The sequence below is a fragment of the Suncus etruscus genome, chromosome 7 (genome assembly GCF_024139225.1).
Source record: "Suncus etruscus isolate mSunEtr1 chromosome 7, mSunEtr1.pri.cur, whole genome shotgun sequence".
NCBI lineage: Eukaryota > Metazoa > Chordata > Mammalia > Eulipotyphla > Soricidae > Suncus > Suncus etruscus.
In genome coordinates, this window is record NC_064854.1 from 95,881,774 (window position 1) to 96,025,952 (window position 144,179).

A 144,179-nucleotide genomic window follows, 5' to 3' on the forward strand; every position below is an offset into this window, starting at 1 on the left:
ATGCTCTACCCCATCCATTTCCCCAACTGAATGCTTAATTTGAAAACTTGCTCCTGTTGTTCCTCCAACAATAAACTTCCAAGTATAGTGTGTGACTTCTTGTCCTGGTGCTAGTTCCAGTGATTTTTGCCCTGGTAAACTCTATCTGTTTAAATCTACACAGAGGGCAGGGAGGCAGCAGTTGCCCTTTTGACCCCACTTCTCTGGTGGATTTAGTAATAGTGATTGATACTCCATTTTCTCATTTTCTCTTTCTGTGATAGCCACCATCACAGTTCCTGATAGAAAACCTTCCAAATCCCTTGGCTTTTTATGAGAAACTACATATTACGTAATACAGTATCACATAACATAATATTGTGTTTGGCTTTGTTCCTGACCATGAAGGTTTCATTGTTTTGAGGTCACACCCAGTGGTGCTCAGAGTTTACTCCTAGCTCTGTGCTCAGGGGTCACTCCTGATGGCACTCAGGGACCATATGGGGTGTCAGGATCAAGTCCAAGTTGATTGCATACAAGGCAAACAGTCTACCTACTATACTATTTCTTCAGTCCCTAGAATGATGTTTTTGAATCATTCATGTATCAAGACTTGACTTATTTGTATTGCTTCATTGTTCACTTTACCATAGTCCCAAAGCATTACTCATTAGTTAATGCACATGGAAGCTGTCTCCCTCCTCTGTTTACTGGGACTAGGACTGCTATGAACGTTTATGGACAAGTTTTTGTTTGAATAAACTGATATCACTTTTTAAAGTATATAGCTAGAAAATGAATTACTGGAGCACATAATAAATCTGCTTTTCTTTTGGTTTATTGTTTAGTTTTGGGGGCCTTACCTGATATTGCTCAGTGGCTACGCCTGGCTTGGTGCCAGAGGCAAGGTCACTCTGTACAGTGCTTGGAATGATACCATGGAAGTCTGGGAATAGAATCCAATTCCATGGCATATAAAGCCTATACATGAGCCCTTTGAGCCCCTATGCAAAAGCTTGGCTCTATGCTTGGTTTTTGAGGAACTATCCCACTGTTCCACTGGCTGTACCATTTTATATTATAGTATACTATGAGATTTCCAACTTCTCCACAATATTGCCAACAAGAAATAAGAAATTTAATAGGACAAAGAAACACCCTCAAAGGGTTACATTAATTATTACAACCCTGACAAAATGGAATATTGTAGAATAAAATATTACTATTGTTTTTACTGTACCCTTTTAATAGTTGTAAAGTGTTCTCATTATGGCTTTCATCTGTATTTTTTTGGGGGGTCACACCTGGCAGCACTCAGGGGTTATTCCTGGCTCTATGCTCAGAAATTGCTCCTGGCAGGCTCAGGGGACCATATGGGATGCCGGGATTTGACCCACCGTCTTTCTGCATGCAAGGCAAATGCCTTACCTTCATGCTATCTCACTGGCCCTCACCTGTATTTCTAATGGAAATTACTAGTAACGTCAATATGTTAATTTCTATAAGTTAATTGGCCAAATTTTTTGTAGAAATGTCTATTTAATTCCTTTGTCAATTTGATAAATGATATCACACCCAGAATTGTTTATATTTCAGAGCAGGAGACAAAAGCTAACAGAAACACTGGTCACTGGTTGGCTTTGATCTAGAAACCACCTATCCCATTTGACAGACTTTGTTTTGAAGACTCCCACATATTAACTTTTACTTAGAAAGTTTGATATGATAAAATGTCCTCTAAAAGTCTCTTGCTGGATGAAGGAAGCTATACACACCAGAATTATGGAAAATGAGCAGTAAAAGAGAACATAGATTTGTTTTCTGTTCAGAATGAAAGTTTCTACTAATTTTCTTAATTTAAAAGTTATAGACTTTTTATTTTCAAAAAGATTGTCAGTATACATTTGAAATGTTAAGATGTTTACTTTATAAAAATTTTAATGGCATTGCTATAGATAGGACTTAAACACTTAATACTCACTGATAAGATTACATATATATTAGCAGAGAAATACAAACAAAAAGTAGATCAGCAGCTCTTGTTTTTGTTTTGTTTTGTCTTTTTTGGTCTGAACCTGGTAGAACTCAGAGCTTATTCCTGGCTCTGTGCTATGGGATCTTTCCTAGCAATACTCAGGGGTGCTTGAATCTAACCTGGGTCAGCCCCAGGAACTAACTTTTGTAGAATATTAAATCTCTCTTGAGGGAAAAAAAAAGATTTATATATTAAAAAAGAATAAAGAACATTTGAGGCACTCAAAATTGCAGTTGGTTTTTGTTTTTACAAAATTTAAAACCATGATATGGTTTTATGGAAGAAAATTTACTTAAAATTTTAACATCTTCTTTCTTGATCTCTATCAGAAATGTGTAGGTTCTCAGAATATCCAAGAAACATCAGTGATGGTTCCTCTCACAGTTGACAGCCAACCACTGTCAGTGGTTTCACTGACTAACCACTTCCCAGGCTTCAGATATTTCTAGCTTGTGGGCTAGTAATAAATCTTCTAAGTTAGCCACGGTCATTGAAAACTCTTATTAAAATCCCTGCTAACAGAACACCACCCGCAGCAGCGCAAGCTAGTCCACGGTAGAAGATAAGCTGGCCCACTGTCAGAACATTCCCGATAGTAGACAAGCCAGACTCGTTGTTTACTTCTGTCATCACTAGTTGGACATTGTGGCTCTCTGGTCTGATGATGTCAGGTAAAATCACTCCATCAGCTACTTCTTTGTCCAATATAGGGAGATCTATTTAGAGAGACGATATTAACTTATGTGCAGGTTCCAGAGAATGTATTGCAAAGATTCCAGAGAATACATTGTGAAGGTTACAGAGAATACTGCTAATAATCACTATCCATTACTTATTTGTATATGATGAAATACACTGAAAACCTTTCATGGAGGAACCCAGAGCTGACCTCTCAATTATTTGGACAGAGACAAGTTTATCTTGAATAAGAGAACAGAGTCTCATAAGCGAAGCAACTCTGACTATGCTAAGTTTCAGTCTTATAACACAGTTAGAAAGCAAATGGAGAAAGTGGTCTGTTACCTGATGGGGTCTCTTTCATCCTTTTTAGCCCAGCTCGAACCTGTGCCTAAAAGCAAATATCACATAAGAAGAGACTGTAAGTAAAGTTGGGGTGCCCTTTTAAATTTATTTAAGTTACCACAAAAACTGCTACTAAAGAATTACAACTTGGATAGTTTTTTTTTTTTTTTATTTTGATCATAATGGCTTACATATCTTTCACAGTAGTATTTTAGGTACATATTAACATTGAATCAGGGGAATACCTATCACCAAATTTCTCCTCCCCCCATCCCAGTTTCCTTTCTGCAACCCATATACCCCACCATCACCCCCCGGGCTGTTAGAGTAGGTGGTCCCCTCTTTGTCTAGCTTACTATTAGTGATCATATATCTGTTTGGTCCTGGTACCCTCCCTTGTTTCCCCTTCTAATTGAGAGGCAGAGCTAGATAAATCGAGTCATGTGGTTTTGTTTGAAGAAAAGAAAATCAATAGATTGGGGTACAAAATATAAAAAATAATAAAAATAAAAAAAAGAAGTGAAATATGCTGAAAATGGGCAGAGTCCTTCTAGAGGCTTTCAACCTCAGTTTGAGAGAGGACAGGAAAAAGGTAAATGAAACACCACAACAATACAGAAAGAAATATCAACTTAGATAGTTATTCATTTTTTCTCTGGTCCGAGTCTCAACAACAATTGAATAAACACTTGAATATCACTCTCATCCTTAACTTACAATACTCAACTTACCGCATAAATACAAAAGCCTTTATTATTTTTTTTTTACTAGCTACAAATTTCAAAAATTTGCTCTTGTCTCAAAGTCTTCCTAAACACAGGAATAAAGAAAGTCTAAAGAAAAATGGTATTCCCATTCAATTTAATGCCTTCTATACTTAATTCCTCTATTAAAACAAATAGATGATAGGAAATGACCAATACAGTTTGAAAAAATATCAATTGGAAATTGAAACCCAGAGGGCAGTGATGATTAGGTGACAAGATTGTACAGCTAAATTCATATCTCCTTATCAATAATACTGCTTCTAAGTAAACTTTTCTTACAAGAGTACAGCCAAAGGACAATAAAAAGTGCTCACAATTAGGAGACACACATGTGATTGGGGTTCTGACCTAAGGGTTTTGTTTCTGTATCATAGTGATTTTTAGAAAATTGGGGACCAAACAATGCTTTAAAAAATGATAACAAATTAGAATAAGCAGAAATCATTGTTTTCCTAAGACTATTAAACAACATACTCTAAGTTATTAATTATTTTTTAGATTAATTGCATAATAGATACTAAATTTACCTGATATTTATTATTAATTTGTTCTTTTTTGTTGTTTGTTTTTGGTTTTTGAGCCAAGCCAGTGGTGCTCAGGGGTTACTCCTGGTTCTGTGCTCAGAAATCATTTATGGCCGACATGGGGCACCATATAGGATGCCAGGAATCAAACCCAGGTCCATCTTTGGTCAGCCATGTGCAAGGCAAATGCCCTGCCGCTGTGCTATCTCTCCAGCCCTATGATTAATTTCTTAATATATTTGTTTGCTTTAATGGCTTCATCTTTTACTATAAGTGTTCAGAGGCTACTCCTGGCACAGATCTCAGTGGACCATGTGGTGCCTGGATTGAACCTAAGCTTCCTGCATAACAAGAAATGAGCTAAATCCCTAACCCAATGTTTAGAGAGAAATGTGCTGAAATATGGTTTTTCTCTGGTCCTAAATTCATTGTTAGATGTGTGTCATAGTTCTTTGTGAGTCAATTATGCTTTCTTATGTTGATCCTTTCTTTACTATGCCATGAAATAATTTAAACATTTCTAACAGGACACTTGTTACCTGCTCTGCAGCTTCAATCCAGTTTATCCTGCAGATGTAGACCAAATAGAAAAGGGCTTGAAAGAAGACACAAATTATCAGTCCAGACCAGAGACCTGGGTGTGAAATAGATAACACAGTTCAGAATTTCTTCAGTTCTGAGCATCACAGGGAGTGAGCCCCAAGCACAGATCTGGTAAGACAAACCAAGAAAACCATGAAATTAAAGAGGATGAAGGATGTCAGTCCCCTCTTGGGGCTTATATTCTTCCTATGGGGAAGACAAATAACAAACAAAGAAGCAATAAACACTATCATTTAAGAATTTAAGAGCCATAAGACTCTGGAATGAATCCTGAAATAGTGAGCAGAGCAGACAGTAAAGCCAGGCCAGTGCTTTTGCAGGGAGTCAGAATGGTGAGGAACTCCAGCAGTGAGCAGCTTCATCAGCAGAGGCTCCATAGGCAGGGGACAAGCAGAGTCTGCCTGCTACGTGAAAAGATGATTGACCATTCAAAGACACTCCCCCACAAAAAAACATATATAATGATTCCATGTACTTATGATAAGAACTTATTTAAACCACTTCTGGGGCCAAAGTGGTGGCGCAGCAGTAGGGCATGCCTTGCACGCTGCTGATCTAGGACTCTAGGACGTACCATCCCCAGGCGTTCCATCCCCAGGCGTCCCACATGGTCCCCCAAGCCAAGAGCAATTTCTAAGGGCATAGCCAGGAGTAACCCCTGAGCATCACCGGATGTGGACCCAAAACCAAAACCAAAAACAAACAAACAAAAACCCATTTCTGTATCAAGGATCAATCTATAATCTCTATAAAATAACCACATGTAACTACAAAGCAAAAGCCACTAAAGCTAGAACTGGAACTGGAGTACAGTGTAAACTGAGAAAGTCTCTAAATTGCAGATTACATGCCTGGGATTCCACCCTAAGGATTATCTTCATAGTTCCCTAGTGTTAAAAGAAAACTAAAATAACTTCTGTTTGAAACGAAAATGGACTGACACTTAAATATCATATGGCTCAGATATTATCAAAATGTTACTTGCAAAAAGAAACAGCTTAAATGTCCACTATTAGGGGGATATTAAATAAATGATACAGAGATATATTGGTTACTATAATCCACGTATTTAAAATAAGTGACAAATTATCTTGCACAGAGCTGACCTGGGTTTGATTCCTGGTATCCCATATATCTCCCTCATTCTGCCAGGAGTGGTCCCTGAGCACAGAGCCAGGAGTAAATGCTGAGTACATCATGGTTGTGGTCCAAAAGAAAACAAACAAGCAAACAAAACTAGGTGCACAGGGAATATTTCTGATTCATAATGATATATTTATGAATAATACTAGAAAATGGAGTAAAGGGGCCAGAGCAGTGGCGCAAGCAGTAGGGCATCTGCCTTGCATGCGCTAACCTAGGATGGACTGCAGTTCAATCCCCTGGTGTCCCATATGGTCCCCCAAACCAGGAGCGATTTCTGAGCGTATAACCAGGAGTAACCCCTGAGCATCACCTGGTGTGGCCCAAAAACCAAAACCAAACAAACAAACAAAAAGTGGAGTAAAAGTATGTGCAAAATTCTGGAATAAAATATATTGAAATGTTCCTGAATTTCTGAAGTGATATTCTAGGTGATTTTCTTTTTTCTTTCCCACATTTCCCAAATTTCCTTCTTGTTAATATAAAACTTTAAATAGGTAGTGATGGGAACTTTAAGTCATTTTGAAGTGTTAGTTAACTCTGAGCACCTACTGTGATTAAAAACTTGGGTGGACAAAGTGGGAATACCTGACTTGTCACTAGGCTTACAGAACTGAGAGTCTCACAAGGAAAAGTGGAAATTGTATTTGTTCTATAGAAAATTTTCATTTAAAAGCCACCACAGTTTCTCTGGCTGGTTTGGGATACAGGCATTTCTCTGGCCAAGCTTAATGGATGAAACAGTGCTCGATACCTGGCAGTTCTGTTTCACAAAGAATGACAAAGTTCAGCTGACATGCTCCAAACATTTCTCCCAACTCCCAGCTGAAGTAGTAGGTGTTCTTTAGTGTCTCTAACCCAAATGGGATAACTATGTGATTCCTTCTGCAACTTTGTTTTCACCCTGAGGACAGGGAGCATGTTTATTTTTTACACAAATACATTTCCAGACTAGAGAAATAGTAAAGGAGTTACTGTGCATGCCTGGCATTTGACCAACAGTTTCCACCTGCCCAACCTGGAAGCTTCCTATAAATACACCCTCCTTTTTATTTTTTTGTATTTATGATTTTGTATTGTACTACTATTTGGGAAGAAACTAATTTCACAGGGACCACTTTCCAGTCAATTATTTTAAATCTCAATCAGTTTACTTTATTCATCTTATTTTATTTACTTTGCTTTTGTTTTGGGGTCAAACTTTGATGTATCTAGGGCTTACTCCTGCCTCTGTGCTAAGGGATCACTTCTGGCAAGGCTCAGAGGACCCAGCATATGGGGTGCTGGGGTCAAATGTGGGTAGTCCATGTGCAAGACAAGTACCTTAGCTGCTGATGTTTCTCTCCACACTCCTTCAAACATTTTAATGTAAGGAGAATTGAGGTGAGTCCCTGTTTTGGAGGAATCATATGTATATATGCGTATATACCTATTATCCCGAGTTTAGCAGCAAACATCAGAGATACTCCAATGGGAAAGCCAAAAACATAATAACCAATGGCATTCAACACAGCACCAATCTTTTGTTTTCCCGTGCCTCTTAGGATTCCACCACAGGTGCCCTAAAAAGAGAAAGACCATGTCATTTGGCTTGCAAAGTCAGAATGCAAATTTGAAGATAGATCAATAGCTCTATCTCAAAACAAGACTTGCACATTATGCAAGAGATCAAAGGAAATATTTTGCTTCAAAGGTGATATTGATGACAACAATAATCACAATAAGCCGAAGCAATTTTCATCAGAAATCCAACAAGTAACACTTCTTTTTTTAAAACCTTGAAAAAGTTTTTATTTTTATTTTCAAATTTTTTAAAAAGAATCTTTATTTAAACACTGTGATTACAAACATGATTGTAGTTGGGTTTCAGTCATAAAAAAAAAACCTCTTCACCAGTGCAACATTCCCACCACCAATGCCCCCATCTCCCTCCTCCCCTACCCCCTGCCTGTATTTGAAACAGGAATTCTACTTCTCTCACTCATTAATATGGTCATGGTAGTTGTTAGTGTAGTTATTTCTCTAACTGCACTCACCACTCTTTGTGGTGAACTTCCTATCATGAGCTGGACTTCCAGCCCTCATCTCTTTTGTCTCTGAGAATTATTGCAAAAAATGTCTTTTCTTTTTTTGTTCTCCATGACAAATCTATTTTTAATATATTTATTTAAGCACCTTGATTACAAATATGATTGTAGTTGGGTTTCAGTCATATAAAGAACACCCACGAGGGGGGGCATTGGTGGTGGGAATTCACCAATTGCACTGGTGAAGGGAGGTATTCTGTTTATGACTCAAACCCAACTATGAACATGCTTGTAATTATGGTGCTTAAAGATTTATATATATAAAAAAATGAACACCCACCTTCACCAGTGCAACATTTCCATCACCAACATCTCAAATCTCCCTCCTCCCCACCCACCCCTACCTGTATTTGAGACAGGCTTTCTACTTCCTTCATTCATTCACATTGTTATGATAGTTATCAGTGTAGTTATTTCTTTAACTGCACTCATCACTCTTTGTGGTGAGTTTCATATCGTGAGCTGGACCTTCCAGCCCTCATCTCTTTTGTCTGAGAATTATTGCAAAATGCTTTTATTTTTCTTAAAACCCATAGATGAGTGAGACTATTCTTTGTCTATCTCTCTTCCTCTACTTATTTCACTCAGCATAAGAGATTCCATGTACATCCAGGTATAGGAAAATTTCATGACTTCATCTCTCCTGATGGCTGCATAATATTCCATTGTGTATATGTACCACAGTTTCTTTAGCCATTCGTTTGTTGAAGGGCATCTTGGTTGTTTCCATACTTTGGCTATTGTAAATAGCACTTCAATGAATATAGAAAGCATTTTTGTATTGCATTTTTGTATTCCTAGGGTATATCCCTAGGAGTGGTATAGCTGGATATAATGGGAGCTCAATTTCCAGTTTTTTATTTTTATTTATTCATTTGTTTGTTTTTTGGGTCACACCCAGCAGTGCTCAGGGGTTACTTCTGGCTCTACGCTCAGAAATTGCTCCTGGCAGGCTCGGGAGACCATATGGGATGCTGGGATTCGAACCACTGTCTTTCTGCATGCAAGGCAAATGCCTTATCTCCATGCCATCTCTCCAGCCCCTTCAGTTTTTTAAGGAATATCCATATTGTTTTCCATAAAGGCTGGACTAGACGGCATTCTTACCAGCAGTGAATGAGAGTTTCTTTCTCCTCAAACCCCCACCAGCACTGATTTTGATTTTTGTGATGTGTGCCAGTCTCTGTGGCGTGAAATAGTACCTTATTGTTGTTTTGAGTAACATTTCATATATTTCTGAATATCTACAACATACTTTGTAAAAGTCTGTTAAAAACATAGAGTGCAGTTCCACTGACTAAAACCTGAGTAACAGCTAGTCTCCTATCATGGCTAAAAAGTGAAGGAATTGTAAGATCTGAATTTTCACAGGAGGAATGGTAGAAAACAACTTGGTGTCACACCCTCTTTTTAGACATGAGCTAAATTCCTTCCACACTAGTCTTATCTATTCATATCATGGTTAGTGTTTAGTGGTGGGTTCCATATCTTTAGAGTGACTATAACAAAGTAGAAGAATTCATGTGGTGTGTGTGTGTGTGTGTGTGTGTGTGTGTGTGTGTATGTATGTATGTAGTGAGGAACTGGTAGTATAGGGAAGTACGATTATAAATGAGACTAGAAATCTTGTCATGGGAGTTGCTGAAACTGGGAATATGCCTCAAAGGATGATTCCAGGATGCAGTAGAGGTGATTATAAATATTGATCAATATAGGGGCTGGAGAGAGAATGCAACAGGCTAGAGCACAGGGTGGCATATGGAAGTCTTGGGCTTGATCCTTGATGCCAGATATAGTATCCTAAGTACTACCAAAAGTGACCTCCAAACACTGAGCTGAGGATAGCTACAACATATTGTGGTGTGGTCCTGTCATAGTCTCCCTCACAAAAAGGCTGGTAAACTCAGAGAAGGACTTTCTTTTGGACAGAATGAACACAAACGTGGAGTTGAGCCAAGATCTCTTTATCACCTCTCTGGATGTCACAAAGGGCATTGGGCCCTAGCGTCTGTAAAATATGGTCTCTTTAATCTTGAGATGAGCTATACAAATGGCTCAGACTACCCTTGAAACGAAGGTGCTCTCTTCAAAGATGAAATCATGGACACTGAATTCAAATGTTAGAAAAAGAACACATTTTGTTTGGTAAACTAGACAAGAATGAAAATCAAAATACTCACTGCAAGCGCGTCAAATAGATGAAAGGGAACATAAATCGGCATCACAAGGCTCACAAGGGAAGTGATGTCTCTGTGAGAGGAACAGACAATCAGCAGTGGCTAAATCCCTGTTGGAGTAGAGAACTGCTTACCTACTCATGCTCATCTAAGAGTACTGGCGCATTGACCAGCTCTATCAGAATATACCCTTCTACTGGATGAGGTGAGTCTGTGCTAAAGATAACTTATATTTTATTCATTAGAATCAAAGGTAAAAAAAAAAAGACACAGGCTCAGCTATCACTGTAGAGGATAACCCAGAAAGTGTCATTTACAAGGACAAATTTGGGGCTGTAGAAGAAAATTCATGGTTTAGTCCTTCCTCTAGTGATCTTTCTCTGCTAAATAAAAATCTTCCTAAAAAAAAAAATGGAGGTGAGGGCCACTGTTTAGATAGGAGGCACACACCTGCTGGGGATCTTCTGAGTTTGCTTTAATTATAGTGGAAGCATTGCCTGGGGTGGGTCATAGGTCTTTAGGGATTCTAGAAAAATGTAGTAGAGATGAAAGTTTTAAAAAAAAAACCTGCAGAAAGGCTTCATCATGGATGTGGAACATGCATCATGCAGCAACCATTCAGAGAAGCCTTTCTGCTCCCTTTTCATGCACCCTAAAGGAGAGCTTGCCAACCAATGGGACTATTTCAGTTTACACATAGCCTGCTGTCAGCCCTCTCAGAGGAATAATATCTTTGGAATAGAATAAAGACCCCACAAAGTGACCTAACAACTTATTATTGACCAGCCATTAAATTGACTCAGAAATGCCAACATTAACCAGTATTCACCAGACATTGAAGAAAATCAGCAGCAAATCTGGAAAAGAGCCCTCAGAACAGTGGACACACAAAAGAAACAGAAGTTTGACAAGGTAATAGCATGAGAGAGTCATGCATGAATCATCAAGAATTGGTCCCCTCACCAAAAAAGAGAAATTCTTTCAGGTTTCTAAGTTATTTAGAACTATACATCCCCCTTTGATGAGATTTGTCCTGCTATTTAGGGATTGGGAATGCTGTTGCCATGAATTTATTTGAAATGTTTTCCAACATTTCCATTACCAACCCTCTTCCACTTAAATAACCTGCCAGATCATAACAAATGAGAATATTCTGTATTGAGGTGACACCTCTAATGAATTGGTAAGAAATGTCAAAGTCTGGGGCCAGAGCAATAACACAGTGGTAGGGCATTTGTCTTGAATGAGGCCAACCAAGGTTGGATCCCCTGCATTCCAGATGATCCCCCAGCACTGCGAGAAATGACCCAAATACAGAGCCAGAAGTAACCACTGAACACTGCCGCCAGTGAGGTCCCAAGAGAAACAAACAAAAGAAATGTCAAAATCAACTTTTTTCTTCCTCCTCCTCCTCCTCCTCTTCTTCCTCCTTCCTCTTCCTCTCCCCTCCTCCCTTTCTCTTCTCCCCTTCTTCCTCTTCTTCCTCTTCCCCCTCTCTCCTCCTCCTTCATTTTCTTCTTCTTTCTTATTATTAGTATTATTATTGAATCACATGAGACATAGAGTTAAAAAGTTATTGTACAGGGGCCAGAGAGATAGCACAGTTGTAGGGCATTTGCTTTGCACGCAGCTGATCCAGGACAGATGGTGGTTTGAATTCCAGCATCCCATATGATTCCCTGTGCCTGCCAGGAGTTATTTCTGAGCACAGAGCCAGGAATAAACCCGAGTGCCACCAGATATGACCCCCCCCAAAAAAAAAAGTTGTTGTATGTTGAGTTTCAGTCATACAGCATTCCAACACTCATTCCTTTACTAGGTACACCCCCCCCCATGACAGTCTATCCCTATAACAGACACTACTCTTCTTTCTCTCTTTGTTCCTTTCATAGCATTGTTGTTTGCTATTGCTGAAAGGGTATCATGCACATCACTTTATCTCCTTTCAGTACCCAGGTCTTGTCTAGAGTGATCATTTTTCCAACTATCATTGGCATCATAATCCCTTTGATGCCCCAACTGCAAACTCTTTCCACTTTGTGCCCAGTTTCCTATTATATGAAACATATCAATTCTTTTGTCCCTTATTTCTATTGTCTCAAAGTTAACTCTTTCAGAATGTGGGAGAGCAGCTGAAATCTTGCAGTCACAGGAGAGATACAAGATGGGGAGACTGGTTAATGCTGGTGAATTCTGATATTTTCCAGAGTATTATACATTTCTCATCCCCCAGTCCCATGGCAGGGAGCTTCAGGGGCACTGAAGGTGCCTAAAAGGCCTTCCCACCTCAGGCCTAAGAGGAGGATCAGAACTTTTGCAAAACTCAAAATGAGACATTTCTTATTGAATCAAACCATGGTAGAATCTCTATCAGGAGCTGTCTGTCTGTGGAGACAACAGACTTCACACCTGTGAGCCTTGATAAAAATTGTTTCTGTGCAGCAGCTCAATAGACCTAAGGCTGCCAGAGCCCAGTACTGCAAGGCTCACAGGTGCCCGTGAGGCCATGCTGCCAAGTGGGGCCTCGTGCCCACATAGGGATGCCAACTTGTAGTGATCAATCACTCAGGATTAAGAGAAAGGAAAGAGAAGAAACTAAATACACATTTTATTCCTCCTAGTGCCTGAGGCCTGCTATTGCTGCCCAGGTGTTCCTGAGGGAGTTAGATGCATATCTAACTTTTTGGGTCATTCCAGTTGAGTTTTCTTTGGGTCATTCTTTGTGAGATTTCAGGTTGTTCTGCCTACTCTTTCCGATAAGTGTTGACTTATTCTTTTTGTTGTTGTTGCTGTTGTTTTTGTTTGTTTTTGGGTTACACCTGGTGGTGCGCAGGAGTTACTCCTAGCTCTTTGCTCAGAAATCACTCCTAGTAGCCTTGGGGGACCATATGAGATGCTAGGGATTGAACCTCATGCAAGGCAAACACCCTACCACTGTACTATATTGCCCATGCCCTGGTTGAGCTATTCTTTGATCTTTCCAATCTCTCAACTCCATTTCTTCAACCAGGAGATGAAGGGGCTTCTCCGGGATGGAATTTTCTACTATGCTGAGGGCTAGAAACTCCATCTTAGTTACCTGGGGGTGACTACAGTTTTTGTCCACTTGTTTCCTTCTTGGGGGAATAATGTTTAGTGTCCAATGTCTTTCAAGCATCAGAGAACAGGGATTTTTCCCCCCCTGGTTTTTAGTTATTTAAGGCAAGAGGGTAAATCCAATCCTATTACTTTATTTGACTATATTTTTAGTCCTAAGAATATATCTGAGTATTAACCTAGAAACAATGAGATCAAATGAAAATAGAGCACCAGTGGAAGCAGCAACACTAAGTATCCTCTTAAGAATAATCTTTGGCAACTGGTAAAAATTATTGATGCTTTTCAAGAAATAGTGCTCAGCTCAAGACTCTGATACCAATAAGAATGGCACATATCAAACACAGTAGGAACAATCTGTGCTGGCAGGGATGTGGTGAAAAAGAAACTTTGATCCACTGTTGGTAGGAATGCTATCTTGTTCAACCTTTGTGGGAATCAGTCTGGAAAGTTCTCAGTAAACTTAAAATCAAACTGCCATATGACCTAGTAATTCCATTTTTGGGTATCTACACCCAAGACTTAAAAGCATTTATTAAAAAGAATCATTAATCATTGCTGCAATGAGTACAACAACTAAAATATGGAATCAACCTACGTGTCCAACAACTGATGAATACATTATGAAGATGTGGTACATTTACACAATGGGATACGATACAGCTGCAAAGAGTGATGAAATCAGGCAATTTGCTGAAATCTAGAAGATATGTCAAGTGAGGTAAGCCAGAAGAAGTAGGACAAACACAGGATGATCTCACTTATCTGTAGTATATAGAATAACTGGATGAGAAAATGTAACGTAGTAAGGGGGTGCTTACTACAAGTAGATTATCCTTGACCCCAGAACCTAGGGAGGAGGAAGACAGAAAAGAAATGATATCAAGATGGGAAGGAAGAAGTTGAGAACAGGAAGTAATGGGAAACAAGGGTCAGTGCTTCAGCTATAGTGATAATATTGAAGAGTGGTATAGTTATACATCCGAAGCACAAACTCAACAACACTGAAAACATGAGTTCTAAGTTGCAACCATTAAACTTTGTACTGTTCCTGCCAAGGTGACAGGCAAGGGGGTGAACTATGATGGAGTATGGGAGCACTAATGATGGGAGTTGATACTGGCGGTGAGATTGGGGTTGAAATATTATATGCCCCAAACTAAATTATCATTAACTTTGCAAACTATTGCTCTTTACATAAAGTGTATTTTAAATTAATGGTGCTTTTCATAGGAGGGCTTACTATAGTTAAAATATACTTTATTAGATATAGTCATCTAAACACATAATTACAGAAAAAAATTCCACCTAAAGATCAGGTCTACAAATTATGCAGCCACTGTCCATTGCATTCAGGCTTACGTGCCTCCCTGGAGATGAGGATGTACCATGTGTTTTACTGTGCTTCAGTGAGAAAAACCCAACATAATGCCCAAAAGACCCTTCTACTGAAGGCTGATAATAAGTAGGATGATTTAGAATTAAATAATTAATAATAAATTAATTAATATATTGGAAGAGTAGGGTTGATTTTTACTGTGTAACTTCATTCAAATTTAGTACCATGCTTCTCCTTACTGGACGCCTACAGGAAGCTGGGCTAGAGAAATACTGTAGGGGTTGCAGGGGTCCTTAAACTTTTTAAACAGGGGGCCAGTTCACTGTCCTTCAGACCATTGGAGGGATGGACTATAGTTAAAGAAAAAAAACTATGAACAAATTCCTATGCGCACTGCACATATTTTATATCTTATTTTAAAGTAAAAATACCAAATGGAATAACAACAATATTTAAATTGAAGAACAAGTTAAATCAACAAACTTTACAGTATTTCAATGGGAACTATGGGTCTGCTTTTGACTGGGCATAATTTGAGGACCCCTGCTCAAGTCAGAGAAGGAGGGAAGTTAGAGAGTTCGGTATACATCCCACATATGCGCACTGTGGACCTGGGATGAGTTGGCTGTTAAGAAGTATAGGCAGTAGTGGCAGAATCACCTAGAGGCCTGGATAAATGTCCTCAGTGGGATGCATGTGGCCCATGGGCCATAGTTTGGGGACCCCTGGATTACAGTGTATGCCCTGCCTTTCTTTGAATGGGAGCAAGTAGATTTCCCTCCCTGTCTAGTCATAGCAGCTTGTAGACACACTGATTCTCTATGACATAGAAATGGACCAGTTCCACAACTGAGCCTCATTAAACTGCCATGTCACCAAGTTGTTCCAACTCCATGGCTCCTGAACTGCATGACCATAAATGCCGTTCAAATTTCATAGTACTGTCAGTCTAATAGTATCACAGCAAATCTGATAAGAAACTAAATAGGAGACCATCAAGCTCAATAAACAAAACAATAACAGAAGCTCTACTAGAACCAACCGGCCCAATAAACACTCAGATAATAAATTCAGTAATGTCATTGTGAGATAAAACAATATTCATAAGCTACCTTCTATTGATCCAAGTTTGATCATTCCATTTGCCTTTGTGTTGTAAAAACAATATGATGTAAAAATTTTTTTGTGTCTGCTAAGAGGACAGGTGGTGTGGAGGGAGACAGGAAAGTGAGGACACTGGTGGAAGGAAAGTCACTTTGGTGGTAGGATTAGTATTGGAATATTTAATGCCTGAAAAAAATATCATTAATAACTTGGAAAATCACAGTACTATAATAAAAACACTTTAGTGGGCCGAGTGATACCACAGTGGTAGAGCTATTCCCGGCATCCCACATGGTCCCCCCAAGCCTGCATGGAGCGATTTCTGAGCACAGAACCAGGAGTAACCCTTGAGTGACACTTGGTGTGGCCCAAAAACCAAAAAAGCAAACAAATAAAAAACTATTTAAATAAGGTGCATGCCCTGCATGTGGCTGATCCAATTTTGATCCCTGGCACTGCACTTTCTCAAGTTTCATTAGGTGTAGCTCTGGAAGTTCCCAAGTACCACCTAGGTAGCCCAGGTAACCTTGGCACTGTAGAACTTCCACAGAACTGCATCTTTGGGCCCTCATATTGAAGTACCAGCTAGGAATTTCCAGAAAAATACCCCTATTAAAACAAACAAACAACAACAACAAACAAAAGTAAATATTACATACAGTTCAGGATCAGAAAAGTATAATAAAAATAGAGGACCTGTCTCATTGTGAAAGCCAAGGTTTAACCTTTGAACAGAAATAGAACAAAACAAACAAGCAAATAAAAACACTTTCGATACATACTTGTCACTGGTGAATATATAGCCAACCACGTCCTTCAATGTTGCAAACAAAACCCCCACTACAAGTCCACAGAAACCTGGAAAAGATAAAAAGAAACCAGAAGTGAAAATTCTCCAAAGTGGGCCCGGAGAGATAGCACAGCGGCCTTTGCCTTGCAAGCAGCCGATCCAGGACCAAAGGTGGTTGGTTCGAATCCCGGTGTCCCATATGGTCCCCCGTGCCTGCCAGGAGCTATTTCTGAGCAGACAGCCAGGAGTAACCCCTGAGCATCGCCGGGTGTGACCCAAAAACCAAAAAAAAAAAAAAAAAAAAAAAAAGAAAATTCTCCAAAGTGATCAATCTTAGTATTGATTTCTCGTAAGACTTTTGTGTCAATTATTTAAGAATTGGAGCCAGAGAGATAATGCAATGGGTAGATACTTCCATACAGCAGACCTCAGGTTTAATCCCTGGCACCCCACATGGTCTACAAAATCTTTCTAGGTATGATCCCTGATCACAGTCAAGAGTAATTTCTGAGTAATTCCAAGAGTATCAAGTATAGCCAAAAGATGTGAAATATAAAACACTAAAAAGAAATGTAATAATTAATAGTCTGTATTCTTCTTATCTATAAAAAATGACTAAGACCAGATGACTCTATTTTCTTTAAAAAAGATTCTTATTGAGTCAACACAATCTGAAAACAATAGGAATTTAGCAGCTTGGATTTGAAAACATGAAAATTACTAGAGTGAACTATGGTCTAGGAACAGGGAGAAACATTTAGAAATCTTAGTTCAAAAAGTAAGGCAGCAGGGTTCAAAGAGATAGCACAGCAAATAGGGTGCTTGCCTTGCACATGGCCACCCCAGGTTCAACCCCTAGTATCTCATATAGTATTCCAAACACTGCCAGGAGTGATTCCTGAGTGCAAAGTCAGAAGTAATCCCTGAGAATCACTAGATGTGGCCCCCCAAACAAACACACACACACCAAAAAAAGTAAGGTATCGGGTGAAGACAAATACTTTTGGAATGATTTCAATAGTAACAAGCATGGCATTATGTAGTTCGCATTTAATAATGTCAATATAATCCATTGCTTTATTTTACTAAATAAGCTGGGAAAATCAAGAACAATTAATATTTATATTTACATATGTAAATCAATCCCTAAATGAATTCTGATTATGTATAATTTTTGTTTTCTTGTTTGTTTTTTTGGGGGTGTTTCACCCTGTTATGTTTAGAAGTTACTCCTCACTTGGGAGAACACGTGGTGCTGAAGATTCAACCTAGGGTGCCCACATACAAAGCATATAAATACTGTAGCCTTTTGAGTCATTTCTCCACCCTGATATATATAAGAATCAGGTGATTCTCAAAACAGACATTATGATCATCATCTTCATCATAATCATCAACAGAGTGCTGAAGTGCCATACTCACCAGCACACAGCAGGACAGTGACGCAGGAGTGACGGGCCTGCTCAGCATTTCCTGCACCCAGGGCATTGCCTACTCGGACACTGGCTGCCACACCAAAGCCAAGAGGCACCTAAGAACAATTACAAATCAAAGAAAAGGGAGCCTTCAATTAGCATGACCATGCATGAGGGTGCCTGCAGCTTTCTGGGGACCCCGGCCAGCAGGGTGAAGGGGATGAATACCGCAACTTATTCGTGGGTTCACTGAAGCTGACCTGATCCGAAATATCTATGGGAAAAATCTGTAGAGGTTAGAAAGAAGGCCTAAGTCTTTTATCTGATCAAAGGCGATTTATTAAGCAGGCAAGCGCTTATATATATTTTTTTACACAAGGGGAAGTATGTCTCAAAAACTATTGGTTATTTCAAACCATCTCTTATCCAATTATATTCCAAGCATAGGCACATAACCAAAAATGAATAAAGGTATAAACATTAAACTTATGGGGCATACAAGCATTGGTCAATTCAAACAAGCTTTTCACCAATTATATGCTTACTACAGGTATTTGGCCAAAAAGGGAAAAAGGATAGAGTGTGTCTTGTTAAGCACACTTGTTAAGGAGGTGGGAAAGGAAAAAGGGGGAGGCATGACTCAATGACTGATCCTAGCAATCTTTAGCTCAACCGGAATCAGAGACATATAAGGAAATATTATCTTATCCCTGGCCTCATGGCCCTGTGGTTAGCACAAGGGGCTATGTTTTGTTGCAAGATTTCCTATTTGCTCATGGGCTAGGAACCTGCCGACAGTCACGTATGCAGTTCAGTGGAACTTTCCACAGAGATAGAGGCTAAGGTTGATAGCTCCATTTTGTGCAGGCTAGAGCAGTCTCCCACAAATTAGCATGACCATGCATGAGGGTGCCTACAGATATCAGGGTTCTAGAGGCAAATCTATTACATGTGGGATAGGTGACCATAGCAAATTTCTCAGCTTTGCTCACATGCAATTTTTTCATCACTAAGAAATATAAGCAGTTTCCCAAACTGACACCTATACCAAATGGATCTGAAACAGAACCTTCTAATTATTATTTGTGGAGAAGTTATCTCCTTTAATGGCTAAATATATGTGGTGAAGAATAAGCTCAAGAACTACAGTAGATATGCTAATATTTAAGGTATTATAATATGTAATTTATAAAAATAAGTCACCTGTGAAGAAGCATTTAGAACAAAACCTGGCACAATATAGAAACTCAATAAACATGAATGATATTCAACATCCCACATATATAATTACCTTGAAATACATCCCTTAAAATGCCAAAATTTTAATTTTTAATTACAAAAATTAGAAACTATAAGCTTTTCCAAAGCCATCCTCTGACCCTCTCAGTTTCTCCCTCAGTCTCCCCCATCCATGGACTCCAAGTGTTCTATCCTGAACTCACAGCCCAGTAGAGAGCCTGGACCCTCCTAAAAACCACCTAGAGGAAAGAAAATAAAAAGTAAAGAGGGGCTGTAGAGATAGTACAGACTGCAGGGCATTTGCCTTATGTATGACCTGGGTTTGATCCCCAGACCCCCTAAAGGTTCCCTGAGCACAATTCCTGAGTGCAGGATCAGGAGTAAGGACTATACTCCGCTGGGTGTGGTGCCAAGAAAAACAAACAAAAATGTGATCAAAACACACTCCTACATGCTCTCCCCACATGTATATTCACATACACAGGTACAAAGTACTTCAGACAATCCAAAAATAAAACAGCTTTGGGGAACTTTGGGGATGAGGCAAATGTCTATCGGTTTTGCAAACACCTGAACAATTTGCTCCTAAATATAGATGTTTAACACATTTTTAAGAGTAGATAAAAATATAGAGGCCAGAGCAGTGGTAGGGCATTTGTCTTGCAGATGGTCAATTTGGGTTCAATCCCTGGCATCCTATATAATCCCCTGAGCCCACCAGGGGTGATATATATATATATAAACACATATATGTAATTGTCACAAAAATGAATATTAATGACAATAAACTTGTATAAATTGATGAGAAAAAGAATCTCACTAACCCCAAATTGATATCTGGCAAGAGGTAAATATAAGTAATATTCATTTCTAATAATATTTTCTTTATATTAAGATTAGCATCTTAAGGATAAAAATCTCTGAGTAGGGATAGTCACTGCAACAATACTAGTGAGAAGGAAAACTAAGAACAAATGAAAGTCTGGTTATAGTGATGCTACTAAGAAAGCATGTAGCCCAAGGGCCAGAGTACAGCATGTAAACATTGGCCTTGCAGGCAGTCAATCTGGGTTCAACCTCTAGCATCCATATGGTGCCCCAAGCCTCACCAAGAGTGATACCTGAGCATAAAACCAGGAGTAAGTCCTGAGCACTGCTAGATGTGACTCAAAAACATTTTAAAAAAGCATGTAGTTCTGTGGTAGAGCACCTACCTTGCACATATGAGGCCCCAGAAAGGAATAAAGGAGGTACCAGGACAAGGTACCACCTTGTCACCCCACCTGTGATTCGCCACCCCAGCCACCCCAGCTGTGATTCACCCAGCCACAAAGTTCTAAGAAACTGAGGCAGACAGACAGACTGGCAGTGGGGTCAGCTTTGTGACTCAAAAGCACAATTTTTGCACCCAGATCAGTTTGCTCCAACAAGGGGGTGGTTACTCCAATTTGCTATAGGGCTGTGCTTTTTTCCTAGTCAATGAGTCACACCATAATAAACACCCCCACTCTGCAAGGTCATAGTGGAAAAAAGCACAGAACCCCTTGGATTTGAGTCCAACACAGCATGGTCTCCTGAACATCGATGAAGTGACACTATGGCCTCCAACATTGTAGTGCTTGAACAGCTGGCTTAAGTATCAGCAGGAGTGACCCTGGCTCCCTGAGCATTGTGGGAAACAACTCCCACCTAAAAATATCACATGGAAATGAAAATGGCTAATAATTATTGGGGACTAGATATATAGATAAAGGAGGACAGGATGGGTAGTTTATGGGACCTTTGAATCCAGGATGCTGGTACCTCGAGGTAGGATGCTACCCAGGCAGTGGGCAGAGAATGTCGTGTAACTGCTCTCTTTGCCTCTTTTCCCAGAATAATCTTTCTTAGAGAAAACCTCTTCAAAAATGTTTATCCCATAGCATGAGTCAGCAGGCATGTTGGTCATGCTATGTGGCCCCTCTCATCCCCATCAAATCGTGGACTGTTGCATGATACCAGATTCAGCTTCAGAAAAATCCCCAGTTCAAGGACACTACATGATTCTGTAATGCCACAAATCATGTCTCAAACTCAAGACCAAGGTCTGTGATACAAAAAAGTGCCTTGACATTCACTCCCTCCAAAAATATCTCAAAAGACCTAATTGGGAGGCCTATATTGCCTTTGTAAGTTTAATACCTTTATAATAATGCATCTTAAGATGTGTATTCCTAAATCTAAAGGTAGCCTCCTCCATCATTTGTTTTCTTCAATTCCCTTTTTTTAAAATCAGTTTTATTTATTTTTTCTATTTTATATATTTATACATACATGTTTTCTTTATCTTCACCAGTTTTGGTGCTGCTTGGTACAAAAACCAAGAAACTTCTTGCCTGGGATTAAAGCTCAGGTCAAAACCTGACCACAGAGACTGTGTAGCCTGTGATCCTTACCCAGAATAGCACCAGCAATACACTATGACACCATATATTTTTGTTTAGGCACAATAAAAAAGGGGAAACCATAGACACAGAAACAAGATCTTATCTTCTAGGGATAAGAACTCACACTTTTTATAACACAAGGTGCCTCCCATCCTGAACATGTGTCATGTGAATACAACTCAGTCTCCATGAGATTGGACAGTGTTAGTCCAACCCTGAACCCCAGATCCCAGACGTAGAATCAATACAGCCCCCTGCAACAACATCAGGAACCAAACTCCACTAGGAAATTTCTAACACCGCTCTGGCACCAACTTGTGCCAGTTCTGATATGACAACGAGGACAACAAGAAAATGACAACTTGATCTAAGATCAGGTTGTCCTATCACATCACCTAAGAGTAAGTGGAAATCAGAAGATGTATCATCCTTTGATCTGTGCAAAAACCAAGAGCACTAACTATAGAAAACTGACTCTGCCAACCATGACTGGGCAGAACTTACCTTGAGACCAATAAGAAAACCCCTACCCTAGGCTGTAGCCTAGGACTCTTGCAAAAATCAAGATATCTAATTACAGAGGCCCAACTTTGACAACAGAGACTGAGCAGAACTTTTGGAATCATAATATCCTAGGCTTCGGCTTAGGATCTGAGCAAAAACAAAGAACTATTATTACAGAAGACTGAACACAACAACAACGATGAAACAGAACTTCTAGAACCGTAAAGACTCTATCCTAGATCTTGTCCTATGACCTGTGCAAATATCAAGATCTCTAGCTACAGTGGCCTGATTTTTCCATCCACAACTGAGAGGAAAGTTTCCTGGCACCACAAAAAAGCCCTTAGTATGTGGTAATGAGCATGTATAGAGCCAGTAGTTGTTCCCATGATGGTATGCTTCAAGGGTGGAGAAACCCTGAATCTCTTAAGCCAAGGGAATTCCCTTTCTTCCCCAATACTTAGTGTGCCTATGCAAAAAAAAAAAAAAAAAAAAGGTGGGGGAGCACCAAACTCTGCCACACCAGCACTCCATCTTTTTTTGTTTTGTTTTTGTTTGTTCTTGTTATTATTTTCCTTCTATTTTTCTTCCACTTTTTTCTTTCTTTTTCACTCTTGTGGTTATTATTTGGTGATTTTTTTGTTGTTGTTGCTGGGTGCATTTTTTTTTCTTTCTTTCTTTCTTTTTTTTTTTGGTAGTTGCTACCAATATTTTTCTTTTCCTTTTTATCTCCAACAGAATCACATAACTTGAATCAATCAGTCTCATAAATTGAGGAGGGAAAAGGATGATACCAGGACCAGACAGTCATATGAACATGTAGTGGAAATAAAAAATGATCAGACTTGAACACCAAACCCAAAGTCAATGACAACATAATTGATACCCAATCTACAACAAGCTGTAAAGTGGAGACCAGTTACACTAGTATTCTGGGGGGTAAAGGAGCGAGATATGGGGTGCATGCTAGGAACGGGTGGAGGGAGGACAACATTGGTAGTGGGAATGCCCCTCATTCATTGTCACTATGTACCTTAAATATTACACTTTGGTCACAATAAAAATAAAATGTTTAACCCAATAAAATGTGGCATTTGGATGTGTAAAAATCTAGCCTGGATATATTAAGATAGTTAGTAACCAAAGAATATTGTTCTCCTTCTGATGATAACTGGTTCTAAGCAATAAATAATGTTTGTGGAGGACAGTTGAGGCTCAGTTCATGAAGGTCCATGACCTCTATATCTGTCTCTATGACTGTCTTGTTTCTTTTTCTTTTTCTTTTCTTTTTTCTTTCTTTTTTTTTTTGGATTTTGGGCCACACCCGGTGGTGCTCAGGGGTTACTCCTGGCTCTGTGCTCAGAAATCGCTCCTGGCAAGCAAGGGGGACCATATGGGATGCCGGGATTCGAACCAATGTTGGTCCTGGGGTGGCCGCTTGCAAGCCAAATGCCTTACCGATGTACTATCTCTCCAGCCCCTACCTTGTTTTCTTTTTTCTTTTTTTTCTTTTTTCTTTTTTTTTTGGTTTTTGGTTTTTGGGTCACACCCGGCAGTGCTCAGGGGTTACTCCTGGCTTCATGCTCAGAAATCGCTCCTGGCAGACACCGGGGACCATATGGAATGCTGGGATTTGAACCAATGACCTTCTGCATGAAAGGCAAACGCCTTACTTCCATGCTATCTCTCTGGCCTCCTGTCTTGTTTTCTTTTCTTTCTTTTTTTTTTTTTTGGGGGGGGGGGTCAGACCCGGCAGTGCTCAGGGGTTACTCCTGGCTGTCTGCTCAGAAATAGCTCCTGGCAGGCACGGGGAACCATATGGGACACCGGGATTCGAACCAACCACCTTTGGTCCTGGATCGGCTGCTTGCAAGGCAAACACCGCTGTGCTATCTCTCCGGGCCCTGTCTTGTTTTCTTAATCTTCACAGCACCCTTGCTTCAGGCCTGTTCGCTTGGGACTGGTCCCTAGCAGATAATCCCATGCACCATATGCACTCTGGGATCCATTTATCATTTTTTTCCTGACTATTTTCTTTTGTTTAAAAAGGAAATAGTCAGGAAAAAAAAAAAAAAAGCACAGCAGGTAAGGCAGGTGAGGCAATTGTCTTTACATGGTCCACCTGGGTTAGATTTCCAGCACTTCATATGGTCCCCCAAGCCTCATCATGAGTGATCCTTGAGCACAGTCTGAAGTAAGCCCTGAGTACTGCTGGGTGAAGCCTCAAATTAAAAAAAACAAAAAAACAAAAAAAAAAACTTACCAAAAACAAGGGGGATAGGGCCAGACAGATAGCATGGAGGTGGTGTGTTTGCCTTGCATACAGAAGAATGGTGGTTCAAATCCTGGCATCCCATATGGTCCCCCGAGCCTGCCAGGAGCGATTTCTGAGCCAAAAGCCAGGAGTACCCTTGAGCGCTGCTGGGTGTGACCCAAAAACCAAAAACCAAACCAAACCAAACAAAGCAAAAAAAACAAAAAAAAACCAACGGGAATAGTTAAAGAGGTTGAATATTCAAAAAGCATCACAAAAAGTCCGACATACATACACAACACCCACCCTACACAGCTCTTGAAGCTGGAAACTCTGGAATTGTTTCTGTGCAGTGCCTTGTTTCCACATCTGAACACTGACCAGGCCCTTTCACCTCTTTCTACACAGAAGCTTCTGCTTTTCTCCTGTCCAAGAACTTCTGGGTTCCTGACAAGGCAATTCTTACAGAGTCCTTCCAGTCAAGTTCCCCACCTGCTTCCCCACTCCCAACCTATTCTCCTCTGAGCAGTGTCTGCCCAAAGCACATGTTTCTCTTCTTTCCTCACAAGCCCTCAGTAAGGGCTCCAGTTGAAGGCCTGACACCCCAAGCATTCTTTTCTCTCTTGGAAGCTTGGCTTCTGCTTCCCAGTTAGCCTTGGCCTTTAGGCTTCCTGGGCTGGCTCTCCCTTCCTCTTATTTCTCAATATGCACAGTCAGTCCAGACACCATTCCTGACTACCTCTGTAAAAAGAAACCATTATGTTTTCAATTATATGAGTCATTTTCTACTCTTTTGGTACATGCCACACATCTTTGTAATCTTTCTATTAGGTTACTTTTTATCTGTCCCCACAGGACCACAAGCCTTGAGAGGGCAAGTGTGTCAAGGGTAAGTCTCCACTATACTCAAAGAGCAACTCCTCTCTGTTGACTTTACATGCCAGGCATTGTACTAAGTATTTGGTATATATCATCTTATTCAGTCTTTACCTACTAGGCATTCATTTTTCTCATTTTATATGATGATATCAAGGCTCAGAAAGTTTAATTAATAAGCCTATGGTCACACAGTAGGGAAGCAGAATAGCCAGTACTTTAATCTGGTATATGTGACTCCCAAATCCACGTTTTCTACTTTTGGTGTGCTCATTCTTATTTTGTTTGACTCTTTCTTTTCTGGCACACAATATAGTGGGTATTGTGCACTGCCTGAGCCAATGCAATGATTATTGCCCAGTGATGTGTTTGCAAAAAAAGGGGCTGAGTCTTACTTTGAAGGACCTTACCATGTAAGCTGCAGAAGCCAGCTCATAAATGATGGCCTGGGCTCCAAGTTCTGTCACATTAATCAGCCCTGAAATGACATACATGTACACTCAATGCACACATTTCAAAACGTGAGTTTAGTAAAACATTTCCCTTATGGAACTAGGACACATTGTAATTTCAAAGAAGCCAAAGTTGCTGTCAGTAGTGCTACCACCCATTGATAGAATTTACCATCTTTGGGGCCGGGAAGGTGGCTCTAGAGGTAAGGTGTCTGTCTTGCAAGTGCTAGAGTAGGACGGACCAGACCATGGTTCGATCCCCCGGCGTCCCATATGGTCCCCCCAAGCCAGGGGCGATTTCTGAGCGCATAGCTCAGGAGTAACCCCTGAGCGTCAAACGGGTGTGGCCCAAAAACCAAAAAAAAAAAAAAAAAAAAAAAAAGAGTAAAAAGAATTTACCATCTTTGCTGGAACTGTAGACAAGCCAGTCCCAAGGAGATGCTAAGAACTCAAGCAGCAAAATGTAATTAGGTCATTCTATAAGCCTCTACTTTACCTAAATACAAAACACTAGGCTTTAAGTAAAAAAGAATAAGGGTTCTCAATGTGCAGGTCATTTTTCAAGGAGATGTGGGTAAAAACATGGAAATTAAAAAAAAAGAAGGCAATGGAAGCTCCTATGAAACTAAGGAAACAAAGACATCTTAAAATGTTCATAGACACAGAAATGAGCATAAATTATTGTCCCAGTCTATATTCTTTTTCTCTTACTTCACTAGCAATAGAACTAAGTGAATACCTTTAACAGCTATTATAATTTTGATATAAATATGTACTTTATTTACATAAAAGCCAAACTGGTCAATCTGTTTGTAAATGTCTCAAAAACTTGACATGACATCTGGCAGAAATCAGCTGAAGCAGAGCATGAACCAAGAGTCTGCATTTTCATTTTCCTATTTTATGACTTAATTTTTTTTTTTTTTGCTTGTTCTGGTTGGCTTTATTTATTTATTTTTTTTAGCAGGGGAGGGAGTTCTGATGTATCATCAGGACTTACACTCTACACTCAAGGATCATTCCTGATAAGACTTGTGGAACTGTATGGGCTTACCAATGATCAAACCAGTGCCCTACCCATTGAACTATCACTCCAGCCCCATACTACTCCATGACTTTGACAAACATGAAAGTATCCTCCCTTTCTGAATCCACAAAATGAAAGACTGGAGGTAGATCTAAAGCCCCACCTTACTTAAAGTGCTCTGAAGGCTTAAACTATTATTGAAAACTTTTATGAGAACCAACTAAGATACTGTAATTGCCGGCATATAAGACGACCCCTTAATTTTGCAGTTAAAACATAGGTTTAGGCCTATATTCGCTTTATCAGACAGAACGTTCCTGTGCTGCAACTGTATGTACCACAGTGAGCCAATCACAACAAGCAAAGGTCCAAAGGTTACACTATAATATACTTCCTCTCGGACTCTGGCCAATCTGAGCAGGCTTTTGACAGTGTAGATTCGGGTCCAGAACATTGTTTAATTTGCATGCATATTGGCTGAGTTAGAGGAGGTCTGAGCAGCCTTGCAGTGATTGGTGCAGGATGGAGTTGGAAAATTCTTTTTGTGGTAATATTCAGACAATTTTCGTTTAGCAGCATATTGAAACATTTTTTCGGAATATATTCAGCGTATAAGACGACCCCAATTTTCGGTTGACTTTTTTTGTTTCAAAAGTCGTCTTATACGCCGGAAAATACGGTAAATAGGGAGACCTTTAATTTCTGGGAAAGCTCTGATTAACCATGATTTATACACTGTTGCTACTTTTCCACTGAACTGGTGACAAACCTGCAAGTAAGGTTCCGATCTCAAAGGTCCACCACTCAATGCACACCATGAACATACTGGGAATTGCTAGCTGGATGAAGGAGCCCCATTCCTGGAAACAGTCTTTAGACCAACCTGGAGAATAGGAAGAAACCAAGCATTTCTTTTCAGTTGTTTCAATAGTCAGCTCTTTTTCACATGCCCTCCCTCACCAGATGGCCAGAAAGTGGGAATACAGTTGTATCCACTAGGATGCACTTAACTGTAAGTTAATCATTAAAGGCTTACATAACTGGCTGTGCAATTCAAGTCCAAGAGTAGGGGTTCAGTAGTATAGTGTAAAGAAACTGTGGACTCGTGAATGACAATGAGAAATTTTCAAGAAAGGGGCCAATGGAAGTTGAACAGGTAACTACAATGCTCACAGTAGTAATTTTCTTGAGAGATGTTTATTCTCATCTTTGACCTCTTCCCCAATGTTACTGCTCAGTACAAGTCAACACTGGATTTAGCTAAAGTTATTCATCAAAAAGAAAGAAAAGGGCATCAAAACTAGAAAAAAAAAACCCTGAAGATTTCACAACAAAATGACTAGATATAATAAATGAGGTCAACAAAGGTTCAGTGGACAAAGTGATAGAATGAGACAGAAAACAAGTCAGAGACTACTGGGGCTGGGAGAAGGGATAAATAGGAAGATATTGCCCCATTGGTATAGTTCTTAGTAGGAGTAAAGAAAATGTTTTGGAAGTAGTTGGTGGTGAAGATTGCACAACACTGAATGTACGTAACACAACTGCACACTCAAAATGGTTAAGTTGGCAAACCTTGTGTTATATACACTAATTTTATGAATACTTGGAAAGAGATTAGATATTTAGATTATGTTGTATTAATTTTTGAGATAGTTCAACGACGATTTGCTTGAGTGATCAAGTTTTGTTTGTTTTAAATAGAGTCCACTCTAACTGACTGCTTGTGAATCAATCTCTCTGCCATTACCCTGCAATCTTCAGACCCGTCTGCTGACGGGGCTAGAGGTGCCATGTTGTGCCATGCTGAAGGAGGTCTCACCAGACATGTGGACTCTGGACATTATATTTTAGTTAAAACAACAAAGTTGTATTGATTTTTTGGAGATAGTTCAAAAACTATTTACTTGAGTGATGAAGTTTTGTTTGTTTAAATGGAGTCCACTGATAGTAGTGATCTGGCCCAGCAGCACTCCAGATAACCGGGGTGACTCCCAACAAAACAATGTATTACAAGAATCAAATCCCGGGCCTCACACATTCTAAGCACCTGCTCTACCAATTGCACTATCTCCAGTCCTCAAACTTTACTTAACAATGGGGTGTTTTGCAAGGAGGGAAAATAATTTTGTTATTTGCATTTTCTTCATTATCTTATAACTAGGAACTGCAAGCAGTTTTTTCCAAACACATTGCCTTCCTGGACATTAAAAAAACAAACAAACAAGGAGGGGGCATAAAAAAAAAACATAGACACCTCATATTGACCTGTAACATATATTTTAGTACTTTAAGTATTTCCTATAATGTTAAAATTTCCAAAAAAGATAAATAAAAGAACTCTGGGAGAAGTACTAAAATTAGAATGATATCTTCTGAAAGCCAGCATAAATCTAACTTATCCTCATTCATACCTCCCCAGGTGTTGATGTAAATTCTTTTCCACCGAATGTACAGGAAAAGAAGAGCACACAAGAAGAACTGGGAAGTAGTGTTTGCCCAGGCAGATCCTCTGAAGGAGAAAAAGTAATCATTACCTTTGTATGGATTCCTTCCAAACAGGAATAAACCAGACCATCTCTGCCAATCCTTTGCTGTGTGCAAGAATCAATTACTAAATTTCTCTGAATAATTTAACCCCTTTGTCCAATCTTGTTTTAACCAAGATTGACTTGTGGAAAAATTAATTCTTACAAGGCCTTGTCCTTGCCTTAAGGAACCCATCAAATCAAGTTTTAAGCACAATAAGTTCAAAATGACCAAACAAACAGCTACTGCGTTTATACAATGATGATCTAGGTCATAATATATTTATTTGTCTGGATTATAATAAGTGTTTTTATTTACAAAATAACTTTAGAACATCTTCAATAGATGGCATTAAATCATCACAAATGCAAAGGCTCCACCTGCTGGTCAGAAAATCAGGAAATTTGTTTTCCAGTTTTCTAGTTCACTCTCTTACCAAGCCTCACATTTTATCTCTCATTTATCAATTCCTATATTTTCTTCTCTTATCCACCTATCCCCAAACCATTCTTCAAATATCTGCTCAGCAATCTGTTTCTGAGATTCTCCATCACAGGAAAGCCTGGTTGTGCTGCTTGGTACTTAGGTGGATCACAGTCTCCTCCTGATCAAATCTACCTACACTATTAACCCTGACAAAGCCTCATTCAGTTCTCTGGCTAAACAAATGCCACACATGTTTATTATTATTGCTGTGGTTATTGATTACTCTTATGTTCCAATTCATGACTATTCTGGAGTTCATTGCTTTTACTTTTTTTTATTGTTACTAAAAATAGAATTCTCATCACTAATCAGTATCTATATTACCATGTATAAACAGCCCCCATAGAAATAAAACTTTGGGGGCCAAAGAGTTTGTGGGGTAGGGCACTTGGCGTGCGCGCAGCTGAGCTGGGTTCAATCCTCAGTATCCCATATTTTCCCCAAGCACTGAGAGGAATGATCTCTGAGCTCAGAATCAGGAATAACCCCTGAGCACTGCAAGGTGAGCCGCCCCCCCCCCAATTTAAAAAAGAAACAAAAATTTCATAAAAATCATTCCATACCATCTTTTATTTCCTATTTGATTGCATTTTATTCAACACATATTTCTCCTTGTGGGGGGATTCCATATAGTGCTCAGAGGTCCTGGAGGCCATTCTTTATATTGGTGCAAGGGCCCAAGGATGTGGTGATACCCAGTCTTGAGATTCTGTTATAGTGCTATCCTGGTGAGGGATGTACCTAACCCAAGGGGCTACTAGGGATGTACTAGTTTTCTGGGACCTATATTTCACTTTCTAAATGATCCATTAAACCATTTTCTTTTGCAATGGAAGATATTGCTCTAAAGCACCTACAAAACGCTAGGTTTTTATAGAACTGCTGACAAGGACCCCGCCATAGAAGGTGGACTCAAGACCAGCGTGCCGGAGAGCGGTCAAGTTCCTAATGGACCAACAGATGGCGCCAAAGAGCCGAGCTTGTCTGACTCTCAATTCTCAAACTTCATAAAGATGGACTCTGACTCCTTTTTGTATAGTTTAGCGACTTTAGAATATCTATCCCTATAGGTAATCTGCCTCCCCTTGCTTTTGCTCAGGTCACCATTCTCAATCCTCACAGGTTGACTTCTTCAGGCTAAGTCCACTTCAACATGAGGATGTTAGGTCATACGTGCGTTCTTCCAAGACTCTGGTCCCAATCTCCCCAGGCTCACTCCACCACAGTTTTCTTCCAACTCGTCTTCCCTGCTAGACTGTTCCTGTAACTCCATCGCTCGTATAGAGCCAATGCTAGAAAGACTAGTATTTGCTGAGTGAAGGGGCAAATCATTACTCACAACACTCCAAGGTCCAGAACATAGAGCAGCAGGATGTTCATGCCCAGATTGATGATATTTGCTGCAATTCCAGTAATAACTTGAGGCATGATGATGCCCTAAAACCTCCCGAAAAAATAGAAACACACAAGTACGTTTTTCAAAAGCAAATTGTAGAGCAGTGGTGAGAACTAATATAGACAGAAATGAATATAAGAATATAATAAGTGATAGATAAGGAAGAAATAGGCAAAAAAAAAAAACCATCTATTTTTCTAGGTTTCTGCTCCTGCATGATCCAGAGCTCCTAGAACTTTTCTTGAGTGACAAGAACACCCAGAGCATTATGTATGTATTCAATGTTTGTGTTTGATTCTGTCCCAGACACAAAAATCCTTGGGATATTCTGGGTGAAAACGGGCTTTTGTTATAATGATAGGCTCTTGGATAGGCTCTTGATAGGGATTGGTCACTGGAAACACTAAGCTATGATGTAAAGTTTGGAACTTTCTGCCATTTACCAACACCTCCATTCTCCAGAAAGCAAGAGGCTGTAAGCAGTTAAGACCTGATCATGTCTACACGAGTACACTTCTACCAAATCCCAAAAGGGAGGATTCTGAGCTCATCCAGAGTAATGAACACATGTAGGATTCTGGTAGAAGGGAGCCTTGGAAGGGCAGGGAAGCCCTGTATCCCTTCCCACATACTGTCCTCTACATCTCTTACACTGGGATGGTCATTAAAAAGCTTGACCATAAACTTTTATAGTAAACTCGTAAAACCGTTAAGTTAATGGGTTTCATGAGTTCTTCCAGCTGCTCTCACAAATTCATCAAATCCAAGGAGCAGGTAGTGGGAAATTTGAAGTCCATCAGTCAAAAGCAAAGTTGTCAAACTAGACTTGTGATTGGCATACTGAATAGGGGTCTGGGAGCAGTTCTTAGGGGACTAAGTCCTGAAGTTGTAGGATGTGATGTCATCTCCAGCATTAGAATTCGGTTAAATTAACAAGCACTGTGTTGCTGAAATGATTGGCATGGAAAGAAAAAGGCAATGTGTGTGCAAGAAAAAGAAAAACAGCAGAAAGATGAGTTTTTCTAAAGAAGTGGTTACATTCACAGTTAAGACAATACTACAGTAGGCTGGGACTGGGGTCTATAGTGTGTGTGTGTGTGTGTGTGTGTGTGTGTGTGTGTGTGTGTAGTGAGAAAACAGAAAAAATGAAATATATTCAAGAACAAATAGGACCTGAATGGGGGCCATGAAGAATTATTTGAGGGACACTTGAGCCATGGTCCTTTCCTTTCTCACAGGAGCTGTGATAAGAGTTCACTTAGTTATCTCAGACAAGACTTGTAGAGACTGTTGACCCTCTTTATTTTATTAAACTGTTCCTTTCTTTTGTATCTGTGGCCCACTCCACACTAGTGCACACACAACCCCTAGATGAATCTAAAGACAGGTGTGTTTTGTTTCTGCACTTATACAGTTGACCTCAGTTAAAGCAGACCAGAACAATATGGAGGCCAACAGACTGCTCACAAGTTGGGGGGGGGGGTAGAAAGTGAGCCCAAGGCTTGCCACTACCCCCAGCCTTCTCCTTCCTTGCCCTTCTCCTATGAACTTCATGCTCTCCTGGTGCCCTCCTCTAAAATGAAGGCACCAATCAGAGTGAGGCCCAATACTAGGGACATTATAGCCAATCCACAGACAAGCAAGAACTTGATGGGGTATGGCTACAGAGAGGAAAAACAAAGCCATCTAGAGTGTAACAGATTGACCTCGCATCATCATCATCATCATCATCATCATCATCATCATCATCATCATCATCATTACAATAATCAGAATCCTAATTATCTCTCTTTAACAGGCAAAACACACCCTTTAGCCCATTTTCCTCTCCCAGACAAAGAGCTCCTGGGGAGTTGTAGAGGAAAATGTGGATTGCTTTTATGAAAAATTCCTGAAAAATAGGCAGTGTAAATTTTCAGTATTATGAAAGAAAAATATTAAAAGAAATCTGTACCTGACTTTGTAAATATCTAGTTTGCAGCTGGAATAGAAATGCAGCCTAGAAAATGAAATAAAAAAAATGTTAATACAAAACTGATTCCAACCATTACCTTCAAGTTCCAACTTTCATAAGAGAATTCCTCTTGCTATGTGACCTTAGATTGGAGAACTGCACAAAATGCCTGAAGAAAAAGGTCTCTTCCCTTCATCAGGCTTTGTATTTAACTTAAGACGTTAGACATCAAAATGGCACAAGCTCAGAAATTAGGAAGAGATGATCAATTAGGAGTGGCAAGCACTCTGATAAATGAAGGAGGGAGTGGAGCATGCACACAAAACATTTATGACCTGCTTTATGTATCAGAATGTGAGATTATCTATGACACTTACAGGAAGAGCAGGAATAAAAATCATCACATACACTTGGGCTATCCTGAAATAAACAACAACAAAAAATCATTCAGTTAATAGTAAACCAATTGCAGGTTATATTGTCTTCTAACTAAATCCAGTCATTTTTAAAAACTCAAAATTCAAAGTAACTGATATAGAAATCTAATAACAATTTTAAGTGACTTTCCATAACCAGAGAATTCTAAACAAGAAGCTCCTAAACATACTTGGCCTACTGCCTTGGTCTTTTCAGAAAAAAATAATCACTGGAAATCTACCTTCTTTAAGCCAAAAAACAAAGTGCTAGGAAACTACACTCAGGCTATACTGCCTGCTTCCCCCCCTCCCCGCCCCCCTCCGCATCTCCAAATCACCCCGCACTGGTAAGGATTGGTCTGGGGAAGGTGGTGAAGTTTAGGGAAAACTTTGGAAAAGGCTGTTCTAATCCTTGTGTTGTATTTCCTGGAGAAATTGAGCAGCTAGATATTTTCAGCTCATTTACATGAAAAGTTGGGATACACACAGCAAAAATGGATGAGATGCTGGGCAAAATTCAGAGCCCCTTTGTGAGACCTAAAGACTGTAGTTGTTCACCATGGTGAAGCCAGATCAAAATTCTCTGGGAAGGAACTTGGCATCCTGCAGCTGAATTTCCAGAAAGCTTGCTGGAACTAAAGGTTAAAAATAACAGTTCTGTTGAGTCTGTTGTGTGGTGCTCGTCTTTATTGCTGTGGTATTCACCGGATACTCAATTTGATAATTCTTTTCTATATTGTGGTGGTGTTTCAATCGCCTTTATCACATCCTCTCTCAAACTGAGGTTGAAATCCTCTGGAAGAATTCCGCCTATTTTCAGCATATTTGACTTTTTTCCCTCTTATTTTGTACCCCAATCTATTGCTTTTCTTTCCTTCAAACAAAGCTACATAACTCATTTATCCAGCTCTCCGCTTCTTAAATAGAGGGGGAGACAGGGGAGGACACCAGGACCAAACAGATATATGATCACTAATAGTGAGTTGGACAAAGAGGGGACCACCTACTCTAGAAGTCCGGGGGGGGGTGATGGTGGGGTATATGGGTTGCAGAAGGGGAACTGGGATTGGGGGGAGGACAAATTTGGTGATGGGTATTCCCCTGATTCAATGTTGATATGTACCTAAAATACTACTGTGAAAGATATGTAAGCCATTATGATCAAAATAAAAATTTTTTAAAAAGTACACATTTCAAAAAAAACCCAAAAAAACACAGTTCTGGGGATGGAGCTATAGCACAGTGGTAGGGCAGGGCATTTGCCTTGCATGTGGCTACCCTGGGACGAACCTAGGTTCAATATCCGGCATCTCTTGAGCCTGCCAAGAGCAATTTCTGAGCACAGATCCAGCAGCAACTCCTGAGCGCTGCCGGGTGTGGCCCCAAAACCAAAAAAACAACAATTCTGAAAACAAAAACGAAGGCTATTTGATTCAACTCTCCTTTTGCCAGGGCAAAAATATTCTCTGCAAGGTTGAAGCAAGTAATGTGCTACCCTTGTGTTCAACCTAGGTTTAATCTCTGGCACCCCATAAGGTTCCCTGAACCCTGCCAAGAGTGATATCTGAGTACTACAGACTGTGGCCCCCAAACAAACATACAAAAGCATATTCTCTGTGTTTTTCACAACACAAGATGGAGGTACCCCAGTCATAGAGAAGGGGCCAGCTTGTCATCTGCTCTGCTTGTAATCTCTCTGCAGGCAGCAACCCTCTCTGTCTCAGGACTCTGCTGCCACCCAGTCACACAGGCTCCTTGCACCAAGTCCAGTCTACTGTCCACAGGTGAGCACAGGAGGGACAATTCTGACTCCAAGAGGCTGCTGACCTGGAGACTTCAGGGTCCTGTTTCAGGAGCAGAAGGATACGCTCAGTGTTGATGAAGAGGGCCCAGCATGGGAAGCAGCATAGCAGCAGGATGAGAGTTCCTCTTTGGAGCAGGACTCCCACACGTTTCAGGTTCTTGCCTCCAAAGGACTGAGAGAACAAACCATGAGAGTCACTGTGGACATATCACAGTCCTTTCCTGCCATGGCTCCCAGCCCTGCCTGAGCCTATGGCAGCCAGGAGCAAGTTCAACATAAGCATTTAAAATATGGTTGTAGACAAAACTTCCACTGCTAGAGCTTCCACTGCATGCCAAGCTCAAAGCTTAAAGAGTGAAGAAAGAACTTGGCCCCTGTTAAACTTTTCAAAGTACTCAGCAAGCATTTCTTGAACTCCTACTGTGTGCTAGACATACTTCAATCCCTGGAAGCAGCTCAGCAATGACCAGAGTTAGCAGAAGGGCCTACTCTCAGAGACTTGACTATTTGCAGAAATGCAGGAAAACAACAAAGGGAGACAATCAAGTTTGACGATGTGAGGTGGATGCTAGTGAGAAAAATAAACCAAGGAAGGAGCAAAGGGTTGGAGTGGGAACACAACTTTTAACCTAGTGATGGAAGGCCTCACTGGCAAGAAGGGACAGCCAGACCTGCAGAGGAGAGAAGCCCAGCAGGCCTCTGAGGGACATGGAGCCATTGCTTAAGGCAGCACTTCTCAATTATTTTCTGTCATGCCCCCCCCCCGTGTGACTGTAAATAGTATCTTTATTAAAAAAAAACTTTAACCTGCAAAACAAAAATATATAAAATAATTTGAGCTGATTTTTTTAATCAGAGGTGATGTCTGGATTAATGGCTACAATGAGCATGTTTTGCAATGCATAGCTTTTTGAAGCGGGGTTTGAAGCAGGACACAGCAACTCTCAACTCCAAAGACATACAGAGACATAAACACAGGACTTAGCTTGTTATGACAGTGTTAGCCAAGGTCAAACGCGCTCTCCTTTATGGAGCCTCTGGGGGGCTCGCCCCACTATTTGAGAAGCACTGGTGTAAGGGCAGCATCAGGCCCAGTGGCTCCCACAGTGAGCAGGTTCAGAGGAGATGCTGATGTTTGGGTGGACTGGAGTATAAGAGCAACAAGGGAAGCAAATCAAGAGGGAGCAACAGCTGAAAGGAGAAACAGAAGGGCAGGGCAGAAGCTGCAGGGATAGCCCGAACAAAGCCTTCTCCTCATTTATTTTTGTTTGTTTATTTTATTGTGGGGAAGAAAAGTATACATCTACTTTATTGAAATAGAGCATTCTCCTAAACATATTGTTTTATGGGAAAGTTGCTAGTGGAAACATGAGAGAGAGCCTAGAGAAAACAGTGCTCTCACCTCTCTACTTGGCCAATCTTGACCACCCAGAGAAATGCCTGGTAGGTCAGGACCAGTCTGCCATAAGAACCTACACTGAATGGACTCCCGAGTCCCATCAGCCCCATGAGGTAGTTGTCAAACTGCTCCTAAAGTTCCTTTGTTCTGATGGTGTGGGAGATGATTCCCCCCACCTGATTTCTCCTGGATTTAGGTTGGCTCGAGGAATTGCTCTTTACAAAAAAAAAAAAAAAAAAAAGTCAGTCCTAACCTAGACACAGGTACTCAGGTTCAGAAACTTTCACTCTCAGTAACATTTTCAGGAAGGGGTGAAATAATGAACTGAAATAATTTTTATTGAAATTACTTAGAAAGGGGCCAGGAAGGTGGCGCTAGAGGTAAGGTGTCTGCCTTGTAAGTGCTAGTGTAGGACAGACCTCGGTTTGATCCCCCAGCGTCCCATATGGTCCCCCCAAACCAGGAGTGATTTCTGAGCACATAGCCAGGAGTAACCCCTGAGTGTCAAACGGGTGTGGCCCAAAAACCAAAAAAAAAAAAAAAAAAAGAAATTACTTAGGAAGAGGGCAGAGAAAGAGAGAATACTAGCTTGAGAAAGCAAATCCCAAATAAGCCTTTTGGAGGAATTCTCTGCAGACATTGAAGTTAAATTGGTGTTGTCAATGGAAAAATCTAGCACTGTTGATGGTCCCCGATACTTTCATCAGGGCATTTAGGGGCCCACCCTTCTCTGGTTAGGCTTTGAATTTCTCCATCTGGGTGATACCGAAGTTAATCCAACTTCAAAAAGCTCAAGATTTGAATCTCAAAGGGATGAGTGGGTTCAGGACAGGTACCACAAAGGGGCTGGTGGGACAGGGAGACCCAATAGGAAGGAGAAAGGAGCAAAAGCCTCAAGGTCAGAATTGTAAAGCTAATTCCACTTACATTTTTTAAATAATTATCTTTATTTAAACACTGTGATTACAAACATGATTATAGTTGTATGATTACAGTCATGTAAAGAACACCCCCCTTCACCAGTGCAACATTCCCACCACCAATTTCCCAGATGTCCCTCCTCCCCACTCCTCCCACCTGTACTCGAGACAGGCTTTCTACTTCCCTCATTCATTCACATTGTTACCATAGTTTTCAGTGTAGTCATCTCTCCAACTGCACTCATCACTCTATGTGATGAGCTTCATGTCATGAGCTGCACCTACCAGCCCTCATCTCTCTTGTCTCTGAGATACTGTTAAAAATGTCTTTCATTTTTCTTAAAACCCATAGATGAGTGAAACCATTCTGTGTCTTCCTCTCTCCCTCTGACTTACTTCACTCAGCATAATAAATTCCATGCACTAAGCCTCCACTTACATTTTCTCATTAGCAGCAGGGTACCTAAAATATCAAAGGCAAAACAGAACAACAGAGGATACAAAGTCTCCCAGATTGTCTCTAATATAAAAGGCAACCAAAAATAAAATAAAAAAGATGTAGTGATGGATGATCCTTACCTGAGACATTAATGTGTCACAAGCAGAGGCCAAGCCACTTCCTACCGAAATTCCAGTAACATTAATGACCTACAAAGAACAACACAGCAACATCAAGCAGGTGGGTGGGGTGGGGAATGAGAACAGTGATTAAAAAAAAAAAGACCCCTTAACCCCTGGACCTTTTTATCTCCAAGGAGTATCATTATTCATAAAGACTCTTATTTAGATAAAATGGTTTTCCAGTCTTGTCAATTATCCAACCAATCTACAACTAAACCTTGTTAATGATCAAATTTAAGGATCATAATCACAGGAGCTTACAATTATGTTTTAAAAGAACAAAATAGTGCATTGTAATTTCCATCTTTAACAGTTAGTTGTGTTTAATTTCTTATTAATATTTGCCTTTACTATAAAATATTTTTAGAAATATATATCTCTTCATAGCATCTACCCCAAGGGTCCAAAAACTTTTCAAAACGACATTTTTTTTCAGGGCCAGAGAGACAGCAGGTGAAGCATTTGCCTTGCATGCAATTGACAGAGGTGCAACCCTCAGTATCACATATGGTCCACCAAGAGCATTCTTGAGTGCAGAACCAGGAGTGACCCCTGAGCATTACCAGATGCAGCCTGAATCATCACCCCTGAGAGACATTTTGCTTCTATGTTCATTGCAAGACTATTCACAATAACCCAAATCTAGAAATGCAGCTGTCCAGTAAGAGATGAGTGAATTAAGAAATTGTGTGTGCGCAATGGACAGTAATACTTGCCTATAAGAAAAGATAAAACCATGCAATTGGCCACTATGTGGCTGAAACTAGAAGGTATTATGCTGAGTGGTTAGTCAGAAAGAGACAGATATAGATAGAGAGGCCAGGCAATAATATTCTAGATTGGGAAAGCATACACGGGATAGAAAATGGCATAAGGGGGCCGGTGAGGTGGCGCTAGAGGTAAGGTGTCTGCCTTGCAAGCGCTAGCCAAGGAAGGACCTCACGGTTTGATCCCCACCCCCACCCCCACCCCCGGTGTCCCATATGGTCCTCCCAAGCCAGGGGCAATTTCTGAGCGCTTAGCCAGGAGTAACCCCTGAGCACCAACCGGGTGTGGCCTGAAAAACCAAAAAAAAAGAAAAAGAAAATGGCATAAGGACAAGACATCATACACTAGAGGTGAGTAAATGGTGAGGGTCAGGGTTTAAAAAATTGAACACTAAACCAGGTATTATGAGGCAGAACGAGTAAGTCATAGATGGATAAAGAGGCTTAGACATTGAGAAGGAACCCAAACCCCTCTTTTGAACTGTACAATAAACTCCAATTTCTTAACTTTCTAAATTTGGTATACAAATCTTTCAGACAATTTTCAAGAATATACCAGTGAAGGAAAAATCCACTTTATTGCTAATAGTCTGGAACCAAACTTCCTATCTACTGATCTCAATTTTCTTTTCTTTTCTTTTCTTTTTTTTTCTTTTCTTCTTTTCCCTTCCCTTCCCTCCCCTCCCCTCTCCCCTTTCCTCTTCCCCTACCCTTCCCTCCTCTTCCCTTCTCTTCCTTCTCTCCCTCCCTCCCTCCCTTCCTCCCTTCCTTTCTTCTTTCTTCTCTTTCTTTTTTGGTTTTTGGACCACACCCAGTGACACTCAAGGGTTACTCCTGGCTCTGCACTCAGAAATCGTTCCTGGCTTGGGAGACCATAAGGGATGCCGGGGGATCGAACGGCGGTCCATCCTAAGTCAACCACTTGCAAGGCAAACGCTCTACTGCTGTGCCACTGCTCCAGCCCCAAATATACACATTTTTAATGTATGCAGAGAACTTCTGAACAAGATGATTTGGAGAAATTGCATACAACTTTTTCCAAAAAAGGCTTTCCCCTTTTAAAGGAACTACGTTCTCTCTCTAACAAGCATCCCTCTCTCTTTCTCTTCCCTAGCATTTCTCTATGTAAAAAATCTTTAAATAAATCTACTTTAATTCACTCCTTTGCCTCCTTCTGAAATACTTTCTTTGAGATTATGTTCCTGAATGCCTATACCAATGTTAGGACTGACTTTGCAAAGAGTATTTCCTCACTCCAGCCTGGGTCTACAGCTTCCTGAGAAAACAGTGGCAGGGATCATCTCCCATGCCATGCAGAACAAGTGGGCTTCAGGTACAGCTTAGATTGCCTCATGGGGCTAGTGGACACTCAGTTCTGTACTGGGTAACTGCTCTTGGCACTCAGTCCTGACCCCAGTCACGCATTTCCCCCAGGTGGCTGAGGTGGGTCCAACAGAGAAATGAAAGCACTCCTCTTGAAGCTTCCTTCTTGTTCACTGATTCACAGAGCACAACAAAATGAACAAAACACAAAAGTAATTCAGTCTATTTTAATAGACTGAAAATATTGTGTTTCCTACCAGCGCAGAAGGACAAAAAAGAGAGAAAAGAGTTGAGGGGATCAATCTGACTGTGAATGGCACTAGAATTTTGCTGTTGGATGTGGTGAGGCACAGAGAGCAGTGGGAAGCTCTATTCTTAAGACCTCCAGTCTTATAAAACAATGAGAAACCAACAAGATTTATTAAAAACAAAAACGTGATGCACAACAAAGGAAACTTTCAACAAAATGAAGAGCAGCCTACCAAATGAGACATCTACATATCATTATCTGGCAAAGGACTAATATCCAGAATATATAAAGAAAATACAACATGGGGCCAGAGAGACAACATGGAGGTAGGGCATTTGCCTTACATGCGGAAGGACGGTGGCTCCAATTTCGGCATCCCATATGGGATCGAGCCTGCCAGGAGCGATTTCTGAGCATAGAGCCAGGAGTAACCCCTGAGCCATGGTGGGTGTGACCCAAGAAACAAAACAAAACAAAACAAAAAAAAAAACCTCACAAATGTCCAACTGGACATATTCCAGCAGCAAGGAGTTCAGCTTTTCTGATCACGGAAATGTAAATCAAAATCACAATGCGCTGTTGCTTCCCACCTGTGAGAATGATCATTAGCAAAAGACAAGAAGTGACAAGTAAAAAAGAAAGAAAGAAAGAAAAAAAAAGAAGTGACAAGTATTGCTGACGGAGTTTTAAAAAAAAGGAAAGTCTTATATACTATTGGTGGGAACATAATAACTGGTACAGTCACTGTGGAAGACAGTATGGGGTTCCTCAAAATACTAAAAATAGGAGGAGATGGGGCGAGCAAGCAAAAAAAAAAATAGGAGGAGATGACTCTAACAGCTAAAACATGCTTTGCATGTAGGAGATCCAGGATTTCACCCATCATATGGTTTTCTGAGCACTGCTATGGAGTCCCAAGCACTACACTGTGAATAGACCCTGAGCACAGCCTAACCCCTCCCAATAAAAGATTATTAACTACAGATTAGTACAGTATATATAACTGTAGAAAGAGCACTCGTTATATTGTATATTTGAAAGACCTGTCATTATGCTTAAATAAAAAATAAATTCATGGTGAGCAAGGCAGCTTCCCAAGCGACATTTACCCTTGGTGAACCTGATCAGACAGTTTGCTGGGCATGACGATGTGATGCTGCTCGCTAAGGGTCTTTATGGGTCCCTAGTCAGTGCAGGATGAGTCACCACAGCTATACCCGGAGTGCTAAGAGTAGGGAGGAATGAAGGGAGAGAACCTGAGGCTGCATGCAACACACTACTTTCCTTGGAGCTGGCTCCCTGAGTTCTTTTTTTAGGATTGATAGAGAGGAGCTGAGCAGGGAGGGAACTTACCTTGGACCAGGCCCACCTGGGTTCAATCCCCAGCATCCTACATGGTTCCCCGAGCCTCCCAGGAGTGATTCCTGAACAGAGTTAGGAGTAACCCCTGAACATTGCCAGGTGTGGCCCAAAAACAAAATAAAAAATAAAGGGTGTGAGGTCAGAGTATAGCAGATAAATTAAGTGCTTTGCATGCAACATACAGATTTTTGGATCCCCAGCACTTCCTAATCCTATCAAGAGGAAGCCCTGAGCTCAGTATTAGGAGTGATCCTCAAACATTACCACATGTGACCCAAAAAGTAAAAAAAAAGGAAAAGAAAGTGTTGTGATAGGAAAAGATGGACTCCCAATCCTGATTGAATTAAGGAAAGTTTCTCTTCAAAATTAAGACAATTACCCACTGTTACTTCTTCACTTCACACTAACTTTATAACTTGTGCCTGCGTCATCTTGTCCTGTGCAGTAGGAGGATGCAGCCCTTCCTTGGAGCATTGTTAGTCATCTGCAAAAGTCCTTTGCCTTCTTCATTCTTTCTAAAGTCTCAAGCTAAACTTTCAAAGAAGCAGAAATATTCCCGAAGCAGAATTAGCACACCCAATAACAACTATAAATAAAATATCTCAGGGCTAGAGCAGTGGTGCAAGCCGTAAGGCGTTTGCCTTGCACGAGTCTAACTTAGGAGAGACCAAGGTTCTATCTCCCAATGTCCCATATGATCTCCCAAGCCAGGAGCAATTTCTGAGTGCATAGCCAGGAGTAACTGCTCAGTGTCACTGGGTGTGGCCCAAAAAGGAGAAAAAAAAAAAGGAAGTCTCAGTATACAGCACAAAATACTTAAAACAGCTGCTCATTAACTTGAAAGAAAACACCTCTTGACCAACTAGAATGAAACTCAATAAGGAACTAATAGAAAGGAGGGCTACTAAGTGGACATATATAAGGTTTTGTATCCCCCCAAATCTGACTACATTTTGTTCTCTAACACACATGTGACAGTCTCCAAAACAGACAGACCACATGCTGGGCCATAAAACATACCTCTGGGGCCAGAGAGATAGCACAGTGGTAGGCGTTCGACTTGCATGTGGCTGACCCAGGACTGATCTGGGTCTGTTCCAAGCATCCATGTGTTCCCCAGAGCCTGCCAGGAGCGATTTGTGAGCACAGAGCCAGGAGTAACTTCTGAGCACCGCTGGATGTGGCCCAAAATCCATACCAACCAAAATAAACAACAATAAAAAAAGACATTTAAAAAGGGGCCAGAGTGAGAGCACAGTGGTAAAGTGTTTGCATTGTACATGGCCAATCTGGGATGGTCCAAATTTAATCCCCTGCATCCCATATGGCGCCCCCCTCCCCTGCCTGTTAGGAGCGACTTCTGAGTGCAGAGCCAGGAGTAACCTCTGAGCACAAACAAAAAAAGCCAACCCCCCCCCACACACACCTCTGTAAAGTCAAGAGGAGAAAAATCACATCAACTATCTTCTCAGACCATGATGCACTGAAAACAGAAGTTAAAAAAATTATATATGTATATATATATATTATATATATGTAATCTGAACACATGGAAACTAAACAGCTCACTACTGAACAGTGAGTCAAACAGGAAATAAAAGTTTTCTAGAAACAAACAGGAATGTAGACATGAGATACCAGAACTTTTGGAACATAGCAAAAGTTCTATTGAGATGAACATTCATAGCTATGCAAAAATGTATCAGAAAGGATAAAAGGGCACACATACATAACCCGACAGCAAAACTTAAGGAAAAGACCAACTTCACTGATGAACACTGATAGAAAAATCCTCCACAAAATCTTAACAAATCGAAAGCAAGAGCATATAAAAAAATTATACATCATGATCAAGTGGCTTACATCCCAGGGATGCAAGTGTGGTTTAATATGCACAAATAAACCAAAATAATACACCATACCAGTTAAAGGAAAGATAACAATCATATGAAAATATCAACTTATGCAGAGAAATCATTTGACAAGATTCAACACCCATTCATGATTAAAACCCTCAGCAAAATAGATATGGAAGGAACCTTCCTCATGATAATAACAGCTATCTATAAAAAGACCATAGTCACAATGATGGAACAGAACTCCTAGAACTGTAAAGACTGACTCCATCCTAGGCTCTATCCTTTGACCTGTGCAAGTACCAAGATCTCTAGCTACAGAGGCAGGATTTTATCATCCACGATGGAGTGGAAAGTTTTCAGGCACCACCAAAAGACCAAGGGGAGAGTAAAAGAACATGTATGGAGTCTGTAGTTATTCCCATGACAGTATACTTCAAGGGCGGAGAAACCCTTTATCTCTTAGCCAATGGTCCGCAAGCTGCGGCTCTCCTCTCGAGCCACATGCGGTTCTTTACACTTTTGAATGCGGCTCTTCTGTGTGCCGGGCGGCCGCCCCAGGAGTCAGGACTCTGCTCCTAGCCTCTGTCAGTTCACCCGTGTACAGCCCCGGTGGCCGACTCCACACAGCTCCAGTCGGGTCATGTGGTGGTGGGGGGGTCGTGACTCAGTAAAAACTTATGGAAACTAAAAACAGTGTACCATCCTATGTATTTTCGGTTTTAAAAATGTGGCTCTCAAAATAAATTTCAATCTTGGTTTTGGCGAGATTTGGCTCAGCTGAAAAAAAAAAAGATTGCCCACCACTGTCTTAGGCCAAGGGAATTCCCTTTCTAATTTACCCAATATTTACTGTGCCTATGCAAGAAGAAAGAAAGAAAGAAAGAAAGAAAGAAAGAAAGAAAGAAAGAAAGAAAGAAAGAAAGAAAGAAAGAAAGAAAGAAAGAAAGAAAGAAAGAAAGAAAGAAAGAAAGAAAGAAAGAAAGAAAGAAAGAAAGAAAGAAAGAAAGAAAGAAAGAAAGAAAGAAAGAAAGAGAAAGAAAGAAAGAAAGAAAGAGAGAGAAAGAAAGAGAAAGAAAGAGAAAGAAAGAAAGAAAGAAAAAGAGAGAAAGAAAGAAAGAAAGAAAGAAAGAAAGAAAGAAAAAGAAAGAAAAAAGAAAGAGCACACATTAACTTTTTTTTCTTTTTCTTTTTCTTTTTTTGGTTTTGTTATTGTTGTTTGTTGCTTGTTTTTTTTTTTTTTTCCCCCGTGGGTTTTCTTTTTTTGTGTGCTTTGTTTTGTTTTTATTTCAGGACCATGGTTACTGTGTGGTTGGTGACTTTATTGCTGTGGTTCTCTTTGAGTTTTTTGTTTGATATTTAAAAAAATTTTTCTTTAGTATTGTTGTTATTTTTTCTTCCTTTTTCCCTTTCTTCTCTTAAATTGATATTGATGCCTCTAGAAGGACTCCTCCCACTTTTTGCTTGTTTGATTTTTGCCCCATTTTCTTTTCATTTTTTTTCTTTCCTTCAAACAGAACCACATAATTTGAACCATCTTGTTCTGCCTCAGAAACTGAGGGGGAAATAATAGAGGGTACCAAGACCAGACAGTCATATGAACATCAAGTAGAAATTAAAAAAATGATCAGACTTAAACACCAAATCCAAAGCCAACGACAACAGAATCGACACCCAATCTACAACATGCTAGACACAGAGGGGACCACTTATACTAGCAACCCAGTAAAGGAGGGAGATATGGGATGCATGCTGGGAACAGGGGTGGAGGGAAGACAACATTGGTGGTGAGAATTTCCCTGATTCAATGTCACTATGTACCTATAAAATTACTGTGAAAGATTTATAATCCATTTTTGTCAAAATAAAAAATTTTTAAAAAGAAAAAGAAAAGACCATAGTCAATATTATTATTTTGTTGTTTGGTTTTGTGTGTGGGGGTCACACATGGTGGTACTGAGGAGTTACTCCTAGCTCTGTGCTCAAAAATCACTCCTGGCAGCATGGGGACATGTGGGATGCTGGGGATCAAACATGCAAGGCAAATCCCCTACCAGCTGTGCTATCATTCCAGTTCCATCAATATTATTCTTTTTTTTGTTTTGTTTTGTTTTTTGGGCCACACCCAGTAACGCTCAGGGGTTACTCCTGGCTATGCACTCAGAAGTTGCTCCTGGCTTGGGGGACCATATGGGACACCGGGGGATCGAAGTCCGTCCAAGACTAGCACAGGCAAGGCTATGTGCTCAGAAATCGCCCCTGGCTTGCGGGGACCATATGGGACGCCGGGGGATCTAACCTTGGTCCGTTCTACGCTAGCGCTTTCAAGACAGACACCTTACCTTTAGCGCCACCGCCCGGCCCCCAATATTATTCTTAATGGTAAAAATGGAAAAGATTCCCACTGAGGTCAGGACAAAACAAGGATGTCCATTTTCTTCACCCTTATCAACATAGTATTAGAAATCCTAGCAATAGCAATCAAGCAAGAGAAAGAAATCAAAGGGATCCAAATTGGAAAAGAGAAAGTCAAATTATTTCTTTTTTTGTTTGTTTTTGTTTTTGGGCCACACCCATTTGATGCTGAGGAGTTACTCCTGGCTATGTGCTCAGAAATCGCCCCTGGCTTGCGGGGACCATATGGGACGCCGGGGGAGCTAACCTTGGTCTGTTCTACACTAGCGCTTTCAAGACAGACACCTTACCTCTAGCGCCACCTTCCCAGCCCCGAAAGTCAAATTATTTCTATTTGCAGAAGACATGATGATGATATAAACTGAAATATATATAAATATATATAATATGATATAAAACCCAAATAGTCCACAAAAAGACCTAGAAACAATAAGCAAATACAAAAAAGTGGTCAGATACAAAGTCAGTTCACAAAAATCAGTTGTATTCCTTTATACAAATAATGACTGAGGAAAAAGAGATTAAAGAGTCAATTTCATTTCAAATAATGTCAAAAACTATCAAGTACCTAGGAATCAACTCAACAAAAGGGTGAGAAACCTATACTATGAAAATTTTAAAACACTTAAGAAAGAAATTGAAGATCTAAGTAAATGAAAAACATTCCAATCTCATCGATGGGAAGAATGCATGTAATCAAAATGACACATTACCTAAACTACTATATAGATTCAAAGCAATCCCTATCCAAATTCAGACATCATTCTTCAAGGATTTGAAACAGTCAAGTGTAGTTTGTGTGGAACCATAAAAAGCATTGGATAGTTAAACCCATATTGAAATCAATAAATTGGGAAGCATCCTTGAAGCTATACTACAAAGTCATAGTGTTCAAAACAGCATTGTATTGGAATAAAGACCCACCATCAATGGATCAGAATAGAATATTCAGAGAAAATCCCAAGTATATATAATCAATTATTCTTTGACAAATATGCCAAGAACATGAAAAGGAATTCAATAAATAGTGTTGCGACAAATGGATAATCACATGTAAGAAATTAAAGCTGGACCCATATTTCACACTTTACACAAAAGTCAATTCAATATGGATCAAAGACCTTGTGATCAGACCTAAATCCATAAAGTGCACTAAGGAAAACAAAGGCAGAATACTTCAAGACCTAGACCACAAAGGAGTCTTCTATGATATGATGCCAAAAGTAAGAACTATAGAATCAAGTCTGAATAATGGACTAAATCCAACTAAAAAGCTTCTGGATGGCAGAACGGGGGAGGGGCTAAAACGAAAACACAGCTGAGTGGGAGAAAATATTTTCACTCAATACATCTGACAGAGGATTGATATCTAGATATACAAAGTACTCATAAAAGTTAACCCTGCAAAACTTAAAAAAAAACATTAAAAATGGAGAGAGGAAATAAACACACCTCTCTGAGGAAGACCAACAGATGGCTAACAGGCACATGAAAAGCTTCTCATCATCACTTATCATTAAGGAAATCCAAATCAAGATGACAATGAGATATCATCTATACCAGTGAAGATGGCACATATCAAAAATATTGGAAACAATTTGTGTTGGCGGGGATATGACTATGGAAAACAGTGTAAGGTTCTCAGTAAATTTAGAATCAAACTTCCACATTACCTAACAATCAGGTTATCTACCCCCAGGACAGGAAAACAATCATCCAAAAGGTTGTATGCACACTGCTATTTATCACAGTATTCAGTATGATAATTAAGAGTTGGAATCAACTTAAATGTTTAACAACAGATGAAGATGTGTTACATATATAAAATGAAATACTACATAGCTGTAAGGAATGAAGTAATCATGCAATTTTCTGCAACATGGATGGAACTGGAAGACATTATGATAAATGCAGTAAGCTAGAAGAAGTATAAACACAGGATATCACTTATATGTGATATTTAGAATAACTATATTAAGAAATGTAATGATGGGGCTGGAGAGATAGCATGGAGGTAAGGCATTTGCCTTTCATGCAGAAGGTCACTGGTTCGAATCCTGGCATCCCATATGGTCCCCTGAGCCTGGTAGGAGCAATTTCTGAGCATGGAGCCAGGAGTTACCCCTGAGCGCTGCTGGGTGTGACCCAAAAACCAAAAAAAAAAAAAAAATGAAATTCAGTGACTTAAATGGGGGTTGTCAAAAACACTCTAGGCCCCAGAGTATAGTGAGGAGAAGAAAAGAAATTAAGTGGAGGAGGAGAAACACAAATATGAAATGTCTGGACAGGGGATCTCAGCTGCATTGGGTGTTATGAAAGGATAGAAGTAAATATCCAAGTCAGAGTTAACAATAATGAAATCATGAGACTCAAAATTTAACAACACAAATTAAAAAACAGGCTGCTATGATGGCAAGCTGGGCATGGGATAGACTCTGAGAACAGTAGTAAAGGGTGGTTGACACTAAGCAGGAATGGTCCTAAACATTGTAGGTCTTATACCCAACTTTACAAATCACACTGGTTTAAATTAAAAATAATTTTAAAGCCTTACTCAAAAAAAAAAAAAAGAAAGAAAGAAAGAAAGAATAAACAATAGGAAAAAGAGATCAATAAAGGGACTACAAAGCATTTATGAGGAAAGAAATTATAAAACTTAGAGCACAGGCTCAATAGGTGGCACAAGTGGTAGGGCATTTGCTTTGCATGCACTAACCTAGGATGGACCATGGTTAGATCCTATGGCATCCCATATGGTACCCCAAGCCAAGAGCGATTTCTGAGCATATAGTCAGGAGTAACCTCTGAGCATCATCAGGTGTGCCCCCCCAAAAGAAAATCAAACCAAAAAAAAAACTTAGAGCAGAAAAAAAATTGAATCCCCCCCCAAAATATCCAAAATAATCAATGAAACCAAGTGCTGATTTTTTTAAAAAATAAACAAGATTGACAAACCACTAGCAAGACTCACAAAGAAGGAGAGAAGAAAAAGAAGTGAGAGAAAACCCTAATAAACTAAATTAGATATAAAAGAGACATCACAACAGATACCACAGAAATTCAGAGGATTATAAGGGACTGCTTTGGAAATCAGTATGCCTTAAAACAGGAAAATCTAAAAGAAATAGACAGATCCTTGTACTCCTATGATATCTCAAGAAGATACAAAACACTAGAACAGCACCACCACTATTGAGAAAATATTAGCCAAAATTTTCCCTAAAAACTAAATCCCAGGCCTTGATGGATTCATTAGTGAGTTATTCCAAGCCTTTAAATAAAAGATACTGCCAATTCTTTCCTAACTCTTTTAAGAAATTGAAGGAACAGAAACACTTCCAAAACTTCTATAAGGCAAACATTACCCTCATCTCAAAAGCAGAAACAGCACAAAATAGAAAAAGTACAGACCAAATATCCCTTCTGAATAAAGTTGCAAATATCCTCAACAAAATACTTTAAAATCAAATCCAACAACACATCAAAATGATCATATATTGGGATCAAATATGATTCATTCTAGAGATGCAAGAATAGTTTAACACACACAGTCAATCAGTATTAAACAGCATATCAATAGATCATATTACTATATGCAGAAAAAAAACATTTGAACACGCCCAGCACCCATTCATGAGAAAAACTCTCAATAAATTATTAATTGAAGGAACTTTCTTCAACATATTTAAAAGCTATTAGCCACAATTAACAAAAAACATTATGCTCAAAGATAAAAAAAAAATAAAAGCCTACATACAAGACAAGGCTGCCCACTCTCACCGTTTCTATTCAATATAGCATTGGAAGTACTTGCCATAGCAATTAGTCAAGAAAAATATATTAGGGGCCAGAGAGATAGCATGGAGGTAGGGCATTTGCCTTGCATGAAGATGGATGGTGGTTGAAATCCTGGCATTCCATAATGTTCCAAGCCTGCCAGGAGTGATTTCTGAGCGTAGAGCTAGGAGTAACCTCTGAGCACTGCTGGGTGTGACCCAAAAACCAAAAATCAAAAAAAAAAAAAAAAAAAAAGGAAAGAAAAAGATATTAAGAGCATTCAGATAGGAAAAGAATAAATTGATCTCAGTATTTGTAGATGATATACTATACTTAGAAAACTCCACAAAAAGATCCTAGAAACAATAAAGTTGTATGGTCAAGTGACAGGCTACAAAATCAATATGTAAAAGTCAATAGCTTTTCTATACACAAATAATGAATGGAGAGAAATAAAAAAATAAAACCAATCCAATTTATAATTTTGCCTCAGAAAATCAAATATCTAATACTCAGCTTAACGAAAGTAGTGAAAAACCTGTATAAAGAGAACCACAAAACATTACTAAAAGAAATAAGAGTACACGAAGAAATCGAAACACAGGCTCATGGATTGGGTGGATTAATATGATAAAAATGGCACTATTCCCGAAAGTGTTATATAGATCCAATGCAGTTTTAATAAGGATACCCATGAATACCCATTTCTTTTTCAAAGAAATAGATCAAAGGCATCTAAAATATATATATATGGAACATGGGGTTGGAGAGATAGCACAGTTTTGCCTTGCATGCAGCTGATCCAGGACAGATGGTGGCTTGAATCCTGGCATCCCATATGGTCTCCCGTGCCAGCCAGAAGCAATTTCTGAGCACAGAGCCAGGGGTAACCCCTGAGCACCACTGGGTGTGACCCAAAAACCAAAATAAAATAAAGTATATATATGAAACAATAACCCTCTTCTCCAAACCCAAAGCCAAAGCAAGCCTCAAGAGAAACATGGGAAGCATCATTACTCCAACTTCAAAATATACTACAAGGTGGTAGTAAAACATCATGGTACTGGAAAAAGGACAAATCAATGGAATAAAATTGAAAATCCAGAGATAGATCCTCAGATACACAGGCAGCTAATTTTTGATAAAGGAGCGAAAAATAAACTGGAGCAACAAAACCTCTTCAGCAAGTGATGTTGGGAAAACTAGTCAGTCATATGCAAAAAAATAAACCCACTAAACAATTGCACAGTGGGTAAGGAAGGCATTTGCTTGCATGTGGCCAACCCAAGTTTGATCCCCAGCATGCCACATGGTTCTCCAGCAATGCTCAGGATTACTCAGGAGTAATTCCTGAGTGTAGGGTCAGGGATAATCCCTGAACATTGCTGGGCATGGTCCATAAACAAACAAAAACAACTCAGACTCCTTTTGAATGCCACACATGAAAGTCAAATAAAAATGGATTAAAGAGCTCAATATCAGGTCCAAAACCATAATACACACAGGTATACACACATAGGTAGAACCTCCATGACACTGAAGCTAAAGGTAAGTTCAAGAAGGCAACACCAGTGGCCAAGTAAGTGGAAGCAAAATTATACAACCGGGACTACATTAAATTAAGAAGTCTCAAAGGAAATAATGAGCAGAATACAGAAACACCACAGACTGGGTGAAACTATTTGCCCAATATTCATCTGGTAGAGGATTAATATCCAAGATATACAAGAGCTGATAGAACTTTACAAGAAAAAAATACAACTCGTCCAAAAAATGTTAAGAAATAAACAAAAACTTCCTCAAAGAAGAAATACAAATGACCAAAAGCACATGGTGAAATAAAAGCTCTGCCTCACAAATAATCAGCAAAGGGCAAATCAAAACTACAAGATATCATCTCACACCACAAAGACATACATAAAAAAACAACAGCAACCTGTGTTGGTGTAGATGCAGGGGAAGATGGGACTCTCATTGCTGGTGAGATGATATTTTGTTCCAGTTTTTTTTTTTTTTTTTTTGGAAATCAATATAAACGTTCCTTAAAAAACTAGTAATTGAGCTGCCATATGATCCAGCAATTCCACTCCTTGGAATATACCCCCCGAGGGTCCCAAAGAAAAGTTATCTACAAACCTATGTTCGTTGCAGTGCTGTTCACGATAACCAAAATCTGGGAAAAAACCTCAAGCACCCAAGAAGAGATGAGCAGATAAAGAAACTATGGTGGGCCCGGAGAGATAGCACAGCGGTGTTTGCCTTGCAAGCAGCCGATCCAGGACCAAAGGTGGTTGGTTCAAACCCAGGTGTCCCATATGGTCCCCCGTGCCTGTCAGGAGCTATTTCTGAGCAGACAGCCAGGAGAAAGCCCTGAGCACCGCCGGGTGTGGCCCAAAAACCAAAAAAAAAAAAAAAAAAAAGAAACTATGGTATATTCACACAGTGGAATATTAGTCATAAGAAACCATAAAATAATGCAATTTACTGTTATTATATGGATGAATCTGGAAAGTATCAATGATGTGTGAATTTAATCAGAGAGAGAGGGACAGGCACATAATGTTCTCTCTCATAGGCCGGATATAATGAAACATTGTAGAGGAATAACAAATGCTCAAAGGCTACAGTCAGGGAAGTGATAATACACACTGGTGGAGGCAAGTGGCCACTCTGGAGAACATAATGCTGGAAAGAGATATAAAGTGTCTAGAGAGGCAGGCTGGGAAATGGGAGGGTAATGGAGGACATTGGTGGACCCAAATGGGCACTGGTGAAAGAACTGGTGTTTAGAACACTGTATGCCTGAAGTTCAGCCATGAAGTTTGTAACTAGCGGTGACTCCATTTAAAAAATGAGTCCATCTACCAAGGTCATTTCTGTTTATGAAAGAGAAATTTGTAAGGTTCCTCCCCTCCCACCTCCACCCTCAATAATCTCCTGCGCTCTCCTGCGTGGGTGAGAGGAGACAATTGTTGAGAGAGGACAAGATTATCTGCCACCCCAGTCATTTACTTCCACTTTCTTTGAAAACTGGATGAAATGCAGTATGAGGCAACTCTCCACTCCAAGGGGGTGGCAAAATCCCAGGAGTTCCAAAGGGGATGTACACATGGCCCAAAGTAAAAAACCAGAACCAAAACCAAAAACATACTTGATTACAAGGGTTATGAAATATAGTTCTACCTGAATGAGCTGTGGGAGTTAGACGGATTGCGCATCACCTAGCTTTTCTAACAGTTCTTGGGTCCAGTTTCATGCTAGGAAAGCCATGCAGCTCTTCTTTGATCTAGAACCACTCAACCTCGCTGCCTGGAATCCCTTGCAATCCCTGCTCCCTTGGTGATGAAGAAAGAGCTCTACTCACTGTGAAAGTTTTAATCTTGGGATGGGTTGTGTGCTGAAAACTAGGTGTTTTTTTGTTTTTTCCCTTTTCTCTAAAGAATTGACATGATTTTCTTTGGCATCTAAGGACAGTGATGTACCTACCGATATAGCGAGAGACACCGCATCCAGCTGGACTTTGCCCAGATGGCCACAGAATATGGAGCTGACGATGCTGATGAGAAAGATCATCAACTGGGCAAAAAACTGCGGAGGGAAAGAAAGGAGGAGAGTCCGGCAGGCGCTGACACCCCCGGCCCTACCGCGTGGAGGATTCTCCGGGGAAAGGAGGGAACCCCAGCCAGGCGCTTCCCCGACTGCGCCGGGGCCGGCCGTCGGTCGGGGCCGCCGCACTCACCACCGGGACTGCGATCGCCGCCAGCCTCGCCGCCTCCAGCCGCCGCTCCGGCGCCAGCAAACCCCGCAGGCTGCTCCGGACGGCGCGCGGCTGGGGGGCGGCCGGCAGCTCCAGCTCCGGGTTGTCGGGGGACATCACGGCGTCGGCGGCCGCCAAGGGCTCCATGCGGCGCTTGGAAGGGACCTGGGGATCCACGCCGGGTGCTTGGAAGCCGCCCCGGGGCTGGGAGAGGAATGGAAGGTCCCGCCCACCTGCCCGGCCCTCCTGCCCGGCCCGAGCCGCTGTCAACGGTCGCTTCTGTCGATCCCCGAGGTTAGGGGAGTCCTCGAGGTTTGGGGCAGGATGGGGTCGGGTCCTTGCAAACGGAGCAGCCGCGCGAGGGGCGTTCTGTGAGGACCAGAAAGAAGTCAAGTGAGTCTTGAAGACCATCCCTTTGACAGTTCTCTCTGCCTCAGTTTATGTTGGTGTTTCTGAGCCTCTGAGGCTGAGTGGCTCGCCAGCAGCGGGTTTGGGCAAGCCTGAATCTGCCAAGCAACGTCCTAGGGGAAGGAGCTGGGTAGTGGAGGAAATGGAAACCTGCTCCAAGACACTGGATCAGCAAACTCCAGCTCACTCCAGCTAGCCCCTCCACACAAACCCCTAAGGAGAATGATCCTTACTTTGGTAGAAAATGTGGATAAGAAAAAGCACACCAAAGGCCAGAATGATTGCCCAGTGGGTAGGGTGTTTGCCTTGCACGAAGTCGATCCGGATTGAATCCCCAGCATCACATAAGGCCCATTTGGTCTCCTGAGCCTGCCAGGAGTAATGTCTTGAACACAGAGCCAAAACAAAGTCCTGATCGCCTCTGGGTGTAATACAAAAACAAAAAAAGAGGTGCACCTCAGGAGACCAGTCCTGGAAGGAGTTCACTCATTGTTCCAAGCCTGTTTTCTGCAGTCCAGGTCTCTGTCCTTAGACTAAAAGAAAAAAATACTGCCTTTGGCCGTGCTGACTGATGTTTCCAGCAACTGAGCCCACCACCCTCTTTGAACTTGCTGGCTTCTTGCTAAATAAAGCTCTTTCTCAGCCTTTCACATGTCTCTCCTTTGATTGGCCCTCAAGCAGCAAAACTCCCCCAAACAAAGCCTGCTGAAAAGTTCTGGGTGGTCAGTGGAGCTGGAAAAGAGGAGGGGTTTCCAGACATAGTGTCCAAGGAGGGAGTGTCTCTGGAGCCTCAGGCTGCCTTGCTTGGTCCCTCAACTATCCGGATCACTTTCAGTTCATGTCTTAGTTTGGTCCCTGGAAAATGACTCTTGATTCACCCCAAAAGAATTCCAATGAGGGTGGAGATGCCTTAAATGTAGCCCTGGCCAAAACCTGCTTTGGGTATTTTGTTGCTCACAATAGCTGATTTTTTTTTTCTAAGTTCATCCATGATCTATTCTTTCAGGGCAAAGGCCAAGCCTAGTTCTTTGTAATCATCCCAGAACCTGGCAGGTTTCATATGCCTGGGCCAGTATGAGCTGGAAATGCTGAATTCAACTATGGTAACTACTGAATCCAAAACTACTATTTTGAAACATTGTCCTCTCCTCCTATCTCCCAACCTCTAGAAATTCTCCATGGTTGTATGAATTTTCACTGCTCCCTCAACCATTTTCTAAAGCCACGGTAAATGAAACATTAAAATCTCTCTCTCTCTCTCTCTCTCTCTCTCTCTCTCTCTCTCTCTCTCTCTCTCTGTCTCTTTCTCTTTCTCTCTCTGTCTCTCTGTCTCTCTCTGTCTCTCTCTGTCTCTCTCTGCCTCTCTCTCTCTCTCTCTCTCTCTCTCTCTCTCTCTCTCTCTCTCACACACACACACACACACACACACCCTGAGCCAACGTTAGGGCACATGCCTTATATACAGCAAACCCAGGTTCCAGCTCCAGCACCCCATATGGTCCTCTGAGCTCTGCCAGAAGTAATCCCTGATCACAGAGATAGGAATAGGCCCTAAACACCACCAGGTATGTCCCCAAAACATAAAAATAAATAAATAAATAAATAAATAAATAAATATCCTATCCCCCTGGGGTCGGGGAGATAGTACAGGGGCTAGGGCACTTGCCTTGTGTTGTATATGAAAACATTTTCATAAGATTATTCTTTGCCTGTTGTCCCACCTTGACCTTCCAGGTGGGGGCGGTGTTGAGAGCAGAATAAATAGTTTGGGAGCAAGGTGTTCGGGGTTCTTTGGCAGAGTTTGCTAGTGGCTCCAGGTGTTTTTTGGAGCTGGCAGTAGGCTGACAATGGACTCTCTGCGCCCAACCTTTTACCCCTTTACCCTCCTGTCTGTGTGGATTATTTGCTGCGGATAAATATTACCAAGATCTCCCCCCAAAAGGGGAAAAGGGGATGGGAATCAATTTCTCATTCTGGGAGCTCTTTGAGGATACACAAATAACAAATAAAGGAATAATCGGGACCCCACACCTTGCACAAGGCCAACCAAGATTCAAAACCCAGCACCTGATAGAGTCCCCTGAATCAACCAGGGGCTAAAAAAATAATACAGCAGGTAGGGCTTCTTGCGTGTGACCAGCATAGGTTCAATCTTCAACATACCAAATGGTCCCCTGAATCCCAGAAGTGATTCAGAACCAGGAACAAAGTACCTGTTCTACCTATGAACTACATCCCCAAGCAAAACAGCATCACTTTGATTTTTTTTTTTTTGATTTTTGGGCCACACCCGGTGACGCTCAGGGGTTACTCCTGGCTATGCGCTCAGAAGTCGCTCCTGGCTTGGGATACCATATGGGACGCCGGGGGATCGAACCATGGTCCGTCCAAGGCTAGCGCAGGCAAGGGAGGCACCTTACCTCTAGCGCCACCGCCCGGCCCCATCACTTTGATTTTTAAAAAGATTTTTGGGGGCTACACCTGGTGTTGCTCACGCCTTACTCCTGGCTCTGTGCCCAAGGATCACTTCTGCCAGGGCTGGGGTACCACCTGGATAGCACCCTAGTATGCAGCATGCAAGAGAAGTGCTCTACCTACTGTACTATCATTCTGTACCCATAATTATAATCTTTTCAAACAAGGCATACAAACCCTTCTGAATGAAATGTTTGGCACCCAAAAAAGGCTCTACCTTTTAAAAGAACAAACAAAAGATGAGTGGGGCCTGCCCAGGATCCATCCTTCCTTCTCTTACAATCCTCTTCACTTGGGTTGCCTTCCAACCCTCTACCAAGTAGGAAAGGGGGTCAGAGACATAGTACAGAACATAAGGCATTTGCCTTGCATGTCACTGATCCCAGTTCTATCCCAGCACTATATATGTGTCCTCTGAGCACCATGAGGGGCTCACTCCTAAGTACAGTGCCAGAAATAGCTCCTGAGCATCTCTGGATGTAGCCAATGCTCCTGCCCCCCCCCCCCAAATAAAAGTCTCTGACTTTTTAATTGGTCTGGATTGGCCCCTCAAGCACTTAATTTCTCTCTGCAAGCTTCCCGCCATTCCAGAAAAAAAAATGTGCTAGTTTCCAGATTGCCTTAAACTATAGTTTTACTTCTCCTTACCTATACATGAGTTCCAACACCTGTACACAAGTTCTAACAGATTTTAAGATCAGTCATTAACAGGAACAGGCTAACTGATGCCATCTGGCTTCTTTCTTCTTAATAATTTGTTTTCTTTCTGCTTCTTAGTATTTTGGGGGGAGGCGGCCACATCCAATGTGACTCAGGGATCATTCCTGACAGGGCTTGGGGAACCATCTGTGTTGCCAGCAATCAAAACAGGGTCAGCATCATTATAGGCAAGTGCCCTTCCTACCTGCTCGGCTTTCTCTCTAGCCACCTCCCACCCACTCAGCTCTGATCCAATACTTTTAGTTTAGGTTTTGTTTTGTTTTGTTTTGTTTTTGCTTTTGGGCCATACCCGGCGGTGCTCAGGGGTTACTCCTGGCTCTGTGTGATTTCTCAGAGGACCATATTGGATTTCAGGAATTGAACCCAGGTCAGCCTCATGCAAGGCGAATGCCATGCCATTAGTGATGGCTAACCTTTGTGAGCCCAAGTGCCCAAACTGCAGCACAGAACCAAAGAATACGTCAATTAAACCTTAATGACAAGATTTTAATATCTAAGAACTATGAGGCACATGCCACATATCTTTTTTTTCTCTCAACTCATTTATTTTAAAGTGCCGCATACCTTAATTGAGAACCTTCCCGTGTGCCAGCTGCAAGGCATTCGCGTGCCAGCTCTGGCACGCATGCCATAGGTTTGCCATTGCGCCATGCTATCTGTGCTATCACTCTGGCTCCAAATACTTTTAGTTTTGTTTGTTTGTTTGTTTTGTTTTGTTTTGGGGCCACACCTGGTGACGCTCAGGAGTTACTCCTGTCTATGTGCTCAGAAATCGCTTCTGGCTTGGGGGACCATATGGGGTACCGAGAGATCAAACCACTGTCCTTCCTAGGTCAGTTGCTGCAAGGCAAATGCCCTACTGCTGCGCCACTGCGCCAGCCCCTACTTTTAGTTTTCTTTTTTTTTTTTTTAAAAAAACTCCAGTACCCACAGTCTCTGAAATATGAGCTCTAGTTCTCCAAATGAATATTAATGAATACCAGTCACCCGCTAAATAATAATCTAAGGCACAGGAAGATGTATTGTAAAATATATTTTAAATATTTCAAACAGTAAGAATCCACAAACATTAAGTATATATGTTTGTATTTAAAAAAATAAACCAGTAAATAGAAGAAATATCAAAGTAATCAGTTGATGCAGTCAATACACAGTGATCCCTGGTTGAAACAGGGAAGGGTCAATTAATACTCTAATATAATACTTCTGACGATAAACTTTGAGTTCTTGAAATCCATGGGCACAGTTGAATCCACTGCCTGAAAATAAACTTCCAACTTTGGCCTATGAATTATTTGTTTGGAAGCTCACTTGCCCTGACCTCATCATTCAGTTCTGACATAAATTCTCACTAAAATTCCCACCAGTAAGATTGAAATGGCCCCCAGGAGTATGAGCCCTCGCCGCAGTATTAGCTGTTGCCTAGACAGCTTAATATTTTCCTCTGGTTGGACCTGAAGATGCTCTTCTTGAAGCATTTGCTGATTCCACGGAGTCTCATCTTTTTTTTCAACATCTCTGATTAAAATTTCTCCATGGCTTTCAGGATTTTCTGGAGATAAAAATGGATATGACAGGTTAAAAAAGGATTTTTTTAAAAGTTAATATTTTTGTTGTAGTGTTGGGCCACACCCAGCGGTGCTCAGAAGTTATTCTTTTTTTCTTTTTCTTTTTTTCTTTTTTTTGTTTTTGGGCCACACCCAGCGTTGCTCAGGGGTTACTCCTGGCTGTCTGCTCAGAAATAGCTCCTGGCAGGCACGGGGGACCATATGGGACACCGGGATTCGAACCAACCACCTTTGGTCCTGGATTGGCTGTTTGCAAGGCAAACGCCGCTGTGCTATCTCCCCAGGCCCCAGAAGTTATTCTTAGCTCTGCATTCAGAAATTGAATGGGGACCATATGGGATGCCAAGGATTGAACCCGAGTCAGATGCATGCTTACCCACTAGTCTATCTCTCTGGCCCTGGATCTTTAAAAAAAAAAAATTGTATCAAAGGTAATCATTACATATGCTACTAGCTGGAAGAAAGCAGTTGTTAACATGAGTAAATAAAAGAACTGCTATGTCAGGATGCCTTTCTACTCACAATGATCAGATACCACTGTTGTCAACTTGGGCCATCAGGAAGCTCTCCCTTTCATGAAAACTGGAGAACAGACTTAAGATCAGTCTTAAGATTCAAAGGGGGATAGGTTGAGAGTGATACTACAAAAGGTAGGACACTTGCTTTGCAGCACCCAACCAGTGTTTAATCCCTGATACTGTACCAATCCACCTAGCACTGCCAAGAGTGAACAAGAGCAAGAGCTCTTGAGCAAGAGAAAAGTAATCCCTGAGCACTGGAGTGGGCAAAAAAAAAAAAAATTTAAACAAGTATGTTAGAGAAAAATTTTAAGGGGCCAACACCTGTCTAGCATTTCAGAGGAACAAGGCCAAATGAAGGAGGAAAGCATGCAAAGAGGGGAAGAAACGGCAAAGGACTAAGACTGGCATCCAATTTCTTAATAAGCTAATAGTTGAAATATAACACCACCATTAGAGTTGTGAGAGAAAATAATTTTGAGAAGAATAGATCTGCTTGCATAAGCTTTGTGTCAGGCAACTCAGGCTTACGTGAGTCCACTGAACTCTCACAACAGTAGGAGGTCTTATCATTATCTCAATTTTGCAAAAGATAAATGGTAGGAAACACAGATCATTCCTTCCAATGAAAATACTTATAGAAGGTGGAAAAATATATCATCTTGGAGGGGAAAATGATAATAAGGTAATGAAAAATCATTAGGGCAAGATTGAAAGAAGCACTAATCTTAGAGGAGTGACTGCTTTAATTAAGGTTTCTCCACCTGAACAGAATAGAGCTTTAGGGGACTTTTAGTGCCTACCAAAAGAGGGACCCTGATAAGCACAATAGTTCAGTTTAAAAAATGAAAGGGCTGTATCTAAGAATTAAGCATAATCCAGATGTAAATTAGTCCTCATAATCTCAGCAGAGTGGTCCAGAAACTTTAATTTCTGGAATTTTCCAGACTGTTGATAAGTATTAGTGCATGAGAAAAATCTTCTCTGAAAATAAATTGGGCCTCAATTTCTATTATTAGCATTACTTCCAAAAACGAAATTTGAGAGAAGGGAGGCACACTGGTGGTTTTCAGGGACAATTCCTGATTTAGTGCTCAGGAGTGCTCCTGGCTCTGTTAAGGGGACCAAACCTAGTACCAGTGATGGAACCAGGATTGGCCCCAGAAAGAGTGAAGCCTTAATCCTTAATCCAGAATGCTCTGGTTTACTACAATTTAAATACTGTTAGAACACAAAGAATGCCAGATACAAGGAGACCGAATAGATGAGAATTTGAAAAACAAAAAAACAAACAAACCCAAAACTTTAGAATTTATCACTATTGGCTATTTAAAAATCAATCTATGAACTCAGAAGTATTTCCTTATAAAGAGATAAACAGTCATTGTGAGTAGATAATGCTCAAGAACTGGGAAGGTGGGAGAAACACTAAATAAACAGAAGGAAAAAGATAAATACATTTGCAAGGCAGGTATCAGAACAATGACCAAGACATTTATTTTCTTAAAGTGCATGTGTGTAGGGGCTGGGTAATAATAGCACAGCAGGTAGAGCATTCACCCTGCACATGACTGACCTGGATTCCATCCCCCACATTTTATATGGTTCTCTGAGTCCAGGAATGATTCCTGAGTGGAGAGTTAGGTTATAAGCATCCCAGACTATGGCTCAAAAATCAAAAACTAAAGACCAAAAAACCAAACAACAGTACACTAATGTCTCAAATTTAAAAATGAAAAGTAATTCCAAGTCTGTTTACTTCAAATGTCCTTTGTTTCCAAAAGATTGTTGCCCTATTTAAAATAGAAATTACCAGTAGAAAACCTAGTTGTATTTTACAGTATGTCTCTCCAGGGCCACCTAGATAGATCTGTTATGAAAGCTGCTGTATTATACCTGTGCAAATGGAGTCCTGAGAAAGAGGAGAAGTTCCATCTTCGGCCATGTTGCCTTTCAAATTGGCATGTACCAGAGCCTAAAAAAAGGAAACTCACAGTAAATCCACAGTGTCATTAAGGCACCTGATTTGGACCTCCTGTTATAGCTAGTATGACTTGCTCTAGGTTATCTTCTATAGACAATGTATAAGAGTAGCATGCCAAACCTCACAGGTATTCTGTGCTACAGCTCTGTTATTTAACAACTCATATATATTCTTATATATAAATATATAATTACATACTATAATTATAAGGTTATAAGAATGATAAGAATATATATTATTTAGTTATATATTATAATTTAAGAAAAAGTATATTATATATTCATATTTATATATATATATATATATCACACTGTAGCAGCCACTGAAACAGAAACTTCAGCATCACAGACAGTATCCCCAGTTACTATCCCTTTTTCTGCTTTCTCTTCACCACTTCTAGCTTGCCCTTAGGCCACTGGCAGTAAATTATGTATCCCACCCTTGTTTCTGCTATTTGATTGGATACACTCAGGTAATTGGTTGTATATGTAAATGACTGTGAGTGATTCGGATGACCAATTAGATAGCACACGTCCTTATGCTGGTTTGTAAAATGATCTTATAGGCCCTTATGTAAAAGAGACCTGGAGGATGACCAATCCTATCACATATGCAAATTAGAATGTGTAAGACTATCCGAACGTGACCTGGCCCCTCCCTTTTCTTTCTGTTTCCCCTTCCTGATCACTTCCTCTAACTTCCTTCACCCAGGCTATTTTCTTTAATTCACATGTTAACACTGGGTCTTTTTAAGTTCCAGGTATAGAATAGAATCATCTTTGTAAAGATTGACATAGGTTCAGGGGGTCAGAGGCAGGAAGGTTGGATGTAAAAGCACAAGATGAGGGAGAAGACAGGAAGTAAGATCTTCCTTCTCTTTCCTTCATCTCCTTTATTTACTCTTTTTTTGTTTTGTTTTGTTTTGTTTTTTGGGCCACACACGTTTGATGCTCAGGGGTTACTCCTGGCTAAGCGCTCAGAAATCGCCCCTGGCTTGGGGGGACCATATGGGATGGGGGGGGATCGAAGAGCGGTCCTTCCTTGGCTAGCGCTTGCAAGGCAGACACCTTACCTCTAGCCCCACCTCGCCGGCCCCTCCTTTATTTACTCTTAATTGTCAGACCTCACCCTAGAAAATTTGAGATTCATGAACATCTTAAGAAATACTTGAAAATTATAAATAGGAGAATTTCATCTTACTCTATAGATTCTAAATCTTACTCTATTGGTTTTCAGGCACAAAAGTTTCAGGCACAAGAGATGACTGGAAAAAAGTAAACTCTAACTTTTCTATTCAATGAAGACACTAAGGGAGATGGGTATAGCCAGTGTTGTCAGAGTTAAATCCAGTTAAAACAATATGGGACAGAGAGTACAGGAGGTAAGGCAAGTACTTGTCTTGCATGCGACTGATTCTGGTTCAAATTTTTAGTACTTTCTAAGTTCTCCTGGCGTGTTCCCTGAGCACAGAGCCAGAAGCAAGCACTGAGTGTCACTAGATGTGGACCCAAAACAAAACCAGAGACAAAAATAACAAAAAAGAGACTGCAACGAAAGAGCAAAGAAAGTTCCAAAATGAGAAAGATAGTCGAAACTAATTCGGTTTGTGTTTTAGAAGAGACTTTGACCGAGATAACAATGAGCATAGTTACCTGTTGGCAGGCTTTTTTCCAATTTAGCCGCAAAATAAAGCCTAGAAAACACACGGCTTGAGAGATGGCGCAGATGATGATTCCTGCCCACAGACCTATCAGTGGAAATACATCATATGGGTTAATCCAGTGATTAAAACTAGCCATGCCCAGGGAATGTCTTAGGCCTTTGAATATTTCACTCAGACTGAGATGAAGTGCTCTAGTGAACCAGAAACCTCTCTAACCTGTGCTCTACTTTGGTTTCCAGAAAATTCTGGATGTTCAGTATTTCCGGAAGCCACTTTCAGAGTCTAGATATCAGAGTAGCCAGAGGTCATATTTGGCCTTTGTGATCATAATACTTTTATTATTATTATTATTATTATTATTACTATTATTACCTTTTGGCCTTTGTGGTCTAGAGTGAAGTCATCATGGCTATTAAGAAAAATAATTATTTAATTATAACCATTGTGCCTTTTTAAATTTCCAAAAGGGGACTAAAATGTTTAGAGTGCTTCCTGCTCAATCTCACTTGCTTTGGCCACAGATAGTGTGCTACAAACTCCAGGGCAAAGTTATCCCTCAGCGATGACTAAAGGACAAGAAAAGAGAGGTTGTCTTTAAATAGCAATAAGGAATGACTTGGAGGCCCCAAAATACCATACAAACTCAACCTAATAAGCTTCTATGGAACTCACATTTGGGGAGACCCCAAGGGCTTCTTTGGGGATCAGGGAGGAAGCAACAGTGAGCAGATAGCAGAATAAGAAATTCTAATGAGATCCAGGAGAGACTACCTATACAAATAAATAGTGATAAGACCTTATAGAGGACTGCAATTTTGTTCTAAATCACTCACACAGGACTATAACCTCTGCCCAGGAAACCCACCTCTTATCTACAAGCTACAACAACAGAAAAGCCAGCCTGTTTTATTTCAGACTTGTAAGAAGCCAGATAGCCATCTCAATAGATAATTCTAGGATAAAAAGTTCTGCAATAATAACACAACATGGACAGAACTTGATCAAAAAGTAACAGCTTTCCTAACATCATTCCTTCTTTTTTTTTTTTTTTTTGGTTTTTGGGCCACACCCGTTTGACGCTCAGGGGTTACTCCTGGCTAAGCGCTCAGAAATCGCCCCTGGCTTGGGGGGACCATATGGGACGCCGGGGGATCGAACCGCGGTCCTTCCTTGGCTAGCACTTGCAAGGCAGATACCTTACCTCCAGCGCCACCTACCCGGCCCATCATTCCTTCTTTTAAGTCAAGGACAAGCAGAGAAAACTACCTGCCTCTAACTAATCACACAGGAGCCCCAGGCCCTGCACCAGCTCTGCCAATAAATAGCCTCCATTCAGGACAACAGTGGACCTTTTCCTTTGTTTGCTCTTCCAACAATAGCACACATAACTATCCCTTTATTTTCTTCTCTACAGCAAACCCAGAATCTTGACTTTTCTAAGTGAGTGACTGTTTGTTTTACTAGTTAATCATAGAAGCCAATTCAGACTATCATCATGGACCTTAATCTTCAGTCAGATGGAAACCCATCCCAGCTCCTTTTATCTTTCTGCATCTGATTCCACTCTTCACTGAACTCTTGGACTACTTCTTTAGTTTGGCACATGGCTTTTGTCAGTAGTTCCCATTTGTTTGGCATCCTTGGCAGAATAATAGCATTCTTTTCATCCTGTATTGCTCTCTTCGAGTTTTTTGTTTTGTATTGTGATATGTATCATTTGTCACTGAAGACTCACAGACTATAACACAGGCATAGGTCCTATAAGCCTCTTAGATCTGTAAGCTTCTGTGGGACCAGCATTCACTTGCATTAATGGTGCTGAGAGTTTCCATTGCCAGAAGTGCAAATGTATTGCTTTTTATGTTTGTTTTTGAGCCACACTTGGCTTAGTCCTGGTTTTGTGCTCAGGGATCACTCCAGACATGCTCTGAGTACCACATGGAATGCTGGGGATCAAATCTGGGTCAGTTGCAAACAAGTTTAGCATCCTATCCACTGAACTATCAGTCTGCACCAGTAAGTGCAAATTTATTAGGTCTGCATTTAGAGGTGGCTATGTCAAAGGGAACACAATTAAATATATTGGCGCATAGGCCTTACATGCCTACTGGCCTTCACCAGCATTCCTGGTCCTCTTCCAAATCCTTTTCTCTTCCCAAAGAAACTCTTTTTTCTTTTTGAAGCACTCATGACAATCTGACTTCTTGCACCCGTCTTTCTAAAAGGCTTTCACCACTTTTTGAAGGAATGACTAGACCTTTAGTGTCTACTCAGGGAAACATTTGGTTTTGAACAAAATTGTTTACTTAAGAGAAGCCTTAAAGGAAAAAAATGGGGAGAGAGGAATAAGATTTTACAAATAGAATGAGTAAATATTTATTGATACAAAATAGATTGCAAAATTTTTTCTAAAAATAAAGTGCTTCATTGAATCTTTGTTTTGTTTTGGGGCCACACCTAGCAAGTTCAAGGGACCATATAAGGTGCATGGGGATCAAACCTGGATCAGGCTCTGTGAGGCAAGCACCCTTCCTACTCTGGCGCAGGGTCAACCCATAGATTCTCTCATTCTTCCACCCTAAGTTGGAACCATTGGGTCTAAATTACTTTGGCCTATAATTCCTTTTCTGCTCTGTGAGATCCCTATGTGCATAATGATAGTCATCAACTGCAGATGTAAGTGTAATATAAAATGCACATAAGGGGCTATTTCCTCAGGTGCCAGAGTGGCTCCTCATAGCTTTGGGTCTGCTCTAGACAACCTCTTCCATTCTAGGAAAAGATTTTGGCAGTGAACTTTACAAGATGGAAATTTTCATGGTTTACTCTTCAAGCCCCTGTTGTGTTCCTCTTATTTGCTTGCCTATTTCCTTTTCTAAAAGGCTTCACCACTTTTTGAAGGAATGACTAAAACTTTAGTGCCTACTCAGGGAAACATTTGGTTTTGAACAAAATTGTTCAATTTTGTTCAATTTTAAGAAAAACCTGTTCTCTCTCTCTCTCTCTCTCTCTCTCTCTCTCTCTCTTATTCACTCACTCCATTGTGAACTTCTCACAAAACAAAAAAAGAGAGAGCCTGTGCCTTCTCTTATTTTTCATTTCATTTTAGTTTTGAGGTCATATGCAGTGGTGCTCAGAGTTTATTCTTGTCTCAGCACAAAGTTCTGGAAACCATATAAGGTAATAGGGATCAAACAAGGATTGGCTGCCTGCAAAGCAAATCCTCTGGCCACATGGCCACAGTATTATTTCTCTGTCCCCTCACTGTATCTTTTCTAAGAGGTAGGTAGCAGGGCTTGATTGCAGGTTTCTCCCAGAGTCCTCAGCCTCTAAGAGTTTCTAGCATTTCTTTTAAGTCAGTTTTACCTCCTTCTGCTTTGCAAAGAGAGATATACTTTGGTTATCTACAAAATAGTGCCAATAGTAGTTATACTTTGGTTTTCTACTAAGTGAGGAGGCTTTGGCAGGGCCTCCATTTGGGACCTATGCTTGGGACATAAAAGTTTTATATATATATGTATATATATTATATAATTTGAAATTTATATATATACATATAAATAAATATATATATTTTTGTTTGTTTAGTTGGTTGGTTGGTTTTTGGACCACACTTGGTGATGTTCAGAACTTGCTCTGGGCTCAGCACTCAAGAATAAATTCTGGTGGGCTCAAGAGACTATAAATTATGCCTGGGATCAAATCTGGGTCAACTTAATGTAAGGCAAGCATCCTACCAATTGTACTATGTCTCCTCAATCTATATGTTTTAAGTAGATTCTGCTACTATTCTTCTTAGGTATAAAGTTATTAAAATCCAAATATAAATTAAAAATATAAATAATATCCAGAAACTTAGCCAACTCATTTTTGTACCCTGACACAAGTTCAGTGAACTTTGCCTTGGCAGTTCTATTCTTTGAACTTCTCCTATGTTTTCCATTAAAATATTGAGCTTAAGAAAAAAATGTGCAATATAATGGAACACTCTAGATGTGAAGTTCAACCTAGGTATCACATAGCTTCTCACCTCCTCTGAGACTGCCAAGCTCCTGTGGATAAAAATACAACCATCCTCAAGTCAATCACTACTCTACCCAAAAATAATGTATTTTGGCTTTAATATGATCATTTGTGAACTGCAAAAATATTCCAATTTATTATTTTAGAAATTAAACCTCAGTTTCCCCACATTTTTCAATATTAGTTCTGATCATTCATTTCAAATACTGAGGATTAGGCTCCTTCCTACTAATACAGAAAGGGAATGAAGAAAAGGCCATGTCAATCCACCTTCCACTGAGCTATCATATACATTCACCCAACTCCTGTGTCAAAACCCAGAAGACACAGAAGGTCCCTAGCTGTTCCCTCCACAAGACCTCTGCTCTAGGTCCTCAGAGCCTCTATTCTTTAAGGTTACTTTGGCTACTGCCAGAAGTTGTGTAAGAACCACAGAGAGGCTTTCTACATTTAATGCTGCCTCATTTCAAACTCTCTCAACTAACTTGTTTATGAGGGGCTCAATTAATCTGTTGCTCCACCGAAGGCACCATACAAGGGCTGTTCCTGAAGGACAAAACCGGGGTCACTAAGTCATAGTCCCAAGTGTTTCCTCAATCATCCTTGTTGCCACTAACTTTGAAGAAGTGAAAAACTGACAACACAGGATAGATAGAAGAGTAGCGAGAGCATCGTGGTGGGTTCTACTATATAAGTGTGCAGAGAGGAATGAACAGGTAACTTTGGGGCTCTCTCATACAAGCCCAAGGGAACTTGGGAAAGTTTCAATTTCAGGGACGAGTATTAGAAAAAACCTTTGAGCCCTGCAGTCAAGTCTAGTCTGGGGCTACTGACTGATTTTGCCTAGCTTCCCATGGTTGAAGCTTACCAATCACTCCTAGTTTGGCTGCAAACATCAGTGAAATTCCAATAGGAAGACCAACAACATAATACCCAATGGCATTAACTATGGCTCCAACCTTCTGATTTCCACTTCCCCTCAGAATGCCACCACTTGTGCACTGCAGGTAAATAAAATTACATTAGTGTGAGGAATACAGATGATTCCCATCCCAGCTGTGACCCATCCCACAACTCTTGGACTTTGGAAATGAAAATCATTACTTGGAAAGTAATGATCTTGTAAAGTGCTTGTGTAGGTGAATATGAAAAATATTCAATGTTACCTCCATTGCCCAGCCCTCTTTGCTTTAATGCATCATTAATGAGAGAAACATATAGATGGTAAGAGTTTAAGGGAACATATAGGTGGTAAGAATTTAAGGGCATATAGCATAATACTCACAGCAAGGCCATCGAAGAGGTGGGAAACAGCATAGATAGGAACCACCTGGGCAACTAGAGTAATAATTTCTCTGTTTGAAAGATAAAACACATGGTTCTGGGAGACAAATGTGTGTTAAAAACATAGAACCATGCAGGTCCTGGGTGCACACAGTCAGTTTCTAAACCTAAACAAAGAAAGTCACAAATGCTCACAGGAATCCTATTCATGAACAAACCTATTGTGTCTTGGTCTATAGCAGAAAGCAACTCCATGCTGTATTACCACTTTTGGAGAAAACAGTCTACTTCATACTACAGCAATAAAATACTACTTTAACAATAAAATCAAATGACTCTGTGCTCCCTGAATCCCCAATTTAAAACTGGATTATAGTGACACTCTTTTTTGTTTGTGCAGGGGCTACACCCATCAATGCTTTGGCTTAGACCTGACTGCAATGAAGGATCCCTCCTGTCAGGGCTCAAGGTTCCATATAGGATGCCAGTCATCCAAGCCAGGAGGACCATATGTTCTGCAACAGGATATCCTATCTAATATATATATATATATATTCTCATTCTTAACTTCATTCAAAATATATTATTTTAATGTACATATTAATTCTGCTTACTGCTATTTTATTTTTTAATTTGAATTTTAAACTTGATATATTAAGATTTATCTGTGGTTTTCTTTCCCTTTTGGATGTCTATCTCTGTTGAATGTTAGTGCCAGTGTTCTATTCACTTCATAAACAGAATGTGGGAGTTTTCCTTTTTCTGCACATTATAATAGTCTAGCCCTTTTTATAAATATTTATATTTTGAAACTTTATAATCTTGTCCTTTGGTATTCTCTGAGATTTTTGTTTTTAAATTTTTTTTTGGTATTTTTTTTGGGGGGGGGCACACCTGGCGGTGCTCAGGGGTTACTCCTGGCTGTCTGCTCAGAAATAGCTTCTGGCAGGCACGGACGACCATATGGGACACCGGGATTCGAACCAACCACCTTAGGTCCTGGATCGGCTGCTTGCAAGGCAAATGCCGCTGTGCTATCTTGCTGGGCCCTGTTTTTAAATTTTTTAATACATTTTCTTTCATTATTTAATTTTGTTTTGGGGGCCACACCAGGCATTACTCAGGATTTATTCCTGAGAAGCTCTGGGAACTATATGTGGTGCCAGCAACTAAACTAAACTTGCAGAGCAAGTGCCTTGGCCCTGTACTATTTCTCTGGCCCAATTTTTTGCCAGTTTGTATTTTTCGTCACACCCTATGGAGCAGAGTGTTTCTCCCAGGATTGTGCTTGTGGTCAATCCCAGCGGCGGTGAGTTTAACTTCAAGTTAGACTGATTAATATATTATGCAATCACTATAAAACAGCACACTTTCTGAGATGCATTCTTGGGGGTCAATTCTGTGATACCAAGATGGTTCTTTTCGTCATTGAGAATAACAAAATTAGCTAAAAATGAAACCAGTAATGTATATATATATAAAAAGAAAGAAACCAGTAATGTTTTCTTTAAAATACTTGAGGGGCTGGAGAGATAATACAAAAGTTAAGGCACTTGAACATTACAGGGTGAAGTTCTGAAGGTACCTGTACAATGACCTCCAAGGCCTCAAAGTGCCTGAGTAGCACTGCAGGATTAGGTGCATGCATAGAATAAAAGGCTCAATTTTTTAAGAATCATTGTAGGTTCCTGAGCACTGCTTGGAAGACCCAAAAAAATAACACAAGAACATCTTGATGACTAGAAGTACATTATGACACCAAAAACTATTAAATTGTCATTCTAGATTATACATTAGTTACCGTTTCCAATCACTTTTTCCCAAGTAACAGCAATCAAGTTTCTCTGATCTTACAAATGACTCAGAGAACACCCTCACTCTCCCAATATGCAATAACCCCAGCATGACTAGACACAGCACCCACTCAATTGTTTCTTCCCTACATATTCACTTTTCAAGAATAAACCAGCACTCACTTGTCAGTTGTGAAAATGTACCCCACAAGATCCTTACAGCTTAACATCAGGACACATAAGGTTACAGCGAAGAGTTCTGGAAGCAAAATGGCAAATAAACAGCACAGTGAAAAGAGAGGGATGGTTAGGAACCAGAACCTGGGTTTTAGGAGCACAGACTACCATGGGCCAAGGAATCTAAGCACCTGTGATGACCAGGGCAACCGCCGAGGACCTCTTGGCCTGTTCGATGTTCCCCGCACCCAGTGCATTCCCCACACGGACGCTGGCAGCCACGCTGAAGCCTGTTGGGATCTAAGGAGGACAGGAAACTCACAATGAAACAGAGTGACAGCGAATCCAAGGGGTTGCCCTGCCTTGGAGGTCTCCCCTACACATTCCCCAGCATACATAATAGAAGAGATATGTCATATCTTTTTTGTTTTGTTTTGTTTTTGTTTTGGGGCCATACCCAGAGGTGTTACAAGGATTACTCCTGTATGCAAAAATTACTCCTGGTAGGCTTGGGGGACCATATGGGATGCCAGAAATAGAAACCAGGTCCATCCTCGGTTGGCCATGTGCAAGGCAAATGTCTTACTGTTGTGCTATCTCTCCAGCCCCTATATCAGATCTCATTTGAAATAAAATATATAGTGATAAAATTGAAATGTTTTACTTGCAACACCTCCTATGACTAGTGGGGCCCCTATACTAGTGTGGAGCCTGGAATCCCAGGCTGTGACATCACTGCACCCTATTTCCATCTTGTGTCTGTGGGTAAGATGACCTTACACAATCACATTCCCCTCTTGGAATGAGAGGGTGCACTTAGAAAGACAAAGAGTATACCAAGATTGCCCAGGGCTGCCCTTCAGTGAGGGTGGGGATATGCTAATATGGTTAGGAAATGGCACTTTGGGTTGGTTTGGGATTTCTGTTTTGTTTATTTTTTTCTTTTTGGGGTATGTGTTTTTTGTTTGTTTATTTTGGGGTCACACAGGGGTTACTCCTGGCTCTGCACTCAGAAATTACTCCTGGCAGATTCAGGGGACCAGATGGGATGCTAAGGATTGACCTCAGGTCTGTCACATGCAAGGCAAATGCCCTGCCAGCTTTGCCATCACTCCAGGCCTCCTCCCACTTGTTAGGGGGAATCTCCCAGCAGCTTTAGGGATCATGGAGTGCTGTAGATGGAACCTGACATTCTGGCATACAAATCACAAAATCTAGCCCTTTTGAGTCATGTCACTGGCACAAGGATACAAAAGCCAGTCTTCCTGGGTTCAAATCCTCTCTTGGCCACCCCTCAGTGGTGTGTCCTCCAGGAGTTCACAAAGCCTTGCTCCATCTCTGATATTTTATCTGTAGAAGGGATCTTGTAATATAACCTATCTTATTGGGGTCAGAGAGATAGTACTGCTTCAGTCCCCAGCAACACATATGGCCCCCTGAGCACCAAGGAGTGACCAAGTAATGATCCCTGAGTACAGAGTCAGGAGTAAGCCCTGAGTATAACCTTGTGTGATGTACAATCACATAATCAAATCAAAACAAAACAAAATAGCCCTAACTTGTTGACTATTGTAGATAATTAATGAGCCAATACAAGCTAATCACTTATAATAGTATTACAACAAATAGGAACAAATAGTCATCTCATATGTAGTTAGTATTCACTAAAAATTAGTTATCACTATTAGCTTAAATTTACTACTAAGAATCTAATATTAATAAAGAAAAAAGAACTATCACTCATTTAAACATAAAATTTTTCCATCTAATCAGAATGACTAAGAACAAGGCTAATTCCTAAATGCAGAGCTAGGAGTAACCCCTGAGTATCACCAGTTGTAGAAAAAGAAAAGAAAAGGAAAAAAAAAAGAAAGAAAGGAAGGAAGGAAGGAAGGAGGGAAGGAGGGAGGGAGTGAGGGTGGGAGAGAGGGAGGGAGGGAGAGAAGAAGGAAGAATCTGGCAACAACAACAAAAAATAAAGCTAAGGAAAGGTTGAGGATCCATTTATGTTAAAGGGCATTTAAGAGGCACAGCACTATAATTCTAAGAGAAAAATAATTACAAAGAACATCTTCTGAAAAATTTGCTGGTATTTGACTATAGAGAGAAAGGAAAAAAGGAAAGAAGGAAGGAAAGAAAGAAGGGAGTGTTGGTTATATATAGGTGCTGATTATAAACTGGTGTGACCCCAGGGCATAAAAATGCAAATAAAAAATAAAATATATGTTAAATATAAAGTGTTGAAATTACAAATAGAACATTTTTTTTGAAGATAGGAAAACAAAAAATATACACAGAACTTCCATCATTAGAAGTTTCCTTTGACCTGTTTCAATGAAACAAGACCTAAATAGAATGATTCTTAAGGAAAGTTGTATTTACTGTTTTTACTTTTAAAATATAACCACTTTGGCCAGAGTGAGTACAAGGATTAAGGCACTTACTTCACATTGACCCTGGTTTAATGCCTGGCACCACATGATCCCCAAATCTCTCCAAAGCACCTCTGAGCAGATCCAAGTGTATGCCCTGAGTACCACTGGATGTAACCCAAACCTCTTCACACAAATGTATATCTATACATATAAGAGGTATATTATATAATGTGTGTGTGTGTGTGTGTGTGTGTGTGTGTGTGTGTGTGTGTAAGCAGCCTGAATGGGGAGATCTAAGGTGTCGAGTTATATGTGCTGCTTTTTCCACATTATAAAAAAACTTTTGTTCCCTTTCTTACTTTATTTCCTTGTTTTGTTTTGGTTTTTTTTTGGGGGGAGCACACCCATTTGACATCAGGGGTTACTTCTGGCTATGCACTCAGAAATTACCCCTGGCTTGGGGGACCATATGGGATGCAGGGTGATTGAACCGTGATCTGTCCTAGGCTAGGGCTTGCAAGGCAGACTTCTTACCTCTCTGGCCCCTTTCTTACTTTTTTTTTTAACTTGAAAGTTGTTCTTACTATAGAAGAAAGCCCTTCAGAATATCCAGTTGATATTTTCACAGAAACAAGGTCAGAAGAAAACCTCAAATTATTGGAGTTCTGTACCTCCATTCTCTTTCTTCCAAGACTAAATGATAGTCCATTGCAAGGACAGACCCCGTTTGGTCTATCCAGGACATTTGGTTTTCTTCTGCCTTTTGGCTTTGGTGAAGAAGTAAGCGTGTGGCTGTCATCAAGATCCTGCTATAAAGTTCTGAGAGAACTGAGTGGATATATAAGCAGCGGGGCTCCTTATTGAAGTACCCAGCACTGTCCTCCACTGATGGATGCCCCACCTGTCCTCCAGATGTGGTAGCCAGAAAAGAGTCTTCATACTTAGAAAATGTGGCAAGGAAATCCAATGTTTCTGATTTGAACTATGTAAGAAAAGAGAAGTAGCTAGGAACAAGTCATTGTGGGGTTGGCAGAGTTCTTTTATTTTTGGTTTGGGTTTTGGTTTGGGGCCACATCTGACAGTGCTCAGGACTTAGTCCTGGCTGTGTGTTGAGGCATCACTCCTGGTGGTGCTGGTGCTGGAAGATCATAAATGGTGCCGGGGAATCAAATTTGGGTCAGCAAGGCAAACACTCTACCCACTGCACTATTGCAACAGCTCCTCTTCTGTGTTATTCTTTGTCCCCAGCCCCCACTAAAGGACATGACACCTAAGCTTCTTGGATAAAAACTGTACTTTTAGGAGATCATTCCAGAAGTTAGTGATGTTCTGAGATTCTATACTGCGTCTTTTGAGCATTTTTTCAAGTGAAATAGCTAGCACCTGTCCATAGAAGCTCTCAGACACTCACCATGTACACAATAACAGCCAGCTCATACACAACTGACTGGGCTCCCAGCTCCACCATGCCGAGGATACCTGGTGGAAACCAAGAGTCGACATGAGTTATTTCCATCTCCAGCCACCATCACCCTCTCCTCCCACACTCACCACTCAGGAAGCTCCCAATCTCGTAGGCCCACCACTCTATGCATAGCATAAGCATACTGGGAATGGCCAGGTGGAGGAAGGAGGCCCAGTCCTGCAGGCACTCAAGAGACCAACCTGCAAGCAGGACACAGGCATTGGCAACACATCCAGTCATCAGGCTGGACTTTAACCTGGGACAAAACCCACATCCAAGCTGAAAAATTAGAAGCACATTTACCTCCCCAGGTAGCTTGATACAGTTTTTTCCCAAGGATGTAGAAGAAGAGGAACAAGGCCAGGATGAACTGGGAAATGGTATTTGCCAGTGCTGAGCCCCTGAGGAGAAAGAACCCACTGTGGGACAGGGTCTTTCTCCACCTTCCTCCATCCTATTGGGCTCAGATGTGAGGCCCCATTCTTGCTCCATGTCCCACGTTATCTTTCTAGAGCAGCGTTACACTCCTTGGTGTAGCTCGAGAAGACAGGACATGAGCACAATGACTAGCCAAAAGTTCCACATTCCTACTGCCCCCCTCCACCCCCCAGAAGTGCCGTTCAGTTCTTCTCCCCATCCCAGGAATTAGCAGAACTCACATAACACTGAGGTGCATTTGGTGGAGGAACAGATAGTTGGTGAGGGCGTTGATAAGGTTAGCTGCAATTCCAGTGATGATCTGAGGCAATATGATTCCCTGAAAGGAGGTGAGACACATGCTATATTTGAGAACCCTGGAACTACTTTCTTGATTCAAATACAGATGAGACTCTCACTGGGCTGCATCGTTAGATGATTCTGTCTGTGGGGCCCTTGTTCACTGCTCTTCACTTCTACTCCATGTCCCCCCCCCAACCTCCTCCTTTCTGGAGTGCGAAGGCCATATTCAGAGAAAAGTAAATATCTGGTTCATCTACATGAATGCAAGAATTATCAGGGATTGAAAAGCACAAACAAGTTATTTCCATATTGAATAGTGGGCACTTTATTCTTTAAAATTTTTTGGCCCCATCCAGTGATGCTCAGAGATTTATTCCTAGCTTTACACTCAGGAATTACTCCTGGAGGGCTCAGGCGACCATATGGAATACTGGGGATTGAATCAGGGCTCAACCTCATGTAAGGCAAGTAACTTACCCACTGTACTATCTCTCTGGCCCTAGTGGGCACTTTCTAGACCAAACCTGAAACTCATAGGATCTTATGAAATCAAAGTGTAGAAAGGACTTGATTCACTCTCTTTGTCTTCTCCAAAGAAAGATTTAAGGCATGAGAGTAAAATTACAGTGGATCAAGGAGGAAAAAAATACCACACATGGTCTGATACTAACAGGAGAGTGGGAGATGTTACCTCATCCTCTTTCTTTGTTTTGTCTTTTGTTGTTATTTGTTTTTAGTTATGTATAGTGGTGCTCAGGGACTAAACCCAGTTCTCCTACATGCAAAAGCATGAGCTCCAGTCCTGCAGGCCTTCTTCCTAGCCTGTCATACTTTCCTTTGACTGACTCCAGATGTTTGGAAGTTTGGTTTTCTAAAATCATAGACTGTAAAGAATTTGGCTGTTTGCCAGAGTCCTGATACTGTCTGGCTCCACTGAGTCCCTTAAGCACCACCAGGAGTGATCCCCAAGCTCTGAAAGGGGGAGTAACTCTTTTGTTTGTTTGTTTGTTTGTTTGTTTTGCTTTGGGGCCATACCCAGAGTCGGTGCTCAGGGTTACTCTTGGCTCTCTACTCAGGATTGCTCCTGGCTGGCTCGGGGGACCATATGGAATGCCCAGATTCAACCACCGTAGGTGCTGGGTCATCTGTTTGCAAGGCAAACACCCTACCGCTGTGCTATATCTCTGGCCCCTAGAGGAGTAACTCTTAGACTACTGAGTACATAGCCTCCAAACAAAATAAAAGGAAGAATTTGGCTATTTGAAACAATGTCAATAAAAAACAAACAAACATTTAACATCTGTGTGTGGGGGGCAGTAGTGTTTGAAGACATTTTCACAGGAAAAAGTCAACCTCACACAAATCACTCAACTAACAGCCTACATCTAACACTTCCAATATCTTTGCCCTTTCCAAGGAGAAAAGATACTGAACCTCACAACAATGCAAACCCTACAGTGAGTGAACCCTGCACCACAGTCCACCCTGTTTGGATCTGGTTTCCTCTGCTTTTGCCTGAATTCATCAGCCAGAACCTTCTGATAACTCTTCCCCCTTTGCTCGCTGAGAATCCACTTTTCTCTTAGCTCTTAAGTGTATAGGTCAAGAATCCTGATGCTGCCAGATGTAGGCTTGTCCCTCAGATCTTGGTGGTCACAGAGCGAGTGACCAGAAGTTTCTTCACCAACCACTTACATCAGGAGACTCCAGTTAGTTTTTAGTAAACAAGTTATACAGCTAAATTTGTATTTCATATAGGACAAAGAAAGTGTGGTCTGGCTGGCAATATGAGTTAAGAGCCTACTGGAGAAGATGGAGAGATAGAGCACAAGAGTTAAGATTTTTATAGTGCATATGATTGACCCCAGTTGGATACATGGCATTGCACTGAGTCACTCAGTATCACTGGGAACAGTGCTGAAGATCCCCAAGCACTGGTGGGATGGCTCCGGAGATCCCTAAGCACTATTGAGATAGTTTGGAACCATTGACCCAGATAGCTGAAAATTTCTGGGAAGGGACCCTGAGCTGCTTACGCACCAAGTGGGAACTGCCCTCCACTAACAACAATAATAAAAAAGCCCCTACTGGAGTAATATGGGGAAGAAAGGATGAATAAAGATGAACAAAGGCAGTAATGTAGAAGATGAAGAGGAGCAGATGGTACTTATAAGGCCCAAGAATAGATCAGATGTGGGTTTGGGCAAGGAGATGGGGGATAAAAATCGTGATAGATGATGGGATACAGAAAGAATAGATGGGACTAGGGATGGGAATCAAGTGGTAGATGACATGCTTTGCATTCAGGAGGCTCTGAGTTAAAAAACCAAGCACTGCTGGGTGTGGTCACTACAACAATAGTAACAACAAAAAAATGGATAAAGGGCACAATGCCATAATTGAGTGGAGTTCAGGAAAGCAGAGGATCAGACTTGTGGTGCACTAGTAAGAGGTCAAGTTTGCCGTATGTATCAGACGATATGAATTTAGAATGCCAGCAATTTGCCTTTGATATATGACCATTGTCATGAAAATTCTGAATGGCATGAGACAATATTACAGTGTGTGCTTTCAAGTCCCCATGAATGAAAGTGGGGCCTTTCAGAAAGACCAGAACAGAGGTGGATACTTAGAGTATGATGGGTGTACTATAAGGAGGTGCCAGACATATGCCCTCACTTCCAAGAATCTTGGTTATTTTGGGGAGAAGTGAGGGACGAGGCCACACCTGGGTTTACTCCTGACTTTGTACTCAGGGATCACTTATGGCAGGGCTCAGAGAATACATATGATACTGGGGATCGAACATGGCTCAGCTATAGTCAAGGCAAACTATGTACAAGGCAAGCATGTTATCTTTCTAGTCCTGGACCTAGGTTATAATATAGAGCCAAAAAACACTGCAGTTCTAAATTTAAGCCTGCCAATGGCAATATTTACAAATGGGAACCAAATATGGATTTTTCAGAATAAAAAGCAATCTGTCCTTTCTTTGATATCATTTAACGAAAACCTCACTGCCAAAATCCTGGGAGCATAAATAGGAAAACATTTTTGGTAACTTCCAGAGGCCAATTTCACCCTTGTCTCCCTTATACCTCATTGTTTTCAGGGTTCCATGATGCCAGAAAGAAAATCATAAGCTCCTGTAAGGTCTGTGAGCCTTCCTCCACCCCAAAAAAGAGAAAAGAGAAAGTCTGCATTACCTGATTGAGCAAATATTTGACTTGCAATGTATAAAGAAAGGTTGCCTATGAGAAAAAAAAAAGACAAAGTTATATAAATGTTAACATTTTGACTTTTCAAGAAGCAGAGAGCCTGGGAGCCACAGTTTGGCTGCCTCTGTTCCCTCAGTTAGCCTAGGAAGGGACATGGGTAGAGGTAGGAGCCAGGTTGTCTAGGGCAAAGGGTTTCAAAACCTTTTACAAATGTATTACAAGAAACCTTGATCTCCCTTAAAGGTTCACTTGTAGTTCCATTAGTGCAATAATTAAAGCATAATAAATTTGAAATATTTCAGGATAAACTAATGAGCACAATAGCTACTATAAGAGTAGGGGGTTACTGTTAATGGCTGATATGTGGCCCCTATAAATTCATGTGTTGTTCTACCTCCTAAGATAACTATTTGGAGATAAACTTTTTTAAGAAGTGACTGAGTTAAAAATAGGGAATTAGAGTGAAGCCTGATCCAACAGGATTGTGTCCTAATTAGAAAACACAGAAACCCAAGGACACAAGAGAAAAGGCAAGAGTATGGTCATTTGCAAACCAAGGAGAAAGGCCTCAGAGGAAATCTTTCCAGTAACACTTTCATTCCAAAGCTTCCAAATGGTGAGAAAACAGATGCCTACTCTGTGCCCCTTATCTTTCATGGCTTTCCTGGCAAACTAATCTTCTACACTAGTAATTAATGCCAACTGAGATTATTCATTGACAAAACATGACTGGGTCAGTACTAACATGCACCTAAGGCTCTGTGTGATCACATTTAGCAAGCAAAACCAAAAACAAAAACCATAAAAGGTCTAAATGTTCAGAGAAATACCCAGTGTGAAAATTTCATACAAAATTATCTATGTACTTCTGCATGAGTGCTTCCAAAGCCCTCACCAACTCTGTTTGGGACAGTAGCCCATCGTCTTACTAGCCTTAATCCTAGTTTTCCTTGAGGAACAAAGGTTTGTCTTTTATGGGCAAAATTAGAGCCACCAATACCAAATGTGGGAATCATATCAGACTGAGTAAATTCATCCAGACACAGACCTCTGCTATCTTTCACAACTGGGCCTCAAGAAGGAACTCTCTTAGGAATGTGGGTCAAGTTCATACCTTGCTAAGGCCTTGGCAGCTGTATGCATACCCCACAACTGCCACCACGCCAATGGCCCAACGTCACTGCTTTTCCATTGATACCTAAGTGACTAAAATCTCAGATGTGCCCATTTTGGGGCTAAGAACTCTGGGGTCTTAGAGTCAGGCCGGCCTCCCCCTCTATAATCCCTTCCCACCTTCTGTTTTTGGAGACCCTGGAAGCCACACAGAAGATCCACAACTTCTGCCATGTCAGCTCATCAGCCCAGCTCACAGATTTTGAAATTCCTGAAGCAATTTTAGGCCTTGCGACACCTCCAAATTTTTCAATATCAACATCCCAGTAAGAAAATTCCAAATTAGATGTTAAATTATCATAGAAGCTACCTAAGCTCAACAAATAAAAGTAATAATACAGAATGCTCAACTACCAACAAACAACCTAATAATCTTCAGACAATGTCTTAATGACTTCTTAGTGAGATGTGACAATTTTAACAAATTTTCTTTTAGTAGATTTTTGGGAATGATTCCATTACTATTTAATTATAACAAGCAATATTAAGTAAGTCAGTCATACCTGCTATGGGACAGGCTTAGAAGACAATGATGGAAGGAATGTTACACTGGTGGTGGAACTGGTGTTTGATATAGAATGTCAGAAATAACTGTATTTATTGTGAGCAAATTTTGTAAACCAAATTGTTTAAATAAAGTAATACTTTTTTTTTTTAAAGGACAGAACCCTATTAATCCCCCTAACCCTAACAAACTTACAGGAAGAGCTGGAATAAAGATCATGACATAAGTCTGGGTAAGCCTATAAAATGAAAAGAAAAGGAAGATTAACCAATTGATAGTTCTTTTTCATTCTCTTTTGTTTGCTTTGGGCCACTCCTGGCAATACTCAGGGGTTACTCCTGGCAGAGCTTGGGGGACCATATGGGATGCTGGGAATTAAACCCAAGTTAATTGCATGCAAAGCAAATGTCCTACCCACTATATTATTGGCTCCAACCCCTCTTTTCTCATTCTTGCCTTCTCCTAAATGAATGGGATTAGACTGAAAATAAGGCAAATGTGAACATTTACACCAAAAAATTAACTATCTTATAACTACACTAAACCCTCTTGGTTCTTCCAAGTCTTTAGGCCTATGGCAGGGGTTTTAACCCCAGCTGGATTGTTCCCTACAGTGAGAATATTTTCTGTGCATTGTAAGATGTTTTCCAGCATAAGTAACTGTGCCAACTATGAGTTTTAATAATGAAAACTCTTGAGCAACATTGTCAAATGTCCATCAGATTCAGAGATACTGGTTCAGGATAAGTACTTTTTAAATATTAATCAGGATAGGTACTTTTAAAGATTTTAATTTTGAAAAACCAAAGACTCTCAAACTTGGTGACATTGGAATCATATGGGAGAGCTTTGAAAGAAATTGAAGCTGAGGCCATACACTGAACCAATTAAAAAGAAAATGGGGAAAATGAGGACAGGCATGGGTGAGTTTTTAAGGCACTCAGGGGATAGATATCAATCAGTCAAATGTCACAAAATTATAAACAATCACAAGCTATTATCTTGAAATGATATGGAAGAATGGAGATGTTTGCAAATCTTATTACCCTGATAGATCTAAGATCTTAGAGAACAGGTGTGGAAAGTCCTGGTAGAAGTCAACTAAAGACACTTCTAATCTTTCTCAGTAGATAAAATTACAAAATTTTTTTTTTTGGTTTTTTGGGCCACACCCGGCGGTGCTCAGGGGTTACTCCTGGCTGTTTGCTCAGAAATAGCTCCTGGCAGGCACAGGGGGACCATATGGGACACTGGGATTCGAACCAACCACCTTTGGTCCTGGATTGGCTGCTTGCAAGGCAAACGCTGCTGTGCTATCTCTCCGGGCCCTGAAATTACAAATTTTGCCGATTCCCAGAGATGAAATTTAAGAGGGGACCATCTTCGACTAAGATAGGCTCCATTCCCACCAGTCCTACTATGGAATATATGCCATTTTACCTGGATACATCCGGGTCCTGCCTGAAGAGGAGCAGGATCTGCTCTGTGTTGATGAAGAGGGCCCAGCAGGGGAAGCAGCAGAGAAGCAGCATGAGCACACCTTTCTGCAGGATGACTCCCACATGCTTCAAGTTTCGGCTTCCATAGGTCTGGGTGCACACAGCCAAAACGAACTATCAGCATAGCATGGCACTCTCATAGCTCTCATTATAGGACTTGAGTCATGCTTCCTAAAGACACATTACCCCAGATACTGCCATGTTCCTTAGGTACTCATGGTCCTCACATTTGTCTGTTCATTAGTCATCAGAATGAACAGTTTAAAAATATGGACCCCTGGAGCTGGAGTGGTGGCACAAGTGGTAGGGCATTTGCCTTGCACTTGCTAACCTAGGACGAACTGCGGTTCGATTCTCCAGCGTCTCATATGGTCCCCCAAGCCAGGAGCGATTTCTGAGAAATACCAGGAATAATCCTCAAGCATCACCGCGTGTGGCTCCCCCAAAAAGCCAACAAACAAACAAACAAACAAACATGGATCCAGGGTTGCATAAGAAAAGTCTGAATTTAACTGACACTATTTTTTTTAAAGGATAAAGCTCCCATGTGATTTTAATGTACATTTGAGGTTATATCACCTGGAAACTTGTTAAAAATGTAGAACTGGGGCCAGAGAGATAATATAACAAAGATACTTGCCTTACACACAGCCTACCCCACATGTACTATAAACTCTACAAGGGTGATTCTGAATACAGAGCCAGGAGTAATCCCTAAGCACAGTTAGATGTAGTACCCCAAAGACAAACAAACAAATAAAAAAACAAGAGAAAGAAATTTAGAGACTTGGGTGTATACCTTAAGCAGAAACTAAAGGTTTTTGGCGGCCAGGAATAAAAATATGGAACTATCAAAACTTGTAGGCTTGCAAAAGCCAGACTGTGTACATCTCACAGCAGGTATTCAGACTTCTCTCCATCATCATTCTCAGCTCTCCATAGCTTGAGAATAACTTGAAATAGAGTGAGTTGCTCACACCAGTGTTCTTAACCACAGGCTCACAGACTGGTGCCAATCTGCAAGTGTAGAAAACCACTGCTTGACCATCTTGGTTATAATAGTGGGTCTATGGACTAGTGTCCAGAGCAGGGCCAGTGCACAAGTATAAAAAGGTTGAAGAGTGCTTATACCACTGGAAATAGAAAACCCTACTCACTAGAGATTTCCCTCCTGCACCTCAGGACCTTAAAGGACCATACCTTTAAACATTTACTAGCTGGCCACCAACCTGAGTCCTCCAAGGGAATATGCCCTCTAAGTGAATTTACATACATACATATATACATATATATAAAAGCTTGAGAACCAGGGATGTACCTCATTCAGAAACATGAAAAGCAATAGAAGGTACTCCCCACCCCTTTGGTCAGGCAAATAAACACTAGTTCACTAGCTCGAATGACTTCCAAATGCATATTAAAGAGAGCAAGTTCTGGAATAAATGGCTGACAAAACATCCTGCCAGTGTTTGCACAGGGGTCCCTTCCACTGAACATAGACTCGAGCTTTGGACTGTCGGGGGTCTTCCAACTCTTCCAGAAAAAGTGTCCAAGGTCACTATGAGAGAGACTTACAGTCTCCACTTACCTGGGAGATGAGAGTGTCACAAGCAGAGGATAAACCGAACCCAACAGAGATTCCAGTGACATTAATAACCTGAGTATAAGCACAAGATCATGAATTACAGGAGAAAAAAGTAGACAAATTCTCTCTGCTCTGATCAATATACACAGTGCTCCTGTCAACTCTAACTCAACTTTAAGTTACCTATCTGGGGCCCCTGCAGAGCTCCTTTGGGATGACTTCATTTAAAAGGCACAAGTTTTAAAGTGGGAACAAAAGCTTAAGTCAAGGGACTATCTTGCATATCTTCTTTCCTTTTTAAGTCCTAGGCATTTGCTCCTCAGTTACAGAGGATGACATAGCCTTCCTGAAAGAAATGTGACATAGAATGGCAGAAGTTCTGAAGAGTTCACTTGTTCATGGTCAAGCATGACCAGTTACAGTACCTAAAAGGACTCTGGGAGTGCAGGAGTGGATACTAAAGTGAAGACTAGAGTACACAGACTGGAAAAGCAGTACCATGAGTAAAGTGCTTGCCTTGCTTGCAACTGATCAACCCCTAGTACTATATGCCAGGAGTGATCCCTGGCAGCTTCATGTATGTTGCCAAGGATCACTCCTATGCAAGAGCCAGGATTAGGCCCTGAGCACAACACCCTTACCCTACAAAAAGGCTGGTATGTCAGATTTTCCAGGTATACTTGTCTTGACAGAGATCAACAACAAGGAGTGGGGGGCAAAGTAGTGCCCTCAAATCAGGGAATGGGTTGAGGACACCTGATATTCTCACTGTCTAGAATCACTCTCTCTCCCTGAGGTTACCAGGAACAGACTGAAAACAAAATAACCTCAGTGGGCCTAGGGATTCAATCAGTGTAGTGTCACAGTTCAGGGAGACCAAGTTTAACTACCAGGAGAAATCAGGTGGTAAAATTCAATGTGGCCCTGGGGAGCAAATGGAAGTGAGGGGCTGAGAAGAACAGGGAACAGGTGCTGCTGAAAACCATGAATCTTTTTTTCTATAAATAATAAACTGGTCCACTGACAATGCCAGCTAATCCAAAGATTAAAGATAGTCCTTTGACTTTGGGGAGGGGGTTTATATCCAGGATACAAAGATTGGGATTCCATCCAATTTTAGGTTGGACACTAGGGCGTAGGGTTTCTCTTGTAGTTGCCATTCCAGATCAAGACTCTCAGGGTGACAAATAGTGTGGGACGAGACAATGCTAAAGGTTCCTCTTGATGAAGCTTCAGAGTCAGACTTCAACACCCTCATTTATGAGTCCCTTCTCTTAGCTGTGGGACCAAAAGCTAAAGCCCAAGCTTCATGGATTACAAATGAGCTCAGGTGGAGGACTCATGCTCCCCACCACACAAAGTGTTTCCAGTCTAACTCCTAGATCTGGAAATATTTGAAGGTACATGGTCAAGGACAATTAAGATTACAAACAGAAATAGGAGTACAGCCCTTCTAACAACTTGATTTGGGACCTCAAATTTACTTCTGTCCTCCAATAGTTATGATAATAAATTTGTGCTGTTTTAAGTCACCATATTGTGGTCATTTGCAACCTCAGCAAGAATAAAGTAGTACAAATTATTTTCATAAATTTATATCAGAAAGTCCCATACATACTGCAATGGCGAGTGTGACGGCATCTAGTTCCAGCTTCCCCAGGTGACCACAGAACACAGAGCTTATGAAACTGATCAGAAATACCATCAGCTGGGCCAAGAACTGGAAAGATGGAAAACAAAGGTCTATAAATCAGGCCAACCTGCACAGAGAAAGTAGCATGTCTGCCCTCCAGACTCCACTCCCAGCACCAGGGAACTTACTCTCTGTGAGTCTCTGACAGAAGTCAGAGGGGTGTGAGCTTCTGAAATATTAAAAAAAAAAATCAAAACAACACCCTAATCAGAAAAAGTAATTGAATCACATTTTGGAGAATGTTCTCACCTTTTTTGTCTTGTTTTGTTTTTGTTTTGGGGTCACATCCAGCTGCGTTCAGGGGTTACTCCTGGCTCTGTGCTCAGAAATCACTCCTGGCAGGCACTGGGGGGGGGGGGACCATATGGAATGCCGGGGATAGAACTGAGGTCTGTCCTGGGTCAGCCACGTGCAAGGCAAATGCCCTACTGCTGTGCCACTACTTTGGCCCCTCAAAGTGAAACTTTTAGCTTTGCAGAGCCCCTTTTGTTTCTCTGAGGTCTCAGTTTCTTTTTAAAATTATTTTCAATTTGCAGGTTTTGTTTCTAAGTTCAAACTGACCCTTAGAAATCTCTTTCCAAAACATAATGTATAAAAGAGTATCAGAAAATAGATGGTCTTGTTTTAAAAAAAATAGGTATAGTTTTAGATATTGTCAGGAGAATAACTGTTTTATATCTATTGCTAAGTGCAGTCACAGAAAACTCTACAGTGCACCAAAAGAAAATGTTCATGTTTTACCTTTTCCTATGAGTAGAGTGAAAAATCACCTTGCATCTGATCATAACACCTGGAGAGATCAGAGTCAGGGTGGGGGTTTAAGTGATACTTCTATAACATTTTTTTTAATTCCTTCACTGTTTTAATATTTGTGCAATGAATAACGCGACAGGCTTTTGGTCTTCCTCCTTCAAAAAGTACTTAAAGAGTAAAAAGAGGGACCAGAGAGATACTATAGAGTAAGGCCTTGCATGCAACTGGCCCAGGTTCAATCCCCAGCACCTCATATGGTTACTAAAGAGGTTATTCAGGAAGGTTATTCAGGTTATTCAGGAAGTCCTGAACTCTTTGAGATGTGGCACAAATGAACAAAAAATATGAAGAAATAAAAAACATAAGCAAGGAAGAGTAATTTCACAAAATTTTAACACTGTTCTTTGAAAGCAAGGATACAGATGTGTAGAGAAACAAAGCTAAAGAAAACCACACACACACACACACACACACACACACACAAACACACACGCCTTTGTCAGTACATCTCAAGGCTGGTCCCTTTCTCCTTCAAGCCTTCCTGCCTCACCCACCCCACTTTGCTCACCAAAGGGTCTACATGGTGCCGTTTTGCCTTTTGGATAATTGACTTGGCATTGATGGGGATCATACCAGCAGTGCTCAGAGGAGCATTAATTGATTTATTTTTTTACTTTTGGTTTGGGGGCCATACCTGGTGATGCTCAGGGGTAACAAAGGCAGTGCTTGCCTAAAACTCAACTATAAACTATGTTGTCGCACATTCCTTTTTCTTCTTTCAGTTGCTTATCAAGCTTTTTGGTGGAGATCTGGCACTGGGGTGGCCGCTAGTTGACACAGGGATGGAGGCTAATTGCCAGGAAAGGTGAACTATCCTAGATGCAGAAGAAGGCGAGGCAAACAAGGGGATACGGCTTCCGCCTCGCCCTGACTGGAGTACAGAGACCAGAGTGGGGAGGTAGCTCCATCATCTCGGCTTGTGGAGGTGCCTCCTGGGTTCCCCATTGGTTCCCAGGACAGGCCTCAGTCGCCCTCACAGCCTCGAGGCCCCTTTTCATTCCCTGGGATTCTGGGTCAAGCAGTGCCAAACCAGAAGAAGGTGCCTCAATCTCCCTGTTGCTTGGGTCACTAGCAGCCTTTCTACGGTACACCTAACTGCAGGGAGCAGCCACTCCACGCAAGGGGACCCTCCCAAGCACACACACTGGGGCTAAGGAGTGGTAGTCAAAGGCCCGAGGCGACAGGCAACTCTTGTCTAAGGGGTGCCTGCATGGAGGCGACCGAGCCGACTACCTTGAGACAGGGTCAGCACCAGGATGGGGCCTGATGGCAAGGTGGGACTCGAGGTGCTGGTGCTTAGAGCCTGGCCAGGAAACCGGGCAAGCCTCCCCTGGAACCAGGTTCCAGACCGGGACACAAGCCAATGGATTCGGGCGTGGAGCACTGACCCGCACCGGTGTGGACAGCCAGGTACCTCTTAGAGGTGGAATCGCTTCTAGAATCATATTGATTCTCTGTTTCTCCCAGGACACAGGACCTGGGTCTCAAGGCACCAGACCAGGCTGTTTCCTTAGTCTTCTTTTGGCTTCAGGTTAATTTCAGATGTTGAGCTCTAGGAACCACTCTAAGTCTCTCCTCAGGACTTTGAGCTGCACCTTGGACCCGACCTGACTTATTTAGGCTGCTTTAAAACTTCCTCTCACCCTGACCAGGGCTAGCTGGAACTTTCTGGATCTCTGGGTAGACTTCTAGGGGTGGAGGGCTCATTCTCCAGAAGATGGAATAGGTGCTAAAAATGTAAAGGCTTGGGGCCAGAGCGGTGGTGCTAGAGGTAAGGTTTCTGCCTTGCAAGCACTAGTCTAGGATGGACCACAGTTGCATCCCCCAGCATCCCATATGGTCCCTCCAAGCCAGGAGCGATTTCTGAGCACATAGCCAGGAGTAACACCTGAGCGTCAACTGTTGTGTGTCCCCCAATGTAAAGGCTTGTTAATGCTGTTCAGGTCTGTGCCCCTTTTCAGCCCTCCCAATGGCAATGCCTCTGGAAGTAAAAGACTGAAGTGAAGCTAATGTCCAGTCTATGCTGCTCCTGGAGTCTTTTCAGGAAACACACTCCTGGGGCTGAGTTCCCCAAGGCTAGTGTGTGAGCACTGAAGGACAATGAGGCTAGTCCACATGGCCCACAGAGGCCCTCTGACTGCCCCGAAACCAGACCTAAATTGCTAAATCTAGGCTATGAGGGTTCAGATGATCACATGCTTAACTACCCTTAATCCACCACTGGGGAGACACTTTTCTACTCTGATGGGCCCTGAGTTTTATAATATGACACCTCTATGTATGTACAGAGGCTTGTGGGTGTCTATGTGACAAGTATGTGACAGTGTGCATATACAAGTGTGTATGTATATGTGTGTATATTCAATGAAGGGTATACTTTTCTGCAACAGCTCTAAAGCCAGAGTGTATCTGCCACAGATACCAGATATGACTTTAATGTCCCATACAACCTTCTGATACCCAGCTGGAAGGGTGGTTTTCAAAACATGTTCTGCCAAAATACCCACAGCAAGACAGAAGACAGCATGTAGTTGTGTCCAGGGAATGAACCAATTTAAGCAAAGGCTGGATCTCCCAGACATTTCAATGACTATCTCAACAGAACACAAACTTGCAGTAGTTCAGTGTGTAACTAACTGGGCAGCAAATAAAAGGTCATATTGTTGTTCCAGAGACTCTTTGGGTTAGGCAGCAATTAATAATAACATTTCTTCATCTGACAGTTTCCAAAGGCTGTTGCCAGGGCCAGATGCCAGAGGAGAAATGTATATAAACCTTCCTCATGTGCCACACCAATAGGCAACTAGCCCAATTTCATGCGGCTACTGAATGGCAGAGGAGGAACCAGACCCCAAATCCCCTGACTCTCAAATGGCTCATTTGGCCCAGTGAATTGGGAGTATACTAGATGTAAGGGTACACATGAGGAAAACCATGACTCTTTTTCTACCCCATGGAACTTGTAGTGTAGAAGACAAAGGCATCCTTATATAGGTGAGGAGCACAAGAAAGAACAAAGGTACCCTAAGAGCACAATCCAAGAGAGCTATAGGTGAAAGTGACTTCAGTCCAGAGTGAATATTCTAGACTGAGGGAAGAGAAATAGCAAGAGATTTCACAGTAGTGAACATGGCTCAAGTAACAAAAAATGACAGGGGTGTCTCAGAGATAAAGAAGCTGTCCGTGGGGCCGGCGAGGTGGCGCTAGAGGTAAGGTGTCTGCCTTGCAAGCGCTAGCCAAGGAAGGACCGTGGTTTGATCCCCCAGTGTCCCATATGGTCCCTCCAAGCCAGGGGCAATTTCTGAGCGCTTAGCCAGGAGTAACCCTTGAGCATCAAACGGGTGTGGCCCGAATGACCAAAAAAGAAGAAGCTGTCCAAGTTCTAGGGGGTCTTAAAGATCAAGGACAGAGGATCATGGAGTTCAGTAGCTGTAGGTAGAACACTTTGGGCCATGAGTTGGAAAGGGGAGAGATCAATTGGAGACTAAAGATGTCTGGACTGGGATCAGGGAAAGAAGATCATCAGACTTTGATGAGGATGGGGAAGAGAAAGGGAGTCCTGGAGGACTGCCACTTCCTCCAACCACCCACTCCATCATGGAATACTTCTTCAGCACTCACATTCCAGATAGACAACACTCTCCCTTTACATCTTTATCAATTCACCTCAAGAGTTTTCTGCCTCTAAAAACTGCTCCTGTTCAATCTTACAAGCTTTAAGAAGTACTTCTTGCTAATTATCACCCCTTTTCCCAGCACATGAACATGACTTTCATGGCTTTCCTGTCCTCCACTGCAGCAGACCTTTCTCTCCTTCGCCACCACTATTACTCCCAAATAGCAGGGCCTTCCTAGGTTTTTCTGCACACAGAGCTCTACAAATTTTTCAGCTTTCTATTATGTCTTCCCTTTCCCACCATAGGCAATTCTACTGTTTCTATATCCTTGTTGATACTTTGCACAGATCAAGCTGGTGGAAAGCAGCTAATCCGTCTCCCTCAACAAGATTCCTTTTCTGATATTTTAGTCTATGGAAGAGGTGATAATGACAAATAAAAAAGCATGCCTGAAATGCCTTTGCCTAGGTAATTTCAACCTTCTCTCAATACACAAATACATTTTTGAAAGCTCTCTGTAGGACAAATGGAAATGCTCAGAGAGCTCAGATAGCATCTTTTCTACTGTACGTAATTCATCTTACACTCTTTTCTTTGTGTCTAGCTATAGACCTTCCCTCCTTACAAGCCTCATTTAAAGCTTGGTGAGAGAGTGGTGAGTCCCAGCAAGATTTAAATTTCAGCAGCACTAATATGTGAAGCCTGGAGGGAAGAATGTGAGTGGGAGAGAGAAAATCATAGACAGGAGCTCCAGATTGGGGGTGTCTCCTAGCTTCTCAGGAAGCCTTGGAGAACAAAGTGTAGGACTTTTGAGTAGGCAAAGAAGTGGGTCAAATAGTAAACTTTTAGCAGAAGGGAACAAAGTGGAGACTTACAGGCACCGACTTCATAAACAATTCATAGGAAACTTAAAAATAGTGTGGACTCTCTCACTGAGGGAAGCTGTCAGATATGAATGTCCCCAATCACTAAAAGGAAGATTTCCAATCTCAGTGGTAAAATTTTAGAGGTTTTTATCTTATTTGTCTTGGTTTTCTACTTTTCCTACAGGAATCTGTTAATTGGTAACAACAAAAGTCAAATATACGCGCACACAGATCTAGTGCTTATTCCAGGATTTCGAAAGGCCCTACATCAGACCAGGTCACTAAAGTGCTTAGCAGAGTGACCTGGTGTGTTTATTTATATATTTTGTTTTGGGGTCAGACCCGGTGGTGCTCAGAAGTTACTCCTGGCTCTGTACTCAGAAGTCGCTCCTGGCAGATTTGGGGGACCATATGGGATGCTGGGATTCAAACCCCCATCTGTCCTGGGTCGGCTGTGTGCAAGGCAAAAGCCCTGCTGCTGTGCTCTCTCTAGCCCTGGTGTTTTTTTTTTTTGTGCTGTTAAAATAATACCAGCTTACAGAGATCATTTTCATGGCAGTTCTGCAAGGATATGATGAAATTCTACAAGGAAGCAAGGATTATTATCCTCATTTTTTTCAATGATTAAGCAGAGGCTAGAAAAGGTTTCAAGACTACTCAAGTTCACAGAGTTGTTTCATAACATACCTCTTGAGATCAAAGCAGGAAACAGTTGAAGGGAGTGAGATTTCAATCCAGGTGTTCTTGCAATCTTTTCTGCAAGAGAATCTCACTATCTCATCCTGTTCTATAGGCTGACATTTATGGCTTTATCTCTAACATAACTCTTGACACCATGTGCACACAGGATCCTGTTGACAAGGGCATCACCTTGCCAGGGGATCACACCTGTCCACCTTATCTTTTGCAGGTGAAGAAAGTCTACCTTAAAAATGTACCTGTGGGACCAGAGCAACACCACAGTGGTAGAGCATTTGCCTTGCATGCAGCCAACCCAGGGTTGGTCCCCAGCATCTCATATACTCCCCTGAGCCTGCTAGGAGTAATTTCTGAGTGCAGAGCCAGGAGTAATCCCCGAATACTGCTAAGTATGGCCCCCAAACAAAAGTACCACCCTTTTCCATCCAATGGATGCTTGCTGGATACTGCCCTCTGGCAGGAACACATAAGTGAGATTATATTTCTTGTGGTTTTTATTTTATTTATTTATTTATTTATTTATTTTTTTGGTTTTTGGGCCACTCCCGGCGTTGCTCAGGGGTTTCTCCTGGCTGTCTGCTCAGAAATAGCTCCTGGCAGGCACGGGGGACCATATGGGACACCGGGATTCGAACCAACCACCTTTGGTCCTGGATCGGCTGCTTGCTAGGCAAACACCGCTGTGCTATCTCTCCGGGCCCTCTTGTGGTTTTTAAAAGCCAACATTGCTTATAAAAGAGATAGTTGAGTGCCCAATTCAAAATAGAACATAGTAACTCTGTGTATATATTATAATATATTCCATAGAGAGGGAGTGAGTGAAGATGATCAAACCCAGGGCCTCACACATACTAAGCATATGCTCTATCCCAGTCCTAAAAGCTCTTTCTTAAAACATAGGTGGGAGGATGAAGCAATGAAAGGATCCCGTTGCTCTCCGTAACAGAGGCTGATTCTATCTGTACTTCCAAAGAAATCATTGTGGAAATCTAAAGCCATGACCATTGATCTTCCTCCTCCAAAACCAAGAATATTGTTTACCCAACTGACACTCAACAGCTAGTTTTTAAACTAACCAGATTCCTGCATGGTCTTGCTTTATTTCTAAGTTCATCATTTGTTTTTTAATAATTAATTTTACAAAAATTTTTTTTGGTTTTTGGGCCACACCCGTTTGACGCTCAGGGGCTACTCCTGGCTATGCGCTCAGAAATCACTTCTGGCTTGGAGGAACCATATGGGACGCCGGGGGATCAAACCGGGGATCGAACCGCGGTCCATCCTACGCTAGCGCTTGCAAGGCAGACACCTTACTCTAGCGCCACCTTCCTGGCCCCTAATTTTACAATTATTGTTTAGGTAACACAGTCGCAACAGTATAGCTATTTTTAGTATTGATGTGCACAGTTACTGGAACTCCCACCACCAAAGTGTCCACGACCCTCTACCACTGTCCCTATGACACTTCTAGTCCACTTCCTTCCTTCCCTTCCCTACTTGGCATTCTTTTTGTCTATATTCCTTACACATTGCAGAGAACTGCAATATCTCATTGTTCTTTATTTTTTTCTTTTGGGGAATAGAGGAACACCCGATGGCACTCAGGAGTCGGCTACTCATGGCTCTGCTCTCAGAGCTCTGCACTCAAGAGCTCTGCCCTTCTGGCAGGCTTGGGGGACCATATGGGATGCCGGGAATCAAAACGGGTAGGCCTCTTGCAAGGCAAACGCTCTCCCCACTATGGTATGCTATTGTTCCAGCCCCTCATTGATTTCTTCAACCTCAGTAGCATCCATTCTGCATATATACCACTAAGGAAACCATTAAGGAGATCCCTCACAAACCTAAGAATAGCATTCCCAAATGGTCCAGCGATCACACACACTATGGAAACCATTAAGGAGATCCCTCACAAACCTAAGAATAGCATTCCCAAATGGTCCAGCGATCACACACACACACACACACACACACACACACACACACACACCGCCAGTTCAAATAGTTATAAGCACATCTATGTTCATTGCAGCGTTTAGTACAATAGCCAGAGTATGGACACAACGTGTGCCAGTCAAGATTCAGTCATTTTTGACTTACATCGCTGAAATGCGTACCCAAAGCAGGAACCTTGAATGGTCCCCATTCCCCAAAAAAGCCCCAAGTTGGGCACTAGCCAGCTGCGCCAGCTGACATGACAGGTCGCCCCGAGGACGGTGCTGAGGTTCTAAGTTGGAAGCACGGGGACTGCGGGCCCGCAGGTCCGCTCCTGCGCCGCCACCACCCCCAGTCCCGGGGACACGGTCAGCGGGTCCCCAACCTTCCGGGACCGGCTTGAAATTGAATCCCCCGACTCACCGCGGGGCCCGCCAGGACCAAGAGTTCCCAGAGCTCCCCCCGAAATTCGGACAGTGGCGGGCAGCGCGGTCCGCGGCGCGCGGGGCTTGCTCCCCGACTTCGGCGTCCTGGCCCGGGGTCCTCCGAGGCCTCCATGCGCCCGGCGCTGTTCGACCGCCGGAGGAACGCGGAGGCGGCGGCCCGAGGGTGCAGGGCGGGCGGGCTCTCTTGCAATCCCCGCCCTGCCCTGGCAGAAGCCCCCGAATCCGCCGGAGCCGGGAGTCGGGCTGAGCGAGCGGGGTGCGCTCGGCGACCTTGGCCGCGCCCCTGGTCCCGCCGCACCTCTGCGAGCGCGCGCGCTCCTGGCAAGAGCTGGGAAGGCAAAGTTCTGCTGGTCTTGGAAGGCCAAGTTTGGAAGCAAAGCGAAAGCGTCCGCCGAGCCCTAGGCGCCAGGGTTGGTCTGTGTTCGGCGCCGCCCCGAGAGTTTCAGGTTCAGATACGAGTCTGGGACGACCGAGAGACCTGCAGCCCTGACCCTGCCGGCTAGCCGCCAGGTGCGCGTTCCGAGGGCGCAGCGCTTGCACCCACACCTTCAGCCTGGTGCTGGTCAGTATTGTCATAACGGGGAAGCCGGCAGAGTGGGTGTGTATCTCGAGAAAAGTGTTTCAAGGATTCCCAAAGGAGAACAAGGTTAGCGTGTATTTAAAAAGTGAAATACAAAGCACCCCCTTTACCACAACCACCCCCCCAACCCCCATGCACTCGTCGTGGCTGGAGATAGTGCTGGGCGGTGTTTGGGCCTAGCACCATTTTGAGCTCTCAGTTTTTCCTCCCTACATTCTACTTAGTTCCTGATCTTGGCCCCGGGGAAGCCCATCTTATCACTCTTATCACTCTTGGAAAAAGGTGGAATTTTCTTAGAACCCAGGAAGTTGTTAGATCAGCTCTTTTGGGGACCTCAAAGAGGAGGACTTTGAAACCACGGGTAGAATTGGCTTGGTTGGCATGTGGTTCTATATGGGTTCTCTCCTTGTTTGTCTGAGAAGTCTTTTCATGTAAGGCTGGTGTGAAAGATGTCCATAAAAACTCAGCTTCTGCCCCGTGGTCAAACAAGCACCTCCTGTCTTCTACCTTTCCTGACCAAACCTGTGAATGTCCATCCAACCTGCATAACTCGCTCTTCCCACTTTACTCCATAACAGTGGAAGACAGTCAAGATCTTCAATGGATGATCAAGTGGTCTGTGGTAGGAGTCGTCTATTGAATGAGGACAAGGGGGGTATTACAATCTAACCAGGATCCTTTGGGATTTGTGGGTTCTAAAGAAATACAAGAAAGGATGGAAAGATGGTACAGAATGAGGTGAACTCGTCTTATATGCTCTCTGAGTTCGACCCAGCATCAGATACAGTACCCCTAACACTGCCGGGATTAATTCCTGAGTACAGTGTCAGGAGTAACTTCTGAGCATCATTAGATGTGGCCCAAAACAAAGAAACAAAAAAAGAAAAATAGAAGTATAAGAATATGGAATTTATTTGGATACATGTAGGTCTTTAATTTAGGGAAGACATTTTCTGGCTTATGGTCTAGCCACTTGCAGAGATATACAAAAAGAAGTGATCATCAGAATGGGTAAACTAACAAGTTAAATATACTTACCAGAAGGTTTTGAAGGGAAGTTTTGGCCCTGTAGATGTTGGGATTCATAGTTCTTGTCTTCATAGCTGGTGTTGAAGTCAGGGCTCTCAGTCTCTGTTGGTGATGAGGGTCTGTACCAGAGTAATTCACTTCCATAAATTAGGGACCAACATACCTCACTAGCTGAGAATGAAGAGTCCAGTTCTAGATCCCAGGAATTTTGGTGGACGTAGAGTGAAGAGGACCTGAGAGGGCCCATTCTAGAGTTTGTAGTTCAGACTAGTGCAATCCATTTTGGCAAGTTTTTAGTATCAGGTGACTGGGGAATAATTGAGTTCCCGAGAGAACATTTGGGGTTCAAGGAGTATTTATTGACCAAATACCCATAATAGCTTTTTGGAAAAAAAAAACTTACAAAAATTGTATGCTTGTGCAATGAAGAATATTCTGACTCAAGTAATAAGTGGGTGCAAACATATGGTCTCTCATATAGGGATTTGAAAGAGTTAAGACCCAAACCAGTAGATGTTTGAAACAAAGCTAGAAAACCATCTCCAATTTTGACAAAATTTTGACTTAGCTTTCTGGTTTGTATCTATAAGGTCTGATTTGCTCTTTTCACTTTTTTCTATGATTGAGGTTTCTAGTTACAATGTAAATATTTAATCCTTGGCAGTGACTAAAGAACTGTTATCAATTTGCAAGCTTCAGGATAGCTCAAATCTGGGGATTATTTTCTGGAGAAGTGCCTTAGTTACTTGCACTTTCTCAGTCTGGTTGGGAAATGTTCCTATCCTTGCATTAAAGGTATCTATCTAGACTAGCAAGAATTTTAACCCTGAAGCAGGAGAGATAATACTGTGTCTTGCCTTGTAAGCTGCTGACCTTGGTTTGATTCCTGTTTTTGGTTTTGGGGTCAAAGTGGCAGGGTTTAGGCCTTATTCTTGGCTTTCATTCATTAGTAACTCCTGGTGATACTCAGGAAGATAGTAAAATAGGTAGCATGTTTGCCTTGCCTGTGATCCTGTTGGGTTAATACGTTCACTAAATATGGTTATCCAAGCTCTCAATAGCTCCTTATGGACAGGCAATAGTCATCTGCTGTAATTGGTTCTCAAAAGTGTACTTTTTTAGAATAGTGCATTTAAAAAAAATTTATTTAAAGAAAATGCATCACATAGTTGACAAGAATGGTGCATTTTTTATTATTGCCAGAGCTGGTTTTCTTTTTCTTTTTGGATCACACCTGGTGGGGTTCAGGGGTTACTTTAATGTCTGATTCAGGAATTACCCCTGGCAGTAGACAGGGGACCATATGGGATGCCAGAGATTGAGCCCTGATTGACTCTGTCCACGGCAAGCACCCTATTCATTGTATTCTCTCTCAGGCCCATCAAGGTTTGATTTAAAATGAGCAACAGATTCTTCCAGTCATTTCACATACTGTGCCAACTCTGAACATCCTCAAAGATACATGTCAGTATCATCTGAAAATTTTCTCAGGTCAATTTTATTTGCCTTAAGTTTCTCAACAACAACAATAACAACAAAAAAAAAAAGGTGTGGGCGGGGAGTGAGGAGAGAACATGAAACCTTAAACTCACAGAGGTGATCCATGAAGAGGGTAAAGAGATTTTGGTATTCTAGTGGTTCTGGGTAATGTGAGGAAGGTTTCCTTTATTGTAAAAAAAAAGAAGAGTCAAGGGTGTGGGTCCTGAGAATCCCAGTGTCAGGGTTCAGATCAGCAGCCAATAAAACTGGATCCTTTCAACTGGCAATTGGCAGAGGACTGAATTTTTGTGCAAGGCAAAGATTGGGCACAGGGACCCTCCACATCCTTTCCTAGTCTCTTGAAAAACTGTTCTAGCTCCCAGATAGAATTATAATTTACATTTTGCTGATCTAACCAAATTTAATTTCCCCATTTCTGCATTCAGTGCAGAAACTGATGAGGCTTTATTTTTTTAAAGACTAGGGATCAAAAATTTCAATATTTTAATAGATAGCCCAAGGGTGAACTACTTAGGATCAAATGATGGTGTCCAGGTGAATTATACAAGCACAAGGAGATTGGGGGAAGACATACCCAGTGTCATTGCTCAGAGATCACTCCTGGTGGGACTCAGGGGATGATATTAGATGTTAAGGATTGAATTTGGGTTGGCTATGTACAAGGTAGTGCCTTAACCACTGTGCTATCTCTCAATCCCCAAAAGGTTATTATTTTATTTTATTTTATTTTATTTTATTTTATTATTAAACCATGGTTACAAGGTTATTTATAATAGTTTTTTTTCCCTACTGAAAAAGTTGTTCATGATTGAGTTACAGTCATACAATGTATGACTTTACCAGTGCACATTTCCTGCCACCAATGTCCCAGTTTCCCCTCTCACCTTCCCCAGTGTCCCAAAAGGGAATTCTACCACTTGTCAAACCTGACTAACACCTGCTGTGACCACACTCATGTCACAAAGCTAGTTGGATAAAACTCAGTGGTGTGAATACTATGGATGAAATGTCCCTCTATCCTATGGGTTAGAATAAATGTCATCAAGCGCCTCAAAACAATACTCCTGGAATTCAGATCAGAAATCAGCATGGGACTTCCTGACACATGGCTGACCAGAGTTCTGTATAGTTACCTCCAACAGGAAGCAGGCTTTATGTCTTTTACTTAGAGTTGTTGATCTCCCCAAAGATGGTAAAATTTCAGTTAAAGAGCAAATGGCTCTGGATTTAGTATTCTACCACAGATTAGCAAGATAAAGGCTCCACGGCATAGCTGATGGAGAGGAAGGGAAGTTACAACTAACATGTTAGTCTGGGAGCCTTACCTTTGGGAACTCACCTAAGAGAAATGTTTTACCAAAGGTGAATTTATAGGACACACAGTGACTTTTCTAACTGAAGAGGTTGTACAGAAGTTAAAACATGTTCCTTGCAAGCCTCCATCTCTGGTTCAGTCACCAGAACTATACATGGTTCTCAGAGCCCCATCATAAGTGATACCTGAGCTCAGAGTCAGCATGGAGTAAGTCTTAATCACTTCCAGGTGTGCCCCCCCCAAATTAAAAAGTGACTTTCCTGGGGCTGGAGTAATAGCACAGTGGGTAGGGCATTTGCCTTGCACACAACCAACCCCAATTCAAACCCTGGCATCCCATATAGTCCCCCAAATCTGTCAGGAGTAATTTTTGAGTTCAGAGCCAGGAGTGCCTCTGTGCCTGAATGCCACCACCAGGTGTGGCTCCAAAACAAAACAAAAAGTGACTTTCCCTCATTTTAGTTTGGTGATAATGTAAGAGGTGTCAGAATGGAGAGGGATAACCAATCAGAATTATCAGCATTCTCAACCAAAAAGGAGGTTGTTTTTTTTTCCATAATGGACCCATGGCAAATAGCCCATTCCAAGATAAAAAGACAGTAGTAAGTGAATGTTTCACAAAGCTGTGAAAATCTCCTTAAAATGTCTCTGACTATGAGCTAAGCCAGATGGAGAAGAAAGAGTAAGAAGGAAGTAATACAGCTTCCTGGTGAACTCAGTGAGATGAGAATTCCCACAGACCAGGACCAGGTCAAGAACCTCAGTTTCTTCATCTGTAATGTTGATTTAGCTAGGCTGGTCTTAGCCTAACAGATGTTAATTACCAGAGCAAGGATAATTTATTTCTGCAATAGTCAACAGCCTTTCTGCTATAAGTGACTAAAGAAATGAAAACAGGTGCTGAAGGACAGGAGGGCTGGCAGACCTGTTCCCTGGGCTACTTGATCTTGGCTTGAATTCATCCTGATTCTACATCTTTGGTCCAAGAATCCCGAAATAAGGAGGTGAAGGAAACTGTCCAAGAGGGTTTTTTGACCGCACCCTGAGTTGCTCTGAGGCAACCCCTGGGACCCTGTGGGATGCAGGAGACTAGGCCTCAAGGCCAACACCTGCTCCGTGTACTGTCGATCTGCCACAAAGGGGTTCTTTCTTTTTTTTGCATTTGGGGGGGGGGTTGGGCCACACCCAACTGACCTTGATGCTCTCGAACCACTGTTGTTCCTGGGTCGGCTGCTTGTAAAGCAAATGCCCTACCGCTTTGCTATCTCTCCGGCCCCATAAGCAAACAAATAATTGTAATCTGATTCTTTTAAAAGATGAATCTTAAGGCATATACTTCACAACACTACATAGTTTTCTTTGGTTAATGGAATTAACCTCTAAACATTTAAAGAGATAGAATAGGAGGGAAAGAAGAAAAAAAAAGAAATGAAAACAAATACTTTTAATTTTGGCTGTCATAATCAAGATGCTTGAATTCAGGGTCAGAACTTCCTCCTTATCTCTGTTCTTCTGTCTTCTTCTTCCCCCTGAGTTTTGATTCTAGAAAATTAAGGCTTCTCTGATTGGTCTATGTGCTTGTTTTCATTCTTTCTCTATAGTCAGCCTCTCTTTCCTAAGCAGTATGGAGAATGCTTTCTGGTACACTTCATTCCCTTCTTTCTCATCCGGAAACCAGAAATAAGCTCATTCTCTCTCTTCTTTCCTAGTCTCAAATAACACACTTGAAAAATTGTGATTAGTTCTGCATAATTTCTTGTCATTTTTGGAACAATCATGCTTACCTGGAAAATACAGTCTTGTGTTTGGCTGTGCTTTAACCATGTACTAAACTAGAAGTGATGTTTGCTGAGATTGGCAAAAGTCCCATCAGAATTACATGGAAGGAGTAGAAGAGAAAGGTTCTCAAAATGAATGAAGGTTCCAATAAATTAAAGTTCTCATATATACCCTACTTCTCCACTTACTGTTATTCTATGTCAGTCTTCTAGGATCTTGGCCAAAGTAATAAGAAATTAGATAGTGAGACTGGCTGGGAGTGTGGCTCATTGTTAGAACACATCTCTTGTGGTGTGAGGACAGTCTCACCTCTGAAATTGCCTCGAATCTCCATATATGATCCTGGTAGCACTGCTATTGAGACCCCTCTTCCAGTGCCACAAATATGTAGACCACAACCAAATGTATGACCATCAGATATAGCAATGTGGACAACAAAGACAATCAAGGAAGAGAAGGGAGAAAAATTAATTAAAATATAATACATAATTTTTAAATATGAGAAGAGAAGAAGCAATAATAATAATATCCCCAGTTACCAGTTATGTCTAGACAATTTGAATAATTAGAAGGGGAAAAGGTAATTGAATTAATAAATCCTTTATATACAAATTCTTCAACCATTAATATCACTCTCTTATTTCAGCAATTGCATATATAAAATATTGAAAGATGAAATGTCTGACAATAGCAAAGAAAAACACATTGTGATGTAGAATATAACTTCCCAATTCTTAAAAGTTAACTGTGTACAGTAACTTTTTTCCAAAGAGAGGAAAGTATGAGGAGGGGAAATAGTCACTTTACAGTGGAGAAATCTGGCAAATATTATTTCTGGAAAAGTATCATTAATATCAATGGTTATATATCATATTGATAGTACTCTCTCTTATTTTTTTAGGATATTGCCGTAACAAATTGCCATGAACTTGACTTGAATTAAAAGACCTTTTATTCTCTCATAATCTGGAAATTAGAAGTTTGAAATCAAGGAGTTGGTAGGGTTGATTCAGTCCCAGAAAGGAAGATCAGTTTCATGCTTTTCTCGTAGTTTCTGGTGTCTGCCTAATCCTTTATATTTCTTGATTGTGGCAGCATAATCCTTATCTAAATATTTTATTGGGGAAAAATTTAATGGATAAAAAAAGAGAAATTACATTGTACAACAGATAGAGCATTTGCCCCACATATGGCCAACCAGGCATCCCACATAGTCCCTCAAGTACCACCACGAGTAATTAATGAGTATTGAGACAGGCATAACTAACCCCTGAACATTCCAAGTGTGATTCAAAAAGTCAAATGTAAAAATAATAAGCATACGAATGTTATTGCTAGCAAAACAATTTGTTTTGGGCCAAACCCAGCAGGCTTGTGGCTTACTCTGAGCTCAGGAGTAAGGATACCATCCAGGGATCAACTCCTGTCAGTACTTGTGGGACTATGTGGGGTGCTGAGGATTGAACTTGGGTTAGCTTCATGTAAGGCAAATGCCTTACCCCTAGTGCTATCTCTCCACTGCCATAGAGAAAATTGATAAAGCAGATACAGAAGTACTGAAATTAAATCAAAGCAAGTTATTATGGTTTTTTGTTTTTGGTTTTTGGGTCACACCTGGAGACGCTCAGGAGTTATTCCTGGCCAAGAGCTCAGAAATCGCCCCTGGCTTGGGGGACCATATGGATGCCTTACCCCTTGTGCCACTGCTCTAGCCCCTGTTATGTTTTTTTTAAATATTGGCAGTTCAAATATTTTTTTTGTTTTGTTTTTTTTTGGCCACACCCGTTTGGTGCTCAGGGCTTATTCCTGGCTAAGGGCTCAGAAATTGCCCCTGGCTTGGGGGGACCATATGGGACACCGGGGGATTGAACTGTGGTCCTGATCCTTGGCTAGCACTTGCAAGGCAGATACCTTATCTCTAGCGCCACCTCACCGGCCCCAGTTCAAATATTTTTTATGCAGGTATCTGAAATTGTAATGAAAACTAAGGAGTTCCTTTTTGTGTCTGAATGCATGTGTGTATATCTCTCCCTCTTTTATTTGTTTGTGGAAGAATTTGTTAGAATATCTGATCCCAAATAGCTATGATCTGAATAACTTTAGTAAATAAAATTAATTTAAATTTGAAAACATAAAAGCTTTAAAGTCATAAAATGGAATATGAAATTTTTATCCTACTATTTTATAATTATTTTATCCTATCTTTGTGTTTTCTATACACAAAATGTAATTGGCCTAGTCTATATATTTTGTTAAATCAGATGGGAAAGGACATAACCACAGATGATTTCAATCCCCCCCAAATGAGACAAAGCATTATTTAATCTGGGGCTAGAGCAATAGCACAGCAGGAAAGGCACTTGCCTTGCATGCAGCCAACCTGTGTTTGGTCCCCAGCATATTATATGGTTCCCTGAACCTGCCAGGTGGGATTCCTGAAATGCAGAGTAACCTCTGACTGCCACCGTGTGTGGCCCCAAACACACACACACACACACACACACACACACACACACACACACACACACACACACACACACACACACTTGAGGCCTCAACAATTACAAAATGAAAAAAACTGAGTGGGGATTGAAGACTGGCCAAAAGCTAATATAACACAAGGCTAGGTGTTGTTGCCTCAAAGTATTGTTTGTACTCAGTTTACTTCCACCCCCAAAATCTGGCCCTTAACTTCATTTAGGTTTGCAGATAAGACAATGTCCCTCAGGAGAGCAGCCCAAGAGATGATTTAACTGTTGTTTCTGGCACCCACCAGCCTGTAATCCACCCTTCCTAAAGTCTGCTTTCTTATCCTTTTTCTCTATAAAAAATCCTTAATTGATACCATAAAAATAAGACTTTTGCTTTGAGGACACAAATCTGCCATCTTTCTTATCAACCCATCACTGTGTCTCGCCTTTAATGAGTCTCAAATGGCAGTGGAACCAAATTTTTAGTTATAACACCACACAATGGAATTGGGTACAAAAGCTGTTTTATAAATGTGAATATAAAGGAGGCAGAATAATAATATAATGAATAAGGCACTTGCTTTGCTTTCAGCAAACCCAGGTTTGATCTCTAGCACCCCTTATAGTCCTCTGAGTCTACAAAGAGTGATCCTTGGGTACAGAATCAGGAGTAAACCCCGAGCACTACCAGGTGTGGCACAAAACCCCAAAATAAATAAAATAAAAATAAATAAATTTGAACATACTGAAAAGAAAACCTACTATCATTCACTTCAGTCACATGTCTACAAATAAAGCTCAGGTCTCTGTCCTGGGTTGCAGCATCAAAGAGGATTCTTTCTGCTCAAGGCAGAGACAAGAACTCTCCAGTCAGTGCCTCTTTTATTTTGGTGGGCAGACAACTAAAGTTAAATGGGCAACCATAAGGTATCAAATATCCCAAGATAAAGAGTAATAAACATAGAACCATAATTCCTGTTGTCTGTCATCTGAGAGTTGCCACTGGACTATCAGACCATGATGCCTCATTCTTATCCCAACCCATGGAGATATCATAGCTAAAAACCAGACAGAACCAAAGCCAGGTAAAACTGGTGTGATATAGCCATAAAAACACAGTTAGAAAACTTAGAAACAGTTAGAGTAAGCTTTATATTGTTTTGAGGTTCTGTTCACCATGGGCACACAAGCATGGAAGGGTTAGCAAGTTCTCCAGATTGGCTCTGCAAATCCCTCAGTATGGAAGCAAGATTCAGAGTATTTTAGCCAAGAAAAGAATATTATTTGCAAAACCATTCCAAGATCAGACTTCAGAGAATGGACTGCCAAATAAGGGAACACTATAGGCATTTGAAGAAAAAGGAAATGATATTGCTTTAGTTAGCCTGTATTTCCATAAGAGAAAAGAAAACTAAATTTATGTAAAAAAATTTATATCCATAAGATAATGAAATATTTTCAGATTCTTTATTACAAAAAGTCAGTAAGAAAGATTTTTTTAAAAATTTATTTTGTTTGTTTTGGGTTACATCCGCCGGGCAATGTTCAGGGGTTATTCCTGGCTCTGTGCTCAGGAATTGCTCTCGAATGCATGGGCGAGTGGTGGGGGGCAGGGGAACCATAGAGTATGCTGAAATTTGAACCACCTGGATCAGCTATATGCAAGGCAAACGCCCTACCACTGTGCTATCTCTCCGGCCTCAGTAAGAAAGATTTTAAATCAGAAAGTCAACAACTTATAAAAAGAGTAGAGGAAGACTTTAAGCAAGATATAAGAGGTTGATTTGGAGTGCTCAGACATTGGCAGTGAGTCTGGCCTTTGGTTTGATTTGATTGAGCTCAGGGTTCAAAGTATTGAATTTTGTTGACTTCAAAAGAAAGTAATCAGCTATTCTGACAACAAACAGAGGTTATTCAGAAACAAACAGCAGAAGAGAGGTTGACTTGGAAAAAAAGTTCATGGGAAAACTTCCACTTGCTCTTCAGAACCTCTGAACAATCTCCTTAAGCTTGCCTGAGGAGAACTGGGAGACTCAGGCATTCTGGGGCTCAGAGTTTTGCAAATTTATGCATGTTACAGGGCCAGAGCAGTGGCGCAAGTGGTAGGACATTTGCCTTGCACGTGCTAACCTAGGACCGACTGCTGTTTGATTCCCTGGCATCCCATATTGTCCCCCAAGCCAGGAGCGATTTCTGAGCGCAGAGCCACGAGTAATCCCTGAGCGTCACCGGGTGTGGCCCAAAAACCAAAAAATAAAAAGAGAGAGAAATTAAGAAAAAGAGAAAAATAGGGGCCAGAGTGATAGCATGGAGGTAGGGCGTTAGCCTTTCATGCAGAAGGACGGTGGTTCGAATCCCGGCAACCCATATGGTCACCCGAGCCTGCCAGGAGCAATTTCTGAGCGTGGAGCCAAGAGTGACCCCTGGCACTGCTGGGTGTGACCCAAAAACCAAAATAAAATAAAATAAAATAAAAATAAAAAGAGAAAAATAGATTTATTATATAGAGGAAAAAAGAGACAGACACAGAGAAACAGACAAATAAAAATTTATTTATTTTTTCTTTGCAAAATAAGTACCAGTAGCTTTTAATATTTTAACTCATTCTATAAGTTATGTACATAGTAAAGGTGAAAAATATGTGTACCATTAAAAAATAGCCTAAAGATTAAACAATTCTACCAGTAATTTAATCACTTGTTAACAAATGTTAGGTTAGATTTAGAAATTTATGTTGTCTGATATTCTCTATTAAACTGATTCATTCAAGAAGGGTATTACCTAAATAAAAAAAATAAAGAAATACCTACAAATATTTTACATTCATGAACTCAATAGATCTAACTAGAAACTGAAGCAATAAGCTTAGATATTTGAAATAAAAATAAATTGTGGTTATATGACATTAAGCCACGTTTATCATTTGAATTATGATAATGCAAATATGAATGGAATGAGTTATAGTTTTGTATAAAATAATACTTTTAAAAATGAAGTTACAAAACAAATTTAGATAGAATTATTCAAATACCTTTAACTCTACAGTTTTCAATAAATGATATTGAACTACGTTAGTAATGCTGTATTTGAAACTCAAAATCATCACAGTAGAACTTGTTATATCTGTTCTCAAATGCTTCGTGTGTCTCCCCATTAAAGTGTGTGTTAAGATACCGGGTGAAATCCATGGTGGCTGTAATGGATGGTGGGAAAATTGCTTGACAGAATTCAGAGTCGAGGTATGTGCAATTCTGAGGCTGTGCTATTTAACACAGATAAGTCACTGTCTTCAATAGGAAAGAACTTCCAAACAGGTCCTTGGATAGCTTTTCCTGCGGAATCAAGTGAAGGAAAAGGAGCACTAGATGGATCTGAGTGGGAATGTATTTATATACAATGCATTATGGTTTTCAGGTGGCGAACACAAAGCTCTATCTGGAGTTGTCCTGACGAAAGTGTTTACAAGATTAGGTGGTTTGGGTTTTGTTGTTTTAAGGTTTTTGTATAGCTGAAGTTAATAGGGTCAATTAATGGAATTTCAAGTAAAGTTTCTTCTGTAATAACAAAGTTTCTGGGGTTTGTCTCTGAGCTCCACACTAAATTTATCCTGGCATGCTGTCTTAGATGTGGCAGGAACAAGAATGCTTTGTTTATCTTTCAGTCACTTCAGTGCTTCAGAGTGCTATGTAAGAAAGCAGATTCACTGTCCATTGGTGAAAGCTTTACATTGAATTTGGAAAGTGATTCAAAAGAGGGTTTTTCCTCATCTCCACCTAGTCCTCTTGGTGTGACAGATGTCATAGATGGTGCACCTCTATTTATATCATCTTTAGCCTGAGGCTTAAACAGCGCATCTTGTTTATCTGTTTTATCGGTACACTGTATAGGCGCAGAGTACTGTTTTAGTTGCAGTATCTGGAATATTAAATTTGCTTAAGTGAGCTTTTTGTGATTTTGCTAGTATTCATATTCTGTGAAATTCTTCTTTCAGATCCCAGAAAGTCTTCTCTATACAACTCCTCTCATGGAATAAGGGAATACCAAAACTTCTGGATAAAGTTTTTTTCCTTGAAGAACGTTCTTGCCTTCTTTTTTTTGGTTTTTCGGCCACACCTGTTTGATGCTCAGGGGTTACTCTTGGCTAAGTGCTCAAAAATTGCCCCTGGCTTGTGGGGACCATATGGGACACAGTGGGGGGGGATTGAACCACTGTCCTGATCCTTGGCTAGTGCTTGCAAGGCAGACACCTTACCTCTAGTGCCACCTCGCCGGCCCAGCTCTTGGCTTCTTACCTTTGATTCTTTATCTCTTGGTATTCCTGATTTTATATTCTCATTTGGCTGATCAAAAGTAAAATTATCCTTCCTTGATTCAGTGTTTGCAAGTACAGGAACAAAGGCATGACTGTTATCTTGACCGGAATTCATAAGAAGTAACTGTGATTTTAACTTGTCAATAATAGTTTGTTGATATGACAGCTGTTTCTGTTGCTCATGTATTTTCTGTTCCTAAGGTCTCAGTCTTTTGCTGTAGTTCTCTTACTGCAGAATCTCCATACATGCCTGTCTATAGGCTTCATAAGCTTTACTGAATTGCTGACCAATGTTTTTAATCCATTCCTTTCTGTTCTGTAGCATCACTATAAAGGATGGATTAAGTGACAGATAGTTCAGGGACTTCACACCAGTCACTTCAGAAAAATCTTAAATAGAGAATATTTAAACAGAAAGTAATAACCCCATGACCATCCCCTATCAGCAGGATGAAGCTAGAAAGAATTTGTCACCCTTTTACCCTAAAGGATTGAAATTTTTCACTTTCTTAGGCTAGGCATAGATTTGACAAAATGTTAGAAAGTTAATGTTTGGGGCTGGAGAAATAGCACAGTGGCGTTTGCCTTGAAAGCAGCCGACCCAGGACTTAAGGTGGTTGGTTCGAATCCTGGCATCCCATATGGTCCCTGTGCCTACCAGGAGCTATTTCTGAGCAGATAGCCAGGAGTAACCCCTGAGCACTGCTGGGTGTGGCCCAAAAACAAACAAAAAAAAAACCAACAAAAAAAAGTTAATATTTGTTCTTTAAATACCACTTCATTTCTTCCCTATACCCGTCTCTCAGCTTTGGAGCTTTTAAATGAACTTTCAAGAAGAGAAACTGACAACCCTCATGACAGCTGACAAGCCTCATGACTTTTGCAGAAGACCATCATCTGACTGAATTCCACTGACTACTAAGGATATATCTCCATATAAATAAATAAATAAATAAAACCCACAAAACATAAAAGGTGAAAATGCTGATGTAAATGGCAGTTGGACTTGGATATGCCCCTTAGATACCCCCATTGTAATGACAGTTGAACCTGGACATGCCCCCTGGACACCCCCTCCTTATCAAGAAAAAAAACTTGAACAGTTGCAAGGGGTTCCAGGAGGGTGACCAGAGCATCATCTGCTGGTCCACGGGGTGGGGTGGTGGGTAGAGGTTGGGGAGAGGGAGATAAAGCATTGGCAAGATGCTGCCTGCTTTGTATCTATCCCCCCCCTTTTTTTTCTTGAACTTGGGGCTGGTGAATCTCTCTTTCCTCTCTCTTTCTCTCTCTCAGAAACCTCCCCGCTCTACCAGTGTACAGTGGGACTCCAGGAGGAATAAAAAATGATACTTGTTTTTGCTCTTTCTCTCTCTTTCTCTCAGTCCTCGGTGGACAGTTGCTAATACTCTCCATGGTAACCACCATATCAATTTTGCTTCTCCAAATATGCATGGCGCTCCTTCCCTTCCTCTGAACTCCTGACTGCCACTGGTTCCATGAGAATTTGAGTACCCCACAGCTTGCTTCAGAAAGCATCCTGGCTAATTCTGATACAAAAAGTCCCCCTCCCTCCTATGAATGCATAACTAATCTCTAACTTTGGGACTTAGATATGTCACTATCTGGTTTGGGAATAGGTCTGCCTTTATTTTCTTCGACTTCAGTGAGTCCTTCATTTGAAGATCTCTGTGCTTTCTCAAAACTGGGTTGGTCCCAACAAAGTCCTCACTCCAGAGGAGGAACTGGCCTGAAGAACTTCTAAATACCAGTGCTGGGGCTTCTGGTTTTTAACAATATCACAGTAATGATTCCTAGAGATTTTGTAAAGGTGACAAAGTCTTTTTTTTTTAAATTTAAACACCTTGATTACATACATGATTGTGTTTGGGTTTCAGTCATGTAAAGAACACCACCCATCACCAGTGCAACATTCCCATCACCAATGTCCCAAGTCTCCCTCCTCCCCACCCGACCCCCGCCTGTACTCTAAACACGCTCTCCATTTCCCTCATACATTCTCATTATTAGGAAAGTTCAAAATGTAGTTATTTCTCTAACTAAACTCATCACTCTTTGTGGTGAGCTTCCTGTGGTGAGCTGGAACTTCCAGCTCTTTTCTCTTTTGTGTCTGAAAATTATTATTGCAAGAATGTCTTTCATTTTTCTTAAAACCCATAGATGAGTGAGACCATTCTGCGTTTTTCTCTCTCTCTCTGACTTACTTCACTCAGCATAATAGATTCCATGTACATCCATGTATAGGAAAATTTCATGACTTCATCTCTCCTGACAGCTGCATAATATTCCATTGTGTATATGTACCACAGTTTCTTTAGCCATTCATCTGTTGAAGGGCATCTTGGTTGTTTCCAGAGTCTTGCTATGGTAAATAGTGCTGCAATGAATATAGGTGTAAGGAAGGGGTTTTTGTATTGTATTTTTGTGTTCCTAGGGTATATTCCTAGGAGTGGTATAGCTGGATCATATGGGAGCTTGATTGGTGACAGTCTTTATCTAGTTTAGGTGTTGTTTTATAATTTGCATAACTGTAAGATTAAGATCTTAATCTTATCTCTGTTCTTCTCTTTGACCTGTAAGCATGTTAAATACATTCCTGAACATAGGGCTGTCTCTCAGGGAACATTTATCCTGCATAGCAGCAAAATAAAGGCACAGAATCAATGTATCAATGCTTCTCTTACAGTTCCTGAATATGCAGAATCCTTATACACCCAGGCCTCAGAGAAAGGACTTGGCCATGGTGATCTGTAAATTTAGGGAGCAAGGCAAGGCCATTAGGCCAATCATAGTACATAATTGTAACATAATTATAAACAGTATTATTTATTTTCATCCAGTTTGAGATATGTCATCTGTAATTCAGTCTTGCTTTCCAGGATTAGATGCCTAAGAACACAACCATGGATGTATTCAGCCCCCATCTTCAGAAACCTGGGCCAGGGCCCGGAGATATAACATAGCGGCGTTTGCCTTGCAAGCAGCTGATCCAGGACCAAAGGTGGTTGGTTCGAATCCCGGTGTCCCATATGGTCCCCCGTGCCTGCCAGGAGCTATTTCTGAGCAGACAGCCAGGAGTCACCCCTGAGCACCGCCGGGTGTGGCCCAAAAACACAAACAAACAAACAAACAAACAGAAACCTGGGCCAGAGAGATAGATAAAACAGAGATTAGTTGCTTGCCTTGCAAGTGACTAACCTGTTTGACTCTCAGCAGCACATAATGTGACCAGGAGTGACCCCTGAGTATAGTGCCCTAAGCACTACCAGGTATGATCCAAACTACAAAAAACAAACAAACAAAACCCCACCTATCAGGGCTGAAGCGATAGCACAGCGGTAGCACATCCTTGCACACAGATGACCCAGGATGGACCTGGGTTCGATCCCCAGCATCCCATATGGTCCCAAGCCAGGAGCGATTTTTGAGTGCAGAGCCAAGAGTAACCCCTGAGTGTCAACGGGTGTGGCCCCAAAATAAAACAAAACAAAAAACCTCACCTATGATCTAACTCTTCTCTTCCGATCTCTTTAGCTTAACTCTCCTTAACCTCAACCTAGATCTGGATTTCACTGGAGCACATTGCCCAAGGGGTTTGTAAAGCTTAAAATGCCAAGATAGTTTGATAACTTCAGACTTTATTATCACGATATTATCATATTTGTGCTGTTTATATCCAGGCTGTGCTAATAGTGTTCATAATTCTAATTTGATTACAAATCAAAATTGTTACCACTAAGACTTTTAGGATCTTAGGAAACAATATGTCTTAATTTTTAGTTTATATTTTTGTGGAGGGATAAAAGAGTGGTAAATACAATATTTTCAGAGTAAAAGTATATCACATTGTCACAAATATAGAGAGAAGGAAATACCAAGAAAAGAAAACCTGAAAAATTTCTGTCAAAGAAGAAATTTTTTTGTCTTTTTTATGTAGCACAGAATAAAATTGTGGAGTTTTTATTTTCTGAGCTATATTTAGGAGAATGATGTAAGCATTTAAAATTATTACTACTTATTCATTCTACTATGTAAGATTTTTCTGAAAGTGTTAGATAACTATTTGAAAATGTGTAAGGTTACATAATTTTCCAGAAATTCTTTTAGGGGTATTCAAGGGAAAAAAGTTCAGCACTCACAGAGGAAAAAATTTCAAATAAGCAGGCTGACTTTTCTTGGGTTTGTTCTTTGCGCCCTCTTCTGGTGAACTGTGATTCTGCTTCTAAAACGGGAACAGTCTTGGTTGCTTCATTCCCAGCTGCGCTAGCCTTGGCAGTTCCTAACTTGCTAAGCCTTTGAATGACAACTCAGTTTACTGCAACTGGGGCACAGCCAGCGGGACAATGGGCAGCGAGCAGAACATGCTCTAGCTGTTCTTCGCGGTCTAGACAATCTTTCAATTTCCTTCAGACTGATCTCAAGAGGAAGATATAGAGGAGTCGGAGAGGGTAGTAAGGTGTGCCCCAATGTGGGTCAGACATAAAGGGAATTTAGAAAAGGGGTCTCACCAAAGGGAGACCCATGGCAGGACCAGACTAGGGACCACAGGCCTTCTATAGGACACACATGTGTTTCCTCTGTCCCTCTTGATACAAGCCACCACCAGGGGTGTCCCCTCTTGAAGGTATCTGAGATGTTTGAGAAACCTGTTACCTGCCTTCTCATTCTGGTTCCTGAATATTTCTTCCTTACAGAAGCCACTGACCACATTTTCAGTCCAAATCTCTCCTGGCTACTTGGGGGTCTTTAGAGCTCCTCAAAGAGTCAGGCTCCCTGATCTTGAGAACTTTCTTTTATAAACTGAGTAACAGAGTCCTGTGAGGGTGGGGATAAAAATAAGATAAAATACATGTGAAATGCTTTGCTCCCACCTTTGCCCTCTTTCACCTATTCCTTCTGTTGAGCTATTAGTTGATATTTTAAAAAACAGCACTGATTTTATTTCATTTTATTTTACTGGCTCCTTTTGTTTTCAGTAAATCTTCAGCTGATTTCTTTTGGCTTTCCTATTCTGCAAGCAGATATCTACAAACCATAAAGGCTTAGGTCTCCCTTGTATTGTCTATAGGTCTCAGTTTCTATATTTCACTTTCTAAAGAGTGTCTCATTTTATATTTGATGCATGAAGTAACTTCAAGTTATTGAAGAAATGACTAGAAATATCTAGATGTGTGTTAGGTTATTTTCTTTTGGTGGCTGTCAGGTATCATTGTAATATAGGCAAAGAAAATGGTCTGAATGATAGTAGGCCTTGAAACCAACTGAGGTTTGGTTCATGGCTTAGAAGGAAGTCAAATTTTTCCAAAATGTTCTATGGGAACTCAAAAACATAATTCTCTACTTGTGTGCTTCACAGAATGCCCATTTGGCTAATCTTGCTAATTTTATTATTCAAATCTTACTTAGTTTTAGCTGGCTAAACAACCAATCGTCTCTATTTATGTGGTTACCCTGCATTTTTATTTATTTATTATGGTCTGGTCAGCATGTAACCTTCCTCTCAAACAATATGCATATTTGAGGCCTAGTCCCTCATTTTTGGTTTAGATGGTAGTAGTCTTCAGTATTGTAGTTTTGTCTCTATAACGTGTGAGATTTCTATTTCTCTATGATCAAGTTTTGTTCACTCCACCCATGGGTGAAACACTTTCTTTGCTTAATCTTCCTTGCCTCTCAGACCTTCAGATAGGGACCCATCCTTCTTGGTGTAAGTACATCTTTTTGTTAGTTCTTCAGGGAGAGATGCTATTGGGGCCATTCATTTAAAATTGCCTCAGCTACTAAAACATAAATTCCCAAATAATTTTTATTTGGAAATTGTTTCTTCTGGCACTTTGAAATTCTTGGTACACACTACTTTTATTGTTGCAGTTGAGAATTCTACTTCAAGTTAATGGTTATTGGAGCAAATGGGTCCTTCTTTCCTCTGGCTGTTTTGAAAATCTTGACTTGCCATTTATGCAACTTCCTTATGCTGACAACAGGCTTGTTGTTGACAACAGGCTTGTTCTTTTCTCTGACCCTGCTAGGATACAGTGTGTTATTTGAAAGCAGTGCTCATGTCTTCCATCAACCTTCTATATTATCAGCATCTACATTGAGATTAAGATTAGACCACTGCACTCCGATATAATAATATTAGTGTTTGGACTATGTTCTATTTATTTTAAAAAGAAGACGCCTTCCACCTCCTCTTCCTTTTCCTGTCGGCAGTCACCTCTGTCCTAAAAGTGTTGTCATCTCAGCCTAAGTTTTCTTTTTTTATATAAGCCTCTTTTTTTTAAACTGTATGTTTACAAATTTTAAGCTTAGCTATTTAACTACTTAAGCCATTTCTCCAGTGACTGGGATAGCCCCCCACTCTTTTATTTTTTAACTATTAAACAGGGTAGACATGAAGTGCAAATTTCAAGGCCTTGTCTACACCCGCAGAGCTTCCAAATGAAGGGGGGGGGTACGATCCAGGGTCCGATGATGATCTTCTGGGGTGATTGCAAACCAGGATGAGGCGTCAGTCAATGCAGTAGGTGCAGGGGGTCCTCAGGACCCGGTCAGCTACAGGCCAAACCCGAGAGCAGCTCCAGTGGGCGAAGTAAGGCGTAGGTGTGACCCTGCGAGATGAAATTGGGGGACAGGATTGGGGAAGTCGCAGAGAGCCGGCAGGTACCCCAGTGCAGGCGCCCGTCTCCCCCTGGAGCTCAACGAGGCTCGACGGCGCCTCCTGTAGGTGATCCGCGGGAATGTCTCCTCCCCGCAGCCGCGCGCCGAGCCGCACTGCTGCAGGCGAAAGGAAAAAGGCGGCTCGGATGGCGGGGCGGGCCTCGAGAGCTTCGCTGAACCCCCAACTTGGGTTCCGCGACTCCCTATCTGGCATCTGTCACGGCTGCGAGGGAAAAAAAGCCGGGCTGACCCCGACGTGACTTGAACACGCAACCTTCTGATCTGGAGTCAGACGCGCTACCATTGCGCCACGAGGTCACAGCGGCCGGGAGACTCGGCGTCGCTCAAGACCTCGCTGGGCCGCAGCCGCAGCCGCCGGCTGCAACGTCTTGGCGCGCCCGGCCCGGACGAGGGAGACGCAGCCCGCTCGCTCGCTCGCTCGCTTCCCGGCCGCGCTTTGACTAGCGCTCGAGCAAAACCAGCGCGCGCTTCTCGGGGCCTGGGCTGGATGGAGCAACGCCCGCACACCGGGCCCCGCGGCCGGGCCGCGCTGAAGGGGGAGCCCGGAGCCCGGAGCCCGGAGCCCGGAGCCAGGCGATCGACGGGCGCTGGGGACCTGCCGGGGGTGCGGGAGCGGCGCGAAGGGGCGCGGGAGGCGGCGGGGCCCCCAGGCTCCGGGGCAGGGAGAGCGGACGCCAGGGGGCGCCCAGGCCTGCGGGGGGCGGGGCGGAGGCGGTCTCGGATGATGGCGGCGCGGGGAGTGGCCGACAGACAGACAGACAGACAGACAGACAGACAGACAGACGGACGGACGGACGGACGGACGGACGGACGGACGGACAGACAGACGGACGGACAGACAGACAGATGGACGGACAGACAGATGGACGGACGGACGGACAGATGGACGGACGGACGGACAGACAGACGCACGCACGTCCGCCGCACGCACACACACGTACATCAAGGCTTCAGAAAATCAAGAGAGCCCAGGAAAGAGCTGGGTTCCAGACCACACACACACACACACACACACACACACACACACACACGTACGTCAAGGCTTCAGAAAATCAAGAACTGGGTTCCAGACACCCCCCCCACACACACACACACACACACGTACGTCAAGGCTTCAGAAAATCAACAGAGCCCAGGAAAGAGCTGGGTTCCAGACCAAACAAGCAGCAACCCTTCGTGGGAATAAAGTATAGCACAGAATGAAGAGTTAGAAAATAGGGTGGCAACTAGAGCACAGGGACCTACAGAAAAGGACACCCAGACAGTGAGAATAAGTTGGGTGATAGGGTGGGAGAAGGGACTGCAGGAACTCTGTATGACTCTCTGCTCTTTGTGGTCACGCAGCGCTTTATAAGCCAGAGCCACATAGTCAGGACTCAGTTGCGTTGTATTATATTAGGATGAAGGAGTTCGGTGTGTGACCTCTGTTCTGGATGACAACAGCTACTGAGACCTTCTAGAACTTTGGCTCACTGATGCTCAGTGGTGACCCCACTCTCCTATTTCTGGGGTTGATGGGAGGTTCTCTTCCTTTTCATTATTTACACGGCAGTAGCATCTTTGGGGGCCACCTGCAAGAAGAGAGCAGAATAAAAGCTCAGAACCAGGGCCAGTGGCAAACCTAACTTTAGTGGTGGTAGTGATTTCTAGTTGTACTCACACAATGAAGAATAGTTTGCTTGGTTCAGAAAAATCTTCTTAGAAGAGAATGTAGGAAAAAAACAATGAGAAGAATATAGGACTTGACCCTTTATGAAAACACAGTGGTCAGGGGAGGGATTTTGTAAAGACAAAGGCCCTATGAACTTCAGAGTTTTGGCTTGGGTGGCGGGTTCCCAACTCTAAAACTCCAACTACTATAATGATCCTAGAGACTTATTCTATTTCAAGAGACTGTGAGGTCTCCATCAAATATCACAGAGCAAATTCCATAGTTTGGAACACTGCAGCAAACCTTCCTCCAGGTTAACGCAACAGGAGAGCAGAGGTAGGATTAGGGCCCTATTCCAGAAATCGAGGTCCTGATGATAGAACCCAGGGCCATCACTGCCAGACTTTCCCTGAAGAAGCTTTACTGTCAATGTCAATATCCTTGTGTTTTCACAGGAGAAAAACTAAAAGCAAAAACAAAATGAAAAAACATTTGATCAAATTTAAGGAAACCCACTTCTTGTTAGATGCAGGAGTCCTGTTGGTCTTCCGTCATGAATGTCTGAGTTTCTGAGAGGAACCAAAAATTGGATCCCAAACATTGATTGGTTCCTTCCGAGATGCAACCAGAGGCAGGAAGAGGTGGTAGGGTGTTGTATATGAAAACATTTTCATAAGATTATTTTTTGCCTGTTGTCCCACCTTGACCTTCCAGGTGGGGGCGCTGTTGAGAGCTTTATAAATAGCCTGGGTGCCAGGCGTTCGGGGTCTTTTGCCAGAGTTAGATGGCTGGCTCAAGGTGTTTTTTTGGAGCTAGCAGCAGACTGACAAAGGACTCTCTTCGGCCAACCTTTTACCCCTTAACCCTCCTGTCTGTGGATTATTTGCTGCAGATAAATATTACCAAGATCTCCCCCCAAAAGGGGAGAAGGGGATGGGAATCAATTTCTCATTCTGGGAGCTCTTTGAGGATACACAAATAACAAATAAAGGAGTAAATGGTACACCACAGATGGTATCTGAACAGGGACTTGAACCCTAGACAATCTGGGATGAATTGCTGCCTTTTCCACCTGAGCTCTTTCACAGTGATCTCTCCCCTCATGTCCATGCAGTCCCAGTTCTATAGTCTGAGGGTGGTCAGTGCATCCACAGTTGCTCCTGGAAAGCAGGATCCTCAGAGGAGCTGTTGAGAGGAAGGTTATTTCAAGTTGGGAGACTCTTTAAATCCTGCTATGCCCAGGCATAGTTGTTCCATTGAGGTTTCCATAGGAGAGGCCAGAAGACAGGGCTCTTGTCTCTGAGTATATGGAGTTGGTGGAGATCAGATTCACTCAGTGGTAGCTGCTGAATCTTAATCTCCCAGGCTGAATTCAACTTCCCAGAAGGAGGCTCTGGAAAGGAACCAACAGGCCTATGACCATTTTTAATCCTTTGCCTTTTTTTGCTTGATGGATTTGGGGACTCTCAGAGACTAATATCCCCAAGGTATCTCGCATGGAGCCCTGTGTCACTCACTCTGCTGACACCTTTGTGAATAGAAACTGTTATCCTGATTCAAAGTTTGAGGTACCACCTGAGTGCAGCCAAGCTGAAGAAAATAACACAAGAGGCCAGAGTGGTGGTGCAAGCGGTAAGGTGTCTGCCTTGTCCACGCTAGCCTAAGAGGGGACTCAGTTCAATCCCCCAGTGTCCCATATGGTCCCCCATGCCAGGATCGATTTCTGAGAGCATAGCCAGGAGTAATCCCTGAGCGTCACCAGGTGTGCCCCTCACTCAAAAAACAAACAAACAAACAAACAAAAAACAAAATAAAACCAGAAATAAAAAGAAAATAACACAAATTCTCAATCTTCAAAGGTGATTATCTCTACCCCTTTTTCTAGGCCCATTCTGAAGAGAGGGCTACTGACCCTGGTCTGAGGTGGGGAAGACACTGAAACAAGAATGGATCGATTTCTGAGAGCATAGCCAGGAGTAATCCCTGAGCGTCACCAGGTGTGCCCCTCACTCAAAAAACAAACAAACAAACAAACAAAAACAAAATAAAACCAGAAATAAAAAGAAAATAACACAAATTCTCAATCTTCAAAGGTGATTATCTCTACCCCTTTTTCTAGGCCCATTCTGAAGAGAGGGCTACTGACCCTGGTCTGGGGTGGGGAAGACACTGGAACAAGGATGGGAAGGAGAGCCTTGGGGTGAGACTATAAAGTGGATTGTGAAGTCATGGGTGTGAGACAAGTGGAAAGGTCAGGCCTCAGGCCTCCAATCACCAGGTTACCAGACCCTGCAGTTTTAATTTTGCTACTCTCTACATCTATTTCCTGTCTTCTGCAGCCCCATGGAGAAAATAAGAAATATTCACTCTTTCCTCCCTCCCTTCCTTCCTTCCTTCCTTCCTTCCTTCCTTCCTTCCTTCCTTCCTTCCTTCCTTCCTTCCTTCCTTCCTTCCTTCCTTCCTTCCTTCCTTCCTTCCTTCCTTCCTTCCCTTCCTTCCTTCCTTCCTTCCTTCCTTCCTTCCTTCCTTCCTTCCTTCCTTCCTTCCTTCCTTCCTTCCTTCCTTCCTTCCTTCCTTCCTTCCTTCCTTCCTTCCTTCCTTCCTTCCTTCCTTCCTTCCTTCCTTCCTCCCTCCCTCCCTTCCTTCCTCCCTCCCTCCCTCCCTCCCTTCCTCCCTCCCTCCCTCGTTCCCTCCCTCCCTCGTTCCCTCCCTCGTTCCCTCCCTCGTTCTCTCCCTCGTTCTTTCTCTCCCTCCCTCCCTCCCACCCTCCTTCCCTCCCCTCCCCTCCCCTTCCCTTCTCTTCCCTTCCCTTCCCTTTCCTTCCCTTTCCCTTCCCTTTCCCTTCCCTTTGCCTTTCTTTGCCTTCCTTTCCCTCCCTCCCTCCCTTTTTTTTTTTTTCAGTTTTTAGTGAGTCACCTTGACATAAAGAGCTAAAAATTGTTGGGGCCAGAGCAATAGTACAGCAAAAGGTTACATTTAATTCTGATAAGTACTGCCAGTCATTATGCATAAATACAGTAATAGGCAGTTTCCTCTTATTTTTCTGAGCTCAGCGATAAAGGTTAAAACAAGGTAGCTTTTCCTGGGGACATTTGTCATTTAGCCCAAACTATAGACCTCAAGACTATTTTAGGTTGTCCATCCCCATAGCAAGGATTGGGCCCTGCTTCGATCCTGAAGATTTTGGGAGACACATTTCAAGATAGGTGGAGGACCAGATGTGCAGATAGAGTTCAGGTATCTCAGAGAAAGGGAAGGGTGGTGGTCCAGGAAAGATTGAAGTGGAGGGTTTTAAGACATCATTCATCCTCTGGGTTATTGGGTGAATTAAGAGAGAAATGCAGGGGGGAAAGAGGGGACCAACAATTGGAGGTTGTATGGGGTCAGGCAGCATGTTTTCTCAGTATGTTGAAGCAGGAAGAAGCAGCTGAGTGCTCTGTGATGGGGTGAGGGTGTCAACTGGGAGAGACTAGGGCAGAGAAATAGGCACTGGCTGTCCTGGAGGGCCTGCAGGAGGGGGCAGAGTCCAGAGGGTAGGAAGAATGGGCCACTTCAAACTTGGAAGGCTAAAAGACCTACATGGAGAAGCAGGATCTGGAGCCACCAGGCATTGCTGAAGAAATTTGATGTTTTTTTTTTCCTGCAGACACTGCAGCATGAACTGATGCACAGCAGGTGCCCGAAAAGCAGATTGTTCTTGTATTGTTCCAAGGGGCTGCAGAAGACAGGAGAAAGAGGTGTAGAGAGAACCAAAACAGGGACTGGAGGGTCAGGCAACCCGGGCTGGGCCCTTGGACCTGCCCCTTCTCACGGTCTCACACCTCAATATGACTTCATAGTCCACTCCACACCCTCACCCCAAGGCCTTCCTTCACATCCCTGTTCCTGTGACTCCATCCCTGGACCAGGTCCCCTCCTTTGACTGGATCAGAAAGGGGCAGAGACAGTCACCTTTGCAGCTTAATACCTTTTTTTCTGCCACTCACCACATTGAGGTGGTTCCTCACACCTAGGAATTCAGGAAAGTGGCTTCAATTAATGAAGTACAAAGCTCCGGCATTGACACGGCTCCCAGTGGGATACCTTAGACACACTTATCTCAGAGAGTCAAAATCCCAACAAGATAGTACAAAGGGTCAAAGGTGCACATATGTCTGTTGCCTCCTTTACAACTTTCTTCATAACCATCCTCTCCTGGGAAGCTGATTCACCAAGGCAGGCTCGAAGTCAACAGTTACCTCCTGGGGAATCTGATTTTTTCTAATTCTGCATACTTGGACAAAAGCCCTGTCCACTGACCACTCTTAGGGCCATTGTCTTGCCCCCTCTCGCTCTCCCCATTGTCCAGGGTTAGGCAGAGCAGATTATGACCAGTGACTCAGATTGTGAGGGCCTGCAGCTCAGCAGCTCCTTTGAGGTCCTATTTTCAGGCATGGTCTGTGGAAGCAACAGCCACCCTCAGAGACTATGCCCTGGCACTGCATGGAAAAGAAGGGGTCATGTAGGAGAGTTAAGGTGGAAAAGCAAGAAATTCACTCTCAAGGATTGAACCTCTCCTTCTCTTCTTGCCTCTTCTTAGAGAAAGAAATCAATGAATTTTGGGATCCAATATTGTAGTCCTCTTTTGGAAACTCTGAAATTCACTGAGTAAAGATAAAACTACAAGTAACAGAGAGACACATTTCTTTCTTGTACTCATCTTTAAATATGATCAAAATTTTTCCCACTGGGTTTTTTGTTGTTGTTGCTCTTCGAATTTTTACTTTGTGCACAACACAAAATCTTGTGTACAACACAAGGATTTTCAGGACAGAAGGCCCTGTTTAAAGACTGGGAGTGAGGGCCTGTATATCCTGTGCTTCCATAGACAGGACTCCAAGTTCCACCTCTGCTCTCCTCATGGACTAGCATGGAGAAAGGCTTGATGCCATGGTCCCAACCATGGTAATTGCTTTAGGATATAAGTCTACAGAAATGGAAGTAGGCTATGGTGTTATTGTAGTAGTGGGATTTTAGAGTTGAGAACCTGCCACTCCATTCAAAAAATTTGTGATGTTCAGTGGGTCTCTCTATTCAGTAAATCCCAGCCCACCCCAGAGTGTCTTCCTACAAGAGTGAGATCCAATTTTCTCCTCAGAGGACCCAACTATTTCTCAAACTTATTTTTCAATATAGTAGTAGAACCAGAAATCATCACCACCCCAAAATTAGCTCAGGTCCCGGGCCTGGTTCCTACCTTTTGATCTGCTTTCTTCCTGTAGAAGGTTCAAAAAAGATGTTACTGCCAGGTAAACAATAAAAAAGAAGAGAACCCCAGCACCCCTAGAAATGGGGGAGAGATCACTACTCAGCATCACTGAGCCTAAGCTCAAGAATATCTCAGTATATGTTATCATCAAGAACAACAAAGTTGGGGCTGGGCGGTGGCGCTAAAGGTAAGGTGCCTGCCTTGCCTGCGCTAGCCTTGGACGGACCACCGTTCGATCCCCCGGTGTCCCATATGGTCCCCCAAGCCAGGAGCACATAGCCAGGAGTAACCCCTGAGCGTTACCGGGTGTGGCCCAAAAACCAAAAAAAAACAAAAAAACAAAAAAACGAAAAACAAAAAAACAAAAACAAAAACAAAAAAAAGAACAACAAAGTTGGGGCTGGAGAGATAGTATGGAGGTAAGGCGTTTGCCTTACAATAAGAAGGTCAGTGGTTCGAATCCCAGCATCCCATATGGTCCCCCGAGTCTGCCAGGAGCAATTTCTGAGTGTAGAGCCAGGAGTAACCCCTGAGTACTGCCGGGTGTGACCCAAAAAAACAAAACAAAACAAAAAAACAACAAAAAAACAAGAACAACAAAGTCCATATAACAAACTCCAGTATCCTAATCATACACTTTCTGAGGCAACTGAACCCTTATCATGTGGCTCTGGCTTATATAGTGTAGCCTGCATCACAAAGCACAGAAGAGTCACACAGGGTTGGGTGGGTGCCCATGGCCTCTGCCTCTCCTCCATTCTGCCACCCAACTGACTCTCATTTTCCTGAGCCCTTTCTGTAGGTCTTTCTGCTTTAAATGCTATCCTATTTTCAAATATCCCTTCATACTTTGATATACTTTATCTCAATGAAGAGCCTACTTATTCTCTCTGAAATCCAACTCTTTCCTGGGCATTCTTGACAATCTGGTCTTGATTTCACTCTCACCATCTCATTTTCACTATTCGTTGAAATACTGACTGAACTTTGTGCAGGAACACACCTGTTTTCACATTCATGTTCCCTAGTTAATGCTTTCTGGCTAATATGAGCCCAGGTCTCAATAACAGTGCTTCTGCACTTAGGCGTGTGAATGAGAAGAGTTCAGTTTTTGGTATCAGTTCACCTTTACCATCTTTAACCATGGGTGCCTATTGAATAAAATTTCAAATCCTCGTGATGGGGGAGTGTTCTTTACATGACAGAAATCCAACCACAATCATGTTTGTAATCAAGGTGTTTAAATAAAATATTATTATAAAAATTTCTAATCATTTTTAGTATTTTCAAATTTAAAAAAGAAAGAACTCCTTTTTAAGAAGTTGTTGGTCTTTTATTGTTGTTGTTGTTCTTTTTGCTTTTGTTTTTGATATTTTTTTGTTTGTTTCTTCGTAGCTGATGGTTTTGGTTTTTGGATTTTTCTTTTTTTTATTCTTTTTGTACTTTTGTTGTCACTACCTTATTGGTTTTGTTTTGTTTTGTTTTTGTCTTGTCTTATTCTGTTTTGTTACCTTTTTCTTCTTTTTTCTTCTTTCCCCTTTCTTTTTCCAAATTGATACTTACAGCACCTAGACAGACTCCTCCCATATCCTTTCTTATATCTCCAATAGAGCCACATTACTGGAATCACTTTGATCAGCATCATAATTGGAGGGAGAAAAATTGATGATACCAAGACCAGACAGTCGTTATGTTCATTTGGTCGAAATAAAAAATGACCAGACTTGAATACCAAATCCAAAGTCAACAACAACAGAATTGAAACCGAATCTACATCAAACTGTACAAGGGAGAACAGTTGCACTAGCATTACAGGGGAAGGGGTAGAAGAGGGAGAAGTGGAATGCATGCTGGGAAGAGGGGTGGAGTGAGGACCACACTGGTGGTGGGAATGCCCCTCATTCATTATCACTGTGTGCCTTAAATATTACTGTGAAAGATTTGTAATTCACTTTGACCACAATAAAAATGATGCAAAAATAAAATAAAAAGAGAGAGTCTAGGTTCTGAAAATAGAGTGGAACAGTCACCTGGAAACAGTCATGTCCATTATGGCCACAGGAGGGATTTGGTATTGATGGCCATTCAAACTCTGTCATCCCTTAAAGCAAAGCAAAGCCAACTGTTTATTTGACAATGATTCATGACCCAAATAATCATCTAAGCCCCTGAGGGACACCTTCCCAAATGATACTGGGATGGCGCCAGGGCAGTTTCCCTGAATGGCTGGGACTAGACTCTGCTCAAAAGAATGTAGTCAGAGTGATGGGGCAGGGACAGAGCTTTATTCCAGAAGTTCTCTAAATGTCTTCCCTCTGGAACCCAACATGTACTGTTTTATTATGTGTCCCCATCTCTCTCTTTCTCTCTTGGTTATTGTGTCTATCTCACACCCTGGGATTTCTGACCCGGGGACAAAGCACACATGTTTCTAGTGCTGTGGTTTGTCGCACACACAAGGGAGCAAAGGAAGCATGCGGAGCAACAGGAAGATTGGAGATCAGACACTGAGCCCAAAGAACATCAGATCTACTGCATGGACTTGGGGAAAAGCAGTTGCAGGTGAGTATGGCTAAGGCTGCAGACCCTATCTATGTTCATACCTGAGACTGTGGAAGTCCCACAGGATTCATTCGCATACAAGTATGCGTGCAAAGTTTGTGTCTGGGCTTCACTCTTACAGTATCTGGGTTTCTCTCTGCCTATTAGTTCGCTCCTCCAGGCTTCCCAAAGGCACCATTGGACCCTTTCTATGTCAAGTCTGCAATCATAAAGCCCTCTCCTTTCCTTGCTGCGTATATCATTAGTGCTGCCTGGACCCCAGCAAATGCAAGCCCAGAGGACCTTTTACTCTCTTCTACTCAAAGGACGCATGTTCCTACTGACACCCTAATTTGGGTTCTAGCGAACACTTGAAATTCTTCAACTGCTTTTAGGCATTTCTCCAACTCGCACAAGGACTCGGACTCATGAAGAAAGGTTCCTTAGTCATTTCCAGAGTGACACAAGGAAGACTAATGCTCAGAACACTGCCACTGAGTAAAATCAGAGATGAACTTGAACCTTCCTCGCTTGATATCAGCTGAGCTTCTGAAACGACCTCACAGAATGGACAAATTTTTCTGAAAAGAAACCGTCATAGTAGCCTGCCTCTTGAATGTTCCTCTGCATGGACAAAGGAGGAGTCCTGCCCCCTGGTGGCCTGTTCGACTCTCGCAGCCACAGCAGGCAAGTCCTGAAACCAACTATTTGCACGGCCTTTAGGCTGGACTCCTAGAAATCATTGACAAAAGAAGAGGACATAGAGGCCCTGGGAGAACACTGGGGCCTCTGGAAGCCTTACTTTCTGCATTTTTCTCTCAGCGTCTGTAGATCCTCATTACTGATGAGGTTTTTTTCTTCTCACAGGTATTTTCACTCATATCCCAGCCTCCCAAATCTCAAAGAGGAGGCTGAGGGCCAGTAAGGACTCAGCTTCTCCTTGCACACAGACTCAGTGAGCCCACCAGGAGCCTACCTCCAGTTCACACAGGAAGACAGGTCACCTGGGACATACATGCAGGAACTTACCTTTCAGGTACCCATCTACACTATTCCTGTCATCCAGCTCATGATGACAGCTCGTTGCCCATGAGCCCTCCATACCCTCTCAACATCCATTCCCAAAGGAAAAGGACACTGATGGCAGCAAAACCAAAGCAGCAACTTCAGTCAACCAATCTGACTCTGTCATGTTGCACAAGGGAAGAGAAGGTGTGAGAAGTGCCCTGTCTATCAAGTGTGTCTATCACACACTGTTCCAAACTGTATATTCATAGATTTGCTACAATTAGCAAATGAGTGTGCACAATCCAGTACCCCTTTAGATGGTTTCCACAGAGAGTTTCTTGGTTTTTTTATGGGAGAGGGAGGGAGGTTGGTGTGGAAGTCACACCCAATGCACTCAGGGGCAACTCCTGGCTCTTCGCTCAGAAGCCTCTCCTGGCAGGCTCAGGAGAGCATATGGAATGCCGGGAATAGAAGAGAGGTCCCTCCTGAGTTTGGCTGTGTACGAGGCAAATGCCTATCTCTACGGCCCCAGAGTTTTTGGTGTTTCTCAGGAAGTTCCCTGGGGAAGGCAGCATCAAACAATCCAGGGCTCTCAACATGGCAGCACACACATCACCCAGCATCTTAGTGTCACAGGGTCACACCATCAGAACTCTTCAGGGACCTAGTAGCTGCTGGAGCTTCAGCCTGCATCAGCACCCAAGTCTGCATTTCAGCCACAGCAGCTCCCAAACACAAGAGACATGCTTCCTCCCATTCAGGAGCATCTGTAAAACTGAACAAAGCCCCACAATGGCTGAAGGCACCTGCTTCTCTTGTAGCTCATTAGCGATTGAGAAATTGACCTTTCCGTTTTGGAATTGTTAACTGAAATAAAACTGTAATAAAACATAGAATGATAGGAGAATTGGAACCATGGAGACACCCAATGGTCACTCCTACACTCAACCTCAAGGGGAAGAGCAGATGGAGATATGACCAGACACATTGGGCCCTGGGTTGTGGCCCACAGTACATTTTCTCTAGTTGGACTCACTCCCAGAGCAAGCAGAGATTTTCTTCACAGCAGGGTTTAGAGTGTGTCCAGCTCTCTGATCCCAAAAAGAAGATCAGCAGCCCTTTTGGTTTTCATCAGCATGAGCTTGAGGAGATGTGAGCAAATCCTAAGTGCAATAGTGCTGCAGCTGTCAATTCTTACAAAACATAATGTTTAGTTCTCCATTCATGTCCCTGTGGAATTTGAAATCATGTGGTCAATGCATAGTACTTCTTGAAATGAACCACCAAAAATGTTAAATTGACAACATTAAAATTAGGCCTATACATACTAAAAGGGATATTTTACATATAGAAACAAGTTATTATCTATTAGGAATAAGAACTCACATTTTATAATACAGGGTCACCTCCTACCTTGAACATATGTCATGTGGTCCCAACTTAAATGCCATGCAATTAGACAGTGACTATCCAACCCCGAACCCTAGATCTCAGATATAGAACAGACACAGTTCTCCGCAACAGCTCCAGGAACCAAACTCCCTCTGGGACATTCTTAATACTACTCTGACACCAATATGTGCCAGTTTTGGTATGATATCCTGACAATAAGGAAATGGCATAATTTGGTCTAAGAGCAGGTTGTCTCATCTTAATACCTAACAATAAGATGAAATCAGAAGACATATCATCCTTTGACCAGTACAAAAGCCAAGATTGCTAACTACAGAAGACTGACTGTGATCACCATTACTGGGCAGAACTTATCCTGGGACCAATACAAAAGACCCTAGTCTAGGCTTTGGCCTACGATCTGTATAACAACCATGATCTCTAATTCCAGAGGTCTGACTAAGACAACTGAAACTGAGCAGAACTTCTGGAAACATAATGAAAGACTCTATCCTAGGTTTTGTCCTAGGATCGGTACAAAAACCAAGACCACCAACTACAGAAGACTGATTAAAACAACCGTGATGGAACAGAACTTCTGGAACTGGAAAGAAAGACTCCATCCTATGACATGTGGAAATACTAAGATCACTAGCTACAGAGGCCTGATTTTATTATCCACAACAAAGTGGAAAACTTCCAGACATCACAAAAGTACCTAAAGGAGAGTAAAAGAGCATGTACAAAGCCTGTAGTTATACCCATGACAGTATACTTCAAGGGCGGAGAAATCCTGTATCTCTTAGACCAGGGGAATTCCCTTTCTAATCTCCCCAATTTTTATTGTGCCTATGCAAAATAAAATAGCACATATTAATTAAAAAATTTTTTGTAATTGTTATTTTCTTCTCTTTGCCTTTTTTCCCTCCTGTGCTTTGATTCGTCTTTATTTTAGGGCTGTGGTTAGTGTTTGGTTGTTGTCTTTTTTTTATGACAAAGTAAATATTTTATTTTTTTAATTTTTATTTTGATCATAATGGCTTACAGATCCTTCACAGTAGTATTTTAGGTACATATTAGCACTGAATCAGGGGAATACCCATCACCAAATTTGTCCTCCCCCCAGTTCCCTTTCTGCAATCCACATACCCCACCATCATCCCCTGGGCTTCTAGAGTAGGTGGTCCCCTCTTTGTCTAGCTTACTATTAGTGATCATATATATGTTTGGTCCTGGTACCCTCCCTTTTTCCCCCTCTATTTTTTTAAAATATGGAACGTTTACGAATTTGCGTGTCATCCTTGTGCAAGGGCCATGCTAATCTTCTCTGTAGCGTTCCAATTTTAGTATATGTGCTGCCGAAGCGAGCACTTTTTCCCCCCTCTATTTAAGAGGCGGAGCTAGATAAATCAAGTTATGTGGTTTTGTTTGAAGAAAAGAAAAGCAATAGATTGGGGTACAAAATAAAAAAGAAAAAAAGAAGTCAAATACGCTGAAAGTGGGCGGATTCCTTCTAGAGGCTTTCAACCTCAGTTTGAGAAAGGATGTGAAAAAGGTAATTGAAACACCACAACAATACAGAAAGAAAAATCAAATTAAATGTCCAGTGAGCACTACAGCAATAAAAACAAGCACCACACAATAGTCTTGGTTCTGAAATCAAATCATGCCGGAGTGCAAAAAGAAAAAGATAAGATAAAATAAATTAATATTGGAGACATAAACTTCAATATCTACACCAAAATAAAGATGTCAAAAAATTGATCAATCGATAAATAAGTATGTGGAAAAATGATTTGTTTTGTGCTTTTTTTTTTCTTTTCTTTTTCCCCCTGCATAGGCACAGTAACTATTGGGGATATAATAGAGGGAATTGGCCTAGAAGATACAGGGCCTCTCCACCCCTGAATTATACTGTCATGGGATTAACTATAGACTTGCATGATCATTTACTCTCCCCTCGGTGCTTTCATGGTGAATAGAGGACTTCTGCTTCATCTTGGATGGTAAAATCAGACCTCTGTATCTAGAGATCTTGGTGACTGTGCAGCTCAAGGAATGGAGCTTATGATGAAGTCTTTGTGGTTCTAGCAGTTCTGCTTCTTCAGTGTCGTTTTAATCCATCTTCTGTATTTGGTGGTCTTGGTCATTATGTTGCTCCTAGGATGGAGCCTGGGATAAAGTCTTTCGTTATGTTTATGGAAGACCCGTTCAGTTGCAGTTGTCTCAGTCAGACCTCTGGAATTGGAGATCTTATTTGTTGAACAGATCGTAGACCAAAAGCTAGGCTAGAGCTTTTTGTTGCTGTTGTTGTTGTTGGTCCCTGGATGCGTACTGTCCAATCCTGGTTGTAATAACCAGTCATCTGTATATAGCAATCTTGACTTTTGCACAGATAATGGGTGACAATTTTTCTGATTTTGTCTTATCTTTGGCTGATGAGGAAGGACAATTTGCTCTTAGATCAAGTTGTTCCCATTTCCTCGTTGTCAGGTTATCAATTTACAACTGGCGCATGTTGGCGTCAGAGCAGCATTATGAATGCCCTGGAGGGGATTTGGCTCCTGGAGCTGTTGTGGAGTACTCTGTTGTTTCTATGTCTGGGATCCAGGAGCCAAGGCTCGACGGTCGGTGTCTAGTTCCCTGGAGTCTAAGTTGTTTCCACATGACATACGTTCAGCGTGGGAGATGTCCCTGTGTTGTAAACAAGTATGAGTTCTTATCCCTAGTAGATTAGAGCTCGTTTTTACACGTAAAATTTCCCCTTTGTTTAATATGTCTTTGCAGGAAGAAGTGGTGCTACATTATATTGCTGGTGAATTTGGGGGTGGAGAGAGAAGAAAACAGACACCGACAAAAACTAAGAATATATATGCTCACACATAACTAAAGAAAAAAAGTTTCTTTTTAAAAAAAAAGATTAAATAAAAGACATAATTAAAGGAATAAAATGGGTCCAGGAGAGATAGCATGGAGACAAGGCATCTGTCCTTCCTGCAGAAGGACGGTGGCTCAGATCCCGGCATCCCATATGGTCCCCCTGCCCACCAGGGGCGATCTCCGAGCATAGAGCCAGGAGCACCCACCGAGTGCCGCCAGGAGTGACCCAAAAGAAGCAAAAACAAAGCAAATCAAAAAACAAAAACTAAAACAAAACAAAACAAAAAAACTAAAAGAAACAAAACAAACAAACAAACAAAACGAACAAGAATAAAAAAGAAAAGAAAAAAAGAATAAAAACAAAGAAAAAGGGAGAAAGTGATACAGGAGATTACTTTACATTTAGGGAGAAACAGGATAAGAGGTAGTGTTATATAGGTCTATACCTATGGTGAAAGTATAGGCTTCCTCATTGTCTTTTGAGATTTCCTTGTGAGGTGTGGGGTCCAGGCAGGGAAGTCTTGGGTAGTATTAGAAGCTTTCTTTTGGCCCAGATTAAGCTTAAGAGGAATCCACCTGAGCTTTTCACAAAGCCCCGAAGCTCCCTCGGCCTGCACATGCTGGAGTCTGTTTAGGTTTTCCATGCATTGGGAAAAAAAGAGGGAACCAACACCTGGACTCTCTTCCTCCAACGTCCTGGGAAACTCCAATAAGCCAAAAGGCTTCGAGCCATCCTCTCTCCACAAACCAAGACCACCTACAGCACAGGAGAAAAAAGCTCTTGAGAAGCCTCAAATCCAATCCCAGAAACCAAGCAGCAGTGCTGAAGGAAACAGTTCATCTCCTTCTATTTATAAGCTTCCACCTCCAAGCAAGGTCAAATTGATCCCTTTGCCATTTCCACCCTTGGAGAAGCCTCGACGTGTTTCTCGAGACCAAGGCCACAAACTCTGGCTGCAAGTGTTCCTGCTGCATCTCAGCCTGCCCGGCCTGGTTCTTCCACTGCCACTCAAACAAATGCTGGCAAGTCATCTCAGCCAAATCCTGCATCTTTGGCAGATTCTGCCAGACCAGCTCAGTCCATTTCTGCTAAAGCACTTCTTGCAGCTTGCATAAACCCAAGTAGCCAGCCTATCCCTCCATCAGAAACATCTAGACCTGCTCCATTTAAAGCAACATCTGGCACTTCTCTCCACAGGGACCCTCGTATTGAACCTGTGACCAAGTACCAGTCTCCACCTACGAGTCCAAATCAGTGTTTACTCCAAGACTTTAGTGCCCAAAGAATTCCCTGGAGAGAGCCCACTGTCCCAGAACCAGAGGTGTCAACGCCTATCACCAAGGAGCAGAGGCCTGAGCGTGAGGCCATGAAAAGGAAGGCTCAGCAGGAGCATGAGATGGCTGCTCAGTACACCTCGCTGGGGAACCTGCAATTTTTCCCTCAGAGAGAAAGAGACATAGACCTATCTCTCTACTATGGATATATAAGTATCGAATAGGTTTGTTGGTGCCCCTTTCGGTACCAAAAGTGACTTTGTCCAGGTTTGGAAGGAACTATTTTATGGGACAGAATAAGAAGGAAGAAAAATGCAGGACAGAGGTTTGAGTTAAAAGAGTCAAATTTGAATAGGTGGAAGAAGTTAGATGAGTCTAGGCTGACAAGGAGAAGTTATTTGAGATACATTTCAAAGGTTTGGTTGGTTTTATCCATAAGCAACCACAGCTGAGCATGGGATCTTATCAGTGGAGAAGGAACCTAGCAGATGAGTGCTCTGGACACAGACTTACTCAGGGTCAACTTTAAACATCCAACAAGCCAAGAAAAAATGTTGCAGCATAAAACCCATCCACAGGTCTCTGCCTGGCACATGGAGAGAGATCACCACTATGCCCCTATGCCCGTGCCCCCCAGATGCACACTGCTGACAATTTCCCAGTAATACACAAACCCAGTATCCTGGTGCCACTTTACTAATGAAGTTCAACAATGAAGTCTATATGGCTCTGAAATTCTCTATTTGTAAGTTCCCCAAGGTGGCCAACCCAGCTTTCAGAGCACCGCATCCTGCCGTTAACGGTAGAGGAGCCCAGATTTCTGAAAGGGGTCTATATATTTGTTCACACTTCTGGAGGGCTTGCTAGATGGTTTGCCAGGGACCTTAGGTCCCGCAGCCTGCTTCTAAACCTCAGCTGTAAAATGAAGACAGGAAGGAAAGCCATTAAAAGTTTTAGCAGGAGCCTAGGGGAGGGACCAGACATGGTACATGCGCACTAGGTCCGCACTTCACCAGAGGTGGGTACAACGTCTCCTTGTGGCTGTGAGGGCAGTTGGGACAAGAGATGGTCCTAGGTAATTTAAGGAGCTATGGGCCAAAAAGGAGGAAATGCAGAAGGGAGGAGATCGGGACAGTGGATAGTCATCAAGAAAATATTGGTAATTTCCATGAAACTCGTTTGGAATGAAAGTATGGTATTTCATATATTAGAGAAAAAATGAGCAGAGAAGAAATAAAACAAGTTTTTAATAAGCAGATCCCATCCAAGGCCAGGGAGATAGCTCAAAGGGTTAGATACTATTCTGGGCTCCAGGTAGGATTTCAGGCACTCAGCACAGTCCCTAAACAGCACTTGGTGTGAACCCAAAATAAACTCAAAACTTATACGTAGAAAAGGAAGATGAAGGCCAGAGCAATTTCAGTGGCCAAGGATGGCCGACCCAGGTTTGATACTCAGCATCCCATTGGTCCCCCAAATCCTGCCTGCAATAACCCTTAAGCACAGAGGAGTAACCTCTGAGAAACAAAAATCAAGCTACAGAACAATGAAAAAACAATAGTTTTCTTTTAGGGGGTGAGTTGTGGTGGTTTAAAGTGAAGGATTTTAAGCTTTTTTTCAGGCCATCCAAAGAAGAAATAGAAAACACATGCTGGCAGATTAGGTATTAGATGCTCAAGACATAAAATATGGTGGCATGTCATGATGTACTCCGAAAGTACTGGACCTGGAGAGTTAGCATGGAGGTAGGGCATTTGCCTCCCATACAGAAGGACTGTGGTTCAAATCCCTGCATCCCTTATGGTCTTTCGAGCCTGCCAGGAGGGATATCTGAGCATAAAGCCAGGACAGTAACCCTTGTGGACTGCTGGGTGTGACCCAAAAACCAAAAGAATAATTGAAAAACAAACAAAAGATATACTGTACTACACAATTTAGAGTTTCTAGTGAAATAATATGAATTCACTATCCACAGCTATTTCCAATTTTCCTAGTTGCCTCTAGGGAATAAGTGAAGGAGATATTACTTTACCCTTTCTGAAAAGGATTTTTTGATACACCCTTTGAAACTAATTTCAGTGGTTTATTTGGTATGCTTACACTTTTTCTTTTCTTTCTTTGTTTTTTTTTTAGTGGGGGAGGGGTCACAAACGGTAATACTCAGGGGTTACTCCTGGCTATGATCTCAGAAATTGCTCTAGGCTTGGAGGACCATATGGGACTCTGGGGGATTGAACCGAGGTCTGTTCTAGGCTAGCAAAAAATTTTTATGTGATTGACTTGGTGCTTTAAGCTATGGAGATATGTGGAAAGTTATTACAGTGAGTCATAATATAATTACATTTGTTCTGATCAAATAGGCATAAGAGAAGATGATGCACTTTGAAGATAAGGTCTTGTGATTACAGAGGCTGAGATGTGAGTATATTAACCACCGGGTAAATCATGTCGCATTGCCAAGAACTTAAAAGAAGGTAAGTGCTAAAACTTCCCTTAAAAACTTGTAGTGAAAGAATGTGTCAGCCTAATAGCTTAATTTTGTATAAGATATCTGAATATCAAATTTCTGGCTTTCAAGCCACCAGGTAATTTTTTAGAGTGGTAACAGGAAAAAACACTTTTTAATAACTCAACATCTTCTAACACAATACAAAGCTCCAACTACAAATATTTAAAAAGGAGAATATACACATATTTAAAATGTTTTTCTGGGCCTGGACAGATAGCACAGTGGTAGGGCATTAGTTGCATGCCACCAACCCAGAGGAATCTGGTTTGATTCCCAGCATCCCATATGGGCCCCCAGCCTGCCAGAGCTCATTTCTGAGTGCAGAGCCAAGAGTAGCCCCTGAGCAGTGCTGGGTTTGACCCAATACCAATCACTAGACAATAAATAATGAAGTTTAAAAATTAAAAAATATAAAAATGTATTTTCTATAGACTCTTACTTAACCAATGTATTTGCTATTGTAATGTGTGTGGCTGTTAGTCATGCAGCAACATCTTATAAGACGTAGCCATTCATGTTTCATGATTTTCAAACTATTTCAGCTTTGGATTATGAGAATTGCCCCACACTCAGCTTTGTAAAGCTGGAGACCAATGAAAGGCATGTAGCTGACCTCATGTTGAAACTGAGAATTGACAAAGATCAAAGTCATGGCAAATGTTCCTACGAATTCTTTAAAATGTTAAAATGTCCTCAATTGTATGAGTTGCTCTTGTGGCTGGAGTAACCTAGTGACCCAGGGGAAACACAATTCTAATTCATTTTTTGCCGCCATCCTTCCTGCCTCTCTAACATGTGTTAATCTGGCCACATTAAAGATTCTTTCAAAGTGTGATATATGACCCTTCCTCCATTTCAGTTCTCTCATTGATCTTGATTTCGCTCAGAGTTAAAGCCAACTGTGACACTTTTTGTAGACTAGAAAATATTTGCTATATGAAGCCAGATAGTAAATAGGTTAGTCTTTGAGAATCTTTCTCTTTCTCTACTCAACTTTACAACTGTCGCATGAAATCATTCACAGAAAATAAATGGAAGCTTGACTGTATTACACTAAAATGTCCTTTCTAGAGCCACACCAGGGAGCTGGAAAGGTAGTACAGTGGGATACTTTGCACACGGTCAAACTGAGTTTGACCCCTGGGACTCCATGAGGGCTTCTGATCCCAGCAGGAGTGATCCCTGAATGCAGAGCCAGAATAAAACCCTGGGAACCATCATCTGTGACTCCTCTGCCCCCCAATAATACAGGACACGCCATTAATTGCTGATAACAACTTTGGGTTCTCCTGTAACACACTTTCTTCATATCATTGGAGCCTTGTCACTATGTCATTGATCCTCCTGATTCAGGTGGATGTTGCTAGATGAGTTACACAAAGTGGGAGGGAGAGAGAAATATTGCAGCCTGGGGAAGGAATATGCAGCTTTCTATCCAGCTCTTCCACCCCAGAATGATTGCAGAAACCTAGACATGATAAGGGTCTGGTGTGAGCCTTATTCTTTAAGGAAAGGAAACCTGGACCCTACCGGGGCATTGCCTTTTATTGTCAGAAAAGAATTTCAGTAGGTGATGAGTAATGAAGGATAATAAATGGACTGATGAATATGAGATGTAAGGAGAGAACATGAGCATCTCCTGGGTTTAGAGAGTCCAATAGCATCTCAGTACTAGCATACGTATGAAAGTTCATATGTGAAGATGGCACATTGCGTGAGGCAACACATGAAAATGACCTCCAAGGGCATTATGTGCTCCAGTCAAACATATGTGTATGAAAAGTAAACTTTTCATACAATTTCCCAAAATTGTATTTCCCCAATCCTTTGCTAGGGTAGTATGCCAAGAAGTGCTTGGGAGGAGGATGATCATTTGATCTCCACTTGGCTTGTTGCAATGCTGGAGACTCTCCTCACCTCTTCTCTAAAGAATCCTCCAGCTCTGAGCCTGGAATGCTGCATCATGAGGCCTTTCCAGGCTCCTGAGAACGGTCCTCTTTCTCAAAGATATCCATATCTTGAGGACAGTTCATAATGGTGCACCGTCTTAGGATGGTGCAGTTTTCCCCAAAACACATATTCCCAAGATCTTACAACACTTGTGTACAGCAGCAAAGATTCCGTCTGTGGTTTTTGCACTGGCTACACCCAACCTGAAAGCTTTTCTTTTTCACTTTAACATATATCCTAGGGTAAAGATAGGATAGTATAGGGGTTAAGGTATTTGCTGGTTCTATCTCTAGCCATGCATATAGACCCCTGAACACCATCAGGAGTCACTCCTGAGCACAGAGCCATGAGCATTTGAGTACCACTGGGAATGGACTAAAACCCTCTCTGCACAAAAAAATATTTCTAGTTTAATTCCTCCCTCTTCCATTGTTGTTGCAATGGAAGCCACGATGATGAGACACAACAACTTTTGTGAGTGTGAAATCGGCTTGAAGTGATGCCTTTGCAAGCTACTTTCTGCCATTGATGATCATTCATAATGTGTTTGAGTTGGTGTGAGTGAAAGGGTGTATGTAATCTGAGTGGAAAAAATAAAAAATAATAAAAATGAGCCTGTGTTGGTGGAGTGCAAGGGATAATAATCACAGTCCAACCTGAAGGGCAGGCACATCCTTTCGACATGAACCACATCCTATGGTCATACACAGTTCTAGTTATATCCTTCGACCTATTTTTCAATTTTTTTAATGTTTTATTTTGGGCACACCTGGCATTGCTCAGGAGTTCCGATGTCTCTGTACACATGACAGTGCTTGGGAGGACCATTTGTGAAGCCAGGGCTCAAACCAAGTTGGAAATATGCCAGGCAAATACCCTACCTACTGTACTGTCACTCCAGCACATTTCCTTCCATTTTTGACTCATAACTGTTGGTTTTTTTTTTTTATGACAGTTTATCAATTAGCTCATTGATTAGCTCAGACCTCTCAAGAGGTCTGAGATCTGGACACAGAGTTCAAAGAGGGTGCCTACTCCTGGAGCTCTGGAAAAGGAAATTAGAGACTTCTAAGTCTACATCTGGTGATGCTTCAGGTACCTTAGGGTGCTGATGATTACGCCACGTTGGTTATATACAAAATATATCCTGAAACTCTGAAAAAACGACATTTTTAAAATTTGTACTGCCTTCTAGAACTTTTTACCTTCATTGTGATCACCTTTCTATATTCCAAATGATTCCACACACTTTGTATTTGTGGGCATGATAGGAATTCAATAAAAATTAGCCTGTGAACACAACCATCAAGGAATGGAGGTATTTTTCTGCTAGCTGTCTTCTAGAGAAAACATGGTCCCTGGAGCATAATAGTCGGTGTTTTCCACTTTTTCTCATTTATACATGTAACCAGCTACCCATGCCTGCAATTCATCTGAATAATAGTAAACTTTATTTCAACAAAGTTGGGAGACCCATCAATATTTTAATTTTTTCTGAAATTCCTAGCTGTTCTAGACAGTGGGGGGAAACAATGATTGAGTCAAAAGAAACTTCAGTCTTCCTCTGGATGATACAGTACAGAAATCATAGGTCATCAGATATTCATGAGGTCTAACAGATATATTCCAGAACATATGTTCTTTATATTTGTACATATATGAACATATACTATAAAAGGCACAAACTATTCTTCTGCAACCTTTTTTATAGTCTCATAAATTAATAGTCTCTAAACAGATTAAAGAATCACAGAAATTTACTTTCTACTAGGTAAATAGAGGGCAAAAATATGGTGGATTACACTTCTTTGTCTATCCAATTAATCTCGAAGAATTTTGTACCCACAGAAGAAGAAAATCGAGAGCAACAGATATCTAAAACAATGAATCTTTGTGTATTTCATAGTAACTTAAGCACCAAGGTTTAAAATAGCTCATGATTAAATTTCTGTTATAAAATGTATACACATTTAACAGTGCCTTAGAGAGTGACAAACAGGCAAAGAAAGATAGCTCGAGACAGAAAGACAGACACAGTCAGAACAACAGAGTGCCCCAGACAGACAGAGCCTGTGGATTAAGAGGCAGAGAAGCCAAGAGTGTAAAGGGTGGCAAGACAGAAAGATCACACTCTGACTTGGGCTTTATGTCAGTCTGTCTGTCTCTCTGCTTCTTTATCTCGATCTGTCACTGGCTCCCTCTTACACTCTCAGCTTCTCTGCCAAGCACTCCACTGACTTTCTCTTTGGCTTAACCATAAATCTGCCTTTCTGACTGTCTGCCTGCCTGCATGCCTGCCTGTCTGTTGTGTGTCTGTCTCTCTCTGTGTGTATATCTGCTGGCTGTGCCTCTGATTCGTTCTGTCTCTGACTCCCTTTTACATGCTGAGATAGACCTAGAGACTCAGAGAGACATATAGAGACAGGCAAGCAGGCAGGCATGCAGGAAGACAGATATACAGGCAGGCAGAGGTTCTGAGTCGCAGAGAGTCTGTGGAATGCTAAACAGATAAATCCGCAAGATAAAAGTCAGAGACAGATAAATCGAGACAGAAATACACACACACACACACACACACACACACACACACACACACACACACACACACCCCACTCACGTACACAGGTGCAGGCAGTCAGACAGACCTATTCCTGTGCCAGAGAAAGAGACCTTGGAGTGCAGGGCAGAGAAGCCTAGAGTGTCCTATGGTATCACAAAGACAGAGAGACAAAACACAGACTAACAGTGAGACAGAGACTGACAGAGAACTTGAACCAGGGTGTGAGGCAGAGAAAATGAGAGTGTAGAGAGAACCTGAGACAGCAAGATAAAGGAAGAGACAGACAAAAGAAAAGACAGACAGACAGACAGACACACACACACACACACACACACACACACACACACACACACACATATATAGTCAGGAAGGCAGGCAGGCAGATGGAAGTACCTAAGGTCTAGGCGCAAAGGGCCTGTGGAGTGCTGTCTGTCTGCCTGTGAATGCCTGCTTTCCTGCCGGTTTCTGTGTGTCTGTGTCTCTGTCTGCCGATCTATCTATCTATCTATCTATCTATCTATCTATCTATCTATCTATCTATCTATCTATCTGTCTGTCTGTCTTGATCTATCTGTCTCTGACTCCCTATTACTCTCTCCACTCCTCTGCTTCATACTCAACAGGTTCTCTATGGCTCAGGCACTCTGTGTGTCTCTGTCTGCTTGCCTGACTGCATGCCTGCCTTTCTGTATTTCTGTCTGTCTCCATCTGTCTCTGACTCTCTCTTACACTGTCCTATACACTGCATCACAATCTATCTTACACTATCCTATATACTGCATCACAATCTACAGGTTCTCTATTGCTTAGACACTCTGTCTTCCTACTTACATGCTTGCATGTCTGCCTGTCTGCCTTCCTGCCTGCCTGTCAGCCTGTCTGTATGTCTATCTCTGACTCTCTCTTTCACTATCTCTTTCACTGCCTAGCATGGCATAGGCTCTCTCTAGCTAGGTATCTCTGCCTGCCTGTCCATCTGCTTACCTGTCTGTCTGTCTCCATACACAGTTTCTGGCTCTTTTTTACGCTGTCCTTTTCTCTGTATAGAACTCCACAAGCTTTCTGTCTATATCTTGCTTTCTCGAACCTGCTCTTACACTCTCAGTTCTTTTGTCTAGCACCCTGGCTCGGGCTCTATGTCAGGCTGTCTGTCAGTTTCGATCTGTCACTGATCCCTCCTAACTCTAGGATTCTCTGCCTCGCACTCCTCAGACTGATTTTCTGGCTCAGGCATAATTCTGCCTCACTGACTGAATGACTGTCAGCCTCTCCGTCGTGTGTCTGTGAGTGTGTGAGTGTGTGTGTGTGTGTGTGTGTGTGTGTGTGTGTTTCTGTCTGATGCTTTATCTTAATCTATCTGTCACTGGCTCTCTTTTACATTTTGAGATAGACCTACAGGCTCAGACAAATACACAGAGAAAGGCAGACAGACTGATATATAGACAGGCAGAGGTCCGGAGGCACCGAGAGTCTATGGACTATACAGAGAAACCATAGTGGAAGAGACAGAGAAAGATAGATGAGACAGACAAAGACAGCAGACACACACAGACAGGCAGGCAGGCAGAGACATAGATCATATGCTTCGAGTGCATGTCAGAGAAGCCTAGAGTGTCCCTATGATGCCAGAAACAGAAAGATCAAGACAGAGAAACAGATAATACATCGAGACAGAGAGACTGATAGCCTGAGCTAGTGTGAGAGGTAAAGGAAATATGAGTTTAGAGAGAGCCTAAGACAGCAAGATAAAGGCAGAGAGACACACACAGACAGACAGGCATACAGAAATACAGTCAAACCGACAGGCAGGCAGGCAGACAGACGGTGGAACCTAGCAGCACAGAGCCTGTGGAGTGCTGTTTGTCTGCATGCCTGCCTGCATGCTTGTCTGCCCGTGTTCGTGTGATTGTGTGCCTCTGTCTGTAGTTCTATCTCTCTGTCTCAATCTATCTGTCTCTGGCTCCCTATTATACTCTCCACTCCTCTGCCTCACACTCTACAATCTCTCTTGGGCTTGGTACCTCTGACTGCCTGTCTGCTTCTCTTTCTAGAACAAATCAGATCAAGTTCTGGAGTTCTACCAACATGGACCTCCTCAAGACAATCCAAGACCTGAAATGGACTCTAGAGAAATCAGGAGTGGCCTTCTGTAGAGCGTGGGACTGGGACGACCTCAGCAATTTGGACAGGTATTTTGGCCTGTCTGTCCTTGGTGCTGGGGGCTTCCTGGCTAAAGTTCATTTCATGACCTGTGTGTTTCCCTCGGCATTTCCAAAGAAGATCTTGACATGGCTTTCAACCCTTGCTCCTATGTGGCCTTGTCTGTGATCAGGTCTTATATTTTAGGTATTTTGGGGCATACCCTGCAAGCTACACCTGGCTCTGTGCTTGGTTGGGAGGGGGCATGCTTTTCTGAACCCGGGGCTCCCTCCTGCACTCAGCCCATGAGGCTGGCCTCTGGCTCACATGATTCACTCCTCTCAAGTAGCAGAGAGAGAGAGCAGAGTGGGGTACACATTTGCTTTGCATGTGGCTGACTGGTTGATCCTAGGGAATCCTGAACACTTTCAGGAGATGATACCCTGTAATGCAGAGCCAGTAGTGAGAATGCATAGTATGGCCCCCAACAACCCCCAATAAAAAAATAAAACACATGCTCTGCTGAGTATGACAGGAAAAAGAAAAGAAATAAAACAAGGGGAGAGCATCTGGGGCTTTCCTGATGCAGGCACATTGCCCTTTCTAGTGATCACCAAGAGAAGCATCCCAGAAGAAGACACATCTATAGGACATGGAAGACTGCAGATGTGGCTAAGATCCCCGCCCTCCACGCATGAGATGCACTCAACAGCAGGGAGCTGTGGCCATTCTATGACCTCTGCTAAATTTTCCAGCACTGGCTCAGCTATTTTGAACAATCAGGCCAGGGCCTCCCCCACCCCCTCTGCTCTCAGTCCCTCAGAAGCACATTCTTCTGGGCTACTGTCCAAGGTGGGCTGCTGTTCCTGTGTCTCCCTGAAGGGAAGCTCAGCAGGGGCCTCCAAAGTGAGTCCAGGCTGCTCAGACCCCATCAGACTCATGGGACCCCCAGCAGTCTCCACACTGAGACCTTCCCTCATTCAGACCGGCCCAGGCCCAGCTTCTCTCTGCTCACTTCACTGAGCTGCACCCTTCTGCCCCCCCCTCTCTCCCCCCACAGTGTTTCTGCTGACATGGAAGGTCACAGCATCCTCGAGGACAATGCAGTCTCAGGGACCCAGGCACAGGGAGGTTGAATATGACCCAGGGATGAGCCAGATGCCAAAGGAATTGCCCAGGGAAGGCAGGTTTGGGCAGAGGGGCCTGATGAGGGAGACCTGAGCCTGCCTCTCACCTTGTCCATGAGTGTCAGCTGCTCTGCCACCAGCCGGGGAGGGAAGGCAATGACAGAGACCTGCTCTAGCCTCAGGTCCTCGCAGGGGCCCCTGCAGGAGCAGAAAGGCTCTGGGCCCTCAGCTGGCTGGCTCACACTGCTGGGAGCAGTACAATAATGTTCATCAGACAAGACAGCCACAGCTGCCTCCAGCAATGCCCTTGGCTCTCTCACTCGGGCTGAATACTCCAGTGCTACAGAGAGTGGAGCTGCAGCTGGTGGAGCGACAACCAGTTCCAAGCTTGGTTCCTGGACACAGTCTGCGGCTGGCAGTGGCTGACTCACTGTGGCTGGAGCAAGATGAAGACAAGGATCCATCAGTGTCCACCAAACACCAACCAGGAACCATAAAACCCCAAACCCACAATGTTACTCCTCGAGAAGCCCTGTCCTTTACCCTGGTGTTCAGTCAGATCTTCTTTTCTAATGGGCACTTTGATGCCAGAATTACAGGGATCAATACGAATGCAGCCCACCACAAAATTCCTCGAGTATCTGCAGAGAGCCTGAGCACAGGGCTCAAGCCAGTCCCCCTGAGCAGGGAGAGAGGGCTCTGGGGAGAGAGAGACAGAGAGAGGAGGAGATTCAGATCCGGGGAATATGCCTCACCTTTTCACCTGGGCCCCAGGTGGCAGCATGATGATCACTTAGCAGGTCCAATAGACCATTGCCCTCTCCTGCCCTATGTCATGAGAATGACTCTCCCCAGGTGGTCTCAGCCTGGTGTGGCAAGGCATTTTGGACAGCTGCTCGGCTAACTGCTGCTCCAGAAAGGGTGCTCATCAGAACAGAGGTAGCTGAGCTAGGCAGAGTGACTGGGAAAGGAAGTGTGGGATCACTGCCCCAAATTCAGAATCTGCTCTGGTTCCTGCCCTCCCTCTGGGAAGCGGTGGTAGGAAAAATGATCTTTGTCAGCAGGACCTGAGTTAGAACATTCTCCGTAGATGGGAAGAGGCCTCCAGACCTAGAGGAGGCCAGCACAGAGATACATGTTTGACAGACATGGCTAGGCTGAGTCCTTATGAGTCACTCTGATCTCTGCAGCTACAATATTGTACATAGAACATGCTTCATGAACTAGGTGCTGATTTGATAGTGTCAAGAGAGAAAACCACCATAAACCTATCTTTTCAAGTGCCAGTGAGCTGGATGCCTCTGTGTCCTCAAGAGAGCTAACTGGCTAACAGCAAAGCCAGAAATGAAAAACAGGTGGATGGGAGAACAAAAGTCCTCTGAAATGGTAGGGGGTAGGGGGAATACCTTCCCATATGTATTTAAGGACTCACTGGACCCCGGAGCTTTGAGTTGCATAGTGGGCAATAACGAATAAGAAGCAATTTTGAGCTAGGCCAGGCCTGAGCAAGTCTTTGTCATGGCTCATCCCATGTTCTCTCACAAGACCTTGCACGAACCATCCTGCAAGCCACTAAGGTGTTCTGAAGAGCCAGATCTTAACCTCGTGAGAACACACAGGGCAGCAGCAAAATAATGTCCAAGGTTCTCGAGGGGCAGTTCTTACCAGAACATGTTCTCCAGGATCTGCGGGAGCAGGGGGGCTCCAGGCCAGCAGTAAAGAAGATGGTGATAGAGAAGGTTCTCCACGGGAAGGCTGGCACCAGTGAGACCTGAAGCATCTCTTGAGCTCCTGCCCTGAGGGTCCGCATCTCGCAGGCCTCTTCCAAAGACAAGGAGAACTCAGGGCTCCCATGCTGGTGAACAGGGAAGAAAGAGAATTAGTAATTTTTCATGGCCACTAAGAAATGAGGGTCTGGAGCTCAGAGACAGGAATTCCATCCCCTCAGGTGGTTCTGCTAAAGTAGAAGCATGAGTACCCACATCAATGGATAAGGCTGAGAAGTACCATTGGATTTGGGGCATAATATCCAATTGACCGAGGAAATGAACTATTTCAGGTGAGGAGCTTTGAGGATGCTAGCTAGCTAGCTAGGACAAGTATAAACGAGAGTCCCTGTAAATATTTCCCTTGCTGAGGGAAAATTGGCAGCTCTTCAGGTTTGGCTCCTGATCATCAGAAAAACTTCTGGGAGCCCCTCGTCTTTTCCTTGCTTTTGCTCTGCCCAAGGACAAGGGGTACTTTGGATAGTCAGCTCTCGAGAGTATCAGAAGTGTTGGAATGTGGAACCCAGATCTCTGCTGATGCTGTCCTGCAGGAAGAGCTACAGACGGTGTATGCTGACCAGGAGAAATCCAGGGCCTTCACGCATCTCTGGCCCTATGCTGGGGAGCCTCAGAATCAACACATCTAGTAGGCTACAGGAGATCTAGCAGCCTGAGCAAATGCTCCCAGAGCACCCAGCACTGAAAAATTTCAACACTGTTCCCAGGGTTTTTGATGGGTCCGAGGACACATCGTGCCACAGCTCCTGCCTGTGGAACTCCTTCCTGTGGGTGGGCCCTGAGAGAGGACAGTTGACAGAATCTGTCACAGTGGCATCCCGTAGCCTTTCTATATCTATAAACCCCATTCACTGAGCTTTATCATGCATAGAGACATAGCAAGGGCAGCTATCTACTGCCCTGAGTCTCTAAGACTATGAGGACCATCATCAGAGCAGTGCATCAGACATCCACTATGATCAGGGGAAAGTGCACTCCGCATAAAGGTCAATCTCCTCTTTCTGGAAATGGGGGGAACAAAATTTAGCTGACCCTGCCATGGTAGGAGTCCTGGGGCTCTAATGACTCTGAAACTGGATATGTGGGACACACCTTAGGAAAATTATGAATGAGTTGGAGGAGCTGCCTCAGGCTGCGATCTGGGTTCTGCATCCACCTACACCTGAGTGTGGAGCCCCCCTTCCCTTTCTTACCTGAGCCGCACACTGCATGTTGATGGAGCTATGCGGGCCCTGCACCATGTCCTGGGAGGTAGAATAGCTGAATCCAACCAACAGCTCCTCAATGATGTCCTGAGCTGAGAGCTACAACACAGCACAGTCACCACCCATCAAGGATTAGGGGAGCTTGGTCTGCTCCCCTTAAAGTGTCCCCCTTTAAGAGCTTGTGTTTGTCAACAGGAGGCTGTGGCACACACCAGCTCACAACAGGCAATCTGCTTTTCTCTGTCAAAACATCACATCGCCTTCATCTAACCCCCTAGGTACCTCATACTTACATTCACACTCACACACTAAAATTCATTCATCATACTTTTAAAAATGAACACATACACAAAACCATCCTACATACACACACATAAACTCACACATCTAATCACACATACACATGATCACACTCACACATTATCTACACTCACATACAACGTGACTACAGACTCTCGCAGTGCACAACTAGGAGCCCACTAAGGAGGCATCAGCTGTGACCTGGACAGAACTGATGGCCTGATGGCCGCAGATTACCTTTGGGTCACTCCTATCCTGTAAGCCGCCATGTGGGCAAGGAGGAGGCCTTCCTCGCCTTCTGCAGGGACAGCGATGTCTCTCACTCCGGTCTCTCCTCACCCCAGAGCCTCTGAACACCGGGAAGCAACAGGAAAACATCTCCTGAGCTTCTTTCTCACTTCAAGTGAAGACCCCACATGGTCCCCCGGGCCTGCCAGGAGCAATTTCTGTGCCTGGAGCCAGGAATAACCCCTGAGCACTGCCAGGTGTGACCCCCCAAACCCCCCCCCCAAAAAAAAAAGAAGAGGCCATGCTGAGGAGGTGTGCATGGTGTAGGAACTGTGAAATAAAGCTGGTGACTTCTGGAACTTCATCTGTCTGCCTTGTGAATCTCTCCACCATCACACTGCAACCTTCAGACTTAACAGGCCATATGAGCTGTGGGAGCCAGGTCGAGCCCAGAAAGGCCTCACCATCCCGACTCCAACTCGAGGGCTCATTAAATAATTAATTTAAGGCAACACTACTGATTCTTTTTGTTCCCCAACAGAAAGGAAACAGTGTCACTTATGTGACCAGAAGATCCTTGACCAGCAAAGTCTTCGCTCTTGGTCTTAGAGGCCTGTGGGCCACTGGTACCCAGCTACTGGCCACAGTAGCCTCAGCCCACTGCCTCAGAATGATTTCTGAGGAGGCCCAATTTCATGCAGTCTGAGGGTACTCTGGTGGCCCCACCCTCTGCAAACATCCCTAGGCAGAGAGCCCTTCTGGTTCAAAACAGGATTTCTCTCTCCTGATTGTGCCCTGCAGAAATGGGGCACATTAGAACCTTGCAACCTAAACATGCCTGTGAAAACACAAAGGATGTCTGTGAAGACAGAGAATACTAGTAGAAAAAAAAAAACAAAACAGAGCAGGGCTGAAGGCCTGCGGTGCCTGTTGGTGGACTGAGATTGCAGCATGTGAGGATATTAAGGAAGGGCCTGACCCCTGAACCTGTGGCCCTCTCCTTTTCTGTCCTTTCCAAAACACTTCCTATGCTATTCCTTCTACTCTCCTCCCTTCTTCTGACTTCTTGCTCCTGCCCTAGCAGTACTCCCAGGCTCTCTCTCCCCCTTCTCTCTCTGCTTACTCTCAACTGCCAGCAGCAAATCCTTGTGTCCTATGTGTTACGTGACTGGGTAGGCATGAGAGCTGCTCTTCAGCCACCATGCTCTCCCCAACATGGGGGAATTTGGAATGCCAATGCCAAGCGTGGAGGAGAGGAGAGTCCCCAGAGAGAAAGCACCTTTTTTCTTGAACAGACCACTCCTGCCTCTCACCAGCACTGGCAGTAACCAACTTAGAAAAAGAATGAAATGTGCTCAACCTAGGTGGTGTTTTTACTTTCCTTTGAATCATTGCTCATGGGCTTCCTGGCTGCACACAGCAATCAAATAGTAAACTACATGGTGCTAGGGACCAAACTAGGTACATGTAAGAAAAGCACCTTAACCCTTGTTACCCCTGCAACCCAACAAGGAGACATTTTGCTTCCACATTGGGAGGTATTGATGGAATGCATTGGATTTGGGGCCTATAGAAGTAACTCT

At 42.1% G+C, this 144,179-nt stretch overlaps 2 protein-coding genes, 3 non-coding genes and 1 pseudogene across 5 annotated transcripts; 1 reads left to right on the forward strand and 5 right to left on the reverse strand.

The window, feature by feature from the left end:
• Positions 1-2,399: 2,399 nt before the first annotated feature.
• Positions 2,400-54,303, reverse strand: LOC126014365 (multidrug and toxin extrusion protein 2-like). The gene is made up of 17 exons (XM_049777660.1): positions 53,875-54,303; positions 53,622-53,723; positions 38,344-38,412; positions 35,469-35,617; positions 33,603-33,645; positions 33,226-33,270; positions 31,215-31,312; positions 29,275-29,372; positions 27,630-27,743; positions 25,792-25,859; positions 18,090-18,198; positions 16,660-16,735; positions 10,342-10,411; positions 7,504-7,636; positions 4,868-4,962; positions 3,038-3,083; positions 2,400-2,730 (listed from the first exon to the last, which is right to left on the reverse strand). The coding sequence occupies exons 1-17, from the start codon at positions 54,301-54,303 to the stop codon at positions 2,492-2,494; spliced, it is 1,983 nt and encodes a 660-aa protein (XP_049633617.1). The 3' UTR covers positions 2,400-2,491.
• A 4,242-nt stretch (positions 54,304-58,545) lies between these two features.
• On the reverse strand, positions 58,546-93,263 carry LOC126013683 (multidrug and toxin extrusion protein 1-like). Its single transcript, XM_049776869.1, has 17 exons — positions 93,092-93,263; positions 84,664-84,765; positions 83,049-83,117; positions 81,402-81,550; positions 80,157-80,199; positions 78,272-78,316; positions 75,005-75,102; positions 74,649-74,746; positions 74,432-74,545; positions 74,292-74,359; positions 70,697-70,805; positions 70,512-70,587; positions 68,537-68,606; positions 68,120-68,252; positions 63,218-63,312; positions 61,478-61,556; positions 58,546-59,047 (listed from the first exon to the last, which is right to left on the reverse strand). The coding sequence occupies exons 1-17, from the start codon at positions 93,224-93,226 to the stop codon at positions 58,821-58,823; spliced, it is 1,710 nt and encodes a 569-aa protein (XP_049632826.1). The 5' UTR covers positions 93,227-93,263; the 3' UTR covers positions 58,546-58,820.
• Positions 93,264-104,859: 11,596 nt separating this feature from the next.
• LOC126014366 (TRAF family member-associated NF-kappa-B activator-like) lies at positions 104,860-106,425 on the reverse strand (annotated as a pseudogene).
• A 6,599-nt stretch (positions 106,426-113,024) lies between these two features.
• Positions 113,025-113,096, reverse strand: TRNAW-CCA (transfer RNA tryptophan (anticodon CCA)). Its single transcript has one exon. It is a non-coding gene; the product is annotated as a tRNA-Trp (tRNA).
• Positions 113,097-125,904: 12,808 nt separating this feature from the next.
• On the reverse strand, positions 125,905-126,010 carry LOC126015197 (U6 spliceosomal RNA). Its single transcript, XR_007498086.1, has one exon. It is a non-coding gene; the product is annotated as a U6 spliceosomal RNA (small nuclear RNA).
• Positions 126,011-133,619: 7,609 nt separating this feature from the next.
• LOC126014964 (small nucleolar RNA U3) lies at positions 133,620-133,842 on the forward strand. Its single transcript, XR_007497883.1, has one exon. It is a non-coding gene; the product is annotated as a small nucleolar RNA U3 (small nucleolar RNA).
• Positions 133,843-144,179: the final 10,337 nt, after the last annotated feature.

What these genes read in the sequence shown, in the direction of transcription:
- LOC126013683 (XM_049776869.1), bottom strand. Translation starts at nt 93,226, where the DNA reads ATGGAGGCCTCGGAGGACCCCGGGCCAGGACGCCGAAGTCGGGGAGCA. An exon ending in TGGTCCTGGCGGGCCCCGCG is followed by an intron (nt 84,766 to 93,091) that starts GTGAGTCGGGGG and finishes CCATCTTTCCAG; the next exon opens with TTCTTGGCCCAGCTGATGGT. An exon ending in CAGGACCCGGATGTATCCAG is followed by an intron (nt 80,200 to 81,401) that starts GTAAAATGGCAT and finishes TTCATTTTATAG; the next exon opens with GCTTACCCAGACTTATGTCA.
- LOC126014365 (XM_049777660.1), bottom strand. Translation starts at nt 54,303, where the DNA reads ATGGTCTTCAAGACTCACTTGACTTCTTTCTGGTCCTCACAGAACGCC. An exon ending in TTTTTATTCCTGCTCTTCCT is followed by an intron (nt 33,271 to 33,602) that starts GTAAGTGTCATA and finishes TTCATTTTCTAG; the next exon opens with GCTGCATTTCTATTCCAGCT. An exon ending in CACTGTCCTGCTGTGTGCTG is followed by an intron (nt 16,736 to 18,089) that starts GTGAGTATGGCA and finishes TATCTTTTCCAG; the next exon opens with GTTTCTGTGGACTTGTAGTG.